The sequence below is a fragment of the Elgaria multicarinata genome, chromosome 10, assembly GCF_023053635.1.
Source record: "Elgaria multicarinata webbii isolate HBS135686 ecotype San Diego chromosome 10, rElgMul1.1.pri, whole genome shotgun sequence".
Classification (NCBI taxonomy): Eukaryota; Metazoa; Chordata; class Lepidosauria; order Squamata; family Anguidae; genus Elgaria; species Elgaria multicarinata.
Window position 1 is genome coordinate 69,628,555 of NC_086180.1, and position 128,392 is coordinate 69,756,946.

Genomic DNA, 128,392 nt, shown 5'->3' on the forward strand with positions numbered 1-128,392 from the left:
TCTTAGGGAGTGTCTTCTACTGGCAACTACACTTTCAGTTTGAAAGCATTTCCCTACAGATCTTAACAGGTGATGGTCTTCAAATAGGTGAAACTTCTCATAAGGATGTAATTATTTGTTATGTTTGCATCCTACTACCATCCAACATTTTTGCCTCTCCACAATCCTGTAAGAAGTTAATTAGAGAGAAAGCGATTGACCAAAGACCATCCCATGCACTTTATGAATAAGCAGAAATTGATGATGATGATGATGATGATGATGATGATGATGATGAAGATGATGTTTATTTGTATCCTGCCTTTTGCCCAATACAGGGCCTCAATTTGAATCCAGGCCTCCTTGGGATAAGTCCAGCAGTCTATCCACTACATTACGCTGACTGAAACTGACTCATCCTTATAATTGGGCAGTAGTCAGTTCAATTTTATTCCATTAAAGTCACTGAGAGGTTTGCTGTAGATTGCACCAGATTGCAACTGTAACTAGAGATTGTAGGCTAGCATAGCATTAATATAATAAGAGTATGAATTAGGATCCCATTAATAATTTACCATTTTAGAAATAAACACTGTGGATGTGCTTCAGAATTCATCTTTCAGTAGCAATTGTTAACGGAATCCAAACCATCCTATTTTTGCACCTGCTGGGCTGTATTTAAGTATAGGCATACCGTTTGAAAGTACTATGACTAATGTGTAACGTTCTATTCTTAGGCATTTAATTAGAAGCTTTCAGAAGGGGAGCACTCAAATGCATCCCTCTGACATGCTTGCACACCTTTATCTAATGGCTTTTTTATGTGCTGTAAAAAAAAAAGTCTTCAAACAGTACTCGTACAGAATGCTATGCCATGCTCATAATTAGGAGATACTTTATTCTGGCTTTCTCCTCTTCATGTTTGTTCCACATTACTGCATTCCTACCACTTTGCTATTGACAAGAGAACAGGCATGTTATCCAGCAACAATTTGAATACAGTGATGCAATGTTTATGGAAAATAAATGTTCTACTTATAGCCCGCATTTGAATTACACGTCATTTTCAAGTCTGTAAAGTCTTCAGTAACTCCATTACTGAATATAGTCCCTTTAATGTAAAGGCTTTTCTGCATGAGTGACTTATTGCAAGCTCATGATTGGTCACTTGCGAAAGTTAGCAGGTCCTTTACACAAGGTCGTCAATCTTCAGGATGTCTCTTGCACTTCTCCCCATTTATCATACTTTCAAAAAGATTGGAGATAATGGGAAAGGGACGTTATTCCGGTCTATCAGCTGTGTGAAATGCCAGTGTAGCGATATAAGGACAGCACCATCTATTGGCTGTAAATTGAAATACACAGAAACATATAGAACTTGCAGAGGAAGGGCTTTCCTCCCATGTGGCCACCGTGTAAGGGTGCCCATTATAATCCCGCAAAGAAACCAAAAGCAGAAAGCTCCGGTAAGAATGCATGGGTTTTGCTTAATGTAGAGAAACTCTAAATAAACCTGAAGTTGCTCAACACCACTTGGAGAACACCTGACAAGCATCCAGTTCCTGCAGACGCTCCATATTTTTTTGAGCCAATTGGCCATAACTGACTAAGTAGATGCTCTTTATCAAGCAGCAAATCCTGCCTTATGGCGTATAATCAGTTGAGTAGCTATTGTGACTGTGATATTTGAAAATCCTGCTGGTCCTTCATTATGGAGAAAGGCTTTAAAATTACTTCTAAATGTGCCTTCTTTTATTCATTTTAAAATTTCATGATTAATTATTCAGAATTCCAGATATTTGGATTCGGCAATAACCAGTTCCTGCATAATCTATTTCATTTGTATGCAAGAGCTAACCCTTGTCGTGGTGGCTGTTTTAAAGCAAAATGATCAGAGATGTGCCATAAAAATAATAATGAGGGGACTCAATAACTGTTTTGACTATTGGTACCAAATGCAACTCATAATAAAAAGTAGAAGATATTAGCTGCAACACTGTGCACAGATATGGTCCTGAAATGCCATCAGTTTCAATTTGTTTAAACAGGGATGCATGCCCTTTGATCCTAACCCTTACCTTACTATAGGGAACTATATTGTTGTGCTTTCTTCTTGCATTTTGAAAGGTATTACAAAATTTCCTTTTAAGAAGAAGTGCATCCATACTTGGTAAAAACAACAGTATCAGCAACAATGGTAATATAATAATAATAATAATAATAATAATAATAATAATAATAATAATAATAATGGGAAAATAGGACATGCTTATGTAATTTCTGTCTCTGTGGATCGTATGGGTCTTTCTGCAGCAGCAACAGCAGTGGCAAATGGCAAACTTACAAACTGCAGCCCTGAGGTCATAGCCCTGCAATAACAAGGCAAAACTAAGAAATATCAGAGATACGAAAAATGATTCCCCATCCCCTTGCTGATCAACCGTGCATATATAAGATATCAATCCAGTTTTCCTTATACTAGGTGATAAACGCCTCCAATTATTATTCAGCTCTCCAGAAGCAGAGTCATGTTTTTTCTTCTTCCTGGTTTTCCCGAGTGACGACTAGGGCCCAAAACATGTTTATTTAAATATGTATCTTGCAGGTATGCTTCCTTTTCATTTTTTACGCTACAGAAGGTGCTAGTCCAGACCTAGTCCAGACTTTAAAAGCCCCCTGTCCTCCATATTAGGGTCCCAATCCAGATCAGGGTCCTTGTGCCTACTCTAGAGTAACAAGGGGGGAATGCAGCTGCAGGACACACATTTAAAGTCATGGCTATTTTGGCCTTAGGACTGGGCTAAATCAGTCATGGCAGCTATACTCGCATTAGTTACACTGTTAACCAGAAGCTATGTTGGTTCATCATGCACAGCACAGAATGCACCAATACTAAATTACTGTACTGGCAAATGACTGAAGCCTACCCGAGAAGCTTGGAAAGAGAGTTCATCTACTTCAATCACCTTACCTGAAGCAAAGCAAGCAGTGACAGAGACCTGAAAATAGGCTGACTAAACCAAGGAATAGCCTCCCAAGAGAGATTTATTTGATCCCCTTTTTGTAGATTTGTAAATGGTCAAAAATGGACTATTGAGCCTTTGTGGTGTTTTTGTTAGGGTGTTGCACTTGGGACCAGGGAGCTCCAAGTTCTAGTCCCCACTCAGCCATGAAGCTCACTGAGTGACTTTGGGCCACTCAATGACTCACAGCCTAACCTACCTCACAGGGTTGTTGTGAGGATAAAAAGGAGAAGAGGAGCACCATGTAAGCTGCTTTGGGTTTCTTTCAAGAGGAAAAAAGGAGGGGAATGATGATGATGATGATGATGATGATGTTTCCAGTCTGCTGTTGTTAAGATTTTTATGATGATATTTTAAGATGCTGTATTGCTGTTTGTTTTATTGTTGGGGCTATTTTAAACATTTTCTGATTTATATTTTTTATTGTAAGTTGACTTCAAGTTGATTTTATCATAGCAAATCAGGATATAAACACACCCACCCAAATAAAACCCCAACCATCCTATACCAAAAGGGTTTTTTTTTTTTTTTTTGCCAGATTTCTGTCTATCTTCTTCAAACCTTCAACTGCTAGGGAAAGTTTACACTACTTTGTAATTTTTCTCTCTAACATATCAGGGTCTTTGACCGGGAGTGACCTTCACTTGCTCTCCAGCCATTTTTTTTTAGTAGAGTAGCTTACCCCCTTTCTATTAAAGCCAATGGAGTGATTTGTCCATCAGCCTTAATAAGAAGAGTGGGGGAACCCTGTCAAAAAAGAGCTGTAGGGGGCAAACTCCACCCCTTCTGAGGACCTTTGGTGAGGGATGAGGTTCATTTTCACCTTCATCCCCATTCCCCCAGGGGGTTGGACTCGATGGCCTTGTAGGCCCCTTCCAACTCTTCTATTCTTTGATTCTATGATAATTCTTGCCTACACCATCATCTTCTCCATGCATTGACACCCCTGAGCTCAACCTGCCTAGCTAGCCCTGGAACAGGTAGTGTTTGAGAGAAGGCAATACCTTGCACACCATACTAATTTAGATGGACAAATGGTTTGACTGGGTATACATATGTACTCTGTTAAAACAGGGGTGGGCAAGTTTTAGGCAATGTGCCACAGGTTAAATATTGAGATAGTACTCCATATGCAGCTGCTAGTGCTTTGATGAGATTTTTCCTCAAGTTTATTGAGCTGAGAAGCAGACAGAAGTACATTAGTGCAGGTGAGAGAAGGAAGGGAGTGGGTCCTATTTCATGTCATTTCCATAGCCAAGGCCCTTCCTGATAATGTCACAAGTAGTGTCTGCTTGTGCCACTCAAAGTAGGCATGTCACAGTCAACCATCCATATTAATGTTAAAAAACCAGACATAGTCTTGCATCACTTTCTTTAGACTGAGCATATCCACTTCCTTTGGATCTGTCAACATCAGAGTCTTTGTATCTTCCTCTGATTAATACTTCCCAACTTGTAAAAATTCTTCTTGAATGGTTGCTCCCAGAACTGAATATAGTATATACAGGCAGGTAAGTTTGCACTAACAATTATGTCTCAATGGTTATCAGCAAGCCTTTAAGATGGTAAATAGGCAAGTCAAACAGCATCACTGTGCACCTTCTCAATCTATTGCTAGGGAACATAACAGCTTTGGATTATATAGCTAGCAATGGTTTACCTGTATGATGTGGCAAATTCATTTGTAACACTGGACCAATGCTGTTTCACTATGGTGGCCCTGTCTAATTTGTGAACAAAGTGCATCAAAGGCTGTAATGGGGAGAAAGTTCCTGCAATTTCCAAACTGTTTGCTCTCGAATTTGCTTAATTTATTAAATAAGTGTCTCGAAGTGCTTGAATGCTTACACAACAGTAGGTTACCAGGAAGTAAATCCTACTGATTTTAGTGGGATTTCCTAGGAAGTATTCTTAAGTGTTCTCAAGGTTGCATCTTGGATTATGTTTAGGATTACAATGCCAGTGTATGGAGTTTTAAATAATTATTATCCCTGCTTCTTTCAGCTGCCAGTGCCTCTTGAATGATGAGGCTTTATTAATCAGCAAGGACATTTTCTTTGTGATTGTATGTTTAATAATAGGTCAGTGCCTTTGGGCTTGCACACTTGATTGAGTTGCATCCTGGGGGGATTTTTTTTATAGAGGAAGCTGCAAAATTTGACATAACTAAACCATTCCTAATTTAATAAATTGGCTCCAAAATATGAAATGCATAATTAATTGCAACATACTGTTAAAATTATAGCCCTATTGAGCTGGCTATTGGAAATGTAACTCAGTGGTGTGTTGTCCAAAATATCTGGGGGGGGGGCATTAATAGCTTAGTTCTTTTCATTCCAGGCTTTTAGTATTCAAAGGTTTAGAACAACAACTCAGCAAATAGCTGTTATTTTTTTATGTCATCTCAGAATGAAGTGAATAAGAGAATCAGCCATAACAGTAGTTTGAGAAATGGATTCTCAAAATATAACGACAAGTAGAATCAAGTGAGGCTTTGATGTCACTTTTCAGTTTGCAATCATTTTGCCATTTCATTAATCTTTTCCTGTTTCTTTTTAACATCCTGCAATATATATTTTTCTTTGAAATTGTTTCCATGCATCCTGAAGCATATGAATAAAGTCAATGAAGTCCACTAAATTATCTATAGTTCTAGTTTTATTTTGAAGCACGAACATCTTCAGTTTAGGAATGCAGCTGACAGGTTGTACATACTGGAAAACCTCTATGGCCACTTGACATATTAATATTGTGTATGTAGTTTTCTGTAATAGTGTTGTAGCTGTGAAGGAATATTTTTCTTTGTTTTAAATTGTACTTTTTTTTAATACTATTTTTAAAAAAGCATTCAAGACAGAAATCCATTTCTGTTATTGGACAATATTTTTTCTTTTTGTTTTCAACGGATGGAACTTGGTCATAACTAGCATTCATAATGAACAAGTAAAAGGCTTTTATGTTTATTGACATAAATATTTGAGATTTATGTGAATTATCTAGAACAGCCCTCCCCAGCCTACTGCCACCCAGATGTGATGGACTGCAACTCACATCATCCCCAGTCAACATGGCTTGAATAATGGTAGTTGTAGACCAACATATCTGGAGGGCACAAGGTTGGTGAAGGCTGACCTAGACAAATCTTTGGGGATGGGGGAAATGCTAAACATAAATAATCACAATGCATACATTTCCAAACCAAGCCAGATTGAGTCAATCAGGTCCCAGTGATGTATTGGTGCTTTCCAGTCTCTAGTACCACACTAATACTTCTCCAACATCGCTGAGATATGTATCCTGATGTTCATGGGGTTGCTTCTGAGGGTTGGTGGGGAAAACCTTGCAGAGTTTGCAAATAATTTGTGGCAGCTTATCTGTTTTTCTTCCACATTTCAGTTGGAGTCTGGCTGACAGATGAATGGAACTATAGGGAGAAGGTGGTGTACATCAACGATACCTGAAAAATTGCAAAGGAACATCAGAGACATGCACACACCATTTATTTAATTTCAGTTTGAACAAGGCTTCGGCTATTAAGAGGTATGAAAATGTAATAAATAAATAAATAAGGCTTGTTTCCCAGGTTCAAGAAAATCAAACTAATTCTAATCCTAAACATTTGTGCCTGTACTAGAGCACTGTCCCATAAAGTCCAGTATAGAGTCATGTTTTACTGGCACTACATAGAATCATAGAAGAGTAGAGTTGGACGGGGCCTATAAGGCCATCGAGTCCAACCCCCTGCTCAATGCAGGAATCCACCTCAAAGCATACCTGACAGGTGGTTGTCCAGCTGCCTCTTGAATGCCTCTAGTGTGGGAGGCATTCTCTAGTGCAGTACTCTAGTGTAGTACTGTCAATATAGCGCATGCACCCTGCCCTACCTGCTGGCCATTGCTTCCATTTACTAGTTGAACAAGTCTCAAAACAAACTGCTAACTTGATCTCTTCATGGAGACCTCACAAATTCAGATCAACTGGCAGCCAATTTGAGCAGTGATGGGCCGACACCTTTCCCAGCCTCAGTCACCTTGAATTACATCAGAAGCTATTTTTTTTTCTCATCAGAGATCCAATCCCTACCCCAAGAGTGGGCCGCTTGTGGCCCTCCAGCTGTTTTGTCTTACAACTCTTATCAGCCCTAGACAGCATAGTTAATGGTAGGGGATAATGAGAGTTGCAGGTGAAAACATCTGGAGGGCCATAAGTTGCCATCCCTGCCCTAGCCCAATACATATGCCTATGATCCCTAACTTCAACACTAGGAGAATTAAGATCCTGCTATCTGCGCTGCTTTGATAGCAGTGGCAGGAACAGGGTGGGGGTTGGGAGGAAGAGAAATCTCTCTCCATTCTAACTTCTGTGACAGCAAAATAACCAGGAAGGTGGGCAAGAGGAGGCTGGAGACTTGAAGAAGTGGAAGGGAGTGAGTGAGTGAGAACAACAGTGGTGGTCATAATTCTGTCCTCATATTTTAGAAAAGCACTACAAGTTGCTGCAGTTCATATTCTAAACCAACTAATTACAAACACAGCATCATCTCTGATGATTATCTTTCTACCCAACTTGGTTGCCATCATTATGAAACAATCCAATAATAATAATAATAATAATAATAATAATAATAATAATAATATGACCCATGATGGATGGTTACATGGATTACTAGCAATCATATTGCAGTTATCATGTTGATGAATAAATTTTGATTTATAATGCTCACACTAAGGCAGACATTGAATTTGGCCAAGGAAAACCATTCTAATATCAAATGGAAACTGGCTGGTGTGTGTGTGTGTGTGTGTGTGTTTGTGTTTTGTTTTGTTTTTACTGTTCTTAGATATAGTTTGCACTTGAGTGTATAAACAATTAAACTTTCTGATTAAATTTCATGTGCTAATGTCCTAGAATATCATTTCTGCTTAGCTTTCAGTTTGTACTAGACATTGCATATTGACACAAATTCTAGATAATAATGATAATTATAATTACAGCTTGTACCAATTAGCACCTTACAGAGGTGTAAAAAAAAGTAATGACATTGTAAGTGTGCTTACAGAATTTTTGACCTTTTTGTCAAAAAAAGTAGACCCCGTCCCATATACAAAACTGTTGTGTTTGTATTTATTATCAGTCTTTATGATTTTAAACAAAACAGTATAGTATGTTCTATAGCAGAGAAGGATGATGTTGAGAGTCCCAAAGCCAAAGTTTCCTTGGATATGAAAAACTGATTTTGTAGTTCTTTGGAAATGAAGCTCTGCCAATTACAAGGACACTTAATGAGGGTTTGTTTTTAATAATTGGCCAGTTTTCTGTTTTATTGGTAAGGATGGGTAACAATTACAAATAAGAGCACAATCGAGCAAACCATACTTTTAATCAGCCATGGGAAGAGCACATGGTTTTCTCAGCATTTAATTTTGCTTTATTCAGATCCTGCCCAACAGAAATATAACTTGGCCAAACTTATGTCTCTACACAACATGATGGGGGGAAATAAAATGCACTGTGTAGTTGTTATTGTATGCTCAAAGACAAGAGCTCAATCTATACTACGTATTTTCCTCCTTCCTCCATTTCTTATCCAGAGTAAAAAGTTCCATATGCTTGGAATCCAAGAACAACATTATCAGAACACCAATTCAAAGTATGCCTAGTGAAGTCAACAATGAAAGAAATGACTACTTACAGCATGCTTTCTCTCATATACTATCTATTTTGGAACTGTTGAATAATGCATACTTAAAGCAGTTTTACTTAAAGGAGAACTACAACCTATTTACACTAGGAATCTCCTGATAGGAGTTTTAATTAATACTGTGCAAAGTAAAACACATCTGCCTAACTCTCTTGTGGAAAGAGTACAAATTAAATGGCTTAGTTAAAAGAAACCCAGTACTTAAACATAAAGTGTGTGTGTTCTGTACAGCAGCACATGCTTTCCAGAGCTGATTCCAGAATCCGTTTGGCTTGGTTAGAATTTATCCATCTCTGTTTAAGTGCCTCTCCATAGTTTCTTTAATAATAATGTTTTTGTAACTAAAATAGCAAAAGGGGCGGGCTGAATGCGATGCCCTTTTGAACCTTATTCTAGCAGTGACTGGTTCAGGTTCATCCCCCAAAGCAATGCATATTCTAAAAATGTAGAGGTGATTTATTTGTGTTTGGATGTGCACTTTTATCTATTTGCATGCATTCTCACTGACCTCAGGCAAGGGGGTCGCTCTTGTTGCTTTGTTAACAATGATAAATCTCTCTCTCTCTTTCTCTCTCTCTCACACACACACACAATCCTACAGTGGACTTACATCCAAGTAAACGTACATAGAATAGCACTGCCAATCCCCCCTTTTTTACTTCAGAAACACTAAACTCTGGTGAACTCCTGTCACAATTACAGCCTCCAACAATCTTCTTAATGAACTCTAGGATCGCTCATCCAACAATTCCCCCAGCACACATTTGTCTATATTTACACACAGCAACACGTTTTTTTTCTATTTCTACACAAACACACACACCTCTTCCTTCCCAGTCATCAGGGAACTATTCATAACAGGAACAAGTACTCCTCTAGGCAACACATCCCCATATCCCTAAGACAAGCAAATCAGCGGGGTCTTCGTTGACCTTCCTGAACCCCCGTGCTAAGGAGTAACCTCCTTCCAAAACAACAGGTCCTCTGCCTGTCCCCATACACCTTTTCTCGGATCGGCTTCCCTTTGGCGAGAAGGGGGACCCTCCTCCTCCTCCTCCTCCCTGCGCCCACCCACGCCTCTCTCAACTAGCCTTCTTTCCTAGAAGATACCCCCCCTCTCCCCCGCTCATCCCTCTTCTTCAGTACATACAATCATGGTCCCCCTTTGCGCGTCTTTCTGCTTGTTTTTGCTGGGCAACTCTGCCCCTGCCTTCTGTCGGTCTGGGAGCTCCCTTGACTGGCGGAGGGAAGTCCACTGCTTTGATTTCGTCTCCGCCCTCTTTCCCCCCTCCCCTCCCCTCCCCTCCCCCTCCCTGGCCGTGACATTCCCCGTGTTCAGGAATGTGGCGAGGTGGTTTCTGGCCGGAGCAAGGAAGAAGGGACAGAGGGAAGCCCGAAAGTCAGTCCGCTTCGCCGGGGCTTGGCTTCTCCCAGTCCCAGGGCTTCTTCTCGGCGGTCTGGTCTCCCCCTCTAAGATTCGCCTCTCTCTTGAAAGGCACAGCGCAAACCTTGGCGAGCTGGTTGCCAAGCACGACAAGCCCAACATGCCCGAAGTCCCAGGCGCTGGCGAATAGGCGACCCAGGGCAAAGGCGCCCTCGTCGGTCTATTGGATGTACAGGCGCTGTCCGTTGCCGGGGAGCTGCCCAGGGTGCTGAAAACTCGCCCGCCTCTCTCAAGAGCTCTCCGACGTGGAATTCTCTCCAGCCCTCCGCTTTCCTTCTGGATTCCCTCATGACTCGGACACGTCGGCTTGGGAGCAGGTTGTAAAGACCTCGCAAGTACCATGGCACGGATTAGATACCTGCGTGCAGCTGTCTCGGGATTCTATCTGTGGGAAGCTGCCCTGCTGCTCAGGTGAGTCTCCGCTAGATCTCCCAGGGATGCCTTCGTTGGGTGGATTGCATGGCAGAGCCAACGGGACTCATGGAGGGAACTGTTAAAAGGACTCTTCGAGTCTTAATAGCCCCACAAGACATCACACAGCAAAATGAGGGGATGTGGACATTGCTATACTGTGGAGCAATCATCTCTTGCTTCCCGTGTTTGTTGAGGGGTAGGTGGGTGGGTGTTAAAAGCCTCCCCCAGCCCCAGGTTGGTTTAGCTGGAGTTCTCTTCCTTGCCTAGTCCTCTGTTCTATGAGGAATCACTCCCACCCCACCCCCACTTAACCAATAGAAAATGGAGCAATATTTGCATCATGTATCATTTATTCAGAACTAGAAACAACTGGGAACTCTTTGATACTATACTAAATAGATGGCAATCAATTTCTCCCTGGCACCAACATCTGCCAGTTCCACCAAGAAAAGAAAGTAAAGAATTTGGTTTTGTTCGCTTCCCAAAGCTATTTAGTATTTGTGTATGTTTTATTAAGCCAGACAAACATATCTGAATTCCCCATTAAGCTAAAGTGTTTGAATTTAAGTCAGTTTAGTTCCATTAAAGTAAATGGGCAAAAACTAGCATAACCCCACCTATCTATCTTAAGTCATGGGGCTATTACTAACAACTAGTCCAACCCAAGCACCAAATCATAAACAGCCAGTGTTAGGAGAGGAGTACAACAATATACTATAAGGGACCTTTGCCATAAAAACAAAACCAAAAAAACTAAGACCTGGCTATTGTTGAGAACAGCATATCGGGATAAGGGAAGTATTAAGCTGTTCTTATATTTGGATGTGGTTGAACTGCCCATATTTCACACATTACATACACACATGAGATTTTGAAATTTTACTGACATGTTTATATTCTGATGAAAAAGAGGCAGGATGTGTAAACAATATTCTGTCATGCATACAAATAATCATTAGCTGTGCTACAAAAACAAGACTGTTAAAATGAACAAATATTACCTGAAGCTAAAGCATGTTTGTATGCATAGCAATTATTTGTATTGTTTCCATTTGTGAAATGTGAAACCCATGTAATCTATTTAAGCTGTTCCACAAAATCAATGGGAAACGAGAATAGCTACAGTCTATTTAGTACAAAGCGAATGGCATGAAGTTGATCTAGTGATTCTTTGATTTAGTAGTAAAATTCATGAGTAGCAAAATTAATCTTTTGTACACTTGAAGGAGTCAGGTACCTCCATTCTAAAGTTTCTAAAAGATTATACTGACATGATTACAGATGCACTATTACAACAGATTCTGTCAATCATGATTATTTAGCAGTACTTAGTAGATGCATTCATGAGCAAGTCAACCATTGCTGGTATGATAAGAACATAAGAAGAGCTATGCTGGATGAGACCAAGGGTAAATCTAGTCTAGTATTCTGTTCACACAATGGACAACCAGCTGCCTGTGTGACACCCACAAACAGAACATGAGTACAATAGTATCCTCTTGTTGGTGTTCCCGGCAACTGGTACACAGAGGCATACTGGCTCTGATACTGGAGGTAATACATAGCTATCATGGCTAATAACCATTGATAGCCTTATCCTCCATGAATTTGTCCAATCCCCCTTTAAAGCCATTCAAAATTATGGCCATCACTACATTTCATGAGAGCAAATTCCATGGTTTAACTATGTGCTGTGAGAAAAAGTACTTCCTTTTATCTGCCCTAAATATCCCACCAATCAGCTTCATGGGATGACCCCTATCCACACCAGAAGCAACCAACCTCAACTCATTTTCACATTAGCCCAGAGGTTATTGGGCGCATTCTTCAGTTGACTAGCATCTAGGAAGTGACCATGATGCTCAACTTTCCAGGCTGGCAAAATGGGCAGGCTGTGATTGGTTGAATGGCAATAGGGATGAAACAACTATGACAGGGCTAGGCAGGTGAGAGGGCCAAATGGAGACAACACATAGGCCACATTCGGAAGACACCTTAAACTATGGCTTTAACCACAGTGGTTAAGCTAGAAAGCCTTATTCACCATGGTTAAAGCCATCGTTTAAGGTGTCTTCTGAACACAGCCTGGCTTTCTGGCTTAACCACCATGGTTAAAGCCATGGTTTAAGGTGTCTTCTGAACGGGGCCATAATTTGATTGTTATGAGGAAAGTGTGCAACATTGTGAGGATGCACAGAGCCAGAGGGGGAAATGAAGACAGCTAAACCTCATCTTGGTAAGTCCTTGACATTTTGTTTATATGTCACAAGCAGCTTGATTTGACTAAACCAAACTTTTGTGAAAACATCAGACTATCTAAAGCAGCCTTCCCCAATGTGCTGCCCTCCTGACGTGATTCTCTAATGCCTGGAAATCATGGAAGTTATAGACCAACTCATCTGCAGGGGACTAGATTGGGAAAGGATGAAGAAATACATGTGTTCTATGTCCATTGGAACAAACTAATTTATTCTATTAAAATCCATTGGTGCAAGGAATCATAGGTACACCTGATGAGAGCATTCACAGCAATAGTACACTTTGAAGAGAAGGAGACGTATCCTCGATATTAATCAAATAGGCTCCATTTTGGGTGGCCAGTATAATATTCACTCTAATGTTGAAATTCAGTAGACCTTGCATTTTGAGGGAGAATATATTTATATCTCTGGAGGAAAACCTCTCAAACATGCCAAAACATATGCAACTAATATATTGCCATTAAAACCATCTGTTTTTATTAAAACAACCTCAGATTCCACTGTGCTTCAGCCACCTATCCAAGGGAGAGGAGAATTATCTCATTCAATAGCTGAGAGGCAATGGTGGTTATGAAAGTGTTTGTGACAAGTGAGAGTGACCTGTGGTTGGAGGTTTCTGTACTTGACTGGCAGCAGGAGAATGAAATAAGTGGGTGTGTTGAGTCTCAGGATGAGCAATAAAGTAGTTGTGTTTCTTAACAGTGTCCATGCTTTCCTTGAATGCTGGAAAGCAGAAAATTCAGCTTTTATATCCTGATTTTACTATGCCTTTATTTTTTGTTGTATGTTGCAGGAAAATAATTACAGGCCATGATTCTCTTAATTAACTGCTTATTCTTTTCTATCAAACTGTCTGGTTACAGCTATACCTTTACTCTGAAGACAGCTAAGAAATAATACAATTTGTTTTCCAGGGATGTTTATTCATATTCACTTTCTATTTGTTATCTTCTTAAGATCTCGGGTAGGACTTCAACTGCTTTGTAAGCTAAGGTTTATCCATACCTTCAAGAAATCGCCCTAACAATATCCTGATTCAAAACAACATTCTGCTTCTGAAAAACCATTATTTTGTTTTCTTCCTTGGTTTTCTCTTTTCATACTCTGATCTATAGATATGAGTAACTGCAAGAGGGCACAAAGAGGCTTGTTAGGAAATAGCTACAGAGGCATTCTATGTGAGGCAATTCTGCCCTACTATGCTGCCTGTCAGTTTAAATCCCATTAGAAGAGTTTTCTATGATATAACAGGCACATAGACTTACCAGGCAAGGCACATTGGTATGGCACATAGAAACATCATCTCATGTACTGGTTTACTCAACATCTGTTTACCAATGTCTGTGCTCACCTGACATCAACTTATTGCTATGCTTGTGTACCAGTTAAGATAATATTGCCTGCATAAAAACCAGTTCTGTCCTCATACTGGCAAGAGAGAGAGAGAACAAAATTCTGGCAGATCACATTCCTTTCACCAAAGATGGCAACATGCAGGAATGAATCAAAATGGTGCCCCTGCTTTCAAGATATCTTGCCTGTGCTTTAGAAGCACATTAGAGGAGCTAAGAAATGCAAAGGCCTCTGTTTGACTACTTATGAGTAGGGCCCTATTCATAATCTGCTGTTAGCTGACACTGCTTGACCTACTTATCAAGTGCTTTAGGACCTCAGGACCTCCTCCATTCTGTGCCCACCCACACAAGGCCTACTTAGCTGAGACATGGGAAGGGGTAGGCAGAAGTAACAACAGATATTGGGGCATCAGTGAGTGTTTCTTGAAGGATCACTTGTTGCATGCACAGAGCGCATTAGTCTTTCCATGTACTCACTTTGAGCATGTGCAAAACATCAAGTCCTTTGAGGCATGTAAAGGGATACTTTAAATATACTTGGCTTATAACAAGCTAGACTATATTGATCCATTTAGCCTAGTATTATCTCCTCTGACTTGCAGTGACTCATTGACCCTGCTCAGATGACACACTAAGCTATGGTTAGGCTGCTAACTGTTTTGTAGCAAATGGTTAGCAAGTGTGTTTAAACCATGGTTATGTAGCCACCACAGATAGGAATGGTTCACACGAGGCACTAAGTCATGGTTCACACAACACGCTAAGTCATAATGTTTAGCTCAAAATACTTAACCACTGTGGCTTAGCATGTCATCTGAACAGGGGCATAGTGGATATTTATACTTTGATTCAGAACTCATTTTTCCATAACAAAATTAGAATTATGCTGGAAAAACATAATTTCGTACCATCCATCAAAGTACTGTTAGTCAAGTGTATCTAAATGGACACCATTCCATACACTTTGGCTTAACTGGTTTGTGGGTTGAGTTTCCAGTGACGTACTTTTTTACAGAATAGCAATGTTATTCTCAAAGTAACTCACCTCTATTTGTCATTCACATCAATTAGATTGGAGCATATTAGAATAGGAAAATGGAATTAACACAGCATGAGGTATGAAGAATAAAAAGAAATCCAATTGTAATTTTAATTTAGTTGTGTTCTATAAACTATGTTCATCAAGCCTTATGATAGTTTCCCGTTAAACTGCCCTTAATTTTTTTTTCTTTGAAAGATTTCATTTAGAACTTTTATTATAGGAAAAGAACTACATTGGGGAAATACACTAGACCAGGCTTTTCCAACCTGGTACTCTCCAGATGTTTTGGACTACAACTCCCAACATCCCTGACCATTGCCCGTAGTGGCTGGGATTGATGGGGGTTGAAGTCCAAAACATTTTGGAGGACACCAGGTTGAGGCAGGCTGTGCAGAACCATCTCCTGACCCATGCAGGCTCTTCTTCATTGCACAATTTTTGTGTTGTTGTTGTTGTTGTTGTTGTTGTTGTTGTTATTATTATTATTATTATTATTACTATTACTATTATTATTATTATTTCCCACCTTTCCCCCAGTACTGGGACTCAAGGCAGTTTAAAAGTTTAAAACATGTACAATTAAAACATATAAATTACAAAAGTTAAAATAGAATTAAACCTACAGTAACATTAAAAACATGTTGTTGTTGTTTTAAACTGTAACAGGTTAAAAGGAAGGATTCAATACATTGACACAGGTCCAGTATAGTTCCAAAAGCCTACTGAAACAAAAAAGTTTTTGCCTGCCTCTGAAACTGTAGCACAGAGGGAGCCAGCCTAGCCTCCCTGGGAAGGAAGTTCCAGAACCTTGGAGCAGGACTGAGAGAAAGGCCTCCCCAGAAGATCTCAGAGCACAGGCAGGCTCATAAGGGAGAATACGGTGTTTCAAATAACCTGGACCCGAGCCATAGAGGGCTTTATAGGTGATAACCAGCACTTTGAATTGTGCCCAGAAATAGACTGGAAGCCAGTTAAGCTGTTTTAACAGGGGAGTTTTATGCTCCCTGTAACCCAAAACCAAAATGGCAACCCAAGAATGAAGTTGAGTGGATATGTGCAGAATATGGGCAGAATGTGGATTATAGGAAAACTACAAGGCCTTCCTCAGTTGCAAGTTAGGCATGTGTGTATGGGGTGGGGGGGAGCAATCACACACAACCACTTTGCCACATGTTGAACTTTGCATAGATCCACTCAATATGAGTGGATCATGTGAATTGGTCCCATGTTGATTCCAAAGTCAGAATGGCTTTACTGTGAACACCAACTAAAAAAGTATCCAGCACTGTTCACACCCACCCACACACACGTTAATTTTATTATCAGATTTGAGACTTGGCCTTTAAAACAACTAAGGAAACATCAGTTTAGTACAACAAAATCATTGATCAGAAATCACACCATAAAAAACACTGGTTTGGATCTTAAGTTGCTTCTTTATTCATAGGGCAAGGGAGGAGGAGGTTAACAGAGAGTGGGACAGGCAAGCTTCCCAAGAGAAGTAGGTTCAAAGCAGCCTGGAGAGAGCCCTTTTCCACGTTCCCATTAAATGGACTCAGATATTGGTAGGACATAAAGAACAGCTTCTCCTGAAGATCGTAAGGCTCAAGCAGGTTTCCATAGGAGAATGCTGTGAGTATTCTATTGGTGTATGACTGGGACACTTATAGATGGTTAGACAAATTCCTGGAGGAGAAGGCTATCAGTAGCATCAGAGATAGTATGCCTATGTCCACCAGTTACTGGGGGACATGGACAGAAGGATGCTATTGTTCTCAAGTCCTGCTTGTTGGTTTCACACCGGCAGCTGGTTGGCCAATGTGTGAATGGAATGCTGGACTAGATGGACCCTTGGTCTGATCCGTCTTGGCTCTTCTTATGTTCTTATGTTCAGTAGGCTGGCCCTTCTATTAGGGAGGGTGAGGCAGCTGCCTCAGGTGGCAGAAGGTGATGGGGAGCAGAGAGCAGCAGCAAAGTGTTGGAGTAAAAAGCTAAGTGTGCAACACAGCCTGCCTGAAGTTGCTGCTTTCAGGCAGAGCTGTGCTGAAATTTTTGATTACTCCATTTTCAGCATTTTGTGGGGGTGGGGGATGGAAACCGTGTCAAAAGAGGCTGGAAGAGTTGAGAATTTTGGAGAGTTTTCTCCTTGGGGAGAGGAACAGGGTTTCTACATAACTTTTTAAGTGTAGGAAGTTTTCAGGGGTCTTCCCTTTTAAAAAACAACAACACCCCTGGCACTTGCAGAAGCCCAGGAGTTCTTCCTGAATGCCCACTGAAGAGAGAGAGGTCACATGGTCTCCAATAGGCATTGATGAAGAACTGTCAGGCTCCTCAAGTGCCAGGGATGTTCTAAAAATAAAAAAATAGAAAGAAGACAACTGGTTACACTCTAAAAAGGCATGTGGAAATGCTGTACCACTCCCCAATGAGAAAATTCTCTGAAATTCTTCCCCTCTCCGTGAAAGAGGCAGAAAAATAAGATTCAGCTTCCAGTCTGCTGTTGACTATAGCTATATTAATATTTAAAATTATAGGATTTGTACAGGGGTTACAAGCTGTTTATGTTTGATAATTGTATGGTTGCCTCACAGTTCACATTATGAATAATTAAATGTAGCTTTGGAATTTAAAAACAACTCTTACTCCAGTATATCCATATTTAAGCAAATTAGTATTTCAGAGCTCTCATAGATTCAATGGAATTATATACTTCATGCATTGATAGGATCAGATTTTGTTTTTTAAGGCAGAAAAATATTTCAAAAAGGTTAAGATAAAACAAAAGGTCTGAAATTAATTTATCTCTAGTTTATTGAGTCTAGCCAGAAAGGTAGTGCAGAGGGTGGTCATAAAAAATAAAAAAATGTTCCTCTTTACACAAGGTCCTTGGACACACAGTTGTAGAATGCAAGGACATCTAAAGTGATGGAATGCAACGTATACAGTATTTATATATTATATTTATACCCTGCACTTCCTCCAGGAACCTGAGGGCTGTGTACATGGATCTTATCCCCTCTCATTTTAATCTTCATGACATTCCTGTGAGTTTGGTAGGCTGAGAAAGGATGAGGGGCCCAAAGGCACCCAGTGAGCTTCATAGCTAAGTGGGGATTTCAACCTCGGCTTCCCCAGGTCTTGCCTAACATTTTAGCTACTCTACTACATTGCCCCTGTTCAGATGAAACGGTATGCCATGGTGGTTAATACGGGTGTGCGGAGCAGGTCTGCTCCACTCCTAAAATTGGAGCAGCACTCTGATGAGGTGATCCTTCACTCCAATTTCTGGAGCATCTCTGTCACTCCGCCCCATTGGATTGCTCGTTGGAGAACCATTCTGTTTTCAGATAACCACCCTATTATAGCCTATGGGAAACCAAAATGCTTGCAGCTCTGTCATTTTTAAAGATAAAAAGATGAAACTTGGCAACTTGGTAGCTCTTATGTAGGGATTAGCCATGCCAAGTTGGAAGTGGATCCCGTTATTCCTAGATTTTTAGGATTCGTTTTTTAAAAGTTCCCCCTGAACCACCCCCACCACCCCCACACACATACACACACATATGAAACTGCACAGGACCTTTTATCCTTTACTTTGCTGATGCACAGTTGTGCATCTTCAGTTTATAAAATTAGAGAACTGCTGTGTTCCCTGACCATTTGCTCTAATGGGGTGAAATGGGGTGTGTGCTCTCCCTAGGAGAGATCAGACAAGAACAAACATAAATATAAATACCTTTTTTTTTTACATATTTTTTCAAAGCAGATAAACATGACTCCTGTCTTCAAAACAAAAGATACTAGTACTGGCAATAGCAAACTTTTCTCTCGCCACCCCTTCTTCTCTTGACTTTATGCCTGGCCGAGTTGCATCCATACTTGTGGTACACAGATCAGCCTTTGGCACAAGATTCTTTTCTGTATCCTAATATTGGCTTGTGAGACTGTATGGATCTACACTGCCTGGCAGCAGTCATCATCACTTCTTGGGACAACTCGTTTACATGGAACAGCTTTCATTACTTTCATAATGTGAGCCATTTTGCCTAAATCCTTCCTTTCAGCCAACATCAAATTTTCAAGAAGTGAAGAAAATTGGCTGCAGTTTCATTCTAGTTCAGACACAGCTCCCATAACTTAAACACACATGGAGATGGGGGGCTTCAATTCTCATAGGAGGTTTTTATTTTCTGAACGTTCTGCACACTCTCTTGAGAGAAGATGAAATGCATACGGTGAGTGGAACTTGGAATAGAGGAAGCAAGAAGCACTAGCATATTCAAGAACCAAAGAAAAGCAGAAAGAAACAGAGAGAGACTACGAACAACAAAGCAAGCAGGAACTCTCTCTCAATGATTCTCTTTCTCTCCTGCTTCCTTCCAACCACTCCAAGAACTAGCAAACAAATAAGTTCCAGGCCGGGGAAAATGGGTTATATCATTTGCAATCCCTCCCCCCATGCACTGTGATTGGAGCGGGGACAGGGAGGAGACTGTGGCTATTGATTAGCCACAGATGTCGATCTCAAAACTACCCTCCTTCCCCCATCAGCATCTTCCTAATATGGAAAAGTGTTCAGTTAGTCCATCGAGTTGAAACTACCCCTCACGAAGCCTAAAAAACCTTTGGATGCTTCGGACACCTTCGGAGCTCCGAATGACTTTTGCTCTACAACACAGGGATCCACCAGTTTTTAAACTGTCCAATATCTGCTCTGCTAGACTGGACCTCCAGCGGACCTCTGACAGACCCTTGGTTTTGCGGAGTGGAGCGCACACTCCTAGTGGTTAAGCATTTTGAAGTAAACACTATGGCTTAGTGTGTCATGTAAAGCAAGTTTTAACATGTTGTGTGAACCATTCCTGACCATGGTGGCTACATAACCACACACACTCACTAACCGTTTGCTGCAAAAGCCCTAACCATGGCTTAGCGTGACATCTGAACAGGCCCATTGTTTTTCAACAACTTAATAAGCTGAGAATGTTTTCAGCTAAGGTGAGCAACATGTGGCCATGGGGGTTTTGCACACACAAACTCTGCTGAGTTCCCTGCTGCCGCCATCATGACCATTGGCCCACCAGATTCCCACAGTGGGTTCAGGGGGACAATGCTCCCCCATGCCAAATGCCCTCCATGGGACCTCCCAGCCCACTGAAATTGCCCACCCCTGTTTTAAGTAATCTTGACCAATGGCCTATATTTGATCCACCAAAGCTTTTCACTCAGGTGTATTGGGAACAAAGGTCCCAAGGACCTTTTGTTCCTAATTTAGAAATAGACAACCTAACTTTGGGACCACAATGAGCTACACAGAGAGCATAGGAAACCCAAAATATGTGCATCAAACACAGAATGCAGGGGGGCACATTCTAGACAGTTTGAAGCACTTCTAAGGCTGCCATTACATCAGACTTTTTATACCCTGCAATTTACTAGGGCTTTTGGTTCCAGATTCTTTATGGGATTAAGATCAGCTCCTTTTCATGGGCGGACACATGCTTTGATTCTGGGCATTCATTTGCCTGCAAGTTCTATAAGTTTCATCACACAGTCGCTAGATGGCGATGCCGTATAGTGCAACTCCATCATTACACTAGCCAATATATTGGACTAATGCCCCTTGCCATGTTTTCTCTGGTCTTTTTAAAAGTGGGATAAAGGTCAACATGCATGTCAGACATCTTGGAAGTTGATGATGTCATGTAGGATTTCTATGAGTGACCAATCATGAGCGTGCACTAAAAGCCTTGTGGCGAAATGCTCGAAAAATCATTTATTTCAGCAGGAAAGATTTGAGTCTGCACAGAACTTTTCCACTGAAATCCATAGGACACAAAAATGCTTTGCTTTGGTTGGCTTGTGTCATATGCACATGAAGTGTCATTTCCTTGGTGGGCAGGCAGGATATAAATCAAATAAAATCAATCAACAAATATTCATAATAAATGATTAACATAACATTTTATCAAAATGCTTCACAATCTTTATCCCATAAAACACGGCAGGTTATGCCATTCATTTCAGTTGTACAGGTGGGGTACTGAGACACCGTGATAATATCTTGCCAGAGGCACCCAGCCAAGCCAACTAAATTTGGGATATGAACTAATTGCCTTACATCCCAGCCCAGCAGTGGGCCTCACGTTGTCTTGTAGGTCTAAGCATCACAGCACAAGAAAGCTATGTGAGTCATATTCTACAGAAAAGTAACCAAAACACCCAGAGAATAACTGCATGATGCAAAAACAAAACAAAACACAACCCTAATCAGGAGTGTAGATAGTGGTGTGCTGGAACCAGGGGTGCAGCACTGGCTCTTTCTTCTTAGCAGGGATGCTGACATCATCTGCCACCCCCCTCATAATTCTCTGCTCCCTTTGTGGTTTGCTGCAATGAATTTTCTCACCACCGATATATAGCTGTGAGCTATCCCTGCTGTAATGCAAAGTAATTTTGGTTGCCTGGTCTTGAATGGCCAATTAACACCCAATCTATATATCTATATATATAACACTAAGGCAATATGTGGCAATGCGTGGCATGGAGGTTCTGAGCTATGACACACTGGAGGTTCTGAGCTATGAGAAGAACTTTGTGTTGCTAAGCAACAGGGTATACACAGCTGGGAGTGGGGGGAAGCAGCTGGGAGGAAGCGGGGGGGGAGTGGGTGGGAGAGAGAGAGAGAGCCCAGAGAGGAGGTGGGGCAGCTTGCTGGAGCATGCAGAGGCCTCAGAGAAGTCCCATGGGCAGGTGAGTCGGGGGAGTGCCTAGGAGGGGGGAATCCAATTGACTCCTGGTCAGCCTCATGCCTGGCTTTTCCAGGCACTTGTGGAAAAGCTGGGAAAGTATGATACCGAGGAATAAAGTACTAGCGCACAGATGGTCTGCATGAGTCAAGCTAGTACCTTTATAAAAGACCTGCTCCTTTCAGAGATAAAAATTGCAAGATTAGTTTAGGGATGTGGATCAACACACCTGCCTCCATTTTTGGACTCTCCTTGGGGATGTGGCTACAGCGACTTTCCTGATGAGTGCTTCCTCTTCAAAATTTAACACTCCACAACTGGCTAGGATGAAGCAGCAGGGCTCGTTGACTGCCATGGTGGATATGGCAAGTCATGGGGCTAAGGCGTCCTGGAACCTGGCCTTATGGTTCACATATGGTCACATCTATCTCAATCTCCCTTTGTGTTCAACTTGCTGCTTGACGCAGTCCCTCAACTCTGAACCTTACACACTGTTTGCTGGCCTAAAATGGCACACCCACACTAAGATGGGGCCTGGGACTGAAAAGGGTGTCTCATACCTGCATTAGTTGCTGCTGTCACCTTTCTGCCCAGGGCTGCTCTATCTGTACAGTAGTTCTTCTTCGTGGTCTCTATGCATCACACATATGGGCTTTGCGCCTGCGCAGAGACCAGACCGGAACCTTCTATAGCTGAGTGGAACGTTTTTGGCGGGAACCCCTCCCCCCACGCTACCGCGTATGTCCATGGGGTTCCCGCCCTTACCTCAATTCTTCGTCGTCCGCCATTGTGCTTAGACCATAGAACCAAACCTCTTAGCGTTTTCTCTTTAAAATCCTTTTTTACTTCAAATCTTTCCTCTTTTCGCTTATTTCTCACTTCTTAACGTCTTTTCTTCTATTCTATCTAAAAGAAAAATTTTTTTTTTTTTTTTTTTAGTAGTTAGATTTTCCTCAGCGATTTCGATCGCGGCGCTTAGCCGTATGGCAGTTAAGGCCCCATTTCGCAAGTGTGTGAAATGTGGAGCTAAGCTCCCTCCAACTGACGGGCACTCCCTGTGCGTCCTGTGCCTAGGTGAAGGCCATAAAGTTGAGTCTTGGCTGAATCTTCGAGGATGCACAAAATGGTAGCCAGTAAGTCCGTTGATGACCGTTGCACTGAGGTGCCTGAACATTCCAGAGCGGCTAATAGGGCTCAGATACCCCTAACGCCTGGACAAACGGCAGCCAGTAAGTCCGTTGATGACCGTTGCACTGAGGTGCCTGAACATTCCAGAGCGGCTAATAGGGCTCAGATACCCCTAACGCCTGGACAAACGGCAGCCAGTAAGTCCGTTGATGACCGTTGCACTGAGGTGCCTGAACATTCCAGAGCAGCTAATAGGGCTCAGATACCCCTAACGCCTGGACAAACGGCAGCCAGTAAGTCCGTTGATGACCATTGCACTGAGGTGCCTGAACATTCCAGAGCGGCTAATAGGGCTCAGATACCCCTAACGCCTGGACAAACGGCAGCCAGTAAGTCCGTTGATGACCGTTGCACTGAGGTGCCTGAACATTCCAGAGCGGCTAATAGGGCTCAGATACCCCTAACGCCTGGACAAACGGCAGCCAGTAAGTCCGTTGATGACCGTTGCACTGAGGTGCCTGAACATTCCAGAGCAGCTAATAGGGCTCAGATACCCCTAACGCCTGGACAAACGGCAGCCAGTAAGTCCGTTGATGACCATTGCACTGAGGTGCCTGAACATTCCAGAGCGGCTAATAGGGCTCAGATACCCCTAACGCCTGGACAAACGGCAGCCAGTAAGTCCGTTGATGACCGTTGCACTGAGGTGCCTGAACATTCCAGAGCGGCTAATAGGGCTCAGATACCCCTAACGCCTGGACAAACGGCAGCCAGTAAGTCCGTTGATGACCATTGCACTGAGGTGCCTGAACATTCCAGAGCGGCTAATAGGGCTCAGATACCCCTAACGCCTGGACAAATGGCAGCCAGTAAGTCCGTTGATGACCGTTGCACTGAGGTGCCTGAACATTCCAGAGCAGCTAATAGGGCTCAGATACCCCTAACGCCTGGACAAACAGCAGCCAGTAAGTCCATTGATGACCATTGCACTGAGGTGCCTGAACATTCCAGAGCAGCTAATAGGGCTCAGATACCCCTAACGCCTGGACGGTCACTGGCGAGTTCTGCGGCCAGGAAAATCTCCAAAAAGGCCCGGACTCCCAAATCTTCTTTTGAAATGGAGAAAAAGAAGAAGAAGAAGAAGCGAGACGCGGAAAAACCCTCGTTAGGGTCATCCCGCACGGCGGAACTGGCGAGGAGTCACTCTACTCCTCCTGCTATACCGACCGCTTCGATACCGAGGCCTCCCTCGGTATCGAGATCCCAGTCGGTACCGATGGCTACGGTACCGACACATCCTCCCAGTCTATCGGAGGGCGAGTTGCGGGATTCGGCTTCAGCGGCCTCTTTCCGAGAGCCTGCCAGGCTGCAAGAAGTTCAGGGACTAATCCCTCTACCGCCTTCGCCAAGGCACACTCTAAGGCGTCAATGGGAAGGAGCTTTTCAATACTCTTGTCCCCAATCAGTATGTGGCGACTATGTATGGGATCGATATCGCCCACAACGATACTTCCAGGGTGACCACCAGTACCCTCAAGAAGAATATTATGCGCACCCTCTGCCTACGAGGATGTGTCATCTACCGCTGCCTCCATCGCCCGCCCACCAAACGTCCATGGTGTCGACGCCTCGACACCGTACGCAGCCATCGGCATCGACTGCCGCGGTTACCACGGTACCGACGGAGCATGTAGACCTCCAGGTGGTTACAGTATCCTTGCCTGAGGATAATTACCCATCGGATTCTGAGTCGGGGTTGTCGGCTACTCCATCGATGCCTTCACCAGAAGATGAGGTTCATGACAAGGACCCTTCTTCCCCTTCCAACGATATGGTCAGATTTTTTGACCATATGCTTAGAATGGCTCAGGCATTAGGACTGGAGATCCAGCAAATGGATGAATCGGTCGTCGATCCAATCTACGACGTTTTCCAGTCCACAACCAACCAACGACTTGCCATCCCTATTCCACATGCTTTAAAGCAAATGGCTCAATTATCTTGGAAAACACCGGCTATGACTCAAGCCACATCGAAAAGGCTAGAGACCTTCTATCGAGTCCAAGAGGAAGATGTACAGTTTCTGGTCCAACATCCCAAACCTAATTCGATAGTAGTGGAGTTGGCTCAAGGCCACTCACAGAAGGCACATTCTGCACCCGTGGACAGAGAAGGCAGAAAGTTGGACCATACGGGCAGGAGGATTTACTCCTCTGCCTCTTTGGGCATCAGGGCATCAGCCTACGAGGCTACCATGGCACGATACCAGCTCTTCCTCTGGGAGAAAATAGGATCCCTATGTGAACATCTCCCAGAGGACAAAAAAGAGCTGGCACGAGTTTTCCAGAGTGAAGCTTCAGCCATAGCCAGGCAACAATTGTCGACAGCGAAAGGCAGCAGAGGCAGCAACAACAACAGCTCCAAAGCAAACGTCAGCCCGACTTCTATAAGAAGCAGCGGGTTTGACTTCTTTATCCCAGATCCACCTCCCTTTGCGAACCGCCTAGCACCACATTACCATCAATGGGAGTCAATAACATCGGACTCCTGGGTGCTCACTATCATCAACTCGGGGTATGCCATCGAGCTCGATGTCCTTCGAGGATGAAAGTAACGGCGCCATTCCCTCCTCTGCTTCTCGAGGTACAGACCCTCCTAGCGAAAGGAGCCATCTCTCCAGTACCCGCAGAGGAACTCAGCCAGGGGTTTTTCTCCCGATATTTCACGGTCCCGAAAAAAGATCTGGTAGCGGACATTTCAACCACCCTCAACCTGTTGGACTCGTTGGGTCTGTGGGTCAACGAGGAGAAATCCATCTTGACCCCACAGCAGAAGCTGGACTTCATAGGGGTAACCCTATCGTCTCGGGACGGGAAAGCATACCTGCCCTCGACCAGAGCAAGCACCCTTCAAGATTTAGCCATCGCTACCGAGAGCCGCCGAAAGGTCTCGGCATGGACAATTCAGAGGCTATTAGGCTTGATGGCAGCTACAACTACAGTCATCAGGTTTGCAAGACTCAGAATGAGAATATTGCAGGCCTGGTTTTTAAGAACTTTCGATCTTCGACACGATGCCCGGTGAACTTACCTGTCGATCCCGACGCAAGTAAGGGCATCTCTGAAATGGTGGTTTTCGATGTCGACGCTCCTAGAAGGAGTTCCCTTCCAGCAAGAAACTCCTTCGGTAACGATCACGACGGATGCATCGTTGATCGGATGGGGAGCATACTGCGACTCCCTCATAGCTCAGGGTCGTTGGCCTATTTCCCAGAGGGAACATCATATCAACCACCTAGAACTGCTAGCGGTGGAGAATGCAATAAAAACTTTTCCACAAATGATCGAGGGCCGAAATGTCCTGATCGCAACGGACAACACCACGGTAGTGGCGTACATCAACAGACAAGGTGGGACAAGGTCTCATCCTCTGAATCGATCGGCACTCAGGATTTGGAACTGGTGCATAAAGAGAAATACTCACCTGACGGCGATCCATGTAGCGGGCAAGGAAAACATCATCGCGGACGCCCTCAGCAGGTCTTTCCACGTCGACCACGAATGGGAGCTCGATACCGAAGTAAGAGACATTCTCTTTCGGTACTGGAGCCTCCCTGCTGTCGATGTCTTCGCTACCGAAGAAAACGCAGCTTGTTCCAGGTTCTGCAGCAGAGCAGGAAGAGGAAAGCACTCGCTAGGAGATGCTTTCACCAGAACCTGGAAAGGAAATCTTCTTTACATTTTTCCTCTGTTTCCACTGTTGACGAAGGTGCTGGCCAAAATCCAGTCAGACAAGTCGGACTGCATCCTTATCACACCGTGGTGGCCTCGACAGACGTGGTTCTCCCACGCCCTTCGACTGTCGGACGGGAATTACATCAGACTCCCGCCGATACCGACACTGTTGTCTCGACACCAGGGCAGGGTTCGACACGCAAACCTGTCGACCCTCAAGATGACGGCATGGAGAATATCATCCATTCCTCCTCTCATACCAAGGATTTAACTGTAGACCATATATTGTTGGCATCACTAAAGCCTTCAATGAGAAAATCTTACGCGGCAAAGTGGCAGAGATTTCAAACTTTTGCCTTGGGAAATGATCAAGCACCTGAATCTTGCCCTTTGTCATTGATTCTCAAATACCTATTGGCACTTTATCAGCAGGGACTCAAACTCACTTCCATCAGAGTTCACCTAGCAGCTATTATGTCTTTTCATCGAGGCATGGATGGTTTTACACCTTTTACACATCCAACATCGAGGAAATTTCTAAAAGGACTTAAAAATACGATACCAACAGTAAAGTGTATCGTTCCACCATGGAGCCTGTCAGTGGTGCTACAGGCATTGACAAAGAAGCCCTTTGAGCCCATGGCCTTATCTGACCTTAGGCTTCTAACATTCAAGACTGTCTTTTTAGTAGCCATCACTTCTGCTAGACGTGCAAGTGAGCTTAGGGCTCTCAGGATAGATGCTCCTTACACTATCTTTCACAAAGATAAGGTTGTGTTACGCACAGACCCTGCCTTCTTGCCTAAGGTAGTGTCAACCTTTCATCTGTCCCAATATATCACTCTACCAGCTTTCTTTCCGAATCCTACATCACCTGTCGAGTCTGCTTTACATACACTTGATGTAAGGAGAGCTCTTGCCTTTTACAAGGCTAGGACAGAGTTATGGGGAGCCTTCTAAGGGACTCCCTGTTTCATGCTTGCGTCTGACACGCTGGATTGTAGAGACAATTGAACTTGCCTACTCTATCTCTAAACTAGAGCTGGTGAAACCTGTGACAGCTCATTCTACCAGACTGTTGCTTTTGGCAGAGGTGTTCCTTTGACAGAAGTCTGTAGAGCTGCAACGTGGTCCACTCCATCCACGTTTGTTAGGCACTACAGTTTGGACACCCGTGCGAGGCAGGACTGCTCGTTTGGAAGGACAGTGCTCTCGGAGATCTTCAGATGATGCACCAACCCACCTCCAAAGATATGTCAGCTTGCTACTCGCCCATATGTGTGATGCATAGAGACCACGAAGAAGAAATGCAGGTTGCTTACCTGTAACTGTAGTTCTTTGAGTGGTCATCTATGCATTCACACAACCCACCCACCATCCCCACTTGGTGGTGTGAGACTTACAAATGACACAGTTATATGTGGAATGTACTTTATTTTATTTACACTCATGTTTATGAGGGCACAATGTCGGACTCCTGTAAACTGAGGTAAGGGCGGGAACCCCATGGACATGCGCGGTAGCGTGGGGGAGGGGTTCCTGCCAAAAACGTTCCACTCAGCTATAGAAGGTTCCGGTCTGGTCTCTGCGCAGGCGCAAAGCCCATATGTGTGAATGCATAGATGACCACTCGAAGAACTACAGTTACAGGTAAGCAACCTGCATTTCAACACTATGCTAGAGCAGGAAAGGCCACTCTTGTGCAAAGTACCCTGCAACAATTAATCTGAAAATGGGCAGGCTTCCTCTTCTGGAAAGGGATGACACGGCTTGCAGATTTCTTCCAATTCTGCCAAGAAATAAAATAGTTGGAGCTGTTTCTTAATTTCCAATTAATAGTCAAGGGAGGGAATGAACTTTCAGATTACATGAAAGGAGATTATAAGTCAAATTGAACTATTTTGTGAATCAGCAAAAGCGGTATCTGAACCAAATATTGTGGTCAGTGCACACCATAGCTTAAATCTCCCTCTGGTGCATGAGTTTTGCTATTTTGGCAACATAAGTAATGGCACTCACAGCCTGAATATCAGAAATAGAGGGAATTATATTGAAAAATGGTCATCACAATAGTAAGGCTGGGGGAAAATATTCAGCAGGTATAATTGCCTGAATCCAAAACTGAATCCACTTCCATTCACTTCAAGGGGACTTATAGTGAAGCATCACTCAATGAATTACACCTAACATGAGAAATACAGTGCAAGATTAATTGGTCTGAAATGGATCTACACAATGCAGAATTATTCCCATCAAAATGTAGAGTCAAGGGTACTATATACTTTCTACCACAAAGCATCCGTTCAGAACAAGTTTAGCTTTAATCTTCTTGTGTTGAAAACATCAGCTTTTTAATGCTGTTTTATTATGAGTTGTACAACAAAAGGAGAGGAAATTGTTTCGCTCTCCCCCACCCCCATGTTATAAGCATCAGTAGATAGGGAGACCTCATCACTTAGGGAATAGTAAAACTCATAGTTTTGTAACTAGGAAACCAGCTGTTTACAGCACCCTTGGAGATAGAAAAGGAATTTTGAACAGTGGCAATTTGCTGGGAAGAATTCAAGGGGGAGAAACTATCAGGAAGGGTTGGGTTGTCAGAAAGAAGACAATAACATGATGAATAAAATTAACATCAGCTGTCATGGCTGCTAAAATCACAGGGGGCAAAATTGTGGCAATCTTGCATTAATATAACTGTGGTTCTGCTTGTTAACAAGCAGAACCACACTTCCAGAAACCTCCTGGAAACACCGTTCTGCTTGTACACAAGATGTCCTCTCCTGGGCACTGCCCATACTTGCATTAGGATAACAGGATGCTAAGCAAGTCCTCAGATGAAGTGGGTTGGGGACACTATATACTTTCTACCGCTTTAAGATCACATTAAGGTCAGAAAGAGAATCCCTTCTCATTTTCCCACCTGTAACAGAATTAGGTTAGTGTCCACACAGGAGAGGGACTTCTCTGCAGTGGCCCCACACCTTTGGAACAAACTCCTATCGGAAGTCCGCCATGCACCATCCTTGCAGTCCTTTAAGAAGGCCTTTATTAAAAGGCTTTGGTATGTTAAAAGGTATTTGTATGTTAATTGTTATGTTGGTTTGTATTTTATGTAGTAAATAATTTTTATTTATTTTTTTTAAAAAAAGAAGGCCTTGAAAACATTTAATTTTACCACGGCCTACCCAGGATGAGTACTGTTTTCCTACTATTGTAAAACAGTACTTGATGATTTTATTGTTAGCTTATCTTGCAATACAGAAATATTAGTTTCTTAAAAAGTCAAACCCAGAAACAAAGTAAATGCTTTCATTTATTTCTTTTTTAACCCCCCTCCCTCCACATTAATAAACTAGAAGATCATAGGAAGCTGCCTTATAATGAGTCAGACCATTGGTCCATCAGTATTGTCGACAATGACTGTCAGCAGCTCTCCAGGGTTTCAGGAAGGATTCTTTCCTAGCCCTATGTAGAGATGTCAGGGATTGAACATGGGACCTTCTGCATGCAAAGCCGGTGTTCTAACACTGAGCTACAGCCCCTCCTTAGAGTTATCATTATGCCCTGATTTCCCAAATTTACTTATACCAAAGATGAGGAACCTCAGCCCGCAGACCTAATCTGGCCTTCAGAGAATCCCCCCGGCTCATGGAACCTCCTTGGGTTTCTCCAGGGTCTCAAAGCCTGGCCTCCTAGAGGAATTTCTGCTGTTATCTCTGAACTGAGATTGGCGATAACAGCAGGGATGTGCACAATGCTGGCGCCTCCAACAGCACAGGGAGGAGAAATTCATCCCAGTGCCAGCTGAGTCTTCCTTTGGGTGCCTCTCACTACCCCTGATGGTGATGGCAAGATGCACACAAAGGAGGTGGTCAAGTCTCATTCAAGTGCTCCTCCCAGCACCATCCAACATTAGTGGACAGGATCATGATGTCAGTGGGTGTAGCCACACCAACATCATCTGCTCCACAGAGAAACTGATGCAGAGTTCTCCACCCCTGACTTACACTGATGCAGAACCCTGTTTTTTTATGAAGCCTTCATGCACTTTAGTGGAGTGGACAACTGTGCATGAACATCCCTTTGTATATGCAAAGGTGTCGCCTCCATTGAAGTCATTGGGAAAACCTTTGACGGTAAAAAAGCTCTGAATGGGCATTTGGAGAAACCATACTCCTGAAGGGTGGTTTTAAGGTGGGAAGGGACATGATAAAGGTGGATAAAATTATGCATACCATAGTGAAATAGATAGGGAGAACTTTCTTTCGCTCATAATACTAGAACCTGATATGATCCATTAAAACTAAATGGGGAGAGATTCAAAACAGATAAAAGGAAGCACTTCTTCACATAGCACATAGTTAAACTTTGGAATTCACTACCACAAGGTGTAATGATGACCACAATTTTGGATGGCTTTAAAACTACAACTCGCAGGGCTTTAAAAGAGGATTAGACAAATTCATGGAGTATAAAGCTATCAATGGTGACTACTCATGATGGCTATATGCTACCTCCAGTATTAGAGGGAATACTAATACTGGTAGTATTGTGTGTCTGACCCTTGCCCCTCGTGGCTCATTACATCAAATAAGGAGGGGATCGCCGGCTGGGTCCAGGAGGTTGTAAATGCCTCTTTGAGAGAGGGAGTGGTGCCGGCCTCTTTAAAAGAGGCGGTAATTAGACCACTCCTGAAGAAGCCTAATCTGGACCCGGAAGATGTTAACAAATACAGGCCGGTGGCTAATATCCCTTTCCTGGGCAAGGTGCTTGAGCGGGTGGTTGCAGGACAAGTCCAGGCACTCTTGAATGAAACGGATTATCTAGATCCATTTCAATCGGGTTTCAGGCCTGGTTTTGGAACGGAAACTGCCTTGGTCGCCCTGTGGGATGACCTCTGTCGGGAGAGAGACAGGGGGAGTGTGACCCTGTTGGTTCTCCTGGACCTCTCAGCGGCCTTCGATACCATCGACCATGGTATCCTTCTGGATAGGTTGTCTAAGCTGGGAGTTGGAGGTACTGCATTGCAGTGGTTCCGCTCCTACTTTTATCAGCTTAGGCTGATATACCAACTGCGCCCTTATCTGGTCAGTGATAGCCTAGCTACAGTTATCCACACTCTGATAACCTCTCGTTTGGATTACTGCAATGCGTTATACGTGGGGCTGCCTTTGAAAACGGTCCGGAAGCTTCAGCTGGTACAAAACAGGGCAGCCCGTTTACTAACAGGGACTGGCTGGCGAGATCACATTACGCCAGTCCTTTTACAACTTCATTGGCTGCCAGTCCAGGTCCGGGCCCGATTCAAAGTGCTGGTATTGACATTTAAAGCCCTAAACGGTTTGGGGCCAGGTTATTTGAAGGAACGCCTCCTCCCATATGTACCTACCCGGACCTTAAGATCATCTACAGGGGCCCTTCTCCATGAGCCCCTGCCAAAGGAAGTGAGGCAGGTGGCTACTAGGAGGAGGCTTTCTCCGCTGTGGCACCCCGGTTGTGGAATGAGCTCCACAGAGAGATCCGCCTGGCTCCTACACTGTACTCCTTTCGTCGCCAGCTGAAGACCTTTTTATTCACTCAGTATTTTAACACTTAATTTTAACTCAAATTTAAATTATACTGTTTTAACTCTGTATTTTAACTTTATATCAATTGTGCTGCGTGGTTTTATCCTGGTTGTGCTTTTTACATTGTATTTTGTATTTGTATTTTTAACTTGTTGGTTGTTTTATGATGGTTTTAATTTTTGTGAACCGCCCAGAGAGCTTCGGCTATTGGGCGGTATAAAAATGTAATAAATAAATAAATAAATAAATAATATGCCTCTATATACCAGCTGTTGGAACACATGAGCAGGAAGTGGTATAATTGTTGTTATGTTCTGCTTGTGGTCTTCCCATAGGTATCTGGTTGGCCACTGTGTGAACAAAAATTGGACTAGATGGGCCTTTTGCCTGATCAAGTATGGTTCTTCTTATGTATCAGGGTGATTCTCTTGGCCACTTACATTGTGTCAAGAAAAATATATCCCAGTAGAACTTCAATTTATCTGAACATCTGATTACATAAATGTTTTGCCTATCCCCCTTATACATTAGTTAATCAGAGAATTGCAATGAACAGCAGTATTTGCCTAACATGGCAGCCACTATGCTAGCAAATGTTTTCATCAACTCAATAATGAGGAAAAATCATTGTATACAACACTGGTTATCAGTATTTTCTCTCTCCTTTTTTATTAATGATTTTCCTACTAGTCTAGAGACATGCTGGCTTAAATTAATGTTCATAGGAGAATTATTTCCCCAGGCGATCCTTCACTGTCCAATAACTTAATATTTATTCAGCAAAAATATTTGCTTATGTGTAAATATTTTGACATGTTCACGTACTGCATGCTAGCCTGGACAGTTCATTTTATTGCTCCATCTCAATTATAGATGAGTAAAAAGATTTTATGCACTGCTGTATCTTACAATTTCTTCCAGTACAATATTTAGTGGCTAAAGGGGGCAAATATGATGGCTGCCGTTATTAACAAGCTTATAAAATAGAATAAAACTGCATATGAAAATAACCTAAATATTTTGCTTTTTCAGCAGTTAGCAGATCTTGGACTTCTACCTAGGTATAATTATTTCGAAGTTCTCTTCCTGTCTCTCCTCCCTCCCCCTCTCTTATTACCAGAAAACGGTGAGGGACCATTGATATTTTTGTCCAGCAAGCAGTCTGATATTCATCTTGAACTATTTTCATATGATGACTAACTCAATGGCTCAACCCCATGGCTCTAGCACATGTGGGCTCTCTGATGTGCATGCTGAATGTCAAGGTGCAGCCCTGAACATGTTGAAGAGAATAGTGCTCTTTATATGGATCAAATTCCTGTAAGAAAATAAGAAGATCCATGCTGGATCAGACCAAGGGTCCATCTAGTCCAGCATTCTGTTCACACAGTGACCAACTAGCTGTCAACCAGAGACCCACAAGCAGGACATGGTGCAACAACAGCCTCCCATACATGTTCCCTGGCAATTGGTGCATATACTCTACTGCCTCAGATACTGGAGGTGGCACATAGCTATCAGGATGAGTAGCCATTGATGGCCTTCTCCTCCAGAAATGTATCCAACCTCCTTTTAAAGCCATCCAATTGGAGTGGGGGGCTTCGCCTACCCTAAAGGCGGAGGCGAAGAGGATTGGGGGGCCGGCGGAGCATTGCGGAGCGGATTGAGGTGAAGGCGGATCCTTTGCCTCGATCCGGAGCTCCGCAAGAAAGGTAAGTGGGGTTTACCGGGCCCTGCCGCTATCGCTGTCGCCCATGCGGCGACAGAGGCAGGGCCCGGTAAGCCCCCCCTCCCTCCTCTCCCTTACCTGCATCCATCTGCGGTCCCTCGGCTTCTTCAATTGAGCCTGCGGCTCAACCAGGAAGTCTAGGCCACACTTGCGGCCAAGACTTCCTGGTTGAGCCACGGGCTCAATTGAAGAAGCCGAGGGAGCGCGGACGGATGCAAGTAAGGCCCCCCTCCCCCTTGGTCTCTGCAGGTAAGGGAGAGGAGGGAGGGGGCCTTACCTGGCGCCACTCCCGTCCACTGCAGAGCTCCGATTCGGAGCCGGAGCTCCGCGGCAAAGAGGAGCGGACTATGGGCGGAGTGGAGCGGTCCGATCCGAAATTTTCAGATCGGCACGCGGGGCAGAGCAGGGGGTCCGTGCACACCCCTACTCTCTACCAACCATTTAAATTCTTCATTCACATTTATACTGGGACATTTAAACAAAAAACAAAAAAACACCAGGAACATTTCAATGAGCTAAAAGACTGAGGCCATTTCTACACCAACCCGAAAATCTGGGCTGGTCATGGCCAAGTCCCTGTCCATCCAAATGATGCACAGGGACTCTTGGGGGCAAGCAGGGACAAGCACAGGTTTTCCCAGGGATAAATAAACCTTGGGAAACCCCACTTCTTCCTGCGGTCTCGGGATCATCCCAAGACCGCAGGAGATGCATGGGTGCCCGTCTCAGCTTAGTCCTGCTTCCTCACGAGTAAACACAAGGAGGTGGGAAACAGGCATGGAGCTCTTCAGGTGCTCCAGGCCCATTGGGGGGGGAGGGGGGAGCAGCATAGTTTTTTTTAAAAAAACCTTACCTTTAGTTGGAGTGCATGTGTGCTCATCTTCTGTTTAAAAAATGAATAAATGGCAGACGCGACATCCCTCCTTCCTCTTGGGATGTCGGCGCATGCATTTGGACTAAAGGGAGGATCTTGCAATTAGAATATCGTGAGATATAGCCAGCCTGTACTAGTTGGGGAAGAAGCTCTCATGGGCGATTCCCCAGCTGGGAGTCAGCCCTCTCCGGAGCTTATCTCCTCAAGGCCAAATCCTACACACTCGGTGGGAAGTGAGCCTTCTTCCGGAGGTGAGTGTCCCAACAAGCTAGCTGATGCTAGGGTCCGCCGGAAGCTGAAATGCACAGCGTGGAAGGAAGGTCTGAGAAAGTTGGTTAGATTACACCAGTACCTGCCTCTGCACCAGGCACTCTGAAGTTATGGGCATTTGAGAAGTGGCTTCCTTGAATGGACAATTGTCTTGCTTAGTTTGCATAGTTTTGCCTAGGGAGACGTTTTCAAGAGGTTAGACTCTATTCAGGTAGAAGAGACATTGATTGCTTAATAAAAGCTTTGCAGATTACTTTGCCTCCAATCGAAAGCAGGAGTGTTCCGAGAAACATGACAATGACCTCCCTATTAAGATCAGTTGAGCTCCTGGTATGGAGGGCTTCCACTGACAAATAAAGAAATTTTCACATGAATTTTCCTGACCATACGTATTGCCAGCTAGCCCTGGTTATTTTAATGAGGAATTTTGCTGTTCTTTCTTTAATGGTTTTATTGATTTATTTCATTGCCTCTGTTGTATTTAATTTCATGAACTGCTTTGGGATTTAAATAGAAATGAAAAGCACTATGTACATTTTCTGAAATAAAATAAATAATCCAACAAAGGAGTTTTCACCGACCATTCAAATGCACAGTAGAAAATCTGAATTCCAACCCTCCATAACCAACATGCTCATGTTCATTTTTTATTACCATTGGTAAGAACCATAAAAACCCTATTTTATTGTTAACCTGTCACACAACATATTGATTATGGAAGTTAGAGTTCAGTTTCTCCTTTGCCAAGTTACCAGTTTATAAAATAAATAAACCAGTTGGTTACCCATGAAAACAGTTCACAGAGAAAAAAAAAATCTAGTGAAAGGTTTTACTAAACTTTGAATGGGTTACTTTTAACTGTAGGTGTTTCTTAATCCCTTCATGATTTGTTTACAGGCTCTATGTTCCTGGTATATCATTGTACTTTGGCCTGCATCTGTGTTATAGAGGTGTACAAAGACTTTTCTGCGTTCTTATTTATTTTGTTCCAAATTTCAATTAATTATATTCTAAATTATACTCAACATTTTTATATTAAAAATAAAACTTTATAGTAAATTGTTCTAGAAGATTGTCTAATTCTTAAAAAAAAATTATGGATATAAATAAATTCCTGGTTTTGAATCATAGTGAAAACTGTTGTTACTCAAGGAATTTGCATGTCAAGAAAGGAGCTATTGTAACTACTACCGTATCCAATCCCAGTTTAAAGACTGATAGCTTCATCCCACGTACCTGTTTCCCTTGAATTATCCCCTACAGTATAATGCTGTTGTTGTTGCTAGCTAAATCACACCCTGGGCGGCGGCACTCCTAAGATCCTTTGCATACCAGGAAAGGGGTTAAGGGGAAGAAATGTAAAAAATCATAAAACATCAACGGATGACCCAATCCCATTCAAATTTTGAATGCTTAAAACTCTCCTTAATATCTATTACTGTGCCAATTTTGATGTGTTTATCTTTAAAACTTACACAGATGTAAGCATTTGTTTAATTGGTAGTTTAAACCTATCAAATCCTCCTCCTGCGCCCCCAGTGGCCGCTCGGAAAACAACAAATGATTCGCTCTTAAAGGGGTATCAAAATAGGACAGGTCTTTTGGCTTTATAGCACAATTAAAGCAGGATGCAAGGGAGTACTTCACAGTCAAAGCAGATTATAAGCTGGAAAACTTCGGAGTCCTTTGAACGCAATTCGCAGTGATTTCACAGTATAACCCTGGTGTGATGAAGCTAAAAGAACCAAAAGAACTCTTGTACATCTACAATTAAATCCAGACAGTCAGATCTGGAAATCTATGGGGTGTGTGTACATTTAAAAAGAACCATTCATAACTATACATCACAAAGGGAGTGTGATTCCATTCCTGCTGCATGTGCAGACCTTCCATCAACACAAATGGAAGTTGTAATTACAACAAGTGAACATAAAATGCCTTTGTTTTGTGCATCCACTTATTAACAGAGCCTTCTTTTACCAGAAAACTTCACAGCAAACTATCTAGGAGCAAAATATGTCTCATTAGTTCGTTGTATGTTTCCTTGCAATGGTTTGTTTATTTTGTCATATAGCCGCTAACTGTGTTTCTACTTCCCCCTTCGCTTGCCAATGTTACAGTAACTAGAAGTGATCTACAGTGGTGCTATGCGAGCAGAGTTTCTAATTTGGGCCAAACATGCCCAAATTTGTGATTTTAATACAGGTTTAGAACTGGCCTTTATGTATTTATCAGTTTTGTATGCCTCGCCTCTATAGGAAAGTCCTTGAAAATTGTGCCTTTTTCTCATGTACTGGTGCAGTTTTGTAATGCCCCATTAAAACAAATTTTTTGTTATTAAAGAATCTGTTAGTAAAAATCCGTCATCTGGGTTCTTGAACAATTGGCATTTATTCACTGCCAGCAATTTTAATACTGCCTGAAAACGTGTAAAATTTGAAACATGCACCTGCTGTCCACATAAAAACACAGCAACAAATGCAAAAAACAAAACAAAAAAGGAAAACTTTTATGGAATTATGCTTCTTGTATTTTCATGTTCCACAGCCTGGAGCTATTTAACAAATCTGCACATTTTGCTCCTATTAAAAATCTCATGAACTGAGTTATCTGAATATATTGGCATTTGGATTAATCTAGCTTCCAAACTCTGCTTCTTTTTTCAAATTATTTTGTTCCCTATTATATCAGAAGTTCACAAATATATACTCTTTGTATGTCTTATTATTCCTGGGATCACTATCCCCATCCACTTTTTCACTGAGGGTCAAAATACACATTGGCTCTGTTCAGACAACACGCTAAACCATGCTGCTTAACTACAAAATGGTTAATAGAATGCATTAAGGTTAATGCAATGCATTCCGTTAACCATTTTGTGGTTAAGCAGCATGGTTTAGCGTATTGTCTGAATGGGGCCATTACTTTACATCTGTGTCTAGCAGCTACATCCCCCATGTTTCCTCCCCCCATTTTTATTCTAGAATAGGTGCAGGTGTCCTGATTCAGTAGCAGTGGGGGCACTTTTAAGTTCTTGAGAACCTCTGTGCCTACTATTGTTTAAAAATGAGCAAAGTTGGAGTTGCTAGCTACAGATTTAAAGTAATATCTGTTTGGGGACTCAGCTAAACAGGTAGGGAGACTATTGTTGTGGATGCTAAAACTGCTTTCCTGCATGGGAGTTCCTTTTCTTCCTTCTTCCTTTCATAGTGTACCAGCTGTTTCTCTCTTTTGAAGTTTACACATGGGTTAATGGTCATTATCGCATAAACACAGTGACAAAATAATAGATGATGAACAAACAAGCAATCCTCCATAATAGTGACTCATTCAAAATACATGGCTTATCAAGGGCCACTTGGCGTTGTATGAGTGCTGACATGTCTTACCACATTTTTCAGTGCTTTATGGCAAAATGCTTCATGCCAGCACTACAGCCAACAGTTTTACAGCACTTGGATTCTGTAAGATTTAGGGAGGCACTTACACATCACCAAGAAAGTGATTTCAACACAATTGCCACATGCAGATTGATGTATGGAAATTCAGAAAGAATTACTATAATTTAAATAGAAATATAATACAGCTCAGCATAGTGAGATTGATGAGAAACTTCAAGGTCCTTCCTCTCACTTCTTTATGGTTCTTCAGCTTTAATCCAGACTTTGAATGGACAGACCTTCAGAGGATTGTCCTCTGACAACTCTTCAAATAGAGGCCTGTCTTCTGCAGAGTGGGGCACATGGTCACCTGCTGCATACTGCATTCATTCAGAAGGCAGCCAGTTCCATTCACTTCCTGAAGAACAAAGGAGAAGCTAGGCCACGTGTCAGACAAGCTGAGCTAAGATGAGAGTTTTGTTGTTAGAACATAAGAACTTCCATGCTGGATCAGACCAAGGATCCATCTAGTCCAGCATTCTGTTCACATAGTGACCAACCAGCTGCCCATGGGAAATCCGCAAGCAGGACATGAATGCAACAGCAGCCTCCTGCCGATGTTCCCCATAGGTGTACTGCCTCTGATACCAGAGGTAGCGTATAGCCATCAGAACTATTTATTTATTTATTTATTACATTTTTATACCGCCCAATAGCCGAAGCTCTATTAGTAGCTATTGACAGCGTTATCCGAAGAGCTAGTAGCTATTGACAGCATTATCCTTCATGAATTTGTCCAATACCTTTTGAAAGCCATCCAAAGTGGTAGCCATTTTAAAGCCATCCAAAGTGGTAGCCATCACTTTTTAAAGCCATCCAAAGTGGTAGCCATCACTTACATCTTCTTGTTGCATTGCTCCAGTTTTGGGTTTTCCAAATAGCTATACTGATAAGTATTTTAAAAGTACAATTTAGCACTAGAAGGCCTCGGATTGTTCTGTTGTTCCCACAACTCCACACATGAAGTGGTCATATTTTATGGAGTAAGATAGCACTTCTGTGTTGTGCGAAACCCAGGGCATTGTGGTGACTTTACATCCTTGCTTCCAGTCAGTTCTGTAGATTAAAGGTGAGAGGAAAAACTATGACATATTTTACTACTCTTCTAGTCATTGTTTCTTGGAAATATTCTGCAAAGACAATTCCTTTTCTGGCCTGTATTTATTGATAGCAAATTGTGGTCTAATCTTGGGGTCTGGCTGGCTATCTAATGTCTACATGGCCTGGTTTGTGGCTGAAAGAATTTTGTTTTTCATTTATTTTCATCTTTGTTTTTGAGGTATTGTTTCTCATTGAGGTATTGCTTTTGAGTAACAATTGAGGTATTGTTACTCACTGCTCTAATGACTCATTTCACCAACCTCTCCATCTCTCGAGTGAGTAGAAATCACAAGCAAAGAAAGGTTGCACTATATCAGCCTTTCCCAACTTGGTGTCCTCCAGATAGGTTGGACTACAACACCCAGCATCCCCACCCAGACATAAACTGTCCTGATAAATTACATCCAATTAAAAGTGTGAATTTTGCTTTTGCTTTTAGCTTGGTCGCCACAAAAGAAACCGATAGCGCGAGGTCTCGTGGCATGTCAATGTCTCCTTCGGATTTCCTGGATAAATTAATGGGTAGGATGTCTGGCTACGATGCAAGAATCCGGCCAAACTTCAAAGGTAATTTCATCTCCCAGGTATCCATTTGACAATAACATTTTCATTTGTGAAAAGAGATGCTTTGAGTAAAATTATTTTGGAAACAAGGAATATGCATTTAGCTAATAATCTGGAAGATGGCTTTCATCTTTCACACTTCAGCAAAACTGGGTTTTTGGGGGTTTTTTTTCTTTTTCTTTTTGGCTGTGTTGAAATTTCAGAAGCATTTGCAATGCCAAAGTTCAATTAGAGTGCGGAGGATTCTTATAACGTTTGTGGGTGACAGAAGCATAGGTGAAGCGAATTGCCTACAAAAGAGTTCACCAGTGTTCATAGTCAAGGTTTTGTTTAAAAGGCAGCATTCTTTCATGTAACAAACAGTGAAATACGTGCACCAAAATAATGAGTACAAAGGATTTTTACATATTATCAGTGCCAAGCAACTCTGTAATATGTATGTTGTTAAGGATCAAACTAGATATTATAGCTATGTTGCAGAGATGGAGAGGGACCAAGCAGAGGTTGTTTTCCAACCCCCTGACCTTGCCCCAGCCAAAACCTCACAAAAGCCAGATAACTGAAACAACAAAGATCCTTGCATATTTATTTCTTATGGCATATGTGTAAATGGGTATGTCTCAATGCTACCAACATGTTGGGATGTCGGAGAAATCCACAATGGAATCAAATGAGTTCAGATTTCTAAGAATCCGACCAGAGATTCTGCCGTAGAGCAGCCTTTCCTGAATCATACCGATTCTGCAGGCCCACAGACTTTTTTTTTTTTTTACTTTCCAGAATTTTATGTAAATTTTAATCATAGAAAAATAAATGATTTTTTTTAAAAAAATGCTGGCTGAAAATGTCCATTTCCCCGATAGGTTCATATCTTCCCTGGATAACTGTACCTTCCTATTGTTGCCCATTCTACAATTTAAGAACCTTTTCTAATTATTAGCATTGCTTGACTTAAGCAGTGGAGCAGTCATGAGAACATACGAAGTGCCTTGCTGGATCAGACCCTCTAGTCCAGCACTCTGTCGCACAGTGGCCAACCAGCCATCGGCCAGGGATGAACAAGCAGGACATGGTGCAACAGCAACCTCCTGCCCATGTTCCCCAGCAACTGGTGCACACAGGCTTATGTTGTGCCCCTTCAGGTAACTGTGGATTGGTAGAACACACAAAATGGCTTCTACATGAAGGTTTTTTTTATTGTGTTTTTTAATTACTCCACGTAGCGGTTGAGTCTACACAGGAAGCCACTTCTTGCAGGAAGCCACTTGTGTAAATCTCAAAAACCAACAAATCACAGTGGAGTGCGCTAAATTCCTCCTTCAGCAGAGGAACTCAACAAATCATCTCACCTAAACAGCTTCCTAGCAAAAGCAAGTCATTTCATGCAACTGTTCCACATGTACTGATCCTCGTGGGGTAGGGTTTTATTTTCCTGATGAGGAAAAAGAAGTAGGTTGGTAGTGGTACATAATACAATGCGACCATACAAAAGGCAGGACAGGGCTCCTGTATTTTTAATAGTTGTATAGAAAAGGGAATTTCAGCAGAAGCCATTTGTATGCATGCAGCACCTGGTGAAATCCCCTCTTCATCATAGCAGTTAAATCTGCAGGAGCCCTGCCCTCTTTCATATCTGGTCAGGATGGCAGGGCTCCTGCAGATTTAACTGCTGTGATGAAGAGGGGATTTCACCAGGTGCTGCATGCATACAAATGGCTTCTGCTGAAATTCCCTTTTCTATACAACTGTTAAAAATACAGGAGCCCTGTCCTGCCTTTTCATATGGTCAGAATATATAATATACGTGCTTCTAACGTTACTTTCCTGATGTTGTATCCATATCATCTTCCCAATTGCTGTCGTTCCCACACCCACACCTTGGCTTTGTTGCTCAAGCTGCTCTCATTTACTTACCAAAGTTATTCCCATTAGCACATAAACTTCAAGTTCAATCCAAGGTAAAGCCACAATCCACAGAAGATGACTTCTTCAGTTAATTTATGGTCGGTGACACGATCTCTCCCCCTTTTCTTTTGAAGATTTCTGAAAAGGCATTAGTAGAAAGCTTAAGGCTTAGTGGTTCATTTGGTGATTGGATTGTGGAGCTTACCATGGACTCTGTGCGATCACGCTCATCTGGGAAGATACAGAATAAAATGGGGCCAAAATTTTGCCATTAGTAGATTCTGCCACCTGTTCCCTTAATATCGAACGATTAGAAGCCTTCTTTTGTCAATCCCTGGAATACGAAAGAGACAAGAACCTAATGTGACACTTCTTTCCTCCTGCTTAAAAGTGCACTTAGCAAATCTGCTGAACAATGATGTAGTTTAAACCATATCTTCCAAGAGCAATTCAGATCTATGGCTAAAAAGAAGCCTTCCATTCATTGCATTTTGCAATATTCGTATAGATTTTCTATTACTAGAGCACAGATATGAGCAAATAGAATTTCCGTATCATTTTGGACTCTGCAGCAAGATGATAGATTTCAAAGGATACATCTAGAAAGTGTTTTTGAATCCAATCAACATAAGAAATACTCATAAAATATTAATTTAATTTTATCAATTAAAATTATTGCATTATCTATTAAAGGGGTGCATCAGATTCAGACAAAGCCCAAATCCTGAACTGAGTTGGGCAAAAAAAATCAGGGTTCAACTGAAACACTCCAAAGCAAATCTGGGAACTTCTGAAGCTTCATGAGTGATTTGGAGGCAGAGGGATAAGTAGACAGTGTATCTCCAAAAACTGAGGAAGAGGGAAGTCAGTTTTGTGACTGATAATTTTAGCTTCCCATCCCAAGGAATGATTTTACCAGGGTGCTCCAATCACACTTAGGGATGGACAAATTCTCCCGTGTCCTACTTGAACTCTGTTCACTGGACTCCCGCAGTTGCCCGACCTGGCATGCAGGTAGGATGAGCTGCCAGATGGTTCATGGGTGCCTGGTGAGAGCAGGTGGGAATAATTATGGAAATCAGGATTTGCACAAAATTGTAGTTGTAAATAATGCAATTTCCACATGTAAAGGATCATTTATGCCTGTAATTTTGTACAAATTGCACTATTTACTAGGGATGTGCTCCGCTTCGAATCGGACCGGCGAATTAGAAGCGGAGCGGGGGGCTTCGCCTGCCCTTAAGGCGGAGGCGAAGAGGATTGGGGGGCTGGCGGAGCGTGGCAAAGAGGATCGAGGTGAAGGCGGATCCTTCGCCTCGATCCGGAGCTCCGCCGGAAAGGTAAGTGGGATTTACTGGGCCCTGCCGCTGTCACTGTCGCCCATGCGGCGACAGCGGCAGGGCCCGGTACCCCCCTCCTCCCCCTTACCTGCGTCCATCCGTGGTCCATTGGCTTCTTCAATTGAGCCCGTGGTTCAACCAGGAAGTCTAGGCCGCACTTACGGCCCAGACTTCCTGGTTGAACCGCGGGCTCAATTGAAGAAGCCGACGGACTGCGGACGGAGGCAGGTAAGGCCCCCCTCCCCCTTGGTCCCTTACCGGGCTCTGCTGCTGTCACCGCACAGCTGGCGACAGCGGCAGGGCCCCGTAACCCCCCCGCCCTCCTCTCCCTTACCTGCCTCCGTCTGCGGTCCATTGGCTTCTTCAATTGATCCCAATTTGCACAAATAAAAAAAGTAGAAACGGTGAGCTTGCCTAACTTGGTGCCAGCTTAGTTATCCATAAGCTAGTGTCCGGGTGCCGAGCTGGAGGAAACCCACCTAGATCCATCCCCAAAGTGGATTCCTCTAACATTGATAATCATAGTGTGTGCAGGGTGGGATGTTGATATAATTTATCAACTTGCTTCCAATATGTTCTATGGCTATGCTGTTTGTGAGTTCTCTCTTCTGAGCAAGAATGTTAAAGAGTTGTGTGGTGGAGTTTTGGGGTTTCTGGCTTGGATTTCTACACCTAAGGATTATCCCAGGAAAATGGACAGATCGTCCCTGCCTGCTCCCGGGATCTCCTGTGTGTCATTTGCATGCACAGGGATGATCCCAGGGAAAAAGGCAGGTGTAGAAATGGTTTTAGTCTTACCAGTACCCAAGCCAATTTCCTTCCTTATTCTAATCAGTCCTTTACTATAAACATTATTTCCTTTCCAATCCAGTTCTATCCTAAAATCCTTACCCTTTCTTAACTTTTTCTTATTTTGATTTATGTTGCTGTCTTTTGCTTGCATCTATCTTGACTGCCAGTTGTTTGTTAGTAATGTTATATAGGCAGTGTCATTTCCCTTACCCACCCAACACCCCCACACATTTGTACACGTTTTTGGCCATCGTTGTTTAAATTTGATTGAAGTTCAGCATTCTGTTTTGAGCTTTGTGGGTCTCTGTAGAACAAACCTTTTGCTTCTCTTTGAGTTCTTTGTGTTGTGTGTGTTATGTTTGACATGCAAATGCACAGTGTACTGAATAGTCTGCTGTATATAGTGTGCCCAGACACTTTATTATAGACACATGAAGTCTTATAGATTGATTTTTGTGCCGATTGACCAAAAACAAAACAAAAAAGCCTTAAACTGCTTTCTTTCGCCATAGCCCCTACTTCTATCCTTCTGAAATTTTAAATACATATTATCTTCTTTTGCCCAGGGAGAACTCCATAACGTCATTTTCATAGCAATCGCCACAAAAAAACAGAGATGGATAAGCACGTGTTTTGGCAAAACACCCAAAGTATAAATTCTGATTTGCCATGAAAACTCCTGTGCCCATTCATCTGAAATTTGGCAGGCTGCATACTCCCAAAAGGGGCAACCATCCCTGAAAACTTCGTCCCTGTCTGCCTTGAATTAAAAAAAATAATGCAGTTCCCTTAAAAAAAAAACCCACAAAAAAACAAAATATGGAGGCTATTTGCACAAAACGCAATGCACTCTTTTGTCTGAATTTTGACAGCTTTCACCCACCACAAAGAGAACTACTGTGCCTGCACATAAAATCATAGAATAGTAGAGTTGGAAGGGGCCAATAAGGCCATCAAGTCCAACCCCCTGCTCAATGCAGGATTCCACCTTAAAGCATCCCTCACAGATGGCTGTCCATTGTGCACAGAGAGTCGTGGATGGGGGTCATTTGAGACCACTCTCACCTCTCTGCGTTGTCTGGGTCGCGGGCTATATTTTTGTGAAAATCGGGTCAACCGCGCGGCTCAAACTGCGTTTTCGGCTTTTCGCCCATAGGATTGCATTGAGGGAAAGAATCGGGGATAACTGGGGGGGGGGTTTAAGCTATCGTTCTGGAAATTCTTGTGCACAGAGAGTCGTGGATGGGGGTCATTTTGAGACCACTCTCAACTTTCTGCATCGTACGGGTCGCGGGCTATATTTTTGTGAAAATCGGGCCAACCGCGCGGCTCAAACTGCGTTTTCGGCTTTTCGCCCATAGGATTGCATTGAGGGAAAGAATCGGGGATAACTGGGGGGGGTTTAAGCTATCGTTCTGAAAATTCTTGTGCACAGAGAGTCGTGGATGGGGGTCATTTTGAGACCACTCTCAACTTTCTGCATCGTACGGGTCGCGGGCTAGACGTTTTTTAAAAATCGGCGGGAAAAATACCTTTTTCAAAGGGCTGAGGGGCAGAGTCAGCTCCCGGTCATGATGATCCCAAAGTTGGAGGAGGGCATAGGCAAAACAGGTAACTTGGGATTCTGGGAAACTTCTCTTTCTTCATCTGAACGGGCTTTTCCCCGTGTTTTTTAACACAGTAGCCCCACCAAATGCACAAACACAACCTGAAATCATATACTAAGCCAAGAATAAGAGATAGAAACACAGCACTTCTCCCCACCCTAACCTTGGGGAACAACTGAATCGATGTGGTGCAAGGGGATGAGCTCCCCTAGGGCATCTCATCGTGGACGTGCCCCCACTCTCTCCTGCACTGGAAGGCCATTAGAGCCTTCCCAAGAGAGTAAAACGGTGGAGCAATGCCTATCATGAGTTGAAGTGAATGGTCACTTTTCAGTGGTGGAGCAATGCCTGTTCTGAGTCGAAGTGAGCGTTTTACTTCTTCTCAGAGCTGTGGCTGTCAGTGTCTTGAACTGGCAGCTACTTCCCCCTCCCCCGGGCACGTCCCCCTATTGCTGGTAAAAGACAGATATAGCCTTTTAAAAAAAGTTCTTCTTGTTGTTTATTGAGCAACACTGCTGCTTTTAATTCCACCCCTCCTTTGTTTATTGATTGATTTATTCCATTTTATATGCATTACTGGCTTATCCTTGGCTCACTTCCTTATGCCCCCAGAAATGCCAGCTGCATGCCTGCCTGCCTTCCCTCCCTCCTCCCCTGCCCACCTCGCAGGGATGTTGTGTGTGGGGTGCCCGATTTTCAAAAATTCGCCAAAAATCAGGGGATGATGGGATTGCTTTGAAACTTGGCATGCATGTGTATATCCCCATGAGGTGTCATGGTGCCAAACATGAGGTTTCTAACTTGAACAGAAAAAAAGTTGTATAATTTTTTAGCTTTCAATGCAAGCCTATGGGGGGGGGAAACGGAGCTCCGGATCCGGATCCGGAGCTCCGGGCGGAGCGGAGCGGAAGTGGGCGGAGCGGGGGCGGGGCGGAGCGGCCCGATCCGGAAAATGACGGATCTGCAAGTGAAGCGGAGCGGGGGGTCTGTGCACACCCCTACTACAGACCCCCTGGGTGGGTTACGCAGACCCCCAACTGGAACCACTGCCCTAAGTAATTGGTTCCATTTCATCCACATTAGTCAAAAAACCAAAAAGTTTATATCCTATTGCTGATTTTCTTTAGTCAATGTTGTGGGGTGAGAATAGCCATTCCAACAACTCCACATTGTACTTGAAAAGAGCTTAGCCCTATATGAACTATAAAGGAACATGCTTTTGAAACAGTTCATGGAGGTTTTTCAAGCACTTTCTGACAGTCAGATTATTTCTCCATACACTTTTAATAAAGTATTGCCAGGTGAATTGTTTTCTTACTATTGGCTTCCAGAAAGTAAAGCATTAGCAGCAACAAAACTGCTTATTCCTTATGACAGAGTAATTCATTATTAATATGCTTCTTCTTTTTTTAGCCTGTAATAAATGGTGGCAAGCACTTTTGTAACCTTCTCGTGATTTCTCTGCTTTATTCATTCAGACATAGTGTGATAGTTCTTCAAAGTTCTTGTTCTTTAACAAGGTTCTTTTTCACCTCATATGTTAATTCCAATTAATATTCCAGAGTGGCCTTAGCTTCAATTTAATTTTCATAGTTACAAACCTATATTAATATCACCCTCAAAATGCATTAATATCCTTTGCACTTATAACCATTCTAGATAATATGTAATTATTCCCATTTTACAGATATGGATCTCAGCCTAGGATGATCAGTTGCTGAAGGCCACCCAGTGGTTGATAGCAGAATGTCTATTAAACCAGGACAGGGCTGGCCCAAGATATTTTGATAACAAGATATTTTGTTATCGAGGGAAAGGATAAGTTGAATCCCCCCAAATTCATTTCATGGACAAAAGCCAACTGCAGTTGAATCTTACTTCAACACTGGCAATAGGATATCTGCCCTGCTTGACTTGGTTCAAGGTGCCCATCGGTGCTGAAACCAGCAAGGAACATACAAGACTGGCAGGTCAATGCAAGACTCAGTGCAAGTCTGGTCATGTCCAATCAGGTCCAGTCAAGTGGGGTCAAGTCCCATGGTGTCAGGTCAGGTATGCTGAAAAGCAAAGCAAGGTTAGCCTAAGCAGGGTCTTTCAAAACCTTACCAGTAGGGGTGTGCACGGACCCCCCACTCCGCTTCACTTTAAGATCCGCCATTTTCGGATCGGCCCGCTCCGCCCCGCCCCCACTCCGCCTGTGCCCACTCCGCTTCGCTCGGAGCTCCGGTCCCCCCCCATAGGGGGGGTTACCGGGCCCTGCCGCCATCGCCGCCCATGCGGCGACGGCGGCAGAGCCCGGTAAGGAGGAGGGGGGCCTTACCTGCCTCTGTCCGTGGTCCGTCGCCGTCTTCAATTGAGCCCGTGGTTCCACCAGGAAGTCTGGGCCGCAAGTGCGGCCCAGACTTCCTGCTGGAACCACGGGCTCAATTGGAGACGCTGACGGACCGCGGACGGAGGCAGGTAAAGGAGAGGAGGGCGGGGGGGGGTTTACCAGGCCCTGCTGCCATCGCCGCCCATGCAGCGACGGCGGCAGAGCCCGGTAAGGGACCAAGGGGGAGGGTGCCTTACCTGCCTCCGTCCGCGGTCCATCACCATCTTCAATTGAGCCCGCGGTTCCACCAGGACTTCCTGCTGGAACCATGGGCTCAATTGGAGATGCTGACGGACCGCGGACGGAGACAGGTAAGGGGGAGGAGGGCGGGGGCGTTACCGGGCCCTGCTGCTGTTGCCGCATGGGCGACAGCGACAGCGGCAGGGCCCGGTAAACCCCACTTACCTTTCCGGCGGAGCTCCAGATTGAGGCGAAGGATCTGCCTTCACGTCGATCCTCTTTGCCACGCTCCGCCGGCCCCCCAATCCTCTTCGCCTCCGCCTTAAGGGCAGGCGAAGCCCCCCGCTCCGCTACTGCTTCTCCGGTCCGATTAGAAGCGGAGCACATCCCTACTTGCCAGGTCCAAGTTAACTGAAAGACTCAGTCAAATTGAGCTGTTGACTCAGCATCTGTTAAAGGCTTTCTGAAGTCTTATTACCTCTAGCAGCTCAAGACCTGCAGTTAGCTCCACCCCCTCAAATAAGCAATTTGTTTCTTAAAGGGCTACTGCCTGATTTGTAGCTGCTGGCTCCTTCCAGGTGGGGGTGGTGAAGCCTGTAATAGGGAAGAGAGCTTGGGCCATTGGGCAGTATAGACATGCAATAACTAAATAAATAAAAGTGTCCTTTGCATCTGAGGAGTCAGGTAGAGACACCTCCTCTGTCACAGCAGGAGTTGGGATAATGGAGGGAGCCTCCTCTGTTTCTGAGTCCTCTTCAGAGCCAGGGGCTGGATCAAGGCTAGGAACATGACAATATCCTCCGCCACACCTGAGGGTAGCAAGCAAGTTTAGAGAGTGCGGGACAGGCTGTGTAGCATACACAGCTCTGTCCTCCAAGAGAGGAGAATGGCTGAGAGGCTCATGAGGAACAGTTGAGGCAGTTGCTGCCATTTGCCTAGTGGTAGGGCCAGTTCTGAACCTGGAATTCCAACATCCTAGTCTAAAATTCAGTGTTCTGGAACACATTGCATCTCATGTTTAAAAACAATTGAAAATTGTTCAAGCTGGTGCTGTGCCAAATCCTGTCCTCTATTTTGGGGGATTTTCTCCCTCCAAGTGAAAGAGGCTTTCCCCCCCTCCCTTTCACGGGGAGGGGGAGAAGATTGAATATTTTTGCCTTAGGGAAAGGTGCTGAGTTTCTACACAAGTTTAGGAGGTGGCTGAATGATCTTCTTTCTACTTTTTGTGGTGGTGGTGGTGGTGTTAACTTGAAAAATGTCCCAAGGATCAGAATCTTTACAGAGAGGTTTCTCCAGCCCAGCCACACTTATTGCATTCCCATGAGATCACCTATGAGACCACCCTCTCCAATAGGCCTTCAGGAAGAACTCCTGGCTTACAGAACAGTGATTTCTTGGTAGTGGCCCCCTGACTGTGGAATACTCTACCTAGTGAGGTCCATCTGTTAACAACACTGTAATCCCTCTGGCATCATTTCTCTACTCCCAAGCATTTGACAACATATAATCGGGTGTTTTTGTTTTTTTATCAGGTCCTAGTAATTTTATTGTTAATTGTTTTTATAAACTGCTTTATGTTTTTTAATGTTAAACATTTTATATCATGTTTTATTGTGTTCTGAACTGTGCAGGCAGCTTTGATTAATGTGCGGTATAGAAAAATGTAATAAATGAATGAATCTATGCATTTTTAAATACAGACATAATGCCTGCCTAGGGACCAAATCAGTGCTGTAGTCACCCTTCCTTCTAAGGTGGGGCAACTGCATTTCTAGGTGGGGCATCTCTGGGGGGAGGAGATACATAGCACCAGCCCATTCCCCCTCCCCTACTCACTGGTGGAGAGGGTGTGAGTGAGGGCCAGGCCATGGCAGAAAGTGTGTTAACTTACAGAATGGGCTATATATACGACAAGTTAACTACAATTTTTGTATGAACATCAGAAATTAAGTGACTGGCATATTTGTTTGTTTCATAAGAAAAAAGAATGTTAGGGATTCCATGAACAAAAGGATACAAAATGGTATAAAACAAAATAGTTCTTCTGTAACAGAGGACTTTTTTACACCTAAGGATTCAAATGGAGGGATCGTCACTGCCTGCTCCTGGGATCCCCTGTGTGTCATTTGGATGCACAGGGATGATCCTGGGGCAAAAAGCAGGTGTAGAAATGGCCTAAGATCCCCCGCCCCCCCCCCCAAAATCATTTTTAATCTTATATCCTGACAACACCAATACATTTTTTACAGATTTTGTATCCTTTCTTTTTACCATCATGTGTTTTTATTAACGTATGTGTACCTACATGCTATAATAATGGTCAGTTGACTGCAAATAAAGGTTGTTTGATTGACAACACCAGTACAAAAAACAAAAACAGGTTTAGAAACAAAGTAAGAGCAAACCACAATGCAACCATAGCCGAGCATTTGGGGAGAGGGACTGCATAATTTTGGGACTGCATAATAGTCTTAAAAGAAATCTAAACTGTTCAGTTGACTCGCTTTTTTGAGAGCTCTCCAGGAATACCAGACTCAAAAGCTTGACCTTGCCTATATCTACAGCCTCCTTTCACCTGTGGTCTGTCCCTGTGTCCTGATTCTTCATGAACTGAACTACTTAGGTGATGACAATGAGATCCTGAGCTTGGCTTTGATGCTGGATTAGGTATCTCAGTTTCAAATTCCACCCAAAAACAAACTGGTCCATACTACAAGTTTAAGAATGGGCAGAGAGAAAATGAATATTTTAGGGTGTGTATTTTTAACTCCTCCTTGAGAACCCGTCCTTCTAGTCTTGTACCTGACCTTTAGATTTCCCCATTGGGCAATCACTGGAAAACTTTTCAACCGGTTACTATGTAAAGGAGTAACTAAACAATTGGAAACTAACTGTGGCAAGCAATTGCATTTCTTTTTTAAAAAAAACCCTGGTTGATGTGTTGATTTTTCTGCCCAGAAATGAGAAATTAGGCCAGAGTGGCCGGCCAGCTATCTGTAGTGTGGACAGCACTGTTTCTATTCCTCTAGTGCTGTTTTTATCCTCTTCTATCAAAGACTCCAGAAAAAAAGAAGAAAAATAGCCACTATGCTTGGGAATACAGTGAGTGCTTTAAAAGAGTAAAGGGTAAATGAGGGTAAGATATTTCTTCAGATCATTTTAAGTTATCTCTGTATTTTACCCTTTAGCAGTAAGCACCCAGTTCTGCTCTACTCATTATAATAACTGCACAATAAACAAGCTCTTCCTTCTTACTGCAGGCAAACCAACAGGCTTCTTTATTGCTGGCTGGATAGAAAACACAAATGGAACGGAAATTAAAAAGCAGAACAAAGGGAAGTCCAAGGAGTGGAGCCTAAGGAGTTGTCTATATGCGGGGAAAGTCCCCGGGGTGGCTCCGCAGTGGCGCTGGGTTGCTTATACAATGCAACAGCCACTGCAGAACCATCCCGGGGCTTTCCCCTAAAGCTCAGAAGTAAAAAAAGTCAGGGACTTACTCTGACTTTTTTCTCTGGAATGAGGCGAAGACGGCGCATCCACCACCTATTGCCCCTCCAGAGTCGCGGTGGGGCATGGCTGGGTGGGTGACGACCCCTGATTGGTTGCCATCCGTCTGGGCAGAGGGGAGGGGGCAGGCCAGTGAGATGAATGGCTGCTGGAATGCTGGAGAGAAAGGAGAGACAAGCTCTGGTGCTGTGGTTGATATACAATGAACATTGATATACAATGAATTTGGAAACAATAAAACATTCACTGTATGTCAACCACAGCACCAGAGCGTGTCTCTCCTTTCTCTCCAACTTCCATTGGTGCTATTCCCTCTCACCCAGCCATGGCTGCTGGAATGCCCCTGAGCTGTCTCCAACGTGGGGAGAAGTTCTCCTCTGCCCCTTGGCTGTCAGGGGTAAGCCCAACGAGGTGTGTGTGTGTGGGAGGGAAGGATGGGCAGTGGCATGGTGATGGATCCAAACCTTGCGCTCACTCCTTCACATGGGAACAACCTCGCAGGAGCAAAACCATGGTGTTTCATGGCTCATGGCACCAATACGCCGTCGTGAAGACAGGCCCTAACTCTTGCCCATAAAGTTCTAAGTTTTAACTCTTCAAGGGTCATATTACTATGCAGGCTTCTTTTGCAGGATCATTTGAGTCATTGTAGGATGATTGTGATTATGAAAACTCCACCCTCAGCCAGGGAAAGACCTGGGTGAGCAGACCTTTGGGGGCTCTTCCGGTTGAGCCTCTTGTTGGGGCACTGATTTTTTCAGAGGGTCTTATTCTTTAATTGCTTCTGTTTTTAAAAACAAGCTGTCATTCTTTCAGTGGAGGATGTCATTGTCTGTCATGTCACAAATCAAAACAACATTTTTTCAAAAGCATCTCGGGGAGAGGGGTGAATCACAGCTCAGGGTGGTGCACCCATTTGCCTCACCCTTGCTACAGGGCTGTCTCAAATGAGAGATATTCCTGTGTTGCAGAAGGCTGTGCACCCGCTGTTAAACTTGTTCACCCCCTTCTCCAATTGAATATATGACCACTCTCATTGATAGCTCTTCAGCAGTAAAGAAATACAACCTATAGAGCTGTAGATGCTGAGTTTGAGTTGGTTTTCATCATTGCTGCAATAGCATACTTTTCATCTGAACCAGGGTTCTATTAGTGGATCTACCTTGCTGGATTTGATCATTGTCGTCAGCCCACCTACTTCCCTGTCATCTTGAAAATGTGTGAGATGTGTTCAAACGCACATGAAACAAATTGCTACACAACCAGCTTTCAGAAAGTTTTTCTCTTTTTCTTTTGGCACCTCTCCAAGTGTTTGATGTTAAGGCAGAAAACATGTCTAGACCATCTTTGACAGATACCTGAGGGAGTGTGTCCTTTTTCTTCTACTTGACAACCCTGTCTAAGTTGTCAGGGCAGTAAAATATGATTGGATTTAACTTAAAGGAATAGATCTGTTGAAACAGTGTCAGTTTTATTCATTGTGCTGTAAGGCTGCAACGTACATTGTTCTACTGAAAGTGACAAGCATGCTACCGAATATTATAAATTTTCACAGCACACACTTAGCCAAAGGTAGACTGATCTTTCATTTGGCTATCTGAATTCTCTGTTGTTTAGTGATAATACTTCTAGCAGCCTGGGCAATGGCCAATAGGGTGACCATATGAAAAGGAGGACAGGGCTCCTGTATCTTTAACAGTTGCATAGAAAAGGGAATTTCAGCAGGTGTCATTTGTATATATGGAGAACCTGGTGAAATTCCCTCTTCATCGTAACAGTTAAAGTGCAGGAGCTATACTAGAGTGACCAGATTTAAAAGAGGGCAGGGCACCTGCAGCTTTAACTGTGGTGATGAAGAGGAAATTTCACCAGGTTCTCCATATATACAAATGACACCTGCTGAAATTCCCTTTTCAATACAACTGTTAAAGCTACAGGAGCCCTGTCCTTCTTTTTATATGGTCACCCTAAGTAAGAGAGCATCAGTGCCAATCCATTAAGTTCTTATCATGAATCTAGCATACTCCTCAAATTGTGTTATTACAGTACTCTCCAGTCTCTTTGGCTCAGTGTTGTGAGCACTCTCACAAAATGGTTGCCACTGGGGTGGGGGGTTGCCCATTCATAAAATGGCTGCCATGGTTGGTACGGCCAGTCATAAAACATTCAAACCCAAAGACAACTGGTAAGACTAAAAGAAAATTAACTTGCCTAAGAACCTAAGTGCAAAGCAGAAGCATAGAGTAGTAGAGTTGGAAGGGGCCTATAAGGCTATGGAGTCCAACCCTGCGTTCTAAAACACAAAACCATTCTTTTGAACCCAAATAAAAATGATGCAGGAGAGCAGTACTCCACTTTGCAGCATCCCAGGGTTTTGTTTGTGTTTGTTTGTTTTAAATAGGAGGTACAGGGAGCCTGGCAGATGGCCATGGGTGCACTGGTTCCCAAAGGCACCACGTTGGAGACCGTAACATTACTATTTTTCAAAAGTCTGATTTATTTTTCACCATAATTTAGCCTACTAATATATTTTGACAGCAGTACATTTTTTGTTTCATGGAAGCATTAATATCTGCATGTTTCAATTTTCTTTTCAGGGCCTCCAGTCAATGTCACATGCAACATCTTTATAAACAGTTTTGGATCCATTGCAGAAACAACTATGGTAAGATGTTCTTTATCATAAAATTTAAATTTCAACTTATTTAGGCTGCAATGATACACGCAGTGACTTGGGAATAAGTCATTGTGTGTATCATTGATCTGAATAGGACTTACTTCTTAGTAAACCTGCATAGATCAGGCTGCATAACAGGTGTAACCTTCTAAACAGAGACAGGCTTCTTCTTTTCTATTTCCTTTTTTCCTTTTTGTGGTTAAGTACTGGAGTACAGAGCTGGGCATAGGCTTCCTTGCACTTACAGAATTCCTGTATATACATGCATCTCCATTCATTTCATTGGAAGGTGAAACATTAATGAATTTTCTCATGTTCTTGTGATGATGCCTTTGGAGACCACTTTAGGTATATATGCACTTCTTCTACTCCGCTGCTATTTATATGGTCAGACAACATTACTATGCCACCTTTTCTTTAAATTTAATACATTGTTCCATGATTTAATTATGGAATTAGAGGTTAAATTAGGTTTTTTTCTGTCTGGATCCTTATGATTGTTTCATTTAGATTTTATTTCAAAGCCATTTCATGGTCTTCCTTCATCTACTCTATGGCTCTTTGTTTTTCATTATGTCCCTTACCTCCATTCATCCAGCTCTACTAGGGATGTACATTGCTGGGAAGTCAGTTCTGTTTAACCTCAATAGAGTTCTGCAGCATGTACAACTCAATTTGCATTCATGGACTAAGCTGTGAGCTTTCCACCAAACTCCAGGAACTATTTTGCACATTGTTTTTTGGAAGGTTCTGCAATTTGTACAAATTTCAGAGCAATTTGTGTGAATTACAGCTGAAAATTTTGAGAATTACAGCAAAATTTGCATAAGAAAAAATTGCACTGCAATTCATAATTATGCAAATCCATCCTTAATTTGCACAAATTTGACTGTAATTTGTACAACTTGCAGAACCTTTTTTAAAAATGCAGAATTGCCGGAAAATCCACAAACTGGGCTGAGGGCGTTACTAGACGAGGCTCTAGCACGCGTTACCTTCCGCAGTCACGTCGAGGCTTCCAGATGACGTTCACGAGGATCCGCCGTTATCTTGCGGTGAAGCCTCTTTCTCCCGACTTTAAAAAAGTGAGTTCTAGTGCGCCTTTTCCTGCCATCCCGCGGTAATTCAGAGTACGTGTGGGAGGATGTGAGGTCACTGCGGTCCGCACTGGGCAGGAAAAGGTGTGCTAAGGGGGAGTGGTCAGTGGCTTTGGTCAAGCCGCCTCCGCCATTTGCGCACAGTCCGCCAGCTGGGGCAGCGCGGCGGAGCGGCTTTTTTTTATTATTCCCCCAGTGACAGTTTGCGCAGGAACGGAGGAACGGAAAAGTGGCTGGTGACTCCTTGCGGTGGGCAGCTACCGTGGCCGCATAATGGCGGTGCTGTACGCTGCCTGTTAGTGTGGGTACCAGGCTGGCAGAGGGCAGAGCTGTTTGTGGGCTGCTGCCATGGCTACGGCCAGATGTGGGTTGGCTCCGTGGGATGGGGGAGAGGGCACAGAGGCGGTCATCGCCGCCGACACTTCAGAGGCATGATGGGAGATGTAGGCACAGAGTGCCCATGCAGACGACTGACCTTGGGTCATATGACACCCACCACGACCCCCATCAGGAAGTGACCGCATCAATGTTGACCCTCAGCACCAGCGCTTGCTGGCCGCGCCCCCTGTGAGCCATCCACCAATGGCAACTGGCTCCCCTTCGTCCCCTCCCCACTTCAGCTGGCACTGGCACTGCCGGTGCCACCGCCGCTGCCGGCTCCGGCTCCGCTGCTGCCAAGGCCGGCAGCGGCATCGCTGACGGCTGCACAAGTTTGCAGTCTTTCGGACTTGGGCAAACCGTGCAGCAAGCGGAAAAAAAAGCCGTGGCAATCAGGCCGGTGTGGCTGCGCAACCGTGCTCATGGTGGCAGCAGCACAACCGGCGCAAACTTCCGCCACAAATCGAAGGCAGGTGTGGATCATGAGGCGTCATGGCTGCACGGGAAAATCCGCTTTCACCGCTCCTCAACGATGGAACACCTGGTAGGTCTAGCAAAGCCCCCACTCACTGCAGATCAAGTTGGGCACAGGAGTGGGAACCAAAATGAAGTCCAGGGGGTGAGTCTAGGAAAAAATGTCAAAATCCACCCTCCAAATAGATTTCTCCAACATCCCTAAACTCTACCTCCTCATTTAATAAAGGTCTTCTGCTCCCTTAAAGACTTCCTTTTTCTTCCTTGTAGCCTCATATGCATTAAACTCGTACATAGAAATTATGAAAATCTCTTTCACTCTGCCCAAGTGTATGCAAAGCCAAAGCAAAATGATGGTCAAGCCTTCTCCAAGTCCTTTGCATCTGCCAGAGGGTTCAGGGGAGGGGTCTCCCAGCCTGCATGAAGCAATCTTTCTCTCTGTGTGTGTGTGTCTCTCTCTCTTTCTCTCTCCTTCAAAGTATGTGTCCTCCAAGTTCTCCATTGCATGTTCCATGAAGATCACATTGAGATGTTCCATGAATATCACACTGAGATTTCCATGAAGATCACACTGACTCTGTGGTTTCTTGATCTTTAGCAGACCACACACACACACACACACACACACACACATTTTGAGATCTCTTTATTCCATCCCAAGAGCCAGAAAGTCATTCAGCTAAAATGAAAGCTCTCATTTGGCAGGTACATGCAATGCACATCAATCTCTGGAGCCTTGAGTGCAGTCAATGATAAATTATTGCATAATTTTCTTTTCTTTTTCATTACTCCCAGTTCATCAGTTTTCAAAAATGACTAGTAAACGGCAGCCTTGAATGCAGAGGACTGCCAATGCTCTGTAATAGTTTGCTTCTAAATTATGCATCAATGCAGCGCAAACGAGGACCTTTTTTTTTGCGGTCAGCAATTGTCAAATACTGTCAGAATCAAAGCAATCATTTGGAGAAAATGAGCCTGCTTCAAACACACACAGCTCTATTTATGACCTTTATCTTGGTTTAGCATCCAGATTCTTTAATATCACTATATTGAACAAGAAAAGCTTTTAAAATTAAACTAGGATAGTTAGATACCTTAGTTACAATTTAACATTTTAATGCTGTTTTACTGAGGGAGGGTGTTCTTACAAATTCACACTAGATGTCACTTGATCTGTGTAATCCTTTAGTTTCTCTTTTGCTTTAGATGAAGGAAAAGTGTTAGTTAAATTAAATATGCAGGGCACTTTTTAAAAAAAAGGTTTTAAATGAGTTGATGAAATAGTTCCCTTACTCTCTTTTATTTTAATACATCTTAATGTATCTAACTTGTGTTTTTAATGTGTACACCAAAATCTGTTTGCTGGGCCTAACCAAAACAATTAACAGTTGGGTAAATTCAAAAAGATGTGTGTTTGGGGTGGGCTTACTTTAAAAAAATTTAAAGCTCTCCACCTCTTTAGACCCTGGTAGTTATGGTACTGCTGCTAGATGTCCAAAATCATCTGTCTAACAGAAATGCAGGGTGAGCTGGAGTGTGGAGGTGAAGATTGCTTCCATGCTGCTGCAATTCCGCGTAGGATTCTCATCAGCCTTCGACTTTGGACGCTTATGGGAATTGTGATAGGATTGCACCTTAAAACAGTTGCAATAAGATCCTGGACCTGATAGAAACAGCTGACATAAATGCCCCATCATATGCCATCAAATGCCTCGGAATAAAAGACTGTCTTAACCTGGCATTGAAAAGATGACAGTGCTGGCACCAGGTGGACCTCAGTGGAGAGTGCATTCCATAATCGGGAGGGGGAACTTCTGAGAAGGGCCTCTCCTTTGTTGCCACCTTCTGAGCCTTCATCATAGGAGGCACTCAGGAAGGCCTCTAATGTCTGGGTAGGTTCAGGTCAGGAGAGGTGCTCCATCAGGGATTGTGGTCCCAAGTAATGTAAGGCTTTATAGGTTAAAACCAGCACCTTGAATCGGGCTTGGGAACATACAGAAAGTCAATGCAGGTGAGCTAGGATTGATGCTGTATGCTCAAACTTTCTGTTCCTTGTTATTAACCGGGTTGCCACATTTTGTTCAAGCTGCAGCCTTCTGAACAGTCTACAAGGGGAGTGTGAGAGGCCCTTCCTTTGTTCATAACACAACTGAATTGTATTTAAGGAAGTCAGAAACAGCTTCTAAATACAGATTGACATAGGGCCTTCCTAGACGAGGCCTTAGCGCGCCTTCAGACCTGGTTTCCCTGCTGTGCGTCCAGATGACGCACAGGGGAATCCGGCGGCAGGCCGCAGTGAGGCCTCCTCCAACCCGCCATAAGCAAAGTCGCTTATGGCGTGCCTTTTCCCCAGCTCCGGCCTCAGGCCGGGGTTGGGGGAAGTCTAGCTACTTTTGCGGCTACTCGCTTACTCACGAGTAGCCGCGAAAAGCCATGGACCTGGCACAGCGCTCATACGAGCGCTGTGCCCATTGGCCCAGGGGCGGGAAGAGAGGGGCAGGAAGGATGGCAGGGGGGGTGGCAAGGGGGGAGGGCGGGTGACAGAGAGAGCTCTGCGCGCCGCCGCCCGAGGAAGCAGGTGAGCGGCGCTTGCCCGGGCAATGCCGCCCCATGCCAGGCCTTGCCCGGGCAAGCGCCGCTTGCCTGCTTGCTCGGGCGGCGGTACGCGGCGTTCTCTCACCCGCCCTCCCCCCTTGCCATCCCCCCTTGCCATCCTTCCCCCCCCCCCGTTTTAAAAAAACCCTTACCTTACTGGAGTCTTCGGGCCGCACGCAGCCCCTTTAAACTAAAAAAAAAAAATGCCGGACACTGCAGGGCTTGCGTCGTCCCTCCGCGTCCGGCGTGTGGAACCCTGGGCGAGGCGCGCTAATGTTAGTGCGACTTGGCCCCACCTCCCTGCCGGGATAAGCCGGCAGGTCTAGCAAAGCCCATAGTAAAGAATGCTGACATCTAATTGAGAAGAGATAGAGGCCTTAGCTAGACCGGGCACAGGTGATCCCGGGATCAGGGAAGGACCATCCCTCCCTTGCCCTGGGATAGAGCCCTCCCCTTTGGGCCCGCTTTTTCCACCGTCTCAGGCTGAGCCTGAAACCGCAGAACTTGTGGCCCGTTACCGCAGTTTGACCCAGCTCCATGCAATTCCTTGTGCGGAGCTGGGAGACATGCATGGGGCGCAGCGCTCCACAGGAGTGCTGCACGCATTGGAGGAAAGGGATTAGGGGAGCAGGGAAATTAAGTTAAATAAAAAAAGACCTACCTTAAGCACACAAGCATTCATGCACTGCTTCTCCTTTAAAAATAAAAAATGGCGGGCGCAACGCCTCTCTTCCTGAGGTCGTTGCACCTCACGTGTAAACAGAGGAGGGATCTTACATTAATCGCCACACGAGATCTTCTCTCCTCCATCCTGGATTATCAGGCAGGTCTAGCTAAGGCCAGAGATAAGAGTATGAGAAGAAAAGAAAATGGCTCTCCATAAGTAGATGGATAGATGGTTATATTAAATATTATGATGGGCTCCCTTAACTACAAGAATGAGAGAAGATGCAGTTGCTGTGTTTCCCCAGCTGCTCTTCCTTCCCACTATATGTGAGATAAAAATCAAGTGCTGCATTGCTCTTGAACCCCTAGTGGAAAATCTCTGAGGAACTGGATGTGCCTGGTGGGGAAATATTTATTTATTTATTTATTTATTTATTTATTTATTTATTTTATTTATTTATCATACTTATACCCCGCTCCTCAGCCAAAAAAGGCTCTCAGAGCGGCTTACACTTAGGAAAAAAAGACAGTCCCTGCCCTCAGGCTTACAATCTAATAAAGACATGACACACAAGGAAAAGGAGTCAAGGAGGGAGGGAGGGAGGGAGGAGAAAGAAAGAGAGAGAGAGAGAGAGAGAGTCCAGCAGGAGCAGGCCCCGATGTTACTTCTGCCTGCTCCTGTCCCCTCGGTCCTTCTTCTTCCCCACAGGGCCAAGATGGCAGTTTGCCCTGTGGGTGGGGGGGGGAAGAGTCCAGCAGGAGCAGGCCCCGATGTTACTTCTGCCTGCTCCTGTCCCCTCGGTCCTTCTTCTTCCCCACAGGGCCAAGATGGCAGTTTGCCCTGTGGGGGGGGGGAAGAGTCCAGCAGGAGCAGGTCCCGATGTTACCTCTGCCTGCTCCTGTCCCCTCGGTCCTTCTTCTTCCCCACAGGGCCAAGATGGCAGTTTGCCCTGTGGGGGGGGGGGAAGAGTCCAGCAGGAGCAGGCCCCGATGTCACTTCTGCCTGCTCCTGTCCCCCTCGGTCCTTCTTCTTCCCCCAAAAAATATCCAAATTGATAGTGATTATACGTGTTCCCACCAACTCTGCTTTCTCCCCACCCATTTTGTCCTTAGCCCTGCCCCCTGGGCCCTTTAGCTTTGCCCACAGCTAGAATGTAGCTGTTGTGTTCCTCAGAAACCTCCTGCCTTCCTTGGAGACAAAGATGAGGCCTGCTAAGTAATCCACAAAGCTTTATTTAAGCAATAACCATCTCTTCCCACCTGAAGAGAGTCTAATCTCTTGGAACCTTCCCCCTAGGCAAAACTATGCAAACTAAGTGAGACAACTGTACTTTCAAGGAGAACAAAAAGCCTTTTCCCAAAACTTCAGAGAGGCTAGTTCTGAGGCAGCTTCTGACAAGATGTGAGCTGGGCCAACTTTCCCTCGCCTTCTTTTCGCTCTGCCCATTTGAGCCTGCAGTGCACCCTAGGATCAGCTAGCCTGTTGGTGCTCTCTCCTTTGGGAGAATGTTGGCTTCCCACTGACTGTGTATGATGTGCCCTTGATGAGATAAGCTCTGGAGAGAGTTCACCACCAGCTGGGGAAGAAACCGTGAGAGCTGTTTCAGGCCACTGGTATAGGCTGGCCTGTGTCTAGAACCGACTCCTCTACTTCAGAGTCTGATTCTGATTGATTACCTGAAACACCTTCTTCCAAAACAGGGGGAGCAGGGCTAGACATGACACTGGCCCCCAAGACCTTTCACAAATTCAGCCTCCAAGTCCAAAAAGGATTCACCACCCCTGAACTAGGAGATAATTCTGGATTGAATAATGGATTGCAAAAAATGAACAAAGCAATCCTCTCTTTTTGGATTACAAGGGAAGGAAGCAGCTCCTCCATAGCACGAGTCTCCCATGCGTCAAGAACTCTTTCTTTAGAAGATCCAGCCAGTGACCCTTGTCATAGTGCTGCGATGACCTCTCCAAATGAGAGAGACTTCCCTCCCCCATTGTTGTAGAATTCAGCAGCTCCCTGATGATACTGCTTCTGAAATAAGCCAACATATTCTAAGAGAGCAGTAAATGTATGACAGTTACGTTGACACGGACACTTGGAAAGAAATCAAACAGCAAGTGACTTTAATGGAGCCAATTATCTGTATAAAGAAACCACGTCTCTTGCTTGGTCATCCTGCCAAGCTGCTCCTTACAGGCATTTCTAGGCCAGCTGCTGATAGGAACATCAGCTGGACTGGGAGCAGCCAGTGACTGATGTGGCTTCTGTGTTCAAGTTGGCAGGAGATCTGCCCTTTGTAGTGCCTGGATGTCTTATTCTTAGATAAGTTGGATCAAAAGTGTTGGTTAAAGGAAGCCCATAATCACAGAGGGTCAGTCCTATTTGCCACTGGAAGAATAACTAGAGGCACGTCTACATGAAGGGTTGCTTTGCAGTAGCGGCACATCATCTACATGATGTAGCCGCCATTGCGAAGCCATCCGGGGGCAAACCCTAGAAACTCCGCTCCAAAAAAGTCGGGCACTTACCCTGACTTTTTTGGCAGCAGAGGCAGCCCCACGCCCCTAAAAAAGTAACAAAAATAAAAACAGAGGGGAGGAGAGGAACAGTGCCATTCCTCCCTCCTTTTTTAATTTTATTATCTCTATCTGCGGAGCTCCGCAGAAACAAATAATAAAAATAAATGCAGGTGGGTGGAGAGGAACGGGCAGCCAGAAGAAGGAGACGCTGCTTGATCTCCAGTCCCTCTCGTGTCCTCCTCTGGCTGCCTCGTTCCTTTCGCCCTTGGTTGTTTTCTTATATGAATCTGCGGAGCTCCGCAGACAGAGCTCATTAAAAAAAATTAAAAGGGGAAGAACGGCCCCATTCCTTCCCTCTCTCCCCCCCCAAAGCACCTCAGTAAAGAAGTGGGCTAGGAAATTAAGGTTTCATGCCAGCTCTTTCCCAGCAGGTTTCCTGTTGCTTGCTATACTATGGATTAAATCTTCAACAAGCAGAGCTCTTGCTATCACTGCATTTCAAGCTGGGGGAGAAAACTATTTAAAGACACAGGGTCATTACTAGCAATGACAGAAAAGAGATGACAAAGCCAATGATACTTTGATCAGTACTAGGTTCCACTCACCTGGATGTGATGGCTTTGGTTATTCCAGCTTTGAAGTGGCCTTTGCAAACTCCAGAATCAGGAGGAAGATGCTTGTCAGGAGGGGGGTGTAGCTTTCCTTTTCATGAGGTGAAGCTTCTCCTTTCATTGAACATCTTGAGTAGAGTAGCGATGGGAGAACCAGCAATTTTGAAACATGCTTAAATCACTTAGGAGCTCATTTTGGCTCACTCCCATTTTCGTTATTGACCTGTTTTTATCTCATTCAAATGGGGAAAGAGAACATTTCTGTATATTGTACAAAAGTTTTTACTTTGCTCCATTGACTAAAACATGAAAATGTGTGTGGGTTTTTGTTTGTTTGTTTTTGGAATATGCGCGCACGCACGCACACACGCACACACACACATATATATGGGTATGTGTGTGTGCGTGCATTTTTTTTCAAAATGATGGGAAATTTGGGAATTTACTAACACTGCTTGGAAAAAAGCACATTCAGGATTGCGGAGGGACATGTTTACGTAATTTGCGGACAGAAACTAAATTCTTGTATACCCCTGGTATAGAGCAGGGATACAGAACTTCAAGCATGAGGTCCAAATCTGAGCTTTCAACCCTGACCACTAATCACTTGGTGGTTTCCTGGCTTTTGTTCAGTTCCCCCCCCCATTCTAAAAGACTTAGTACCTGGCAGTAAGAGCTTTAGAAGCTAAACTCTGGGCTTGTCTACACCTAAGGTTGTAGAGGGAGGGAGGGGAGAGGATTGTGGACTTACCTGCTTTGATGATCCTCCCCCAGCATCCAAACAGCAGCACGATGGAGCATAAGGGAAGAGGGACATCACAGCCGCCATTTTATTTAATTTTTTAAACAGGGGAGACAGACCGCAATGCGGTCCACCAAAAAATAAGTGGAAAAAAACAACTGAACACGCTCCCCACACCCATGGGCATGGAGCTTCCCCATACAGCTTTGTGCCCATTTTCAGAGCTCCGCTATTTGCTGGGAGGAAAAGAAGAGGCAGGAGCAGTGGCCACAACACCCACAGTCTGTGGGATGCTCCTGGGACTGCAGGAAGCATTGGGTTTTCTGCGGTACCCGATATCTCGCAGAAAGCCCATGGCCCTCCTCGCTTGCCCCCGGGATTCCCTGTGTGTCATATCGACCCACAGGGACCCACACGAGACCAGGCCAGATTTAATGGCTGGTGTAGACATGCCCTATGTTGCCCCTTTTGGCCTCATTCCTTTTGCCAAGTCTCTCTCATCTGGCTAGGGTCACTGGCTGGATCTTCTAAAGAAAGAACTCTTGACGAATGGATACTTCTGCAATGTTCTTGCTGCTTCCTTCCTTTCTAACCCAACATGACAGGTTTGCTTTGTTCATTTTTTTTACACTCCTGTATTTAAACATGACCACACTCTTCTTCCAGACATATCCCCAGTGACTTCTGATTGTGGGATTAGCTAGGTATGCAATGTGGTGCCCATGGGATGAGGGACATGTCTGCTACCCAGTAGCAGCTCCAGGTCCTTGAGGAACCTTGGGGCCCTCTCTCAGGCAACCTGCCTTCTCACCACCATTGTCTTCAGCTCCTATTGCTCCTCCTTCTCTTCTCATAGTTGCTACCACTTGCTTGCTTGACAGACAGAGAGATGGTGAGAAGGCAGCCTTATAACCACCACCACTGTTTTCTGAGTCAGATTGAGAGGCAGGTGACCAAGCAGGTTGCAAGGGTGAAGAACAGAAGCAAGTCCAGGGGGCTTTGTCAGTGGGGCCTGGCTGAGGTGTGGACCCAGTGCCCAACCATACCTGCCTTTGATGCTGTTGAATTTGGGAATGCAGCATGTAACCCTTTCTGCGATTATACACAGTATATATTTAAGCATGTGTGAAAAACCTGCTCCATCAACTTCTCCTCCTCTTCCTCCTCCCCATTAAAAGCAGAATGTATTCATTTTGCCTTTCCATCCATTCTTTATTTACAGCTGAAGTAATTTAGAATGCCTTCTAGCACAAAGCAAGAACTGCATTCTCATAACACCTTTTTCTGTTTTTGACAGCAGAACAGGGGGGAGGCAGCAGTTGTTCCTGATTTTGTGACTTGACTGCACGTTTCTAGAACTGTGTGCATGCTTGGTGACCTGAAAAGATGTTCCACAGAAATTTGCCCAAAGCTAATCAGAAAGGCATTATGATTAGACTGGGCTAGTACAAATTTTTTGACCCCCACCAGATGCCCAAGCAAGCAGACAGCTTAAATATATATTGGTTCCACCCCACCCCTATATTTTAGAACTAATTTGATAATGCCTAACTTGAACACATCTGGAATTACAGGTAAGCATGATCTAGGCGAGCGAAATGAAGTGTGACATAGGCTGATAGAATTCTGCCAGGACAACTCACTGTGCATAACAAACACTCTCTTCCAACAACCGAAAAGACGGCTTTATACATGGACTTCACCAGATGGCCGACACCGAAATCAGATTGACTACATCCTTTGCAGCAAAAGGTGGTGGACATCTATACAGACAGTAAAAACAAGACCTGGAGCTGACTGTAGTTCAGATCATGAACTTCTTATTGCACAATTTAGAATCAAACTAAAGAGAATAGGGAAGACCCACAGATCAGTTAGATATGAGCTCACTAATATTCCTAATGAATATGCAGTGGAAGTGAAGAATAGATTTAAGGGACTAGATTTAGTAGATAGGGTCCCGGAAGAACTATGGACAGAAGTTCGCAACATTGTCCAAGAGGTGGCAACAAAAAACATCCCAAAGAAAAAGAAAACCAAGAAGGCAAGATGGCTGTCTGCTGAGACACTGGAAGTAGCCCAAGAAAGAAGGAAAGCAAAAGGCAACAGTGATAGGGGGAGATATGCCCAATTAAATGCAAAATTCCAGAGGTTAGCCAGAAAAGATAAGGAATTATTTTTAAACAAGCAATGTGCGGAAGTGGAAGAAGACAATAGAATAGGAAGGATAAGAGACCTCTTCCAGAAAATTAGAAACATCAGAGGTAAATTCCAGGCAAAAATGGGTATGATCAAACACAAAGATGGCAAGGACCTAACAGAAACAGAAGAGATCAAGAAAAGGTGGCAAGAATATACGGAAGATCTGTATAGGAAGGATAATAATATCGGGGATAGCTCAGACTGTGTGGTCGGTGAGTTAGAGCCAGACATCCTGAAGTGTGAGGTTGAATGGGCCTTAAGAAGCATTGCTAATAACAAGGCAGCAGGAGACGATGGTATCCCAGCTGAACTGTTTAAAATATTGCAAGATGATGCTGTCAAGGTGATGCATGCCATATGCCAGCAAATTTGGAAAACACAAGAATGGCCATCAGACTGGAAGAAATCAACTTATATCCCCACACCAAAAAAGGGAAACACTAAAGAATGTTCAAACTATCGGACAGTGGCACTTATTTCACATGCCAGCAAGGTAATGCTCAAGATCCTGCAAGGTAGACTCCAGCAATTCATGGAGCGAGAATTGCCAGATGTACAAGCTGGGTTTAGAAAAGGCAGAGGAACTAGAGACCAAATTGCCAATATCCGCTGGATAATGGAGAAAGCCAGGGAGTTCCAGAAAAACATCTATTTCTGTTTTATTGACTATTCTAAAGCCTTTGACTGTGTGGATCATAACAAACTGTGGCAAGTTCTTGGTGGTATGGGGATACCAAGTCATCTTGTCTGCCTCCTGAGGAATCTGTATAACGAACAAGTAGCAACGGTAAGAACAGACCACGGAACAACGGACTGGTTTAAGATTGGGAAAGGAGTACGGCAGGGCTGTATACTCTCACCTTACCTATTCAACTTGTATGCAGAACACATCATGCGACATGCTGGGCTTGACGAATCCAAGGCTGGAGTTAAAATCGCAGGAAGAAACATTAACAATCTCAGATATGCAGATGACACCACTTTGATGGCTGAAAGCGAGGAGGAGCTGAGGAGCCTTATGACAAAGGTGAAAGAAGAAAGTGCAAAAGCTGGGTTGCAGTTAAACCTCAAAAAAACCAAGATTATGGCAACCAACTTGATTGATAACTGGCAAATAGAGGGAGAAAACGTGGAGGCAGTGACAGACTTTGTATTTCTGGGCGCAAAGATTACTGCAGACGCTGACTGCAGCCAGGAAATCAGAAACGTTTACTTCTTGGGAGGAGAGCAATGACAAATCTTGATAAAATAGTTAAGATCAGAGACACCACACTGACAACAAAGGTCCGCATAGTTAAAGCAATGGTATTCCCTGTAAGGGATGGGTGAATGGTACTGGGGCTGGCCTGTCTTTTAACGTGTTAATTTTATTGTTATGGTTCATAGGAGGAGGGAGATAAGCAGCCCAGCTGCATGGGGGAGAATGATGAGCCAGGAACCGCCTGAGGCATGTCCGTTTGGCCTTGAGAGACATTAATATCTCAGGCGGAGATGTGAAAGATCTACGTATGAAAAGCCAAGGGGAGGGGGGAAGGAGTTGGAGAAAAGAAACTATAAAATATACTTTATGGGGGGAGTTCAGCGAGGCTGGCTGACTCCATGGCTGGGTGATGTATGAACTGTAGTTTTAGTGTTCTGGCTTGCTTTTTCTGGGTTCTTATATATATGCATGTTTTAATAGTTTTTAGTATGCTAATCCCATGTAACCTACCCTTATCCTGAAATAAAGGTCTTAAACCTCCAAATTTGTGAGCTGTGTGTGTCCGTTCTGGGGATCCGTGCTAAATCCAGTCTAAGGGTCAGTTTTACTGGTGCGTGCTTCCTTTACATTCCCCGTAGTAACCTATGGCTGCGAGAGCTGGACCATAAGGAAAGCTGAGCGAAGGAAGATAGATGCTTTTGAACTGTGGTGTTGGAGGAAAATTCTGAGAGTGCCTTGGACTGCAAGACGATCAAACCAGTCCATACTCCAGGAAATAAAGCCAGACTGCTCACTTGAGGGAATGGTATTAAAGGCAAAACTGAAGTACTTTGGCCACATAATGAGAAGACAGGATACCCTGGAAAAGAGACTGATGCTAGGGAAAGTGGAAGGCAAAAGGAAGAGGAGCCGACCAAGGGCAAGATGGATGGATGATACTCTGGAGGTGACAGACTTGACCTTGGGGGAGCTAGGGGTGGCAACGGCCGACAGAAAGCTCTGGCGTGGGCTGGTCCATGAAGTCACGAAGAGTCGGAAACGACTGAACGAATAAACAACAACAAAGTCTGATGTCAGAATTTGGATCTTAAAACTCTTGCAACTAGCCTTCTTCTGTACAAGTTCTCCCATGTTTTGAAATGTGTTTTAGCCCCCATCTGTACAACAACAGAATTGCTCCACATTGAATATAAACACATTTTTTCATAGATTCGAATCTACACAAAGGGCGTCACACTGCAGCAGTTGTTAATGCGCACATACGAGGCTACGGAATGCTAAAGCTTTATCTGCGCAGTTCTGCAGATTCATATAATAGGAAAACCGAGGGGAGAAAGGAACAAGGCAGCAGACAAGGATGCGAGCGGGACTGAACACGTCTCCTTCCTCTCGCTGCCCTCTTTGTTTTAATTTTAAACGCTCTTTCTGCAGACCTCCACAGATTCATACAGTATAATTCAACAAGAAAAGGTGCGAAGAACAAGGCAGCCAGAGGATGTGATAGCTGGGAAGGCGGGAAATTGACCAATCACTTTGTCCTGCTCTCAGAGTTATGCCCACATTTCAAAATGTGATTTAACTCCCCCAAGGACACATAACTATAATGCATTGCCAACTTGAAGGTTGATGCAAAAGTCGCAGTAAATCGGAACTACAAATATGTGCATTACCGGGTTAAAAACCCAGCGCTGCGTCGAATGGGTGGCTGCGTCATGGTTCCGGCAGCCCGTTTACTAGCAGGGACTGGCCGGCAAGATCACCTTACGCCAGTCCTTTTACAACTTCATTGGCTGCCAGTCCAGGTCCGGGCCCGATTCAAAGTGCTGATATTGACATTTAAAGCCCTAAACGGTTTGGGGCCAGGTTATTTGAAGGAACACCTCCTCCCATATGTACCTGCCCGGACCATTAAATCATCTACAGGGGCCCTTCTCCATGAGCCCCTGCCAAAGGAAGTGAGGCAGGTGGCTACTAGGAGGGCTTTCTCCACTGTGGCACCCCGGTTGTGGAATGAGCTCCCCAGAGAGGTCCGCCTGGCGCCTACACTGTACTGCTTTCGTCGCCAGCTGAAGACCTTTTTATTCTCTCAGTATTTTAACACTTCATTTTAACTTGAATTCGAATTTTGCTGATTTAACTTTGTATTTTAATTTTATATCAATTTTGCTGCGTGGTTTTTATCCTGGTTGTGCTTTTTATACTGTATTTTGTATTTGTGCTTTTAACCTGTTGGTTGTTTTATTATGGTTTTAATTTTTGTGAACCGCCCAGACAGCTTTGGCAATTGGGCGGTATAAAAATGTAATAAATAAATAAATGTGAATCTGCGCATTTAGGTTGGGGTAAAAAAAGCCATATAGACATCCCCCTTAGTCTGTAGTTTTTGTCACTTTTAACACTATCTATCAAATATTAGATGTGTCAACACGCAAGAGATAAAATAACTTTTTATTCCGGTGGTACGATTTTATGCCTACTGAACACAGTGCAACTTTATTCCCTACATTGGCATGCAGACAACAGGTTCAAGGGGTTCAACTGAACACCCTAATCCGCCGCCGCCATGTTTGCCCTGCCCGCTCCGTGAGCAACTTGAGGTTGAGTTCCGGCACAGGCTCTGGCATTTGGGGCTGCAGGGCTTTGCTATAATTAAATCTCCTCCGCCCTTCCCTCCTGGAGATCGGTATCTCTCTTGGCTGTTTTCTGCTGCATTCTCTCTCTCTCTCTCTCTCTCTCTCTCCCTCCCTCCCTCCCTCTCTCTCTCTCTCTCTCTCACACACACACACAGAGGGAAGAAAAGCTGTTTAATTTCATGTATGAACTTGGTCTCTCTAAAACGGAGGAGATAGGAGTCCTTCTGTGCAAGGAAAGGGTTAATGCATAGCTCACTTAACCCTTGCTTGCCTGGCCAGCTCCTTCTGAGCAGGTGCAGTTTGCATCCATGGCGGGAGCAGCAGCAGAAGCAGCATGTCCTCTCTCTTCGAGGTCCGTTGTGTTTGGTGGGGGGGCTCCAGAGACAGTTTCAAAAGTATCAGCAGCAACAGGAGCCTGGTATGTTCTTACTGGTATTGTTGTTTGTTTGTTTGTTCATGGTTGCTGATCTCCTCTGTTCCCTTTTGTTTCAGCAAAATCCATTCCCATCATAGTCCCATCTTTTCATGGGGTTGTTTGCACTGCCATGTTGGGTACAAATGTATTGGGGTTTGGTGCGTATGTGTGTGTGGATTTGTAGACTGAGAAATTCATGTGTGTGTGTGTGTGTGAGAGAGAGAGAGAGAGATGAGGTATATTCAGAAATCTTATGTAGGTCTGCTCAAAAGTAAGTTTAGTTAAATTCATTGGGACTTACTCCCATGTAAACTCGCATGTGTATGAGAGAAATGGGTGTTTTCCATCCCCTCCCTCTGCTTTAAATGTTGCAAGTTTCTGGGTTGAACACTCCTTAAATTTGGGCTTAAAATCCATTTTGTTTTGCTTTGTAAAGCATCTCAGTCATATTGTGAACATGTGGTTTTTTAAAAAAGCCCTTTCTTTCCTTTTTGTAGTGCAAGTTAACACATAGACCTCGCTAAATTCCTCCTGTTTGTTGGGCCACAGTTAAAACACACACCTGTGATTGTATGTAATCCAAACAGTCTCACTTGCATTGACTCTTACTTGCCTACTGCCTCAGTCTGCCTATGTGTGAAATGGGTTACTTCCTCTCCCATTGCTTTCAATAAGTAGGCTCTGCCACAAACTGCTTTCTCTGTGTTATTCTGGAGAAATTTCTGGGAGGAGGGGTGACTCCCTCAGCTCTTGCCTCCAGTGACCTCACTTTCCGTCCCACCACTTAGGTAACTAAGGTTTGGGGTGTGTGAAGTGGAGGCCCTCATAACTGTATCCCCCTTCAAACCTCTGATGTCTGAACTTATTCTTGGCAGCTTTCCAACCTATACTCCAGCACCAGCAGTCAGAGCTAGTTAGATCACCCCCCTATCGCCTTCCCACAATTTCCAATGCAGAAAGAGAAAATAGGGCCATAGCATAGCAATACACCAGATCCCCAGTAAGTGTGCTTAGGATAGGTGCCCTTTTGTGCTTTACAGTGCAGGGGGTGGTGGAGAAATTTTATAGCAAAAAAATAGTATTCAGAGTCTCCATTTTAAAATGTGTATTTTAAAAGTACATATTACTTGTTAATTAAAAAAATACAGTTTACTTCAGTTTTCGTTTATTTTGTTTGTTTGATGGATAAAAAAAAAGTCCTTTATTACTGTATGTTCAATCAATGTTTACCTTTAAATAAAAAATCCCTGGCCGAACCACCTAATGAAATGTGCTGTGCACGCCTATGATTCCCCAGTAAGAAAGTTTGCATAGGATGATCAGTTTGCTACCCTGTTCTGTAAAGAGTGCCTTCGGGGGCGGGGGCTTAGTTTACTGAAGGTATATAGAAAACAGTAGGAAGTCTGCATGCCTTACTAAGCAGGCTTTCAACAAATTGCCATAATTCACTTCCTTGGTGACTGGTTTGCTGTAGCACTGATGATAAACACAGGGATTACATAAAATCTATATGTCTGCTGTCACAATCAGCAATCATAACAGGTACGTTATTGAGCTTGCCTGTCAAATAAATTCCTTTACTGTGTGAAAAGAGACTTATTACTCCAGTCAGTCATGCTACAGATAGCCAGGATTCAGCATAATCTAAATTGATAATAGAAGACTGGCTAAATACTATCTATACCAAACAGACAAGATTCTTCACCATCTTACCCTCTTCCATTGCAGTTTTATTTATGGCAGCACCATTAAAGTTGGTTGACAGGAAGTCGAAAAAAACTTCCTCCATTAGGGTTGCCAGCTGACCAGAGAAAACAAATGACCTAGCCTGCTCCTGTATCTTTAATAGAAATAGTGACAGGGGGAAGGGATGATAAAAAGTGCTCCATGACACCAAATCCACCTATGCATAGAATGACAGTTCTGGATCCAAGAGCACCCCTAAACTATTATCCTGATTCTTTAGAGGGAGTGCAACCCCCTCCAGAATGGGTTGAGCATCACTTAGCCAGGCATACAAACGACCCACTGACAGTACCTCCGTCTTGTCTGGATTGAGTCTCAGTTTATAATCCACACATCCAGTTTTCTTTATTTAAGTAACTGAGGGCATGTCTACACCATGACTTATCCCAGGGTTTGCCCCGGGATCATCCCTGTGCATCCACATGACACACAGGGGATCCCAGGGGCAGGGAGGGATGATCCCTCCATTTTCCCAGGATAACTGGGACGGCTTTTACTAGGGATGTGCTCCGCTCCGATTAGGAGCGTAGAAGCAGTAGCGGATTGGCCTGCTCCGCCTTACCCAGAGGCGGAGTAGGAGCGGACCGCGGACCCCCTAGAAGCAAGGCGAAGAGAAGCGACCATTTTTCGGAGCTCCGAGTTCAGGCGGAGCGCTCCGGTCGCCATCTTGAAAACATTTCGCCATAGGATTGCATTGCGGCAAATAATCGCGCATAACTACGTTGTTTTTGAAGCTATCGTTCTGGAAATTCTTGTGCACAGAGAGTCGTGGATGGGGGTCATTTTGAGACCACTCTCACCTCTCTGCGTGCTGTGGTTCACGTGCAATATTTTTTTAAAAATCGGGTCAACCGCGCGGCTCAAACTGCGTTTCGGCTTTTCGCCCATAGGATTGCATTGAGGGAAAGAATCGGGGATAACTGGGGGGGGGTTTAAGCTATCGTTCTGAAAATTCTTGTGCACAGAGAGTCGTGGATGGGGGTCATTTTGAGACCACTCTCAACTTTCTGCGTGCTGTGGTTCACGTGCAATATTTTTTTAAAAATCGGGTCAACCGCGCGGCTCAAACTGCGTTTCGGCTTTTCGCCCATAGGATTGCATTGAGGGAAAGAATCGGGGATAACTGGGGGGGGGGTTTAAGCTATCGTTCTGAAAATTCTTGTGCACAGAGAGTCGTGGATGGGGGTCATTTTGAGACCACTCTCAACTTTCTGCGTGCTGTGGTTCACGTGCAATATTTTTTTAAAAATCGGGGTTTGGGTTTTTTTTATTTATTTTTTAATTTTTTTGGAAGCGATGACAGGCACATTCAACTCCCAATCCTGATGAGAATTGATCTCCTCAGAAAGCATCCTCCTCCAATCCCAGCGTTGGAGGGGGGACTAAGGCAGACCCACCCTGAGAACTTTCTGTTTTGTGTCTCTTTGTGGGTTGGCGTTCGTGGAGGGAACACTTAGTTAGTTAGTGCTCCTGCTTTGGACTTTGGAGATAGATTAGGATAGGTTTAGTTTGGCGCGTGTGTGTGTTTGTTTGCTTCTTTCTGACTTGTAGCTTAGTTTGCCCTGTGTTTTCCCCTTACTTTGATTTAATATAAACTTTATTTTTGAATTTTGGAGTGTGTGGTTGGGTTGGTTGCCCCCCCCTTCCCTGTATTAAAGCCTGACTGTTCTGCTTTTGTGAAAGCTTTCTTTTGAAAGCATACACACACTTTTTGTCCCATTTCCCTACATTTATATTCTTAAACATATTTTATTATATTCTTTCACATAGTCCATTAGTATATATTCTCATACATATTATATTAGTATTCATATTTTGTTCTTCTTATAGTAGTGGTTGGTTCTTTTCCCCCCTCCCCTCTCTTAAATCCTGATTGTGTTTCCTTCTATCTTCTATATACCAAATATACCAAAAAAATTGGATTCTCTTTTTCTTCTCTGTGTAACTTGGACAGAGTGGGCTGCTTTTGTCAAGTTCAACAGGCAGCCACAGATTGAGCATTTTGGGGAAAGCATACGCACACCATTTCCCTATTCTTAAACATATTATATTATATTCTTTGACATAGTCTTAGTAGTCTATTAGTATACATTCTCATACATATTAGTAGTAGTATTCATATTTTGTTCTTGTTATAGTAGTGGTTGTCCCATTTCTTGTCCCATTTCCCTACATTTATTAGTAATATTCTTAAACATATTATTATATTCTTGTAGATATTCTTAGTAGTATATATATATATATATATATATATATATATATATTAGTATATTCTCATACATATTAGTAGTAGTATATTTTATTGTTCTTGTCCCATTTCCCTACATTTAAACATATTATATTCTTCTTATACATATTCTTAGTAGTACCTTATACATAGTATTAGTAGTATTAATATTTTGTTAGTCATCATGAAAAGAGGAAGCAGGCGTGCTGAAAGCAGCAAGGCTCAGTCTGCCAGCAGTAAGCAGGCTTCCTCTCCTCCTGTGAAACTCAAACGGGCAACTCCTTGGCTGACTGCTCCAAAACAGAAGCAGGACAAGCAGCAGGCAGAGCCACTCTCTTCTGCAACTTGTGCCCGGCGTTCTCTTTTTGAGGGTGGGAATGGGAAAAGTGCCCGTTTGCAAGAGGCACGTGGCAGCAGTGCCATTAGAGGAGGAGGAGTATCCCCAACTCCTTCATTCTCCTTTCAGCCCACGAGCCCGCTGATGGACCTAGACGAGGTCCTCAGCACAGTGGAGGGGGGGGAGGAGGAGGAGGCGGTGGGCCTCCAGGATGTGGGGGCTGAGGAGGAGCAGCAGCAGGCCGAGGCTCTCTCCCCAGTCTCATCCCACACCCCTGTTTCTGTGGCAACACCAGAGAGCTCAGGCGGGCAATTGGTGGTGTCACCACGGAAACGAAAGACAAGCATCGTGTGGGACCACTTTGAGTTGGGAGCGGATCCCCGCTTTGCTGTCTGTCGCCACTGCAAACTCAGCCTAAGCAGGGGTTCATCGACAGGGCATTATGGAACCAGCAGCATGAAGATGCATCTTCATAGGCAGCACCAGGCGATCTTGCTGGGGAAAGAGGCGGGCAAGGCGACTGGTTCCAGGGGAAAGCCGAAGGCTGCTGCTGGCACTGCCACTCTAAGCTCTCCATCTCCCATCCCCACAAGGGTTAGGCAGGCAACCCTGCAGGACATGGGGTGGGGGAAGTATTGACCCACAAGATGGCGTTTTCCAATGCCCACCCAGGGTGCTACTGTGTTGGGGCATCTGCCGGGACTGACTCCTCCCCAATACTAGATCTATGACATGTCACTCTGCCTGCCCCTCTGCTAGCCTGTCCTCCTCGGTGACAGACTCGCTGGGATGGTTTGCGTTTGCAATGCGTGACTAACTGCAATGCTGGCTTAGAAACCAGCCATCACTTCCTTGTGCCCCCAGAAATGCCCGCAGCCTGCCTGCCTGCCTGCCCGCCTGCCCGCCTCCCCCGGGGTGCTGCTGTGGTGGGGCATCTGCCAGGACTGACTCCTCGCCTACTCTGCCTGCCTCTCTGCCCGCCTGGTGCCTGGTTTGCTCCCAATCGTCCTCCTCTGTGCCCCTCAAGGCGTAACTGCTGGCTTAGAAAGAAATAACCAGCCATCTTTGCCTCACTTTGCGCCCACTTATGGGTTGGTTTGCTATGCGTTAGTGCTCAAGCCATCCTTGCGGCACTACAATGCATGCTGCCTGCCTGCTTTCCCTCCCTTCTCCCCTTCCCGCCTTGCAGCGATGGTGTATGTGTCTTGCTTTGACTCAGGGGAGAAGTCCTTCCTGCGCTCACTTAGACTTTATCAAGTTCAATAATCCCTTTTTCAAATGTGCCAGAAGATTTAGGGTTATCTCGTGGCATGTTGGGATTGCCTTGGAACTGGCCCCATTGAGCTGTCTGCAATTGCAACTTTAAATCCCTGACATACTGGAGTGTTCAAATTTCAAAAGTTCCCCTAACATCAGGGGATGATGGGATTGCCTTGAAACTTGGTGTCCATGGGGACACATGGGTAAGCTGTCATGGGACCAAAGGATAGGTTTCTAACGTGCAAATTGACGTAGTTGTAGAATGGGACTTGATTTGGGGTGAGTTAAAAAGTTTAAGCCGCGCCAAAAATCAGGGGATGATGGGATTTGCTTGCAACTTGGCATGCATGTGGACACATGGATAAGCTCTCATGGTGCCGAGTTTGAGGTTTCTAACATGCAAATTGACGGAGCTATCCCAAGGGGTGTGAATGGGGTGCCCGATTTTCATAAATTCCCCAAAAATCAGGGGATGATGGGATTGCCTTGAAACTTGGCGTCCATGTGGACACGTGGATAAGCTATCATGGTGCCGACTTTGGGGTTTCAAACATGCAAATTGACGTAGTTGTAGAATGGGACAATTTGGGGTGAGTTAAGCCATGCCAAAAATCAGGGGATGATGGGATTTGCTTGCAACTTGGCGTGCATGTGGACACATGGATAAGCTCTCATGGTGCCGAGTTTGAGGTTTCTAACATGCAAATTGACGGAGCTATCCCAAGGGGTGTGAATGGGGTGCCCGATTTTCAAAAATTCGCCAAAAATCAGGGGATGATGGGATTGCCTTGAAACTTGGCGTGCATGTGGACACGTGGATAAGCTATCATGGTGCTGAGTTTGAGGTTTCTAACGTGCAAATTGACGGAGCTATCTAAAGGGGTGTGAATTAGGGTTATGGGTGGTGCGTTAGAGGGTAGAGCCGCGCCAAAAATCAGGGGATGATGGGATTTGCTTGCAACTTGGCGTGCATGTGGACACATGGATAAGCTGCCCTGGTGCCGAGTTTGAGGTTTCTAACATGCAAATTGACGGAGCTATCCCAAGGGGTGTGAATGGGGTGCCCGATTTTCAAAAATTCGCCAAAAATCAGGGGATGATGGGATTGCCTTGAAACTTGGCGTGTGTGTGTATACGCCCATGAGGTGTCATGGTGCCAAACGTGAGGTTTCTAACTTCAACGGAAAAAAAGTTGTTTACTTTTTTAGCTTTCAATGCAACCCTATGGGGGGCAAAAACGGAGCTCCGGATCCGGATCCGGAGCTCCGAGCGGAGCGGAGCGGAAGTGGGCGGAGCGGGGGCGGAGCGGAGCGACCCGATCCGGAAAATGGCGGATCTGCAAGTGAAGCGGAGCGGGGGGTCCGTGCACACCCCTAGCTTTTACCCCAGTTTCTTCTGTGGTCTCGGGATCGTCCCGAGACCATGGGATGTGTGGGTGGCCATCCCAGTTTCATCCCAGCTTCTCATGAGTAAATGTGATGAGCACCCCGTGCACATCTGGGGTGGGGAGGGAAGCGGGGTCGTTGTTTTTTAAAACTTACTTTTGCACTGGAGTGCTGTGGGTCCTTTTCTTTTTTAAAAAAATGTTGGGCATAACATTCTCCTTCCTCCCGGGATGTTGCGTGCTGTGTGTGAACTCAGGGGGAGGATCTCATGATAAACATATCGTGAGATCCTCCCCCCTCCGCCGGGAGGGAGTCTCCATGGTTCCAAATTCAGCTCAGGAATCCAGCCCCCAAAATGTGGGGCTCAAGTTCCACAGCTGAACTCCTAGTTCTACAATCTAGCTCTTCAAAATACAATCTAGCCCTATCTGCCCAACCCGCTTCCATCTGCCAGTGTCAATCTGCTGCTACCTAACCTAGGGTGATATCATTCTGAATGCTCAAAGAGAATTTTTCATGCTATTTCTATTTTTTCATGCTGTTCTATTTTTCATGCTACTTCTATTCAAAACAACTGAGATAGTTAAACGGCTTTATCTCTCCCTGATCATAATGATTGTTTGACCATTTTTTCCCTTTGCCCATAAGATTGTCATCTCATTAGCTATCGTTTTGAAACATGATGCCCAGAGGAACTATTAGAATCCCTTAAAATTTCATGCATTTTGGACAAAACACACACACCAGACTTACACATCCAGGTCAATGGACAGATCAAGGATGAAAGGAAGATTTCAACCCAGCCACTAAACGTTTGAGACAGGATTTTTAGGTCAGATACAGTCAAAACAATTCCTCCCTCTTGCCTCTAAAAGGACACTTTGTGCCTGATCTTTTTGAAATTTGGTGGCCATGAAACCCTTGTGGAGTTCAAGCTTGTACATTTCAGATTTAAAATGGACAGACAGGAGAAGACTGGTTAGGTGTTCCACCGGATATAAAGGAAAGGTGATCGGAAATCACTGTATTTTAATTGCCTCTCACATGGTGTCGTTCATCCAATTGCACTGAAATGTGACAGGCATTATGCTATGCAGGAGTATTTAAAAGCCTGAAAATCACATGCTATTCAAATTTAACATGCAAATATTAGAGGTGGCAGAAAGCAGGTCAGGACTTGTACTGATTTCTGAAATGGGAATTGAAATCTGAAAACTGAATCAACTAAATATGAATTAATGAATTGAAGTGTTACTAAAGAAAGGCATTGTGCAAATATATTGAAATCCAAAGAACAAAATGGGGAAAATACCATTCCCCCAACACTCCACAAACCCAAAAGATGTAGAGCGACATCAGATGAGTGTGTTATTGCACACTTGCTACTGCCCACTTACGGATGTTCGTGCATCTCTTACACAATGTAATCTACCTCCCACGTGCCTCCTGCTCCTTCCACTAATTTTTCCGTCGCAAAATAGACCCCTTTTAATCCATGTTTTTTAAAAAACAAAAGCAGTGCAGTGTGCAGGAAAAGCGATGAAATATAAACAGGCCATGTGGTCATTGCTGCTTCCTTTCTCCCCCTGTGTAAAGAGAGCTTCGCTATTGTGGGACAGCAGGAGGAGGCCATAGCAACGGTAGGGAAACATGAAAATCCACTCATCTGATGACACTCATAGTAGCCCTAGCGAGTTGCTGCAACACATAGTTCAGCAGTTCACCACATGAGGCAGCAGCTCAGAGACCAAAAATTTCCCAGTTTGAGTCCTGGCTCTCCCGGCCCTTGTCTATATTACTTCTATAATGCTGTGCCCAGAAGCGCAACCTGGGGCACAGTCGCATTGATGCTCAATAATAATAATAATAATAATAATAATAATAATAATAATAATAATAATAAATTTATTTATTTGTTACCCACCTCTCCCTCTGGATCGGGGCAGGATACAACACAAATAAAAACACCATAAAATACATAAAACTAATTCAAACGTTTAAAACCAGTGCATCATTAAAAGCAGCACACCATTAAAAAGGCATCTTAAAATTCAACTGGGTAGGCCTGCCGGAACAGATAGGTCTTTATGGCTTTCTTAAATTCTGGCAGACTGTTAAGTTGACGAATCTCTCCTGGCAAGCCATTCCACAAACTGGGAGCAGCAAAAGGTCCTCTGGGTAATAGTTGTCAGTTGTAAATTCTTCCCAGAGGACCTGAGTATGTGGGGTGGATTGTACGGGAGAAGGTGATCCTGCAGGTAGCCTGGACCCAAACCATGTAGGGATTTAAAGGTGATAACCAACACTTTATACTTCGCCCGGAAACTAATTGAAAGCCAGTGAAGAGATTTTAAGACTGTTGTGATGTGGTCACCCCTAGGTGTACCGGTGACCAGCCTGGCTGCCATATTTTGAACTAGTTAAAGAAGCACAGTTGAGGGTTTCCAGGCACCGGCACCGTGCCCACCCACCCGAGTGCTCACGAGGCTGGTCCTGGGGTGCCTGAGAGCATCTGTGCTGGTTAGTGTGGTTTTAATGGGAAAATGGGGCTGATGTAGGTTTTTCTCTTTCTTTCTTTTTGTTAGCTGTAAATGTGAAGGATTGCGTTTAAATTGTAAATGCAAGCATCCCCTTTAAATTTTATTTTTCCTTAGCAAGGCTCCGCAGGGGCACAGAGCCTTGCTCTAATCTAAAAAAGTCGTGGTAAATCCCCGACTTCTTTAGTGCAGAGCTTCGAGACTTTGTCCCTGGATTGATTTGAAGTGGCTGTTGCATCGTGTAGACCACGTGCTGCCACTCTGAAGCAATCCAGGGGCAAAGTGGACAAGCCCCTGACTATCATATCATTCAGTCTTCAACTGCAACATATCTAACCTCATACTTATCATACGTTATTGTAATGGTTAACAAAGTGAAGCAGTTAAAAGGGTGTGTGAGATACAAATAATAATAATAATAAGAAGAAGAAGAAGAAGAAGAAGAAGAAGTAGAAGAAGAAGAAGAAGAAGAAGAAGAAGAAGAAGAAGAAGAAGCACCTCAGCTGAAGGTGCCACCATCATGTCCTTTGTAAGAGAAATGAAAAAAGGACATACAGGCCTTAGCTAAATCTACCTTATAACCCAGGATGGAGGAGGGAAGATCTCGTGTTGTGTTTAACATGAGATCCCTCCTCTGTTTACACGTGAGGCGCGACGACCTCAGGAAGAGAGGCATTGCGCCTGCCATTTTTATTTTTTAAAGGAGAAGCAGCGCATGAGCATTCGTGCGCAGAAGGTAAGTGTTTTCTTAATTTAATTTAGTTTACCCGCTCCCCCCACCCTAACCCCGATGGGTGCAGTGCTCCTGGCTCCGCACAAGTATTGCGTAGAGCCAGGTCAAACCACGGCAACGGGCCACACGTTCTGCGGTCTTGGGCTCAAACCCGGGACCGTGGAAAAAGCGGCCCCAAAGGGAGGGCTCTATCCCAGGGCAAGGGAGGGATGGTTCCTCCCTGATCCCAGGATCCCCTGTGCGTCATGTAGATGCACAGGGACGTTCCTGGGGTTTGCCCCATGATAAAGCCCAGTCTAGCTAAGGCCTTAGACTGCAATCCTATGCTCACATTCCTGGGAGTAAGTCTCATTTAACACAGTATTGCAGTATTAGGCTTCAATCCTATACACATTTACATGGGAGTTAAGTCCCATAGAACTCAATGGGGCTTACTTCTGGGTAGACATGTATAGGATTGTGCTGTTATTTAATTGCACTACAAAGTTTTGGTCTAATACCACCCACCCGAGTGTAATATAAAATACTGTCGTTATCCAAAGCAAAATAGCCATGTTTTGTGGCTGATTTGTGATGACATGACTGTCGAAATAACTTCCAGTATGTGAATAACCTTTGGGGTAGGAAGCCCCAATCTCATTGGTTACTGTAGGTCTGGAGTTTTAAAAATAGGAATTGAAATGGAATTTTAAGGCCAGAAGGAATAATCTCGTGTGATCTCCAGGATAATACAAGTTGTATAATTGTGCTAAGTAATTCCTGCTTCAAGGCCTATAACGATATTAGAATTTGATCTGTGAGTAATTTGTGACAGAAAATAATAACCATACATGGAACATCTCAAGGGCAGAGAGCAGGCAGTTTTTAGATTTATTTTTAGCAACAGGGGGTTAGCACTGACTTTGAGTCTGGGGACAAATCAGTCATTGGTGCCAAATACCAACCAAAGCTGCAGGCGTAGTATTGGTGTCACACGAAGTGGCTGCCCAGCGTCCACAAATATCCATACTGCCATATTCTGCATCAGTTGAAGTTTCTGAACTATCTTCAGAAACAGCCACCACATACAGCACGTTATAACAGTCCAGCCAGGATGTCACCAGAGGATGAATAACTGAGGCAAGAACCTACAGACGGGGCTGCAAGTGGTGTAGCAGCCCAAGCTGGAGAAGGGTACCCATGGCCAACACCACCACTTGAGCTTCCCCAGTAAGCACCAAGTCCAGGAGCACAGCTAAAACGTGTACTTGGTCCTTCAGGGGAAATTTGTAAACTAAATGTTCACTGTTTTTAACTTCTGTAAACCACCCAGAGAGCTTCGGCTATGGGGCGGTATTTATTTATTTATTTATTTTATATACTGCCCCATAGCTGAAGCTCTCTGGGCGGTTTACAAAATGTAATATAAATGTAATGAATAAATAAATGTAATGTATGGAAAGAAAAAGTGAAGGCTCAAAGAAAACATATGACAACAATGACTAATAATAATAATAACAACAATAATAATAATTCAGTTGAAATATTCTTGATACAAAGAATAAAGGGAAAACATTTTTTAAAAAAGATGAGGAAAGAAGCAGTAGAAGAGACTCATTTAAGAGCCAGAACAGCAAGAAAAGCAATTGTTCTGTGCATATATATTTCTTCTTTGAAATGAAACGTGGCGAGAAGTTTTGACTGGATGGGTATTGACACAATTAACAGGGCTGTTGTGAATAATACTACATACAGTGCCACTAGGGGTTTTTTTTTGGGGGGGGGGTTGATAAAATGCCACTTTGTAGCTGGGTTTCCTTAAAACCTTGCAGCTTCACTGCTACAAGGCAAATAAATGATAAATTTAGACAGCAGGAGGGAGCGTGGTCCATCCAGCCAGAAAACTGCATTGCTGGTGGCTATCTGGCTCATCAAGCCCATTCCCTACCCTGCCTTCCCGTGCTTACTTGGACTTACTCTGCAGTCCCACTGCACAGCCATCATGGGGGTAAACAGGCCATATACACATCCCCTAGGTGAAGCACTTCACACACCCACATTGTGTGTTCGATAAACAAGAGGGTAGGCTTAGGTCATTTCTATAACTACAAAATGAGAACAGAAGAGTGAAACAACAGCATTAGTTAATAACCCCTTTACAGGGAAGTAAATTACCCTGGAAATGCAATTCTGCTCTAAGTTTACACAAAGAAATACATGTTTTTAAGCATTTCAACCTTATGTTCCGTAAGTAATTAGAATTTGAGAGCTATGATTGTTTCTTTGCAAATTCCTGGAGTAGTATTTTTTAATGCAGTTTAGGTTTTAGTGCAGCATTGTGTTTTATGTCTAAAAAGGTTGTCCACAATTTGAGTTATAAATGATGGCATAATAGAATTATGGTTGGTTGCACTATGAAAGCGGTATGAAAATGGCATATAAAATGCAGGAGCCACACTGCTGCTTTGTAGCAGTATTGAAGTGCACTGACAACTGTTGGGGCCCATTGACACATACCATATACCACTTTATCCTGCTTGGTTTGGCTCCTGCCTTTTATTTACCGCTTTCATAGTGTAATATCCTGCTTAGTGTAGATTAGGCCTAAATGAAAGAAAAAGAGCTATCCTGGATAAAACACTAAATGCTTTTCTTTTTCTTTTAGGATTATCGGGTGAACATATTTCTCCGTCAGAACTGGAATGATCCACGTCTTACGTATAGTGAATATCCAGATGACTCTTTAGATTTAGATCCATCCATGTTGGACTCTATTTGGAAACCTGACTTGTTCTTTGCCAACGAAAAGGGTGCAAACTTTCATGAAGTAACGACAGACAACAAATTGCTACGAATTTTTAAAAATGGAAATGTGCTTTATTCCATCAGGTAAATTGCAGACTTTACGTGGGAACTCTGAAGTGGTTTGGGCGCAACCCACATTCCCTTAAAGTAAATGGTAAAATCATCACTGTTTCGGGATTGTTCACATTTGTGGATGCAAGGATGTAGCCTGAGTCATTCATATATAATATGATCAGTGAAATCCCTGAAGCCTGATTCAAATGTCATGGCCTCATGTGGAGACCATAACTTTGAACTCGCCCCCAAAGTATCATTACTGAATTTTCATTTGAAAGCAAAAAAGTCTGTTGTTTTACCAGGAGTTTATTTTACTGGTTCTAACTTTCAGTTAACAAACTGAAGCTTAGATATGGGAGTGGTGTGACAATAATTGTATCTCTTCTTTATTTGGGGGGGGTCTTTCCTATATAGCACTGGTGCTCTCAAGTTTTAGAGGATCATCAGATGAGTGTTTTATAGCATGCTCGTTACTGGGCATTCACAGATCTTTGCAGGTCCTTTTCACGATGCTGCCTTCCATGTGCCTCCCACTAGACATTTTCCCATTAAAAAAAAAAAAAAGACCCCGGAAAATCCAATTTTTCCTCCTTCAGAGAAATGTGCCACCATTTCCCACTGTGTGCAGGAAAAGCAGTGCAAGAAAAAACCCCACTGAATGGGCCACGTGGCCTTTGTTTACTTCCTCTTTCTTCAGCATGTGAAGGAAGAGGAAACTGCTCATCGCTATTGTGGGAGAGGAGTGATGGGAGGGAAATGTGATTCCCCCCTTGCAATCTGAAGAAGCTCCAAGCTAACAGTCTACTCTGAATTCTTTTCTTCAGTCATCTGGGCTAGATATCTGGAGGTGGAATAGCACATACTTTCTCACATTGCCGGTGGCTGACCACAAATATTCCCTCTTACAATGTAATAACAAGAACATAATGTAAGAGAGCTTTGTCTATTGGGCGGTATAAAAATGCAATAAATAAATAAATAAGGTAAACCCTGCTGGATTTGACCAAAAGCCAATCAAGTCCAGCAGCCTGTTTCCCACAGTGTCCAATCAGATGTCTATAGGAAGCTCGCAAGCATGACACAAGGGCAACAGCCCTCTTCCAGTGTTGTTCCCTAGTAACTGGTGTCCAGAGGCATGCTACTCGGATGCTGGAGGTAATATATACTCTACATTACTAGTAGCTATTGATAGGCTTTTTTCCAAGAAAGTATCTTGAGGTTCCAAAAGGAAATCTCCAAATGCAATTCCATATAAGCAGGTGCAAAACTATGTATGTTGGGGAAATAAATCCCAACTTTTCACATATACTGATGGATCTTGGAGTTGTGGTGGTCAACTCAATGAAAATGTTGAGCTAGTGTGTGGTTACTATGAAAAAGGTAAATTAGAACATAAATCGAGCATAGAACTATCATACAGCCCTCATACAAATCTATGGTGTGACCACATTTGAAATACAGTGTACAGTTCTGGTCACCACACCTTTCAAAGAAAAAGGATATTGTACAGTTGGAAAGGGTGCAGAAAAAGCAGAAACCAAATGATCAAAGGGCTGGAGCAAGTTCCCAAGAGGAACAGTTACAACAGCTGCGACTGTTTAACTTATAAATATAGTGAGTAAGGGGAGACATGATAGAGGTGTACAAAATTATGCATGGTGTGGAGAAAGAAGTTTTTCTCCCTCTGTCATAATACTAGAATCTGGGGTCATCCCATGAAGCTGAATGGTGGGAGATTCAGAACAGATAAAGGAAGGGCTTCTTCACACATACTTAAAGTATGGAATTTAGTACCACAAGATGTAGTAATTTGGACGGCTTTAAAAGGAGATTAGACAAATTCATGGAGGATAAATTTATCCATGGCTATATATTACTTTCAGTATAGGAGGCAATATAGGAGAGAATAGCATTCTCTCACTTATGTTCCCAGCAACTGGGAACATAAGTGATTGAATACTAATACACTCATGTTGTGGGCTTGCCAGAGTGAACAAGCCAGAGTGCAGGACACGGACTAATGGGCTCAAGTTACAGGAAGCCCGATTCCAGCTGGACATCAGGAAAAATTCCTGATTGTTAGAGCAACCAGTTACCTAGGGAAGTTGTGGGCTCTCCCACACTAGAGGCATTCAAGAGGCAGCTGGACAACCAACTGTCAGGTATGCTTTAAGGTGGATTCCTGCATTGAGCCGGGGGTTGGACTCGATGGCCTTGTAGGCCCCTTCCAACTCTGCTATTCTATGATTCTATGAGAATGCTGGACTTGACTGGTCTTTGGCCTGGTTCATCATAGTCTTCTTATGTTCTCCATGAATTTGTGCAATTTCCATTTAAAGCCATCTGAGCTGGTGGCCATCACTTCTTATGGTAGTGAATTACATAGTTTAACTATGCACTATGTAAAGTTGTTTGTCCACTGTACTGTTTCCATGGGATGAATGAAATTTATTAGTAGTTTATAGAAGTTTATAGTATTTTATTAATGGAGCAGGACTATGAATTCATTTAAAGTGAATTAAAAACAATGATAGCTGATCAGAATTTCATTTTTGCACAACTGTCATATAATAGCTGCAGCATAGAGTCCATTTAAGTGATAAAATAATAGGATCTGAAATCATAATTGGAGCTGAGCAGTTGGGTAAAAGTGAAATCTGTGATATTTCTCAGGTTATGGGTTCAAGGCCTTCTCTGATCTCTAGTCCTGATAGTGATTCCACAAGCATCTGAGATTCCTAGAGGAGAAATGGACAGGTCTAATTTAGGCACAAATTTATGCAGTATGTGTGATACTTGAGGCCAGCTCTGGTATAGCTTTTCATCCACTGAGGAACATTGTGTTGGGATGAAAAATCCACATGGATTTTGAGGTAAGATCGAGGTAAAGAGGTTTAGAATTGTGTTCCCTAATGGATTTATTTATTTTTTTAAAATATATTATTATTATTATTTGCAAAACCAATGTTGATTTTGTTTTCCAGTGCAATGTTCTTCATATGCACTCTGTCCCCTATGGCAAAGGCACTGAACCTCTGTCAACCTGAGAACCCAACTCAATTTTGGAGAAGTTCTCAGGGGAGGCATTCCAGTAGTGGTTGGGGTTCAAAACAAAACGGGTGAAGCAAAAATACTGGCATATTTTAGCTTGAAGCTCTTACTGCCAGTAGGAGAGGCAGTTCAACCTTTTATAATTGGGACACACACACACACACACACACACACACACTAACCAAGAAATGGCCAAATGATTGGTAGTCAGCAGGGGGAAATGGTGGAAGAAGAAGGGGTTTGGCCAACTGGTGAACTCTGGAGAGCTAGACTGGGACCCCATGGGGATTCTTCCACAGCCTCCCTCAAGCTTTTTGGTTTTTTATGAACAGAGGATTTACTTAAAATAAATGATTGAATTTTCTTGTAATAAAAAGTCAATTAAGAGGCTTCCTCTAGCAGAGGGCAGGCTCAGATGGCTTTTATCTGAAAGACCTAGGATTGTGCTTTAGCCTCACAAAACACTAACATGGACTCACAGGATTGGGCTGTAGTCTGCAATACAGCTGACTCCTGGAATGAATTGCATTGAGAGAGTACTGTGAAAAAATGTGAAGGCCAAATATATTTACTCACAGGTAAGCCCCATTGATTTTCCTGGGGTTTCATCCCAAGTAAGGTTCATGGGACTGCAGCCTTAATATATTCAGGATAATAAGCAGATTGACTTCGTATTATTCTCCAAATGCCTAATTGATTCTCAGCTTATACTATAAGAATTACATGTGTCTGCCTGGCTGCCAAGTGTCATCCTCTTTACTGCATATGGATCTGTTCATATAGTAATTTTAAATGGGAGGGACTCTGTGCCCTTCACAGTACCCTTTATAATAGTTGTTTTGTATCCTTTCAGATTGACTTTAATACTCTCCTGTCCAATGGATCTCAAAAATTTCCCAATGGATGTCCAAACATGTATAATGCAGCTGGAAAGCTGTAAGTGTAAACATAGTATTTTCATGTTCATAGTAGACAGCCCTGTAGCAGGTTAAAGACTACTATTTCATAGCAGAATGAGCTTTCATGGACAATAACTGTCTTCTTTGTATGCATCATGTTCCTTGTTGATGTTATAGATGGAGAGGATGATGATGATGATGATAATGATGATGATAATGATGGCAGAAAAGCATGTTCTCCTGATCCAGGAACAGAATATGCATCTCACCTTGGGGGGCGGGGAATGCTCATCTCCAGCCTTTCCCCAGAAATGTGGGGAAAGAAACACAAATCACTCATGTTTCCTATCCTGCATCTTCTTTGGAATGTCCAAATTGGTGCCTATTTGCAATTACATGTAATGTCCTACGGATGGGGTGGGAGCGAGAGCTGAGGACCACCATCTGCAATGAGCATAAGTGTGAGATACTTTTATTAATTGTAATTATTTGCTTCCAGTCAGATGGAAACAAGCAAACTGGAATGAAAAATAAGCTGCACGACCTATTTGTTTTTCTGCTTGTTTTTTTCACAGTGGAAGTCAGGTCACGCTTAAAGAATCTGTGATATAGTTAGCTTCAGGAATTCTAATCTTCAGATTGAGCTTCATGCATTTGGCTCTCCTGGGGGCATGCTGTTGGGTTGCCTTGCAGGGAAGTAGTAAAATCAGTGCAGTCAACAAGATGAGATTTCTTAACCACAGCGGGATGCCTAGAGATCCACTTGGATTCAGCAATGCAAAGCAAAGCTGCCCTGGAACATGTGCCTTAAATAGTAATTTGTAAAAAAAAAGAGAGAGAGCAGAACTCCAGTACGTTACTGTGACTTGGAGAACGATAGGGCAAATGTCTCATCTAATTGAGCTCTTTGTGAATAATTACTAACTGTACAAAAACAGTACAGAGTCTCCCATTGTGTCCAAAGCACTTTGTGTATATGATCAAACCCAGTGAGAGGGGGTGCGATGCAGTTGTTTAAAAGAAAAGCTGGCACTGCGGAATGCTATAGGAACAAAAGTGGCAGCATTGAAAATTAAAGAGCGATATGATTGGAAGAAAGGTCCCAGAGCCCCTTTGCACATTCAGTTATACTGTAGACCTGGAGAGGCTTTATGGGGCACAACAGAACCGCCAGGGCCACTTCCCCAGAAAAGGCTCTCACTGAAAAGCCTCTTCAGGGGGGACTGTAGCTTAGCGGAAGAGCCCCTGCTTTGCATGCAGAACATCCCAAGTTCAATCCCCAGCAACTCCAGGTAGAGCTAGGGAAGAATCTGGCATGAAACCCTGGAGAGCTGCTGCCAGTCAGAGTCAACAATACTGGACTACATAGACCAATGGCCTGACTCAGTATACGGTAGCTTCCTATCCTTCTATATGACCTTCTTCAGGCATTACCTCCCACATGGCAATCACAAACATGAGGAGGAAGAGTGGGGCTGTGCCTTCTGTCCCATCTTTGTTGTAGGCCCTGGGCTCATCTACACCAAGCAGGATATTGCACAACAAAAGCGATATATAAAAGGCAGAAGCCACACTAATGCTTTATACAAGTATTGAAGTGCACTGCAGGATCTACACTACTGCTTTACAGTGGTACTGAAGTGCAATGACAACTGTTGGGGCCCATGACACATCTTCACCAAGCAGGATATAACACTGTGAAAGTGGTATGAAAGCAGTATATGGTATGTGTCAATGGGCCCCAACAGTTGTCAGTGCACTTCAATACTGCTATAAAGCAGTTGCGTGGCTCCTGCATTTTATATACTGCTTCCATACCACTTTCATAGTGGAATATCTTGCTTGGTGTAGATGAGCCCCCTGCCACCCCACTCACAGCCAGCCACACATTGGCAAGAATATCTGAAGAGACGACCTTCCTCTATGTCTGGTGTCTACATCTATGTTTTCAAATCTAACAGGGAAACAACTGTGGTGGTGGGGCCACCGGGTGCAGATCTGCTCTTTTCCTCCGTATGAACACAGCAGAAGGGGTATGGTTCCCCCTCCAGAATGATTCCCCTGAAGGTGACACATGGCAGAAGCTGTTCTCCAAGCAGAGATGGGCAAATGAGCAGTATTCGAGATTGCTAGGATTCTCTGGAAAGTGTCTCGCCGCTTGTTTCCTGCCCGAATCCCTTTTGTGTTTGTGATTGCGGCTCACTCTTTGTGAACAGGAAAGTTGTACAGTGATCGTCTGTGACTTACGCACTCGCTCTCATGTTTCTTGCTCTCCCAGTGCATTGCACGTTCATTACATTGGGCCTCTTCAGCTGGCTGACTATCTAAAGAACCCGTCGGTGGCTAAATATCGTATTGCTTTCTCCAAGGCCAGATGCAATGTTTATTCTATTGAATTACTTCAGGGCAGATATGCTGGTGTCCCTTATCAGGAACGACTGTGCCCCTGTAGGAATATGGGAGTGGAGACGATGGAGCATATCCTTCTGTCCTGTAGCTTTTATAATCAGGCCCGCCATCTTATGATCACCCCATTGTTGAGCAAACTGTCCAAAAGTTCAGACAAATTTTATGTTAAGTTTCTGTTGGAAGATAAGTCCTCAAGAGTAACTTTGGCTGTTGCTAAATTTCTTACAGTGGCGGCCAGGATTAGAGATCTCTGTGTATTAGACGAAAGTTGATAATAGCTCTAACTGTATGATTTCATGTTTGATTCTTGTTTTTTCATGGATCTATGGATCGCAATAAAGAAGTATGGTATGGTACAGTGATTGAATGTGAAAAGTCCCCAAATTTGTCCAAATTTCTTGTAATTTGTGCAACTTTCCTCCATAGACTAAAGCAGGTCTGATTCAGTATACAGGAGAAATTTGTGCAAATTATGAAATGTGTGCAAAAACCAGTTGTGCTAATCGGTTGTGAAAAATCTTTGGAAATTTGAAACAGATGCGTGCTTGTGATCACGGTCATCTTCAGGGCTTCAGACAGGGCATACTCATTTCTTTTGTGAGCAAAAACAACATTCTCATATATCCCTAGCTCTAAGCTCAAATCCCCTCTGTGATGTCTTGGGCTGTTCTTGCATAACCACTGCAGCATTTTATCCAAGGCAGGCTGACTGTTCGTCACATTCCCATTGGCACTACTCTGTATCAGCTATCAAGCATACAAAATTACAACAGTGTAGCTGTCTTTATGATACCCAAAAGGCTTTTAGTATAAGTCGTGGCCTGCTCTTTTTCACCCATCTCATCACATCTGAACTCTGCTCATTACAGGACTGTACAATGTTGACTTAGCACACCACATCTGGTAATAATCATTGCACTGGTACAGTAGCATTCACACATGCTTCTCTTGACATATAGGTACTGGGCCAGCTCATGATGCCAGTGCAGAAAATGGATTTAGTAATGCATTAGTAAAGCAGTTGTAAGTGTTATTCTCACCCACTGAAAGTGTGTGTGTGAATGGAGTGGCTTATAAGATCAGGCCATAAGGTTCACTCTGGCCATAGATGGGGTGATATCCCAGGGATCGTCCCTTTCACCCCCTAGTCTAGCCATGGTCTATGATATGTTGGAAGAGTATTCCAAGTGTTCCTAAACTGTGGGCTATGATGCACTAATGCTTTAATAGGATATGTAGCCCTATTGTTCTTTTAAGATTATTTATGTATTTTGATATCAGAAATGTAAAAAGTACATATGCAATTTGCTATGCAATTTAAATGATACCTACGCCCCTATGCGCCAATCTGGTATATGGGGTGATGATACTGTGGGCTAATCTACACCGACAGCCCTTTTGCAATGGAAAAGGCAGGCTCCTGAAGGTTCCCCACTTCCGCGATCGCCCCTCACGAGGCACACACAACTGATCTGTACCACAATTGGAGGAGGGCCATCATGGAAGTCTGTATGCCATGTTACGGCGGATCCGTGTGTGTATTGGTAGGAGTGGCCGGGCTAGGCAGATGGCTATGGGGCACAGGATTATTATTTTTTACTGACCCATGAGGGATGTGCAGGAGCACAGACCCACAGCAACACATGGGGTGATAGAAACTCCATCAAATATATGTGGTGTAGTGGCTAAGGTGTTGGACTGGGAGTTGTGAGTTCCAAGTTCTAGTCCCCACTCAGCCATGGAAACCCACTGGGTGACTTTGGGCCTGTCACAGACTCTCAGCCCAACCTACCTCACAGGGTTGTTGTTGTGAGGATAAAATAGAAAGGAGGAGGATTATGTATGCCACCTTGGGTTCCTTGGAGGAAAAAAGGTGGGATATAAATAAATAAATAAATAAATATGCATTTCTGCGCAGAGATATGTTTGTAATAAAAAAATACACTAGGTAAAACACGCCGTTACCCATGCACATGCCCCTCACAGCTGATTGGCTGTTTGCCAAGCCCGGAACTCATGGCGAACAGCAAGGACCTCACAAAGGGGGGGGGGGGCAAGCGCACAAATTCTTCACAATGGAAGCAAGAGAGATGGAAAAACGTGACAAAAGCAGTCAGGGATATTCCGGGAAAACTGAGAGGTGGAGCTGCGATAACCTTGGGAGAAGGTGAACGTCATGTGGCCTGTTAGTGATGATTGTGATACAGTCCTGCAATAAACGGTTGGTGTAGACTCACCTTGTGTCAAACCCCAGAGGGATCCTATGTTAGCCTGTGGTAGCAAGAACAAAAAATCCAAGGATGTAATCCTACGTACTCTTACTTGGGTATAAGCCCCATTGAACTTACTTCTGAATAAGCATGCATAGGATTGTGCTGTAACAAATTTATTGAGGTATAAGCTTTCATGGGCTGCAATTAACATCATTGCATCTATGAAGTGTTATCAGTTGACATGGAGATAGACAGACAAACAGACAGGCACACGTGCACGCACACTCTCTCTCTCACACACACACACACACACACATGGACACCGAAAAAAAGTTGTCAACATTGAGGCAAAAAGGCCACGAGTTCAAAGAAGTTGAGACTGTGCTAAATTGCTTCCTGCAACTGAAAGCTGCTACTTGAGCTATTTCCTTGCAAAGTGCTTCAATCAAAATCACATTTTGTCAATTATACATTTTCAAATTTATGTTCATCTTAGGGTATATGGTTTGTAGTTTTCAAAAGCAAGTTTCCATGGAGAGCATTCGAAGTTCAGAACTGAGAAAGGTTTTATTTTTCTGCCCATTTTTTTAAAAATGAAACTTTCCCCCTACAGCAGTGTTAAAAATAACAAGGGGGAAAGGGACAAAAATCCTGTCAGGAGGAACTCATGTGCAGAGAGAATCCTAAAGAATTAGAGGAACTGGCTGACTTATTAAATAATATACTCGTATTAGGGCCTTTTAGTTTGTTGTCTTAAATATTTAAAGTGCCTTAATTTTTATACTGCTAAACTGAAATAGGGTATGTGTTTTGCAAACAATCCCCCCCCCCATCTCCCTGCTTTGGGGATTTTTCTACCCACAAAGCTAGGAGGGGGGAATGTCAGGGAGTTGAGAAGGGAACTGATCCTAATTGATTTAGGCTGCAGTCCTAAATACTCTTACTTGAATGAATGAATGAATGAATGAATGAATATCTTTATTGAATAAGTCTTCTGACCATTTTAAAAAATCACATAATCATTAAAAACAAACCGACATTACTTAAAATTTATGATTTAAAATTTAAAAACAATATTCAATTCGTAAATGATACATTATATATGACTAACAGTTAATAAGTATATTACAACATTTGATAAAAACTTATTAATCCATTTTTTCTAATTCTTTTTTCCTTATACTGGCTGCTTTAAGAGTGAAGAGAGCAACCCTCTGGGTCACAAAATAGTTAGAACCACGTAAGAGAATGGAACTTGGAAAGCAAGTTCCATTGAACTTGATGGGATTTACTTCTGAATAGACATGTATAGGATTACACTGTTATTGAGAGCTTTATCACACCAGCGTTATACTGTGCAATCACTGTGAATTGCATGCAAAGGACTCCGAAGTTTTCCACCTTATAATCTGCTTTGATTGTGAAGTACTCCCATGCATCCTGCTTTAATTGTGCTATAAAAGCAAAAGACTTGCCGTATTTTGATACTAGTTTTCAAGCGGCCACTGGGGCGCAGGAGCAGGATTTGATGAAAAATTAACAAATGCTTACATCTGCGTAAGCTTTAAAGATAAAGACGTCAAAATTGGCACAGTAATAGATATAAAGGAGAGCTTTAAGCATCCGTTGATCTGTTATGATTATTTTACATTTCCCCCCCCCTTAAACCCACTTCCTGGTATGCAAAGGATCTAACCGCCCGGTAGCAACAACAACAACAACGGCGACAGTTTAGCGCTGTAGGGATAATTCGAGGGAAACAGGTCCGTGGGATGAAGCTATGAGACAGACTGTGGATGGAGATGTGCATTGTTTAATGATTTTTCACTGTAGTTGTGTATAATGCAGATATGCATTCCGATTGCATCCCATTCTGTCTATATTCTGCCTCACCTAGACAGGCAGAACTAAGTGCCACTGGAGCATGATAGAGCCAAAGTTCTGCTCCTTAGAATTGGCAAACTGCAGCAAGATAGGGAATGTTGCTCAGTGCATCCCTCAGGTCTTTCTCCCGGCGCTATTCAGTCAGAGAACAATGGCAAGGATTCGCCCTCAGTCACATCATTCCAAAACAGACAAATTGGCTAATGGTCCTGGTTTTGTTTGCCTCTACCTTTATCAGTAGAGTATGGCCTAAGGAGGTATAACCCCCCTGGGCAGGGGCCTTAGCATAGTGGTAGAATTCATGCTTTGCATACAGAGGATCCAAGGTTCAATCCCTGGCTTCTCCAGGTAAGGCTGGAAAAACTCTGTCCTGAAATCCATAAGAGCTGCTGCTGGTCAGTGCCCACAATAGTGGGCCAGATAGACCAAAGGACTGACTCAGTATATGGGCACTTCCTATACGGAGTCATTTTGCTCTGGTGGCATCCTTTTGTGGATCACTGATTCTCTGATATTAGCCCCAAATGGTCTGGCTTGCAGGGGTCTCTCTGTGGCAGAGGGAAATCCTTCCCACTATAACAGTGGTTCTCAACTTTCCTAATGCCGCGACCCTTTAATACAGTTCCTCATGTTGTGGTGACCCCCAACCATAAAATTATTTTCGTTCTTCTCTACACGGTCCATTGTCATGGGATGGTTTGCTAATGAAAATAATACATAACATAGCTTTGATAATACAAAAGATGATACATGACATAGTTCAGTCAATACAGTTTCCTAAGACCATTGGAAATATGTGTTTTCCGATGGTCTTAGGTGACCCCTGTGAAAGGGTCATTCGACCCCCAAAGGGGTCCCAACCCACAGGTTGAGAACCGCTGCACTATAACATCCTTATAATACACTTCTGCTGCACAATCCCCATTCATTCCAGTGGAGCATGCATGGGATGTTTCACAGCAGGGATGGATGTCAATGGTTACTAATAGTGAATCAAGGTGAGCATGGATGGCCTAAATTAATTATGGAATACCTATTTCATTGGGCAATAGTCATTTAGGGTGCAATGTATTGCATGTTTAGACAGGAAAAAAGTCCTACAGCCATGGAAGCTAGGGAATGTTGGGAGTTGTAGGACTTTTTTTCTGTCTAAACATGCATAGGATTGCACCTTTAGGTGTTTTCTTTTTTTAAGGCGAGATTTCACTTCAGATCACAGAATCTCTCGAAGCAGATGGCAAAGATTTCTTTCCATCTGGACTGTGACTCACAAACACTTTTAAATATTTTCTGCTTAATTCATATAGAGATCAGAAAACAATTTCACATGCCTTCTTTATTTAAAAAAAGAGTGAAAAGAAACAGAAACTTGAGAAACAATATCGAATTGGATGGTTTTGAATGTTCAATAATGGTGATCTGAAATAATATTGTACATGTCCCTGTGTGTTAAGCAGGAGACAGTCAATCTATCAGTCTCTTTGGATTGGATCCTATGATGTTAATTTAAGGAAGTTAATAGAAGGAAAGATTCCCATATTCTCCTCTCCCAGGCCTGATCTACACCTTGGGGCAAATCATTATGATCCTATCATGGTAACGTTGTATTCCTCTTACACATTTATACCTCGTAGGATCCATAATGATATTTTTGCCTTAGTCACCATGGTTAAAGCCATTTTTAAAAGTGTCTTCTGAACACTGCCAGGCTTTCTGGCTTAACCAACGTGGTTAAAACCGTGGTTTAAGGTGTCTTCTGAATGGGGCCAGTGTGTGAGGGTGGCACATTATCAGGAGGAAGAGCATTTGGGGGTTGGGGGTTGGGGGTGCTTTGCACGTCTGTGAGTGTTTGCTGTATGTGAGGATGAGCAAGTGTGTGTGGCCATATGACTATGTGTGTGTTAGGATGTGCATGGGGTCTTGGCAATCACATTGAGGCCCACATTCTGGAAGTGGGATGGCCCACCTACTTTGGGTGTGGTCCCACCCACTGCTGGCATACATCCCCAGCATGCTTGCCTGGAGCCAATTTGGCCCCTGGGCCAAAAAAGGTTCTGCACTCTGCCATAACTGTTCCTTCCGTGTGTCTACTGAATTATTCCAGGTGGGTTTACTTTACACAGTCCTAGATGGGGTTTTTTCCGCAGATCTGCTTATGGCACTTTCTTAATGCTCCTATCATGCCTTATTTCTTGGAATTAAATGGGCCTACCTGTTGTTACCAGCTATGTACATGCTGGTATAATACAAGTCTTAGGAACATGCTAGAGTATAGTGCATATATAAAAAGAACAACTTAACACCAACTGTAACCTATGGAATAAGTCTCTCAGACTTTAGAGGTTTAATGTTTCCTTAGTATTTTTTTTTAAAAAAGTAGCAATGAAAAAGCCATTGCAACATTGTCTTGTATTTTGAAAAAGGAAGAGGTTTGGATAAAGGAAAAGAAAGTATTATATCAACAATTGCCATGCATTTTTCATATTTAAATGAATTGTATCATAGAAAGGGTTAGTGGCCATGGTAGATAACTATAATTAAAATACAGATTAAATGAATGAATCTCATTTGGGAAAATCCATTTTGACACAGCAGTTGTTTCTTGTCAGTTCAATGAGTTGCATTTAGGAGATTTTTCTCCTGGCTATAATCTACATGCTTCAAATGATAATTTGTTTTACACACAGCTGGTTTTCATCTGAATGCATACAAGGTGTGATACAAGATATGCATCTGTGGATCTTCCTCTGTAAGGTTCTTCTATGGATTTGTAATAATGTTATGCTGTATGATGTTATGCATTGAAAAATGCAGCAGCAAAATGCTATGTGGGATCAATTCAGTTTAAGAGCTACAATTTCTTTCCAGATTAGTATTTAACTCGTAAGTGCTCAGAGATCCGAACTAATACAGGAAATATTCATAAGATAACTTTTTGCATTGCAATTATCACTATAGTTTACAAATAACATTACTGACTGCAGAACTTACAGTCCAACCAACCCTTAATTTTAAAGGAAGGTAGATAGACAGACAGACAGACAGACAGACAGAGACAAGATAGATGACAAATAGATAAACAGACAGATACTTCTATTTCAGAAAGTCTTGCAAATAATGGTATTACTAAGCACTTGGAGTAATAATAGAGAAGAAAGTGCCTTTTGCTCATCACTAAGGGATATCTCAGCCAAAAATTGAGACTTCCCTCAATGATGGAATCTAGGTATTAGGCAGGTTACAACTTTCAAGCAGACCTGATGCACAGCATTTTCTAGTGTTAGAAATAGTACCAGCTACCACATTAACTTTAAACAATGTTGTATTACTAGATAACATATTTAGGATGTAATCCTATGCATGTTTAGACAGAAAAAAGTTCTATGACTGTGACCCATAGGACTTTTTATGTCTAAAAATGCATGGATTTGCACCCTTAATATTCCAGTCGTTTTAACAGTATCTATATTGGTAAAACTTTAGGATCTCCACAAAACTCATATCAAAAAGTGGATGCCTACAGATTAATATTTATCCTAATATGACTGTTCACACTTAGCGACTATCTTTTTGTGCTGAAATGAAGCCTATAGAATTTGCCTGGAAATTAAACCATTAATCGTTTTACCTGATTCGGGTGTGTAGCCCATCCTGTCCTAATGCTTTAGGATGGGTGAGTGCTTTAATTTACATCATGTGTTGGGAGACAGAAAAGATTTCCATTTAGTTTACAATCTACTCGAAGCAGCAGTGATAATTTGTCATTTACTTGGCTGGTTTTTTTTTGCTCTGCAAATAAGCTGACCAAAGTCCAGTGTCAGTACTTGGTATCCTTGGGCAGTGGCTGGGCTCCAATGCTGAAGCTCCAATCAACACCAGGATGGCTTGGAACTGCCAACCCAAGGTAGAGCTTCTGCTGCTATAGTATATTTGGGTGCCTGAGGAAATGCAAATGGTAGTTTCAAACCACTCCAGATCTCATCAGAGCATGCCACTGCTACTTCTCCTGCTGCATTTGTCCAGAATCATGGGAAACCCACCAAAGTAGGAGAGGCTGAAGCAGAGGGTCCTCGGCTGACTTCACTTTCTACCTCAGGGGTACAGAACATCTACAAGTGGGCCAAATGGAGCACCAATCCATGCAGCTCCATTCAGACAGAACCCTGTGTTGGTTATGAAATAAGAATAATGCCAATGGTCATGATGCTCAATACAGGTTTTTGGGTTTCTCAACACTTATTTGCCAGACCAGAATCTCATGCATTTTAATTCATAATACAGATAATCTCATAATTTCTCTGAGGGCCAAATATAAATCACACAGAGGTAGACAGTGAACGTCGTTTGTGCACTTTGATATGTTCACACCCTTTGGCACGAGACTGGTTCATATGATGTATGCTTTCCTTTGCTTTCCTAGTTGGATACACAATGAATGATCTCATTTTTGAATGGCAAGAAAATGGTGCTGTTCAGGTAGCTGACGGGCTCACTTTGCCACAGTTTCTGTTGAAAGAAGATAAAGATTTGACTTACTGCACCAAGCATTACAACACAGGTAGGAGAACTATTGAGTCCATTGACAATTTGAAGGACAGGTGTTGCTCTTTATGGTGATGTTAGCGATTAGGCCTATTCAACAATGTATTCAATACATATAACCACAGAGCAGCAAAGGGGAGGGGGTTGCGTGCTGGCTATCATGGCTGCCACCACCAAGCAGCAACTAAAAGGGTGATAGCATCAAATAAGGAACATCAGCAGAATTTTTGAATAGAAATAACATTTTATTGGGCTGCATTGACTGTAGCGGAGGTGGGCAGCTCCTGTGATCCCTCACCACTGGCTATGCTGGCTAAGCCGGATGGGAGCTGAAGGATAAAACATCTGCAGGGCCCGTCCCTAGCCCATGGGAAATTAGGAAAGACAAGAGCAGGGGTTGGAGACAGGTGAAGTAGAAATACAGGTGTGAAGGTTTGTTTTTGGTAAAAGCCACATAGAATTCAGGTGATGATGGATAAGCTGGATTCTTGAAGCCAACCCGTTTCTCACACCAGTGAATTTATGTCTGCACAGGGATTTTTCCAACATTCTGTTCACACACCCAAATCTCTTTTAACATGCCTCCTATATTCCAGTTCCCATTATCCATGAACTCTGAAAGGAAAATGTAATGCACATTACTAACTTAAATCCCATTGATTTCTATAAGACTGCTCTATTACTAAAACAGGATCCAATTCCTTGTCTTGAGAAGGTGGTGGGGATGCCATTTGTTGCTTCACTTCATGCAGCAAATTGTCTTGAGCTGACCTTATTGCTCTTTATCTACTGTCTGCCCATCACAGCAAGTTAACTCTCCTCATCAGACCTGCTTCTATGAAGGCAGTTGTAATAATGTAGGGCCCAGTCAATTCATCTATTTTTATGAGGAGCACTCTTGCAAATCCCAAGGCGTTACAGTGTGGACAGTCCTTTGCAATGAAAACTGAGAATTACTGTATAAACAAAGAATGGGGAACCTATGGCCTTCCAGCTGTTGGACTGCAATCACATCATCCCTGACTATTGGCCATGCTGACTGGGATTGATGGGAGCTGGAGTCCAACAAAGTCTGAGGGCAGGAGCCCCCTCCCCCACAATGGGATATAAAGGATTATAGAATGTCTGTGTTCTTCAGACATGTTAAGAACATAATAAATTCTTATTCTGATCAGAATAAATGAATAAAAGTCTACTTAATCTAGCATTCCATTTCCAGCAGAATGCTAGATTAGGTTGCTTGTGCTCTGCGAGCTCACAAGCAAGACACAAGAGACTCTTCCCTCTTTGTCCCTAGTATCTATTGAAATTAGGAATACTGTGATTCAGAGGTGTATGTCATGAATGCCTTTTTTGCGGATGGAAGGTGAAATAACAAGATGAGACAAGAAGTTGGATTTAAAATAGGGCCACATTTATTTATGAATACCTGCAAAGGAAGATGGAGGCCTGGATGGGCATCCTATCTTGGCCAACGTCTTGGCCATAATTGGGATCAAGCAATCCATTCGTATCCTGACCAATGACATGTGTCATTGCCACCCATCAGGATTCCTCTTTTGGGGTAGGTAGGCCTTCCGATGTCACTCCCCCTCATGTTGCAAAACTCTGAGTGAGTGAGTAAGGTTGGCCTAAGCAGTAACCCTTATCCTGTCGTCTGGTGCCACAGGACACCCAGCTGAGGGCCTCAGGTATTACCCATCACCACAATGGTGCCTAAGAATGCTCACCAACCTTATCCTTGCTCCTGAAGGGAAGCGCTCCATAAATAGGGATTGCAGTCCCCTCCCCACATCGGTGGCGTCAAACAGAAGAAGCCTATGGTGAGCCTCCACTCATCTCTCTCCCCTCCCCTGCAATTGCCTCACCACGCCCAGGCAAGCCGGGCATGGTTGTAAGGCCTTTCTATATACAGAAAGAGAAGAAAACAAGAAAAGCTCTAAAGAGGAGCCCTAAAAACTTCTTAAATTATTATTCTGGTCTGCTTTGGGAGGATTTTTAATAATGCTTTAATGTTTTAATAATGATGTTAACATTTATCTTTAAATGCTACTTGATGCTGTCATCCTGTTGTTATTGTTTAGTTTGTTTTAATATATTGTAATTTTATGCTGTTGTTGTTTTACCAATTGGTTTGAAAGGCACCTTGGATGGGTGGAGGACTGCATAACCTAAAAGGCAGGATAGAAATCTATAAATAATAGAAATAAATAGGAATCTAAAATACATTGATATGCTGTAGTTATTGTCATAGATCAGCCTTCTCCAGGCTATTGCCCTCCAGATGCCTTGGACTACAATACCCAGCATCCTCCATCCCAACATATCTGGAGGGCACTAACTTGGGAAGGCTACTATCAATAGTCCTACACAGAAAACTGTTAATAATTGCTCTGTTGATAAAGCAAAACACAACTAGTTCCTCTAACAGTTCTTTTTTGTTGTAATTAGGCAAGTTTACATGCATTGAAGTTCGATTCCACCTTGAAAGGCAGATGGGCTATTATCTCATTCAAATGTACATTCCCAGTCTATTGATTGTCATACTCTCCTGGGTGTCATTTTGGATCAATATGGATGCAGCTCCAGCCAGAGTGGCTTTAGGTATAACAACTGTACTTACAATGACAACACAGAGTTCAGGGTCACGGGCTTCACTTCCTAAGGTATGCAAGCTCTTGGACTTTGTGTGTTTGATTTTGATGGAACATGATGCTTTGTTTTAGCTCAGTATGCTCCAGCACTGATGGTCTTAAAACATGTGCTTCTTGTACCAGAGTTCATTGAAGGAGAAAAGGTAAGAGAGTGCCTTTTTTCACTCTGTAAACTATACTGATTGCTCCGGTATTGTGAGCAGAGAGGGAACTGAGAAAATAAAGACACAGACACCAGAGCTTGGGATAAACTAGGGTCTCTTTATTTAATGTGGGTCATTCACCCCTCCCTGGAGATCTGCATGTGAAAGTGTGGGAATCTATTAACCTTTCTACAGGCCACTAGCCTCTCTCATGGGTGAGCTACTCTGCCAAAGTCAGGAGTCGGGTAAAACCTGCCCCCTTTCTTAAGCTACACTTTCATATAAATGAAGGGAGACCACCCTGTGTCACCCTGCCCAGTGCCACACAGCTCCAAGTGGGTGAGACAGGAAGGTCCCCAAAGGCAAGCCATACCCTGACATGAGGATCACTAAACCCCCGGGAAGCAGGGTCTCCGAACTTGCCAATCATCGTAAAGGTGCCATTGAGTGCTCACCAAACCTATTCTAACATCCTGCCCATTCCAATTAACTTATTTACCCAACTTTTTAAATAATTAATTCCAGTATGAAGTAGGTAAAAATACCTATACACAATCCATGGCAGGTAAAATTCTTGGCCTTTCCAAAGGAAGTGACTAGATAATCCGATATTGGCTATAGGGAGGGAGGGAGGCAGAAAGTGAAAGAGGCCAAGGGAAAGAAGGGGCCTGCCTTTATAGGCCTTGCCCTGCCCATGTATGTGTGTGCACACATACACACACGTTGTATGTGTGCCATGCACATGTGCAGCGGCTTTCCTCATCCTTCCTGCTCACAAATGTCACCCTCCTCCAAAGTCTTACTTACCTTGGAATAAGTCCCATTGAACCAAAAACCGAAAGACGGTAGTGCACGCACTGGTAACTTTGAGGCTCGACTTCTGTAATGCGCTCTACATGGGGCTACCTCTGTGCCTAGTGCGGAAACTTCAATTAGTCCAAAATATCGCAGCCAGGCTGGTCACTGGTACACCTAGGGGTGACCACATAACACCAGTTTTAAAATCTCTTCACTGGCTGCCGATTAGTTTCCGGCCAAAGTACAAAGTGTTGGTTATTACCTTTAAAGCCCTACATGGTTTGGGTCCAGGTTACCTGCGGGATTGCCTTCTCCCGTACAATCCGCCCCGCACACTCAGGTCCTCTGCGAAGAATCCACTTCAGCTAGCAAAAACTAGATTAACAACTGTTACCCAGAGGACCTTTTCTTCCGCTGCTCCCAGACTGTGGAATGGCCTTCCGGAGGAGATTCGTCAACTTGACAGTCTTTTAGAATTTAAAAAAGCAATAAAGACTGATCTATTCTGGCAGGCCTATCCAGTGAAATTTTAGAATGTTTTCAGGATGTTTTCAGGATGTTTTAATCATGTATGGTATGTTTTAATTCGTTTTAATGTATATTTTATATCATGTTTTTATACTGTTTGTTTTACACTTTGAATTGTTTTAGTTTTTGTGAAACGCCCAGGGAGCTTCGGCTATTGGGCGGTATAAAAATGCAAATAATAATAATAATAATAATAATATAATAACAACTCAATAGGGCTTATTCTGAATAGACATGTATAGGATTGTGCTCTCAGTCATTTTCTGACTGTGCCAAATTGATGATGCAAATTGAGATTCTCATTGAAGAAGTTCATTACTGCATGGTGGTTCCAGACATGCTACCTTCTTTGCCACATCCCCTTCTGATCGTTTTGGATCAGTTAACAGTGTCTTCTTGATGATGACTTTTGTAAGTAAAGGTGTATAGACAAGAAGTTGGTTGGTTGGCCCACAAATGTGGAACTTCCTTTTTGTGAAGGCAGGAACACACCTTACAACTGGCAAGAGATGCTGTCTCCCTGAGGCAAGCATTCCCGATTTGGTCATCATGTTTGCAAATGCTTATGATTTACAATCTACATCCAGTAATCAGTAAATAAAAAAGGATGTAAACAAGTTGTCTTGGATACATTTAACAAGTATGGGCAGGATTCATGCTATGAAAATGGTAACAATGCCAACATTAAATTACTATTTTTCCAAACATTTCCCATAATAAGTGACTCAACAATCTGGCAACTGGTAAATTTAAATTTATTAATCAAGGGAAAAGACTGCAAAAATCTTGGAGCAGAAGCTATTAAATCAAGGGAGATGAGGAGAGCCAAGTATTCATAGACACGATGAAGCAAATAATGTAAGAATAGTGGCATTGTATTTTGAGGGAGCATCAGAGAAGCTGTGGATAGGTATGGAAGCAATGGAGAAAGATTAACAGTACAATTGAACAAATTTTATTTGGAGCAGGGAAAATAGATTTGAAATGGATAGCCAACCTTCTTTTTAAAATACCACATTAAAATGTGGAAGAAATAGGAAAATAAATTAATCTCAGAAATTCTCCATTGCTTCCATTTTTGTTGCTTCAAAATTTTGCTCATGTAGATAAGCAAGAATGTAAGCCCATGCGGCAGGGTCTTGCTATTTACTGTTTTACTCTGTACAGCACCATGTACATTGATGGTGCTATATAAATAAATAAATAAATAATAATAATAAAAAGAAGAAACATTTTAATTAGCTTAAAAATTCAAGTCGTTTTGCATACCCTAAAAAATGTATGGATGGTTTATTACCTAATAAATCAAATGAATTTAGTTCCCTTTTAGCTTACACTCAGGCCCCAAATAGACATTAACAGATAGGTCTTTTTATTTTCATTTTTACCCTAGAGTTGGTGCAGGTCCCCCAGTTTGGATCAGGACCCTAGCCTGGGGCTAGGTGGAGTGGCTTTTAAGATTCGCCCTGCTTTATTGTTATCTTGTAGTATATATAATTATTTGTTATTTTATCTTGTTCTTATATTCTTATATTGTGGTTTTAATGTGAACTATTTAGGGATTTTAACATATTAAGCAGTATAAAAGTATTATAAATTATAAATAATAACATCAAGATTGGGGACCCCCTGCTCCTACTCTAGAGTAAACATGAACAAAACTTTTAGCTGCTAGACCCACACTTAAAGTAATGCCTGTTTTGACCCTCAAAGTTTTCATCAGTTATAATATTTATTCATGGAATTTGCCCATTAGTAGTAATTTCAAAATATAATGTTGAATCATTTCAAAATAAGAGACTAAATTAGAATTGAAGGCATAATTATGCGGCAACTAAAAAGTTAAACATCTACATAAACAATAGCATTTTGGAGTTAAGAGAATTGGTCTTCTTCTTACTAGCACTAAATAATTTATTTTGGGAAATGTTCACAAAATGTTTATTTTGTTAAAAAAAACAACCCAGTAGGGATCATTAGCATAATTCTTGAAATAAAAAAACACTTGTTTTTCATTTTACCATTCAGAATAATAACTTTTAAAACTGAATGCATATTCTGTGATCCAAGACTGTGACACACAGACCCTGGGTTGGATTCATATTTAATCATACAGAGAGAAGAAACCTTGAAATCAAAGTGACATAAATTAGCTGTGGCTTATTTATCCTATTGATTCCAGTGGGTTTGCTTTAAACATGACTAAGCCTGGACCTGATTCCCCATGTTTAATCTGGGCTCCCCCATTCTTAATTGTGGCATCCAAACACACGGGCTTGGGTCCTAAGATAAGAGAACGTACGGTACCATCATCTGCATGTTTATTCAGAAATGAGACACATTGGCCCTGTTCAGACAACACACTAAACCATGCTGTTTAACCACAAAATGGTCAATGGAATGCATTAAGGTTAAGCAGCATGGTTTAGCATGTTGTCTGCATGGGGCCACAGTGTTCAATGGGGCTTACACTTAGGAAAGTGTACAGAGGATTGCAGCCTTAAAGAATTCTATGGAGGCAATTTTTCTCATCCCTCCACCCTGCAGCAGCCACCTGCTTTTCCTGAAATTTCTCTCTGGAGGGTCGGGGTGGGGGGAGAATCCTGAACAATGTTGGATGGAGCACAGAGGCTTGATAACCGAGGTAGGAAGAGCCCAAAATCAGTCTTGGACCCTAGGTTAAAATAAATGAGGCCTTAGCTAGGCAAGGGGTTATCCCTGGCTGATACCCAGGATCGCCCCTGTGCGTCCAGATGACGCACAAGGGATCCTGGGCTCAGGCAGGGATCAACCCTCTCTTGCCCCGGGATAATGGGCACCACTTTTGGCCTGGTATTTCCCGCGGTCTCTCAAGCGTATGGCTCATGTAAGCAGTTTTTCCTGGCTCTGCATGCGATTACTCACAAGGAACAAGGAGCTGTGCCCATCGGGAGCAGGGTGGGAGGATTGGGGAAACCTTTTTTTAAAAAAACTTACCTGCACGCACGAGCGTTCATGCGCATCCGGCCCTTGAAAAACAAAACAAAAATGGCAGGTGCGACAGCTCTCCTCCAGAGCTCGTCACACCTGATGTCTAGTCTACAGTGAGATCCTGTGATAGTTGCATCATGGGGATCTCCCCTCCTCTTGCCCGGATTTTCGTTTAGGTCTAACAAAGGCCTTAGGGTGCAATCCTACAAATCTTTAGACAGAAAAAAAGCCCTACAACACCCAACATGGCTGGTTGGAACATTTTGGGAGTTGTTGGGGACATGCTGGGAGTTGCAGGACTTTTTTTTTGTCTTAATATGCATATAGGATTGCACACTGAAAGAAGTTTTTAGAAGGGAAGTTTCCCCTGCCCTCCTCTATGCTCTATCCCAGATTGTCAGGAGTGCTCCTCCAACCCTATGGAAAGGGTTTTCTTTTATTTAGTTATTTATTATTCACATATGCCACCTGATCTGCTGAAAAGCCATCAAGGTGGTGTTTCTGTGGGTCCCAGATGGCTGAAGGGGGGAGCAGTGGATGGGGAAACTTTCCTTCTGCAATCTTCTTTTAGTTAATCTGTATTTGGATCCAAGCCACTATATACAAGCTTGGGGAACTCTATCTGTCCAATGGAAACCCTTTAAGTATGTGAGGGCACAAGGATAATTCCATTCTGTCTGTGTTTCATGAGTTGTCAGACATTGTTTGTTCTCTCATCTGCTCAGTGATGGAATTGGATTTTTTTTCATTTTCAAATGTACATTTGTGCAAAATACTCATTACTTAATGTGCACTTGCGCATTTGTAAATGCACAAAATTGTGCAAATCCCCCCAAACTATTTTATAAAAAAATGGTCCGCAAATCTGCAGAATTGGCAGGACTCAGGAAAAGCCTGTCTGCTGCAGATTCTGCAAGTTGGATTCTTAGAAATCCAAACTCAACTGCATTCATTGTGTATTTCTATGACAACCCTCCCTGATGGTGAACATTTGTGCTGTTTTTGATGACTGTTGCCCATGCAGGCATTGTGTTTTATGATGCTGTATTAGAACAATAGCTTGTACATTTCATCCTAAATACTTCTATGGGACAGCAAGTCTTAAGTGGGTGCTTTTCACATAAAGAGTTTTTCGTAAAATGTAGTTTAGATGAGTCTAACAATGTAAAAGATGTTTTGTCCATATATAACACTATGGTATGAGAATGCACATTTCTCATCCCTTGACATTAGACAATACTTAAACTTCCCATCTGTGTTTCTAATACCAGCAATCTTTGTGCTATCTGTAGGTATCGTACGTCAAGGCCATTGACATCTGGATGGCTGTTTGTCTGCTTTTTGTATTCTCGGCTCTTCTGGAATATGCAGCTGTAAACTTTGTGTCAAGACAGCATAAAGAGCTGTTGAGATTTCACCGAAAGAGGAAGAAGAACAAGGTAAATACCACAAGCACAGGTTACAAAAATACAGGCGGGGGGCGGGGGCAGGGGGAGACCTTTTGCATCGCAACAATGAAATACTGTTTTATAAGTGGCTGTACAAATAACATGTTAACACAGGATGACATTCCCCCTTTTGCATAAGGTCAGCACAAGGCCTATGTCATTCACAAATCCCACTGAAACCTTCCAAGTAAGGATTAAAAGAGATTTAAGTGGAGAGCCTTGCAGAAGCTTTCTGTGCAGAGTTTAATTTCCCCCTCTGAGACTACTAGCAGATTGGGCCCTTTTGATGAAAACAGCTGGGATGAGTTGTGTTAAAATAGTTTCCTACAGCAGTTCAGCAGAAGGCCTTGATAGATTTAGGTATAATAATAATAATAATAATAATAATAATAATAATAATAATAATAAGAAGAAGAAGAAGAAGAAGAAGAAGAAGAAGAAGAAGAAGAAAGGTTACTTCTATGTTTTATTTATTTATTATTTAAACATTTGTATCCTACCCTTTATCATTGGGATCTCAGGGCAGTGAACAGATAAAACCATTTTAAGCAGTGTAATAATTTGCACAGTTAAAAAGTATTAAACCACTAACAAGCTAATATCAGTAAAATTGGAAACATCAAAACAATGAAACTACGTGCAGCTTTAGGCAAATTTAGCCCTTAAAGGCTTTGATAAAAAGGCCACATTTTAACTTGGCGCCGAAACAAAGCTAGCATCTATGGGGAGGGCATTCCACAACCAGGGTGCCACAACCTCTTTATTAGAGGTTTTAAAAATGATTTTTTTAAAAGTGCATTTTACTACTTCTGTATGGGGGAGAGAGGTGAGGAAAACACATCATTTCAGGCCAGTTGGATACTGCATTCAGGGCTGGATGCCAGACTTCAATTTACAGAACTGAGATGAGTTGATCGTTTGATTGTAACCTCTTTTAAACAGTTGTACAGTAAACTGAAGATGAGTCCATATGCTGCTCATAAAATAACTAAGGGGTTAGGAGCCTGAGCAAAGGAGGTCAAGACTCCTAAAATCTTCCCTAGAGATGCTTACTTGACACCAAACTTGTGGTCTTTTTTATATTCCCAGGCTTTTTAGTCTCTCGGTTTTTGTTTATACGGGTTTATTCCTATGTATGGTTGAACAAAAAGAAAAGACCTACAGCTCCCAACATTCCCCAGCCACGTGAGAATAGTGGGAGTTGTAGGGCTTTTTTCTATCTAAACATTCATAGGGGTGAACCCTAAAGGCTCTTCTATATGAGGGTTTTATTGTGCACCTGTCATTCCTCATGTACAGTTGCTTATGGGGGCTTTGGGGGCTGATTTGAAATTCCAGTTTTGCTCCTGTTTTTTAAGAGCTCTTTTGAGGTGCAAGTGTGTGTGTGGAACTTGAAAAATTCAGGTGGAGGGATTCATCCCAAAAGTCGACACTAGGGTAATTGTTTTATTCTGCTATACCACTGTGCCACATGGAAGTTATGTAACAGAAAGGCAGAAAAGGAAAAGCTCTTTGTATAGAGAGCTGACCTCAGTTCTTCACCAAGATTGGAAGTAGGTACAGGAGGTTAAAAGCCTCATCTAGAATACCTATAAATCTGTTGTTGTGTTTTTAGATCCTTACCGTGCTGCTGACTTTTAGTTTGGTTTTTATTTTGGTTTTACTCTGTTTCATACTTCATATTTCATAGATACGTTTTCTCACGTTGCATTTTTCAGTTTAAATTTTTGTGAACTACTCAGAAAGCTTGGCTATTGGGTGGTACAGAAATGTAGTTAGTAAATATATAAGTAGATAAATAATATGGCATCATAGGAAGGACAGACGGCCGAAGCTGATCCTCTGAGGGGAATAGGGGACTGGAAACTGCAAAAAAAAAAAAAAATCATTTATGGACACACAAGGCCATCCACACCAATAGAATATTCTCTAAGTCAACTGCTGCAGCTGTTCAGCTTTTCTACATGAGCCATTTATCATGCATTCAATCATTCCCTAATCACAGTTGTTTATGGTTTTTTAGATAACATTGTGACCCTCCAGTTTCACTTCTGTGTCTAACCAGCACGTTCCATGAGTTTTTTAGAGCAAGAAAATGTGGCATTTAATTTTGAAGTCAAAAGGAAGTGCAAGTTCCTCTTGCTATTTTTGCTATACCACAGTGCCACCTAGAGGTTATGTAACAGAAAAGTAGGAAAGGAAATGCTCTTCATGTAGTGCTTGGATCTCAATTCATGATGAAATCAAAAGTAGATACAGGAGATTAACCATTGATTAACAGCCTCATGTAGAAAAGCTCATTGTCAATGGAACAAGATGTCAATGGAACAGGGTGTTTTGCCCTAAAGGAAGACTAAAGGCAAAAATGCATTGTGCATATTACATATTGTGATTCTTCCCCCAACCCACCACCATGTTTTAAGCTCCATTTTTTGCGGGGGACACATTTTCTTTTGCTCCTGCCCCACACTTCTTTCACTGTGGCTGGGAGGATGGAGAGTTTGCCAGGGCATAACGCAGATGAGATAATATCCTAAAGGCTGGGGAGAGAAAGCAGAGACTAGATGCGTAGGGCTGGCCAAGGAGTAGAAGAGAGGTAGTGACTTTTCATACTTCTACAGCTCCCGGTGGGTAGTAAGCAATGTAACTCACACTGAGGAATGTGGGCCTCCAGCTATTTATTGAATTAAGGATGGAAAACACTCCTGTTCTAAGGCTTACATTTCTTACCAGGCAAGTATGGAAATAAAATTCAGAGAGAAAACCCTTGGGAAATTTTAGTTTCTTAAAATGTTTTTGGATTACAATGGCTAGTGACTTCCATATTAGAAGGAGTTAACAGCAAACATTCCTTTACGTACAGAGTTGGTATACAAATTTAAACACATGCATATACAGATGTTTTGTAGGCTTATGAAGCAGGAGATGACCCAGTCGAAGTATTTAACACTGCCACCAGATGATTTCCGATCATCCAGATTATACCATATTAGAATCTGCAGAAGTGAGAATCTGTAGCATGCTGAAATGGCTACAAAACAAAAACAAACAGCTTGTTCAATTTCAGTTTTTAAGAAGAATTGATTTTCTCTTCAGTAAAACAGAACATGCAGTTGGATTTCATCCACACCCTGAAATATCCCGCCTTAATTCTCCTGTTCCCTTTGGCCTTGGATAATTAAAAAGCTTAGTGCCTGCCTAATTTGTGATCCATCTGACAGTAGTTAGCAGTTGCTCGGTCTTTAGCTTAGGACTCTGATTTTCTTTACTTTTTAATTCATTTTAAATCTTTACTATTAGCCAGGGTAAAAAAAGAAAAGGAAAAAAGATTGGCCGTTGAGCGTCATCACATGGGGGATAATTGCATTTCCTTACTGTCACTTCTCCACCCACGTGTTTGTCACTTATTACTTCCTCTTTCAAAGGAGGAAGTAAACAACGTGCCATTCAGTGGGCCGTTTTCATCATGCTGCTTCTCCTGCACACCGCAGGAGATAGCAGCAAGTTCCATCTCAAAAAATAAATTGGCCTTACTGGGGTGTTTTTTTGGGGAGGGGGGTTTGCCACGCAAAGAAGACTAGAAAGGGTGGGAGGTGCGTGGGTTGCAGACAATGTCATGAGAGGGACCCATGAAAATCCGTGCGTGCCCAGCAACGACCATGCAATAAAACGCTCGTCAGATGATGCCCATTGAATGATATCTATGTAGGAAGTGATCAGAGAATAAAATGAGAGTGTAAAGGATTCAAAAAGATTTGTTGTATTCTACATTAATTTTCCTTTTATGACTATTAGAAGCATACCACAAGCAGCCTGTTGAGTATAGGATCATGTTTTGGACATAGTGATCCTGAGTGTTGTAAGTACATGCTGCTTCTCCCATTGCATGTACATTTTTGGGTGGTTACAGATTACATATCACAATGTGGTGTAGTGGCTAAAGTGTTGGACTGGGAGTCAGGAGATCCTGGTTCTAGTCCCCACTCAGCCATGGAAACCCACTGGGTGATTTTGGGCCAGTCACAGACTCGCATCCCAACCTACCTCACAGGGTTGTTGTTGGGATAACATGTAGAGGAGGAGGATTATGTACGCTGCCTTGGGTTCATTGGAGGAAAAAAAGCAGGATATAAATGCAAAAATAAATAAATAAATAAATCGGACCAAGTCCTCAGGCTAGATGTGACTGTTAGAGTATCCAGGTGGGACTTAATGGAGTAGAAAGAAAAAAGGGACAGAAATTCTGTGCTGGACCAGTCCCTGTGCTAGGACAAGGTGGAGAAAATATTTTTGTTTCAACATGTCCAATGTCACATTTCCTGCATTTTCTCTTCTCAGTGTTTGGAGTGAAATTGGGATCACTGGTTCTATTTGATAAAAAGTCTAGACTAGTTTTGCATATGTATATTTTCTATTCTTGTTGAGCATTCCTCTAATGCTCTGTGCATCACCCTAACTTATAAAACCTAGTAAGCCAGCGGCTCCATACGAAAACTTCCAAAAACTACCAGCAAAAGATGCACAAAACTGGGGGGGGGGGTGTTACAAGTATTTGAGATCTCCAGGTATCTATGTACTTGAACAAGTAGCTTTGATTTGTAGGGGCAGCTCAAAATAACACCAGTTTTGGATAACTGTATTGCAAATTAGTCCACAAATTATACTAGCGAATAAAAGTGTTTAACTGCTTGCTGGTCCACAAATACTACCGATTATCTTCTATTTCAGTGGTTCCCAAAGTGGGCGGTATTGCCCCCTTGAGGGTGGTGGAATTGCATAGGGGGCCGTTAAGAGGCAAAGGGATGGCAGGGGGCGCTAACAGGCAAAGGGGCAGCAGGGGGCACTCGAGGTGGTCTCTCCAGAAGGTCCTAAAACCCAGGGACCGAGCAGGAAAGAGCAGCAAATTCAGCTGCTCTCCCCACACAGCTCCTGCTCAGGAAGGACTTTCTCACTCACGCAGCCGCTCTCTCCTCCTATCTCAAGCCCACAGCGGCCCCACCAGAAGTAGAGGGTGGGGGAAGCGCCCACAGGAGGCAGCAGAGCAGGAAACAGCGGCGAATTCAGCTGCTCTGCCCACTCTTCTCCTGCCTAGGAGGGCCTGGGGCTTCTTTCTTGCTGGAACCACCACCGCTCACTCCCTCCCTCAGCCAGAGATGCTCCCTCCTACAAGCTGCCCCGGCAGACCTCTCGTGATAGTTGCTGCACCAGGCGGGAGCAGCAGCCCTGCAGCGGAGATGAAGGAGCACGTGGAGGATGGCGGGTGGCAGAGCAGCTGCCAAGAACAGCAGTCAGCTGGCAGGCTGGGTGGGGAGCAGGACTGCTTGTGCTGCTGCAAGGTATCACCAGGCTCCCTTCCCCTGTCAGGAGTTGCAGATTGGGGCCATCTCCCCTCTGAGCTGCTGCCCTCCTGTCATAATCAGCCCAGCAGCTACTGTGAGGCTTGGGGGGAGGGGGGTTGGAGAGAGCGAGAAGGGGGGGCTTGGAGGGAGGGGGTTGGAGAGAGAGAGAGAAAGAGAGAGAGAGAGAGAGATGCTGTGTGTCTCTGTGTGTGCTCCCACCCCACAAAAAATCTGGGCTACAACAGGATTGCGAGAGAAAAGAAAAGGGGGAGGGAGAGAGAATTGCAATTCCCCAGGTCCTTCCTGGCTAAAGAAGATTCAGCAGCACCTTTTTTCAGAATGCTTGCTGAAACCATTCCTATCTGCCCTTGCTTATTTCAGGGTGTCCAACCCCCTTTTTTCAAGCGTTCTTTTGGTAAACATGGTATGTGTGTATCTTGTGTCACCAGAAAAACAGAGCTGCAACACAATCCTAAGTATGTCTACTCAGAAGTAAGCCCCACTGAGATCAATAGAACTTACTCTGAGGTAAATGTGCATAGGATTCAGCCTGAAAACAAAGAGAGGGTGAAGAAAAGACAGGAGAAAATGAATTGTAGAAATAGAATAGCAAGGTAACTGTGGGATATTTAACCATATTTAAAGACAGTAAGTACAGTAGAATTAGTGCCCCTTTACTTCAGTCCCAGCCAGGTTTTCCATAGGAAAACTCTGTACCAGGTGGCAGATAATTATTTTAAAATTTTAATTAAAATATATTATCCTTTCCTATAACAAAATGGTGCTTACTCCTAAGTAAGTGTGTTCCACTGAAGAAGGAAATCCTATTTGATTCCTGTATTCAGGCTAGTGTGACATGATAAGTTAAAGGCACAATTTTATGCATGTTTAGACAGAAAAAAGTCCTTCAACTCCTAGAATCCCCTCTAAATCATAGAATCATATCATAGAATAGCAGAGTTGGAAGGGGCCTACAAGGCCATCGAGTCCAAACCCCTGCTAAAATGGGAAGCACCTCCCCCAGGCTTGCTGAGGGAAGGAAAAGAGAGCAAACGCCTCTGTTTGCAGCCAGCATGGCAGGGCACACCAATTGGATTTTGAATAAAGTATTCAATTAATTGCTACTGTTTTGAATTTTATTATTAACTTTCTTGGTGGGTCGTTGAAAACCACTATTCTGAATAATGATTTTTATAGTGTAGGGTAGGGGGGCACTGGGCATGAGTTTGTGGAACCAAAGGGGCGGTGACCTGAAAAAGTTTGGGAACCACTGTTCTAATTCATAAAGAACTACCTGACTGCTTGCCTGGCAACACTTCTTACTTACTGCATGCAGCTAAGCAAGTAGTCACGTACAATCTCAAAAATAAATGTTAAGTAGTCAATTTGTATTATCTGTTGAACATAGAATACTCGGCTATCAAATGTTTAATGATCAATATCAAATACCATTGGATGCCATGTATCAAATACTGCCAGATGCCAAATAATAGGTGCAAAATGTTAAATATGGTAAACTTTCAAGTGCCAATAGATACCAAGAACTGGGTGTCAAATACTGAATATTGATGAATATTGAATATTAAAGTCAAATATCAGATAACTTTGGATGTGAAATATGAACACTGAATATTAGATATTGCATATATTGATCTTTGACTTTCATATCTTCACTGGACGATGCCAAGGCTTAATTACCATGGCAAATTCATTTCTCCTATTCTGTCAACAACTCATTCTAGCTGGCTACAGGCTTCAGTAAATGCATGGCTAGGTAACATGCTTTCATATTTCTTGCTGACATAGGAACATCTTCCTAACATTGTCCTAGCAAAGAGATCGATTGTGTGGTATTTTCAAGGAGAGATGAGACACTTAAGAAGACACCATACATATGAGGGTTATCAGTAATGCAATACAGAGGAACAGATAAAAATGGTGGTTGTAACTGGCATCCTTTGGGGAGGAACAGGCATTGGAAAAATGTGTACTCCTTATATTTTAAAGACTCTCTGCCAAAGTTTAGATTAGGTGGGATCCAGATTTAGGTGCATGCCCACAGCTGCCCCTCCAGGCCTCCCAAAATGCTGCATGCACAGAGTTGGGGGACTCTGCTGAATGTGGTGGGCTCTGGTGAAGTGGAAAGGGGAGACCCCAAAATATCAGGTGGAGGCACTTTCCATCAATAGAGCTACATTCACAAAAGTTGCTTCTGCCAGATTTCCAGGGATACTCCCTCACCTCTGTACCACAGCCCACCCCATTCAGCAGGATCCCTTTGTTATATTGGGGGCCTTGGAGAGCTGCTGGGGGGGGGGGAGGAGGAGGAGGAGGAGGAAGAGGAAGAGGTGTAGAAATCTTCTTCAGTCCACCAAGTTCCAGAGCCCTAAATCTGGATCAAACCCCTAGTCAATAGACCCATGAGCTAGATCTAAAGATATTTAGGATGAGTACATTTAAAATTTACACCCATTTTGCCCTTTAAAAAGCACTTACAAGGGAGTGCAGGGAGCAAGCTGAAGATGTATCATACATAATTGATACACATGGATATTGCTTGCTTGTTGACATTTCCACTTTAAAAGAAGCAAGCATGCATACTAATTTTGTACTTGTGTTAAAAGAAAAGATCGTTTGCTCTGAAGCCATATTTGAATAGACTTCATTTATTGGAAGGTTTCATTTTTTTTAATTGAAGTTTTAATTGCCATAGTACCTCATTCTTCAGAGAGCAAAGGAATTGGTAGACTATCTTGATTGCATCTTTTCCCCCCACTGATAATCATATCTTTCCCCCCTCTTTTCCCCCTTTTTGTTCTCTTTGTGGTCCACCTTCCATTTTGATGGAAGTTTTATGAGGGAGTGCTTGATGGAAATGAAATCAATGCATCATTGCGACGTCGCAATGGCTTGAGAAGTGCAGAACGCATAGACGGGACTGTGCCTCAAATCTACAATATAAATTTAAGGGTAAACTCTGTAGAAGATGTCCCATTTGTCATAACATGATACTCAGTCATTAACAAAGCCCCAGTCCATTTGTCTGAACTAATGTCTTTCCATGTAAACGTCCATACTACCTCTATGTGATGATATATACTGTTAGCAGAAATGTACATCCTTGCCTCATAATGGAATCAAAATGTGTGGCACTTAATTTATCAAACAAAATTAGCATTTAATTTTGTTCAACCACAAAGCACAGTATGAAAATGAATACATTATTAATTCACCTATAAAATAATACGACTAAATACTTCTACCAAAACAATATTAATCCTAAGAAGGAATTAAGAACGTAAGAAGAGCTATAGTAAATCAAACCAAAGGCTGCTCTAGTATAGCATTCTGTTCACAAAGTAGCCAACAAACCCTCTGTAGGAAGTCCAGAAGTAGGACATGACCACAATAGCACCCTCCCAGACATTTCTCGCAGGCCCTCATATATGGAAGCACAATGCCTATGATACTGAAGGTAATATATAGCTATCAGGACTAGTAGCCATTGATGGACAGCTTTAAAAGGGATTATACAAATTTGTGCAGGAGAAGGCTTTGGCTACTAGTCCTGATGGATATATATTGGTGGCCATCACTACATCTTATGGTAGTGAAATCCATAGTTTAACTATGCACCACATGAAGAAGTACTTTCTTTTACCTGTCCTGGATTTCCCACCATTCAGCTTCAAGGGATCACCCCACTAGTTCATAGGAACATGAAAAGCTGCTCCATACTGAGTCAGGCTTCTATCTAACCAAATATTGTCGACACTGACTGGCAACAGCTCTCAGGATTTGAGGCAGGAGATGGATTGAACCTGGCACCTTCTTCATGCAAAGCATGTCCTCTACCACTGAGCTATGCCCCTGGTTCTAGTATTATAGCTGAGTGAGAACAAAAATTTCCCTATCCACTTTCTCCATACCACGTATACTTCTCTCATGTCTCATCTTACTTGGCTTTTTCTAAGCCAAACAGTCCAGACCATTTCCTCATAGGGGAGGCTCCCAGCCCCTTCTTCATTTTAGTTGCCCTTTTCTGCATTTTCCCAACTATACAGTATTCTATTTGAGGTGTGGTAACCAGAACTGTCATGTCCTGCACTGGTGCAATGTTACACCAGGATCTCAGAGACTACTGCAGATAAGTGAGAGTTAGGGTGAATTTCATGCCCAGCGTACACAAAATCAACCTTCCACATTTGCTGCTGTAGTGGATTAAAGTAGAGCTTCAGCTCCACTTCTCTGAAAGGTGTGTGAGTATGCTCTGCACATGCACATTGTCAAATGATGTAATGTGGTTTGGCTCACTTACATCATGGCCATAGCTAGACAGGGCGATATCCTGGGCGATCCCCAAGATCGTCCCTGTGCATGCACATGATGCACAGGGGATCCCGGGAGCAGGGAGGGATGATTCCTCCCTTCCCCCGGGATATCACCCTACCCTTTCAGCCCACATGTGGGCAGGTGTCACAGTTTGTCCTGGTTCCTCGGGGTTACTCACGAGGAGCTGGGAATCACGCACAGGGCGCAGAGCTCCTCAGATGCTCTGCGCCCATCGGGGGTGGAAAGGGATGAGCAAGAAAAATTGTTAAAAATAAAAAAACCCTCACCTTTTGTGCACAAGCACTCATGCGCTCATCTCCTTTAAAGAAAAACACACACAAAATGTTTCTTCAGAGGCCGTCATGCATCGGATGTAAACAGAGAGGAGATTTTGAGATAAAAATATCACAAGATCTTCACCCTTCCATCGTGCTAGACCCATAGGTCTAGCTGAGGCCCATGCCTCTTCTTGTAAAGAACCACATGCATTCCTCCAAAACTACTGGAGATGATGGGGTAGCTGATTATGGCTAGCTGGTTCTATCATAGAACTGATTCCCAGGTGCTCTCCCTAACTGGAGAACTACTCAACAGGTATTTCTGATTAAGCTAGAACCAGAGTTTTGCCTAGAGAGCCTAGAAGGAAGTACATATTCTTAAGCCCTCACTGCTCTGATGATCGGAGGGAATGCAATACAACTGAAAGGCTCCCAAAGCTTTGGGACCCATCAGTGAGGGCCAAAACAGTTCTTATTTAATTCTGGATATAGCAGTGTCATCCATTTTCATTTTTACACTAGAGTTGGTTCAGGGAGCCTGATACAGATTGATTAGGGTGGCTATATGGAAAGGAGGACAGGGCTCCTATATCTTTAACAGTTGTATAGAAAAGGGAATTTCAGCATGTGTCACATGTAGGCATGCAGCACCTGGTGAAGTTCCCTCTTCATTACAACAGCTAAATCTGCAGGAGCTATGCTAGAATGACCATATACAAAAGAGGGCAGCTTTAACTGTTGTAATGAAGAGGGAATTTCACTAGGTGCTGCATGTGTACAAATGATACTTGCTGAAATTCCTTTTTCTGTACAACTGTTAAAGATACTGGAGCCCTGTCACCCTAAGATTGATTTGGAGCTCTTGTTTTGTAGGGTTTTTAAGATCTGGATTAGGTCCCCTGTACCTACTGTAGAGTACTGAACAAAAAACATAGCTGTTAGACACAGATTTAAAATAGTGCCCCCCTAAGTCTCCCGTGAGCTACCTGAAACACTTGATTGCCCATTGTCAAGAGTTTCCACTTGTCAAATGGAAGCAACGTATTACCAGGTAAGCTTTTAAAGCTTTCATAAAACACATGTATTTGATATCTAATCTGCCATGAAAGTTTCTGCAAAATATATGGAGAATAAATTATAAAGTAACATTAACAGCTGTAGACTGCAGAATAATTCAGTTTCATTTTCTTGCCATAATTCCATGCAGTGACTAAAGTGGCTGTGTGCTATTCCAAAGGAGAATAAATGATCAAAATATGTATCAAACCCAAACTAGCATGGTCATGAAGCTAAAGGAAATGAAATCCTTTGATCATTTTATGGCTCAGTATTTTATATATAGCAATACTGACATGCAAAGACAGCAGCCCAAACTGTTACTTTCAAATCTTCTAAGAATGGTGCTTGTTTTACCCCCACAAATGGTGCCTTTAGAGTCACTCTTTCATCATGACAATTTTAAGGGCTGATTCATGTCACTAAAATATGTAGAAATGTATAGATTTTTTAAAAAAATGCAAGGACTTAAATAGTCTGGTTTCTTGCAGTGTAATCCTATGGTTCCTTGGACTATATCCCAGGGGCCGTAGCATAGATTGGAGCAGGATCTAAACTACTGGTTTATAATGGTATTGAAATGCACTGACCACTGTTGAGGTCCATGACACATTCCATAAACTGTTTTAAACCCGTTTTCAAAGTTCCATATCCTGCTTGGTATAAATCTGGCCCAGTTCTGCCCCAGAGGTGTAGAAAGAGATCTTACCCCAGAACCACCCCTCCCTGCCCAGGCTCTGCAGAAAGTTGTGCAGCCCCTTTTTCTTTTATGTCAGAGATGGGAGAAAGGGGGTTGATTGGTGGTTGGTCTCTGAGCATGTTGGAAGAAACTTTGGATCCATGAAATTCAAAGTTCTCCCAGAATGGAGGTGTAGTGGGGGAAGGGAAGAGAACTACACCAGCCCTACACATGTATGTGTGGCATGTCCTAACACAGGGGTGGAAAGATGGTAGATACCTTGAGGTTTTAAACTTTAACTCCCAGAAGCCCCTGCCAACATAGCCATTTGTCAGGAATGATGGGAATTAAAGTCCAAAACATCAGTAATTTCTTCCCAACCCCAATCTAGCAGCTATTGAGAAGGGGGATGCATTCCGGAGCCTGAAATCTCTATTATAGATTTTTATCAGATGCCAGTGTAGATTAAAAAGTTTTGGTGGAATCTAGATAAAGAATTCACTTCAGCCAAAATGTTTGTACCAAATGCAGCGATCAAAAATAGATGGTTTAATTAATAAAGAACAGCATGGCTTGGCCAACTTCTTCAAGTTTAATACTGCAATTACTAAATTATATTTAGGATGCTTTACCCGGTAGTTTATTTGTTGTTTCAACCATCATGGTTGTATCAACTTTACAAATGCACACCCCAGCAATACAGGTAAGCACACAAAAACTTTACAATACAAAGAAGTAAAATACAAAAAGATACTAAAAAGGTTTTCATCAGAAGGTGACAAGAAAGATGTTATTTCACGGATATTGAAGTAAAAACAAGATTAGTGTGTGTACACTTTTAATATGATTAGTTTTAAATGATATTATTTTCATGATCCTTTTGCATTTACACCTTACTATCATTTTGTATTCTCCTTCATTTGTTAGTAATTTACAGTTTTTCATTTCTTGTATTCACTTTTCATTTCTTTTTGTTTGTCTAGGGGGCAGCATTAGCTGCAGCAAAACCATGTATTTTGTTGAACAGAGTTAGCTGTACATATCAGTTGCTGAATTATTCAGTTTATACTATCTTTATATGGTTTGGCTCCATCTGCAGGTTTGGAAAGCATTTTTTTTTTGCTATTGTTCCATTAATTTGAACATTTCACATAATATGTTTTTAATTAAGTTCAGATGCAGACTAAGTATGCCATTTAGGGAGAATTCGACTGTCCCTTTCTCTTTTGTTTCAAATCCTTTAATAATGTATTTTAACTGTGACTTTTACATATCATTTGATATAATCACCTTTTAGGCTGCAATCCATGACCCACTTCCCTGGGAGTAAGCCCCATTGAATTCAGTGAGGGGTTACTTCTGAGTAGACATGTATAGGATTGCACTATTAATGTGTTAAGTTCACAGGCAGGTGAGATTTCAATCTCATTTGGTATCAATGTGATCACACTTTTAGGGAAGTGTTATTTAATATAGTGGATACAGCTTTACTTTTAAATGAGGCTCCCTCACAGGATAAATACCAGATCTCACCAAATCCCACTCATTAAAGTTGCACTGAAATGCAAAAAAATTACGTAGTGAATTCTCCCCTGTGACCTCATGGCAAAATTAATGTGGAACTCGTCCTTGTTTCTTTCATGATCATGGGATTTTAAAGGTGTTATCTGACACCTTTTCATTTGTGGCTCTGGACATATCAGCAACAATCCACTCTTCTTTTATTCTAATATACACTATCTGTTATATGAGTAACTACATTTTCATATATCCTGATAGCAACCCAATTCCAACTTGTCTGGACCAAGTCATCATGGTCATTGGGATATGTTCAATCACTATATATTGTTACTTCAGTGCACAAAGCAACTAAAACTTACAACCTGCCTAAATATTGTTCAGCTGCAGTCAACAAGTTTCTAGGTGGATGTATGAAAACACCCTAAGAATGACCCTTGATAAACCTTGGCAGTCAGCTTGACAATCTTTTAGCATCCAAGAAAGCTATCAAGACTGATCTCCTCCAGCAGGCCTATCTAGTGGAATTTTAGGATGCTTTTAGGATATATTTTTTTAACACTGTATACTATGTTTTTAATCAGTATTTTATGCATTTTATGCTTGCTGTTGTTCCCTGCCTTGATCCAGTTTGAGAGGCGGGTAAGAAATAATGTTGTTGTTGTTGTTGTTGTTGTTGTTGTTATTATTATTATATGGAAGTAGCAGACATTTTATTCTAACCATTTTCAGGTCAATGAGTATTTTCGAACTTCAGAATTGTGTTGAAAATGGAAGTAAACAGATTGAGAAGCAATACAGGGTTAGTGAAATTGCTGTGTTTAAAAACAGCAGATTACAGTTTTGAAGTGTTAGTTCTATAGAGTGTTAGTTCTAATATTTTTGGAACAAAGATGCAGGTTTTTGGACTCCCCAGATGAAGAACTTTAATGTTTGGGGGTTTGTTTATTTTGAACAGGACGATGACATAAGAGAGAATCGATTCAGCTTCACCGGCTATGGAATGGGGCCACCATGTATACAAGCAAAAGACGGAGTGGTTCCAAAGGGCCCAAATAATCCAGTTCAACCCATACCAAAAACCCATGAAGAAATGAGGAAGGTATTCATTGATCGAGCCAAGAAAATTGACACCATCTCCCGGGCATGTTTTCCATTGGCCTTTCTGATATTCAACATTTTTTATTGGGTCATCTACAAAATCGTTAGGCATGAGGATATTCACCAAAAACAAGATTAAGGTTTCCAGTACTTTAACATACCTGGTTTTTGATTACTGCAGTACAAATCAGTATACAAATACTGATTGGCTCATAAAGGAAAGAAATCATATTTGACTTGCTATGCAAAGTCACAAAGGGATCGAAGAATGACATCTAAGGAAGATACAGTACCTGCTACAATAGCATTTCTACTTGTTATTAACTAAAAGTAACCTACTTTTGCAAAGTAAAATCACAGTGTTCTAGACTAAAACTCTACTGCCAACAAGTTTATACATACATAATGGTATTGTATTCTTTGAAGTTCCTTGCTACAATTTTTAATTCAATTGTATTTTTAAAATCTTTCAAAAAGAGGAGTCCCAAATGTCTTTAAATAAGTGCCATATTGACAGAGATATGAACTACACTTTTATATCTCCTTGAAACTTTATCATCAACTTTTTGCCTTTGGCCTTGATACTGAAAAATATAACTGTTTGTTAAAGGGGCTCCCCTTTTACATGATGAAGCATGCTTTTTAGAGATCTAAGGGTACTGCCAATGACATTTGTAATAAACACAGGGCACTTTTTAGGCTGTACGTTAAAAAGAAAACCTTCATACAAAATACTTCATAATGACGCAATCCACAAACAACTTACTCAAGGGGATCCCACTGATATTTGCAGTGGTGCTTCGGTACTACTCCAGAATACATCACAAGTAATTATGCCTTGGCCAAATGATAGGATTTCTGACTGTATTCAAGATACGGAAGTGTCTTATCATATTATATAGCATTCAAAAGAGTAAGAGTCTGGAAGCTAGACCTTCTGTTGACTATACAGGTTACTGGGCCCTGGAAAATATCCTACATGATGGGATGTGAGGCCAGATAGTACTCCCAGTCACTCAGTTTGAGTATACTCATTTTCAACGTCCCAGAGAATATTAGACACAGTCCAGGGAAGGGTACAACCATAGGAATTGTGTGCTTAAAACTATAGGAGGTATGGGAACTTAATGCACAATTAATTACAGTATTTATTTATTTATTTATTTATTTATAGTATTTCTACCTCTTTTCTGAGACCAACCAAGGTGGTTTATTAAAAGGTCCAAAACATAAAAACCATAGCCAGATTTAAAACAGACAAACATAGTAAAATGGTGAAAACAACATTAAAAACCATAACAACAATTTAAAAAGTTAAGTTAAAAAGACGTGTCTTGACCTCGCTTCCTGTATGCAAAGTGAATGGGAACCAGTCACAACTCCAAAGCTAGTTCGAGAGTTTGGGAGCAACACAGCAGAAAGCCCTTGAAACGAGTTTAATTTGCTTAAATGTAAACTGTCTTAAAATCTGTATATGTTTCATCTTTTGCTGACAGGAACAAATAAAAAAAAGTTACACAAATGTTTTGGGGAACATTTTCCTACCACAAGCTAAAGCTCAGCTTCTCTTGGGTAGTAAAATTTCCAAAAGGTATTCAAATGTGTTGTGTCAGAGAAGGACGCTTAAGTCTGCATCAAATCATTTTTTTAAAAAAAATAATAATATCTTGGGACATTTTTTTTGTCCCAATTCTTAGCACTGGCTGGGACAAAAAATCACCCCAATGGCAAAAATGAATATATTTCTTTGGATAGTTTGTGTCCAAGGCACTTTTTTGTTTAGAGAAATAAAATTATAAATGTTAAGTAGATAAAACATGGAACATTGTCTAGTATTGTGCATATGACAATGTCCTCGATGTTAGAGGTCTACTTCTGTGTAAATTCTGCTCTCAGGATAGATATTGCCCCACTACTTATCTAAAAGTTGTTAAAAGCTGTACACATATCTAATCAGGGTCTGCTAATTGATGGCAATTAATAAAAGGATGGCTATTAGATAAGCACTAGACCATAATTTGAAAAACAAACAAACACAAACCCTATTGAAAGCAAAATCAATATTCTTTTAAAAAAATATTCATCACGATACTAGACTAGGTATTTAAATTTTGGAAACTCATTTTATGTTTCTAGAATTGCACAATCCCTTTTATATCTTTCATGAATTTCAGATTATGCAAAGAGTTTATGGGAAAAGGAATGAAACATTTGCACTTATAAACAGTCTTACAACTGATACATGCTGACAGCTGTATGGAGATTTCTTTTCCTTTTTTTTTTAGATTAAATTCAAGGATCAAACTCAGTAACATGATTATTTTCAATTGAGTTAGACCTTTTCGTTTTTACTTCCAAAAGAAATAAGAAAAAGATATAAGTTTAAATCAAGTAAACACAGAAGTCCTCTTGTTCCCAATCTGTTGCTCCAGTATGCAAAGAAAAAGCTGGAGGGAAACAGCCTGACTCTGGTAGATCTAGAGAAAAATGAACATTCAGTTCTTTTCCTTGGTTCTCTCTCCTTCCTTCATATGAGAAAAGAAGTCCTAGAAAACACCATCCTACTAGATCCCCATCAGAAATCTAGTTCAGCTCCTTCCTTTTCCTTTCTTCCTCTACAAGAGAAGACAGGAATATCAGGATGGTCACACTGAACCAAACAATACTTATCAAGGATTCTCCACCAAAGTAAATATCAACTTCAGAAAAGGGATTTTCCTCAGGAATATCATAGGAGAGGATATTAAATCTCTGCTCCTCACGTGGTCTGATCCCATTAATTGTCAGATCCCATTAATGATCAGGTCACCCCAACAGATGCAATTTGCATTTTTAAAAGAACCTGTGCATTAGTTGCAAACAGCCTAGTTTGGCCCACAGGCTCAAGGAGGAACTTCCATTTGGATTTGTTTGCTCACTCCAAGCACAGCCCAGTGTGGGCTGAGTGTGGAGAGCCTGAAAAAAGTCAACAACATTATACATGGGAACCATACATTTAGATGTATGCTTATAGTTTTGCATGTCATATGCCCTCAGCGACTGCTTTGCTACTTTAGCTTGAACCAGTAAAGCTGTGATGTTATTGCCAAGATTCAAAAACAAAACAAAAGCCATCCAGTTAGATCCATGCAGCTACACCAAGCAGGATATTCCACTATGAAAGCAGTATGAATGAGGTGTATAAAAGGCAGGAGCCACACTACTGCTTTATAGTGGTAATGAAGTGCACTGACAATTGTTGGGGCCCATGACACAGCTACACCAAGCAGGACATAACACTATGAAAGTGGTACAAAACAGTATATGGTATATGGCATGGGCCCCAACAGTTGTCAGCATACCACCATAAAGCAATAGTGTGACTCCTGCATTTTATATACTGCTTCCATACCACTTTCATAGTGGAATATCTGCTTGGTGTAGATGAGCCCTAAGAAGACTCTGAGTTTCTGAGCTTGGGTGGGTGAGTGGGTGGATGGTTTGGACACCAGCCCATCCCGCACCCCTTCAGCATGCCAAATGGCAAACCAATTTTGAAACAGAGGGGTTTGTGATGCAGGATTGGAGTGCAGTTAGTTATGAATCCAAGTAATTAATTGGAACTTGGCCTATAACTGCAACTCCTGTATTCTGTCTTCATAAACAAATGCAGGATATGTTTCATAACCTGTAAGAATAGTTGCTCTACAATGCAGGGGCATAATCAACATAGCAAATTTGTGGCAATAGATGAGACACAAACAGCATCTAGGTATTGGATAGCACATGCAGAAGAGAAAACACTCCTCTGGAGAACACCTCAACACTGAAGTTTTATTTTGATTTGACAAACTAACATGATATTGAACTTTTTCTGTATGTTATAGTGCTAATTGCTAAGATGACTAAAAATGGAGAGAAGCAGATGTGTTTTTATGTGATTGTCCTACTTATCCATTTAAGGCTAAAAAAAAAAACAACCCATGAAATTATGTGGAACAGATCTAACATGAAACAGATCTAACATGATTTATAAATTTGATGCGAGGAGAGATTTTCTTGTGGAAATATCCAATGTGACACTTGAGGTGTACGGTGAGGACTATGCTACTTAATTACACATATTTGAATTGGTCTTCAGTATGATCAACACATGGGCTAAGGATTTAAAATAAATTGTTAAATGGAAGTAAATATTCATTTGAATATAGTTGGATGGATGATGTGCAGCTCCTGCACATAAGAGAGTTCCATAGACACTCTGGGGTCATCAATAGGAAAAAGTTAGGGATCCTTTTGCATGGCTATATGTTTCTGTTATTTTCAAAGAAGAAAGATCGAAACTCCATATAAACTGTTTGACCTGCCCATTGGGCATGAGATTCTTTGCATTAAAACAGCATGAGATTCTTTGCATTAAAACAGGGTATTGGATGAGATGATACATTCCATCTCTTCTGGTACTATCATTCTACATTTAGGGCAAAAGTGATGAATTTAATACTGTGGAGACACACACACACACCTATACAGAGAGGATCCAATATTTCCCAGTTCACGAGGTGTGACGGCTACTGAATTAGATGCTGAGAAGATATGTCCTGTAATCCTGGATATGTCCTGGAATGTTTAACTTTAACACAAGGCATTATAAGCAGACTAACAGTTTAACAATAATATTGCACTCACGATATTATTTTTGCACTGAATGTAAAGCTTTTGAAATGGATAAATTGGGAGATTGTCAAAAGCATTTACAAGGCATTTCACCTAATCTATCTCACTCATTTTCTTTGGAATACAGAATGATAAAGAAATATTTTATGTTGTCTCATGCCACCAAAAACAAAAAAGCCAGCAACCCACTAGTGCCTATTTAAAAAGTCCAAAATACCAGCAAGCATATGACAACTTATCTTAAATAAATCCAGGAATGGTATTACAGGTGTTGATCTATGAATTTCTTATGCATTTTGTACATCTTTATGAAAACCCTGTAACCAAAGCTGGTTGGTTTTAGTACAATGACAAAGTTAGCAAAAATGTTTGCCTTGTATTAAGGTTACCAGAGATCCCTTGTTGCATAGATCTATTGAAGACAAGCCTGATTAGTGTTACTGCTAGGGCTGAGATGAAGTATCAGCTGACATAACAGAAGCAAGATGAAGTGTCAGCTGACGTAACATTCAGGGTACGTTCATACATTGAACGTACAACATTCATACATTGATGAAGTAACTGGTTCTGACTGAAACCCAGAGCAGATTCACCATTTCACTGGCATCTGAGGGTAATTTGGATGTCCCCTGAAAAAAGATTCCAGTTTACTTTCTGTGTGTGTGTGTGTGTGTGTGTGTGTGTGTGTGTGTGTGTGTGTGTTTGCTCAGTGGAGGCTGGTAGCTCAGGCTGGTAGCTCAGAGTCCAATCTGGGTTTCAGTCAGAACTCTAAAGGAGCTATCCAAGGTGCTTGGTTAGCTTGTTGAGAGTTCTGACTGAAAACCAGAGTAGATTCACCACCCCACTGCTGCTGACGATCATGATGATCATGCCATTTGCCGGACAATTAGTGTATCACAGGAAGACGAAGCACCCCCAAGTTGCCTAGCCAATTAGACCAGCCTTCTAATTTCCCATCACTGAAATTCTCCACCATATTTGTGGGCAGAGAAATTGGGAAGACAATTTTGCCGAATTTCTCCAATGGGAAATTCTTTCTTTTTCCCCCTAAGTGTTTTGGTTTTGGGGCCTGCTAGTGCAAGTGGCAACAGCATCAACTCTGTTGGCAGCCTGACCCCTATTTTGCAACCTCCACAGGTGTGAGAGCGGTAATGTATTCTGCTCCAAGGAAGAAATGGTGCTAGTGCTGTGCCAAAATCTGTCCTCCAATTTCCCGACGTGAAAGAGGCTTCCATTTTACTGCTTCATTCTCAGGACATGTTATAATTAGTTTTGAATTTTTAAATCGTGTTTTGTAGCTTATGTAATCATTGCATGGTGGCCAAGGAGGCTGAGTGTGTGTTTTCTATTACACATCTCTTCATTGCTCTGCAGTCTTCTAGGCTACCTGCACTGCCTGATCTGAAAAAAGCCCTGTGGGAGGAATTACCCCATGATGTTTTCCCCTAGGGTTCAGTTGAAGTGCAGGAAGCTGAGGAGGCCACAAGCTGCCAGACAGATGATTGTACGATGAAAAATAGGGCACTCCTTGGGCACCTCATAAGTAAGGTAAGCACAAGAACCCTGAACCCAAGACATGAGAACTTCTTTTTCAAAAGCAATTTCTTGTCTATCAAACCGAATGAGAATGACTGAAAAAATGTGGGAGAAATTTTTGGCATGGCACTACTTCTGCTCTTCCGACACTAGGGCCTTAGCTAGACCTAAGGTTTATCCTGGGATCGTCCCAGGGGTCATCCTTGCCTGCTCCCGGGATATCCTGTGTGTCATTTACATGAACAGGGATGACCCCAGGACGATCCCGGGATAAACCTTAGGTCTAGCTAAGGCCTCAGTTGCAGCACATTAATCATCATGGCTGTGAACAGCTGTGGAATAAATTATTTTTGAAGGTTGGGGGAGGAAGTCAAACTGATCAATGGGTGAACATGCCCCCCCTTAAAGCATCAACAAAAACATGGGTGCAACTTCACCATCTGCAAATAAGGCTAGAAGGTTATATAGTTAGTTTTGGCTCAGCTCTAGTTCCTCTACAGTGCCCATTGTTTTCAGTGGGCTTTGTCGGAGATGCCTGTGCAAGCTGCATTTGTTAGAGCAGAGTTGTCTTGGCTGGCTTTTGTTGGAAACAGAATGCTGGCCTAGATCAGGGTGGGCTGAAGGTAAATCTCCAGATGTTTGGGGCTTCAATTCCCAGAAGGCACTGAAAGCATGGTCAGTGATCAGGAATCCTGGGAGTTGAAGTTCAAAACGTATGAAGATTTTAAATATATATTTTGATCTGCTTTCAACCCACTCCTAGCCTAGATGGTCATGGGCTCTATGGAAAGCCCAGAACAGACTTTTGCTTTGTGTCTCACATTGTAGCATTAGTCTGTTTCTGTTTCTAGACTTCTCCAGTGCTCCCCATGGAAGACCAGTGTATGGAAGGGGAGCAGAACCCTACTTTCTGGCCCCACCCGAGCATCACACACCTGGCCAACTCTACCACTCTGACATTCATGTGTTGACATCAGTTTTACTTTATAGGCTCCTCTAGACAA

The 128,392-nt window shown here is 42.8% G+C and overlaps 1 protein-coding gene across 1 annotated transcript; it reads left to right on the forward strand.

Annotated features, from left to right (window-relative positions):
* The first annotated feature begins 10,170 nt into the window (after window positions 1-10,170).
* GLRA3 (glycine receptor alpha 3) lies at window positions 10,171-121,471 on the forward strand. Its single transcript, XM_063135199.1, has 9 exons — window positions 10,171-10,558; window positions 40,254-40,381; window positions 54,678-54,745; window positions 83,158-83,381; window positions 87,259-87,341; window positions 98,231-98,368; window positions 100,804-101,018; window positions 106,738-106,884; window positions 121,054-121,471. Exons 1-9 carry the CDS (start codon window positions 10,488-10,490, stop codon window positions 121,333-121,335), a joined length of 1,356 nt encoding a protein of 451 aa, XP_062991269.1. The 5' UTR covers window positions 10,171-10,487; the 3' UTR covers window positions 121,336-121,471.
* The last annotated feature ends 6,921 nt before the right edge of the window (window positions 121,472-128,392 follow it).

Excerpts from the sequence above, each read along its gene's own strand:
- GLRA3 (XM_063135199.1), top strand. The coding sequence starts at position 10,488 with ATGGCACGGATTAGATACCTGCGTGCAGCTGTCTCGGGATTCTATCTG. Across the intron at positions 98,369-100,803 it reads CACCAAGCATTACAACACAG|GCAAGTTTACATGCATTGAA; the intron begins GTAGGAGAACTA and ends TGTTGTAATTAG. Across the intron at positions 101,019-106,737 it reads CACGGGCTTCACTTCCTAAG|GTATCGTACGTCAAGGCCAT; the intron begins GTATGCAAGCTC and ends TGCTATCTGTAG.